The 112,042-nt window shown below is 42.7% G+C and overlaps 1 protein-coding gene and 1 non-coding gene across 3 annotated transcripts; one reads left to right on the top strand and one right to left on the bottom strand.

Moving 5' to 3' along the window:
• The first annotated feature begins 12,132 nt into the window (after positions 1-12,132).
• On the top strand, positions 12,133-107,412 carry Sntb2 (syntrophin beta 2). 2 transcript variants are annotated; one of them, XM_045141899.1, is made up of 7 exons: positions 12,133-12,739; positions 62,583-62,796; positions 82,543-82,753; positions 92,406-92,548; positions 97,046-97,242; positions 105,115-105,299; positions 107,002-107,174. In XM_045141899.1, the coding sequence occupies exons 1-7, from the start codon at positions 12,190-12,192 to the stop codon at positions 107,092-107,094; spliced, it is 1,593 nt and encodes a 530-aa protein (XP_044997834.1). In that variant the 5' UTR covers positions 12,133-12,189; the 3' UTR covers positions 107,095-107,174. The 2 variants fall into 2 exon arrangements, with proteins under 2 accessions (XP_044997834.1, XP_044997835.1); XM_045141900.1 differs by lacking the exon at positions 105,115-105,299 and having other exon boundaries at positions 107,002-107,412.
• On the bottom strand, positions 100,576-100,711 carry LOC123457781. Its single transcript, XR_006635151.1, has one exon. It is a non-coding gene; the product is annotated as a small nucleolar RNA SNORA72 (small nucleolar RNA).
• Positions 107,413-112,042: the final 4,630 nt, after the last annotated feature.

The following is a 112,042-nucleotide window of genomic DNA, read 5'->3' as shown; positions in this document are numbered from 1 at the left end:
CCTTTGTAAGGTTTCCAGCTAGTGAATTAGACTTCCATAAATGGTATGGGGAACAAGAAGAGCTTTAAGCCTTGAAATTCTTCCTAAGTGAAAAACTGGATACAAATGAAGCAGAAACAATTGGGGCAAGTTAAAGACGTCAGGGGATGAGCAAACCAGTGTTTAATAAGAACACCCCAGTACTTTTTTCCTACACTAGGGATTTGTATAAACCGGCCATTTGAGTAGTTTCATCTTCTGCATTGATTCTAACTTGTGCATTGGTGACTTGCTTACACTTGTTTTCTAAAGAAAAATTTTGATAATAGGGCGACCTAGATATTTTACCAACCCTACTCAAATGGCTTAAGAATTGGAGGGTGGTGTGGTGGCACATGCCTTTAATCCCAGCACTTGGTAGGTAAAGGTAGGATTAATCGTGAGTTTGAGGCCACCCTAAAATTCCAGGTCAGCCTGAGCTCGAGTGAGACCCTACCTCAAAAAAAAAAACAAAAAACTATTTTTCTAAGCCAGGTGTGGTGCACTCCTTTAATCCCAGCACTTGGGAGACAGAGGTAGGAAGATCGCCCTGAGTTCAAGGTCACCCTGAGACTCCATAGTGAATTCCAGGTCAGCCTGGGCTAGAAGGAGACCCTACCCCAAGGAACAAAAAATTCTGGGCCTGGGGGAATGACTTAGCATTTAAAAGGTGATTGCTTACAAAGTCTGATGGCCCAGATTCAATTCTCCAGCAACCCACATAAAGCACATAGACATTTATTAACAGAGGCAAGAGACCCTGGCATGACCCCACACACATTCAAAAAAAATAAATTTATTAAATATACAGACCAGACTGAGTGTAGTACTGCACGCCTTTAATCCCAGCACTCAGGAGGCAAAAGTAGGAGAATTGCTGTGATTTTGAGGCCAATCTAAAACTGTAATGAATTCCAGGTCAGCCTTGACTAGAGGGAGACCCTACCTTTAAAAAAAAAAAAAAAGCGAAGTATATTTGCACATGCCTTTAACCCTAGTACTTGGGAGGCTGAGGTTATAGGCCAGCCTAGAGCTACAGAGTTCTAGGTCATATGTGGCTGGACAGATGTCTTTACCGTGAAAGTAGAGCAAATTAGACTTAAGAAAATCTAGATACTAAAAGTTAGAAACCCCCTGGTTATGGTGTTGAAAGCTTGCCTCTGAGCATCAAAACTGTTTAGCCAAGAGTGGTATGCAGTCTGTAATCCCAGCACTTGCAAAGTAGAAGCAAGGTCATCTTCAGTTACTCATTCAGTTTGAAGCCAGCCTGAGCCATTTAAGATCCTCTCTCAAAATCAAACAAAATTAAAAAACAACATTGGGCTGGAGAAACTGATGAGCAGTTAAGATGATTGCCAAAAGATATAGGTTCCATTCTCCAGGACCCACGTAAGCCAGATGCACAAGGGGGCGCATGTGTCTGGAGTTCATTTGCAGTGACTGGAGGCCCTGGCACTCCCATTCATATTCTCTCTCTCTCTCTGTCTCTTTCTCTCTCTTAAATAAATAAATAAGAACAACTTTGCCGAGCATAGGAGTGCATGCCTTTAATCCCAGTACTCGCACTGGTGAGGCAAAAGTAGGAGGATCGCCGTGAGTTTAAGGTCAGCCTGAGACCACATAGTGAATTCCAAGTCGGCCTGGGCTAGAGAGAGACCTTACCTCAAAAACAAACAAAAAAACTACTTTGTTCAGGCGCTAGCAAGGTGCCTCAGTGGTAAAGTGTTTGTTCAGCATACATGAAGCCCTGGGTTTAATACTCATCACTAAAACAAAGTAATATTTTTTCGAGGTAGGGATTCACTCTAGTTCAGGCCCACCTGGAATTCACTATATAGTCTCAGAGTGGTCTCGAACTCACGGTGATCCTCCTATTTCTGCCTCCCAAGTGTGCGCCCCCACACCCAGTAAATAATTTTGTTCTGAATCATAGTAGTGGAGCTAATCTAGTTAAGATTGCAAAAAAAAAAAAAAAAAGCAAACATTTATATTTGTGTAAATAGGGAACAAGAGAACATATTTTTCATGGTCACACAGTGAATTGCTAGAGCAGTATAGCACTATTAGGGTTATTCCTCCACTGTCCCCTAGTTGTAGGGACCTGATGATAAGCAGGATGTGAGTAGGGATGGTTGACTAGGATTGTTTTTATTTTTTTAAACTTTATTTTTACTTATTTATTTCAGGGAGAGAGAATGGGCATGTCAGGGACTCCAGCCACTGCAAATGAACTTCAGGTGCATATGCCCCTGTAGGCATCTGGCTTATATGGGTCCTAGGGGATGGAACCGAGGTCCTTTTTAACCGCTAAGCAATCTCTTTAGTCCCACTGGAATTTTTTTAAATATTTTATTGTATTTGTATTTGTTTGAGAAAGAGAGTGGGCATGTCAGGACCTCTAGCCACGGCAAACAAACTCCAGACATGTGCCACCATGTGCATCTGGCTTACATGGGTTCTGGGGAATCTCACCTGGGTCCTTAGCCTTCACAGGCAAGTGCCTTAACCACTAAGCCATCTCTCCAGTGCAGGATTTGCCATTTTATAGACTATATAAAGAAGGTATTTATTACACATTCTGTTCTCTCTCCAATATTTTTTTTTAAAAAGGGCTGGAGAGGGCTGGAGAGATGGCTTAACCTAAGGACGTTGGTTCGAGGCTCAGTTCCCTGGGACACATGTAAGCCAGATGCACAAGGTGGCATATGCATCTGGAGTTTATTTTCAGTGACTGGAGGCCCTGGTGCTCTCTCTCTATCTATCTATCTGCTTCTTTCTCTCTCTGTCTGCCTCTCTCAAATAAATAAACAAACATAAGCAAAAATAAAGAAAAAAGAAAAATAAGCTGAAAAGATGGCTTAACAGTTAAGGTACTTGCCTACAAAGCCAAAGGACCCAGGTTCAATTCTCCAGTACCCACATAAAACCAGATGTGCAGGGTGGTGCATGGGTCTGGAGTTCATTTGCAGTTACTAGAGGCCCTGGGATGCCCATATTCTCATTCTCTCTCTCCCTCTCCCTCCCTCCCTCTCTCCCTCTCTTTCTCTCCCTCTCTCTCTCACCCCCCACCTCTCTCTCTCTAATAAATAAAACATTAAAAAAAAAAAAAAACAGGCATGGCGGTGCACGCCTTTAATCCCAGCATTCAGGAGGCAGAGGTAGGAGGATCAACGTGAGTTTGAGGCCATCCTGAGACTACATAGTGAATTCCAGGTCAGCCTGGGCTAGAGTGAGACCCTACCTCAAAAAAAACAGCAAAAGAGAGAGAGAGAAAGAAAGAAGGAAAGAAAAGACAGCCTGTAATGTGTAGTGAAAAACACCAAATGGGGTCAGTCTTACAAGTCTGTGTCTAAAAATTTTATTCAGTGCAAGACAGCTGTGAGTCACACAGATCGAAAGGAATGGCTCAGGAAAGTGTAAGGGGCAGAAGAAAATTGCAATCTGGGGAGAAACAAAAACAGGTTGTTGTGTTGGTTCTTGACTTGAGATCTATATATTAGTCTGCCATCATCCCAAAGTAATACTGGTTGTCTTCAACAAAAATTAATTTTCTCGGGCTGGAGAGATGGCTTAGCGGTTAAGCGCTTGCCTGTGAAGCCTAAGGACCCTGGTTCAAGGCTTGATTCCCCAGGACCCACGTTAGCCAGATGCACAGGGGCGCATGCATCTGGAGTTCGTTTGCAGTGGCTAGAAGCCCTGGCGTGCCCATTCTCTCTCTCTCTACCTCTCTCCCTCTCTCTCTTCTCTCTCTCTGTCACTCTCAATAAATAAAAAAATGAACAACAAAAAAAATTTTTAAAAATTAATTTTCTCTAGCTGGGAGTGGTGGTGCACACCTTTAATCTCAACACTTGGGAGGCAGAGACAGGAAGATCATCACACAAATTTGAAGCCAGCCTGGGGCTACACAGTGAGTATCAGGTTCAACCAGTATGACATAGCCAGACCAAGTTTCAAAAATGGAAGGGGTCAAAAAAAAAAAAAAATGGAGAGGGGTGGGAAGCTAAATTTGGCTGCTCATGCCTTTCATCTCAGGACTCAGGACACTGAGATAGAAAGAATACAAAGTAAGAGCCCAGGTCATCTGGGCTAGAGTGAGACCCTGTCTGTAGAGAGGGGTAGGAAAGGATGAATGGCTAGGGATGTGGCTCACCCTGGGTTTGATCCCCAGTACCACATAAACTGGGTGTGTGACACAACCTGTTACTCAAGCATTTGGAAGTTAGGAGGATCAGAAATTCAAAGTCATACTTCTCTTATCTGAGCTTGAAGCCAGCCTGGGGTATATGAAACCCTGCCTCAATTAAAAAAAAAAAAAAAAAGGCTCTAAGTTCAATGGTACAAGCAGAATGAGAATGGGAGCTGATTCTAAGGTTGCAAAGTTGTGAGACACTGAAAATTCTATTAGAACTGGTGATGGGGTGGGGGAAATGGACTCTTATTTTAGATCATATTTGAATTGCATGGCAAATTATATAATTTCCATAATTGTCAATAAAAAGCACTGGTGATTTTCCATAACTAAGTGGATTCAATGAAACTAAACTGCTTAGCATGTCCTTGCTAATATTTTCCTAAAAAGAAAGTCACAGAGTTACAAAACTGTCACCAGCTGCTTCTCATTAGGAATGTGGTTAGCAGATGTGGGTTTTCATAGCCATAATGCATGAGATAGTTAATCCATTTTTGTGGGTTTCAGATGGATAGTGATTTATCTTGGCGGGATGAATTTTTTAAAATGTGCTTCATCAGCTCAAGCATAGATGTACCTTTCCTTCTTTCAGTGTGTGTTTGGACTGGAAGAAGCGATGCATTACTATTTCTCCCGAAAGGCTGAGTAAAACTATCCCTTAAAAGGGACAACAGATCTTACTGTCTTCTAACTGGGAAAGAGTGAATAATTTTTCAACATCAAATGTTGGATGGGTAAATTTCACAAGCTGATGTCTCTCTTTGGCCTCTTCTTTAGAAGTAATTGAACCGTTCTTGCTTTTGTTTCTCTGGCATCTGGCCGGCTTTGTGGCAGTGACCTTCCGGTTTGCCAAGGGTTGCAGTTTTGCTTGGGGCCCTCCTTCCTTATGAAATTACATAACCCTGGAGCCTTGGAAGCAGCCCCAGATCCACCAATTCTTTTCTTTGACGGCCTCTTGGCAATCTGTGCTCCCTTTAACCAAAGTGTAGCTTTACACAGTATTTGTTTGTCACCAGAATTTATTTGACCATTTGCCCTTTATGCCTAGAATCAAATGGCATTATGGCAAATGCTTTCATAGATAAAGTATAGAATCTTAGCTAGAGAGTTTCTACCAAGGTTTTATTTTGGCTGCTGCAAAAGGTCAACAGGTAATAACAGGAACTGGTACTTTAAAAAAATAGTTTATGGGCTGGAGAGATGGCTTAGCGGTTAAGTGCTTGCCTGTGAAGCCTAAGGACCCAGGTTTGAGGCTCGATTCCCCAAGACCCATGTTAGCCAGATGCACAAGGGGGCGCGCACGTCTGGAGTTTGTTTGCAGTGGCTGGAGACCCTGACGCACCCATTTTCTCTCTCTCTCCCCCTCCCTCCATCTTTGTCTGTCGCTTTCAAATAAATAAAAATAAAAAAATAGTTTATTTCTTTATTTGAAAGAGAGGGAGAGGCAGATAGAGAGTGGACACATTAGGGCTTCCAACCACTGCAAACAAACTCCAGACACATGTGCCACCTTGTGCGTCTGGCTTATGTGGGTACTGGGGAATCAAACCAGGGTCCTTAGGTTTTGCAGCCAAACACTTTAATCACTAAGCCATCTGGACTGGTACTTTTTTTTTTTTTTTTTTTTTTTTTTTTTTGGTGTTTGGTTTTTGGAGGTAGAGTGCCACTCTAGCTCAGGCTGACCTGGAATTAACTCTGTAGTCTCAGGGTGGCCTTCAACTCACAACAATCCTCCTACCTCGGCCTCCGGAGTGCTGGGGTTAAAGGCTTGTGCCACCATGGCTGGTTCCTGAGCTGATACTTTTTTATTTTTATTTTTTTTGTTTTTTCGAGGTAGGGTCTCACTCTAGCCCAGGCTGGCCTGGAATTCACTATGGAGTCTCAGGGTGGCCTCAAACTCACCGCAATCCTCCTACCTCTGCCTCCCGAGTGCTGGGATTAAAGGCGTGCGCCACCACACCTGGCTCTGAATTTTTTAAAAATATTTTTATTTATTTATTTACTTGAGAGAGAGAGAGAGAGAGAGAGAGAGAGAGAGAATGGGCACGCCAGGGCTTCCAGCCTCTGCAAACGAACTCCAGATGCATGTACCACCTTGTGCATCTGGCTTACATGGATCCTGGGGAATAGAACCGAGGTCCTTTGGCTTTGCAGGCAAGTGCCTTAACTGTTAAGCCATCTCCCCAGCACCACCACCTCTGCTCTGATTTTTATGTGTGTGTGCGCGCTTTACATGGGTAGCTAGAGAACTGAATCCCAGGCCAGCAGGCTTTACAAGCAAGAACTGAACTGCTGAGCCATCTCCCCAGCCCCTATCTGATTTTTTTCTGAAGAAGAAACTGAGGCTCATGACCTCAGCCCTCTGACCATTACATAGTTAATGGCCAAACTTGGATTTGAACCTTGTGCTCTTAATTATCATGCTTTGCTCTGTTATTAGGGAGAAGGGGAAGAGAGAAAGAGATACTGACCTTTGGGTTTTGAGAGAGTGTAGATTCAGAGCTTGAGTCATACAATTGTAGGATGAAATTATAGAACTCAAAGAGCTACTGACACCCCCTCATCTTAAAGTAGTAATGATCTCTGTCTTTTCTGAGAAATAGTAAGACAACAGCTTACAGCAGAAGAGACTAGATATTGATAGGTGACAAGAATGAAAGGTTATTAGCTATTACCTTAGCCATTTCCTTTTGTAGAGATAGATAAAATAACACCCTTGATCAAAGAATTCCCTAAGCTTTTCTCCTTGTCCTTAGGACACCATGGAAACAGATATGTACTTTTTTTTTTTTTTAATTTCAGATATCATTATCCACGGTAAGTAGATTTCCATGTCTACTTGGGGTTTCCTACATGGTAATTCTCACCCTGCAAGAAACCAATAACTTTCAAAAGGATTATTTGAAAAGCCGACAGCACAGGAAACACTGGATTTCTTTCACTCTCTGGTTTAATGGCTGTGTTTTTCTACAAGGTAATATTTTTCAAATAGTGGAGAACAAACATAAGTTGATAGGTGGTCCCTGTTCTCCTGTAACTTGAGCAAACCAACCAGTTGTAGAGTTATATTGTTCAAAGCAAAAAAATCCCAATGGGCTGGGTATGGTGGTACACACCTTTAATCGCAGCAGGCTGAGGTAGGGTCACTATTGAGTTCAAGGCCAGCTTGAGACTACATAATAAATTCCAGTCTAGCCTGGGCTAGAGCAAGATCCTACCTTGAAAACAAAGCAAAAAAAGAAAAAAAGTCCCAGTGAATTGGGAAGTTTGGGTAAAGCTGGGGTAAGGTCTTTCTGGGTGGGAAAGAAATCAAAGGATTTGAATGGGAATATGGGAAACATCTTGGGAAGATACTGGCTTTGGTTTGAAAGTAATGGTAAAAGAATGTTAAAAATACAGGTTGGGGGCTGGAGAGATGGCTTAGCTGTTAAGGCATTTGCCTGCAAAGAAAAAGGATCCTGGTTTGATTCTCCATGACCCACGTAAACCAGATGCACAAGGGGGCACACATGTCTGGAGTTCGTTTGCAGTGGCAAAGGCCCTTGCATGCCCATTCTCTCTCTCCTTTCTCCTTCTCAAATAAATAAATTGTGTGTGTGTGTTGGAAGTGGCACATACCTGTAAACCCAGCAGTCAGGAAGTAGAGGCAGGAGAATCGGGAGTTCAAGTAATCAATCTCTATTACCTTCCCTGCTGCCAGGTTTAAATATTTCATTATATAACTTGCTATCTTATGTAAGTGTCCTCACTATTACATTTGTGACTTCCTCCAACGCTATTGACAGAAAGTCCTTGATACTCTTGGAAAGAATTTCCAGCGCTTCCCTTTTGCTAATAAAGGTGTCCTCAAATGCCCAACCCCTGCACGGTAACATATGCAAAAGCGCTAAAATTAGTGCTCAGACTCTAAGGAATCAGCTGCCAAGTGCTCTCTAACAGCAGAAATTTCACGTAAACTCAGGCCTCTGGGGGCTCACGCCTCAGTTGGATGAAAGCCAGAAATGTCTGACTGCAGGTGCACTTGGGCACATTGGGACCTGCCGGAACAGTGAGCTGGCTTTAATGCAGTTGATTTAGAAGAGGGCTGCAGGCTTGAGCTTTTGCTGATATTTGCATCTTGGAAAGCCAACTCCACTAATTACAAAGAAGATTCTGTTACAATGATCTTGATTTTTTCTAAAATAAATTTCTTGCTGGGCGTGGTGGCGCACACCTTTAATCCCAGCACTCGGCAGGCAGAGGTAGGAGGATCGCCGTCAGTTCGATGCCACCCTGAGACTACATATAGTGAATGCCAGGTCAGCCTGAGCTAGAGTGAGACCCTACCTCGAAAAACAAAAACAAATAAAAAACAAACAAACAAACAAACAAACAAAAAAAAATATATATATATATACATATATATACACAAAATATACATACATACATATATATATTTCTTTTTTTTTTTTTTTCCGAGGCAGGGTCTTACTCTAGCTCAGGCTGACCTGGCATTCACTATATGTAGTCTCAGGGTGGCCTCGAACTGACGGCGATCCTCCTACCTCTGCCTGCCGAGTGCTGGGATTAAAGGCATGCGCCATCAAGCCTGGCTATATTTCTTGTTTAAAAAAATTAGTTAAGAGAGAGAAAAAGGCAGACAGAGAGAGAATGGGTGCACCAGGGCCTGTAGCCACTGTAAATGAACTCCAGATGCAATTGCCACCTTGTGTATCTGGCTTACGTGGGTACTGGGGAATCGAACCTGGGTCCTTTGACTTCACAGGCAAACGCTTTAATTGCTAAGCCATCTCTCCAGCTCCATCTCTCATTTTGAATTTTTTATTATTCATTTGGGATCTGAATGCTTAACTAGGACCAGTAGGATTTGGTTAGGGAGACTGGATTTTTCTGCCTGCACGCCATTGTGCTTTCACGGAGTGATGCATGGCTATGGCTTGCGAGCCTCAACGTGTACTTCACAGCAAACAAGCAAACAGACCCTTTTACAGGAATTGGTGCACATTCCATCTGCCCAAATGAAAGCATACTGGTTTCACTTCTGCCGCTTAAGGAGAGAGAGAGGATAGAAAGTAACTGTCCTCATGATTTGGCTAAGAGCCTGGTTGTGTGGTTTCTGGCTGCTGCTGGGTTTTTTTTTTTCTTAATATTTTTTTGTCCACCTTTTATTTATTTATTTGAGAGCAACAGACACAGAGAGAAAGACAGATAGAGGGAGAGAGAATGGGCGCGCCAGGGCTTCCAGCCACTAAAAACGAACTCCACATGCATGCGCCCCCTTGTGCATCTGGCTAACATGGGACCTGGGGAACCGAGCCTTGAACTGGGGTCCTTAGGCTTCACAAGCAAGCGCTTAACCGCAAAGCCATCTCTCCAGCCCCCCCCTTTTTTTTGAGACACTGTCAAGCTATGTGGCCCAGGCTGGTCTCAAACTTAGAGCAATCTTCTTTTGTTAGCTTCCTGAATAGCTGAGTTGGTTTTGTGGTTCTCCCTGCCCTGTCCCCCACCCCAACCCCAGGCAGGGTTTCACTCCAGCCCAGGTTCACCTGGAACTCACTCTGTAGTCCCAGGTACCGGCCTTGAACTCACAGTGATCCTCCTACCTCTGCCTCCTGAGTGCTCAGATTACTTACCGAAGTGCACCACTACAACCAGCTCTGCATGCTGAGATTTTTTTTTTTAATTTTTTTTTTTTTTTATTTATTTGAGAGCGACACACACAGAGAGAAAGACAGATAGAGGGAGAGAGAGAGAATGGGCGCGCCAGGGCTTCCAGCCTCTGCAAACGAACTCCAGACGCGTGCACCCCCTTGTGCATCTGGCTAACGTGGGACCTGGGGAAGCGAGCCTCGAACCGGGGTCCTTAGGCTTCCCAGGCAAGCGCTTAACCGCTAAGCCATCTCTCCAGCCCCATGCTGAGATTTTTAAATGTGAGTCACCATGCATGGCTGGACTCTCCTTTCTGAGGTGAGAGCTAAATTTGTCTCTGCTTCCTTATTGTGGATTTTGGACCACAGTCTTTGCCTGTTTGGTCCTCAGCTTCTCTACCCTATGGAATTAGAAGAAACAGTGGACAATAACCTTTTTTCATGGGACCTCTCTGGAACTGGATGAAAGTCAGGGATTCCAAAATACACCTTAGACAACGTTTATATACAATTTCTGGAAATACTCATCTACTTATGTCTCATCAAAAGTGATGGCCTCCAGGGTAAGAAAGTCAAGTCCAGTCTCCTCAATATTTGATTATATGAAGCTTTTCACATTCATATCCTGCCATTTCCACTGGTCCTCTACTTTGTTCATATTGCAACTTTGGCCTAGGTAACCATATGTAATGGCGAGTTTTGTTATTCACTTGACTAAAGGATGCCTAGAAAGATAGTAAAACAAACATGTCAGGGGAGGGGCTTGGGAGATGGCTCAGTAGCTAAAGGTACTTGCTTACAAATCCTACTGGTCTGAGTTCAGTCCCCCAGTACCCACATAAAGCCAGATGCATAAAGTGGCACATGTGTCTGGAGTTTGTTTGCAGCAAGGGGCCTTACTGTGTCAATAGTCTCTCTCTTCCTCTCTTACAAATAAAAATATTTTCAAATATTTTTTATATTTTATTTATTTGAAAGAGACAGAGAGAATGAGTGCACCAGGGCATCCAGCCACTGTAAATTTCAGATGCATGTATATCCTTGTGCATCTGGCTTTATGTGGGTACTGGGGAATCAAATCTGGGTCCTTTGTTTTTGCAGGCAACTGCCTTAACTGCTAAATGCTAAAGTCTCTCTCTAAGCCGGGCGTGGTGGCACACGCCTTTAATCCCAGCACTTGGGAGGCAGAGGTAAGAGGATCGCCATGAGTTCAAGGCCACCATGAGACTACATAGTGAATTCCAGGTCAGCCTGGACTAGAGTGAGACCTTACCGCGAAAAACTAAGAAAAAAAAAATAAAAGAAAAAAAAAGTTTGGATCACTAATAGAAGAGATTACTAGCTATTTGAATAATTCAATACACCAACCAACTTTCTGGGCTGCAAATGGCAGACTGTGGAATTTAGCCTTCATAATCTTGTCCCTTAATCTACACATCTATATATTGGTCTCTTTTTTTTTCTAGAGAACTCTAAGACACCATGCTACTAATACCTTCGAAGCTTGCTTATTGTGGTCTGAATGCTTAAGAAGACATGGCCCCTCTAATGACAGACAGATAAGCAGGTGATTCCTAAGCAGTATGACAAAGATTTAACCCTTTGGACTTTTGCTTCCGCTGCCCTTTCTACTGTCATCTCTGTGCGGCTGACCCCCCAGGTCTAACCAAATGTTCTTTTTATTCTGTTCTGGGGGCGTTTGCTGCTGCAGTGTTAGCCACAGAGAATCACACCTAGTTGGCTGTTTCTGCGTCTTTCTCTCCCACTAGACCACAAAGCTCTCTGCTTGTGCACTTTATTAAGCTTGTCTCCAGGGCTCTTTGCAGGGAGCCCCCAGCACACGACTTAGCACATTCGCAAGGAGAACCTATCCATGCAAGAATGAACGTGCCACCCACATCTGCAGGCTTGCAAAGTGCTTCTTCAAGCCGACTTTGCTTTGCGGTGGGAGAGGCCAGGAGTTGGCAGTGGGTGGAGGTGGGTGAGTGAGTGTGTGTGCGTGTGTGTGTGTGTGTGTGGAGGAGGCACATGGGGGGAAAGTCGACGGAAGGAGAATGTGAGCAGCAGCCTGGCAGCGCTTTGGGCAGCATGCAACGGAGAGCGCAAGCTTGCAAGAGACCCGGCAACTTCACCTCCCGGAAGCAGCCACGCCGGCCCGTCCCCGCCCCTGCGGAAGGTGGGCGTGTCCCTCATGAATAATGAATCACGGGGGGGGAGGGGGCAGGGCCCGCCCCCCTCGGGCGGGAAGGGGGAAGCGCCGAGGCCGCCGCTGACTGGAGTGAGGGTAGCTGCGGCGACTGCGGGCGGCCGCTGGACTTAGTCGGGCCGGCCATGGCGGTGTGGACGCGGGCCACCAAAGCGGGGCTGGTGGAGCTGCTCCTGAGGGAACGATGGGTCCGGGTGGTGGCCGAACTGAGCGGGGAGAGCCTGAGCCTGACGGGCGACGCCGCGGGGGTCGAGTCCGAGGCGTCTCTGGGGCCGGCGGCGGCCGCTTTCAACGGCCTCCCGAACGGCGGCGGCGGCGGCGGCGGCGCGGGCGACTCGCTGCCGGGGAGTCCGAGCCGCGGCCTGGGGCCCCCGAGCCCGCCCGCGCCACCCCGGGGCCCCGCGGGCGGCGAGGCGAGCGCGTCGCCGCCCGTGCGCCGTGTCCGAGTGGTGAAGCAGGAGGCGGGCGGCCTGGGCATCAGCATCAAAGGTGGCCGCGAGAACCGGATGCCGATCCTCATCTCCAAGATCTTCCCGGGGCTGGCGGCCGACCAGAGCCGGGCGCTGCGGCTGGGCGACGCCATCCTGTCGGTGAACGGCACGGACCTGCGCCAGGCCACCCACGACCAGGCTGTGCAGGCGCTGAAGCGAGCCGGCAAGGAGGTGCTGCTGGAGGGTGAGCGGGGGGCCCGCCCCGAGGACCCGGCGGGCGGGCGGGCGGGCGGGCGGGAGGTGGACGGACCGACGGATGGACCGGCGGGCGGGCGGGCGCGGCTCACCGGCCCGGCACGCACTTTGTGTCCACCACCCACCCTGCCCCCTTTTTGCAGCGGGGCTGGCCGCTTCCCTCCGCCTCTCCCGCCACGCTCCTTTTTTTTCTTTTCTTTCTTTCTGGGGACTCTTTAATGAGTGTGGAAAAACTGATGCGCCTTGCAGGAAAAAAGTTGAGCAGACGCCCAAAGTGTGGTTTGTCGCCCCCTAAGCGAGACTCAGCTGAGATTTAGCCACCCAAAAAATAAAAAAAAAATTAAGGAAAAAAAAAAAAAGCGGCTGGCGGACGAAGCTCAACCCCTTCGGGCACGCTAAGCTGACACTAAGAATTACCTGCTAACCGATTGGCTCGAGCTCTCTAAGGTCTTCCCCCCACCCCTTTGCCTGCCGAGAAGCGCCTGTTTGGGTGCTTTCTTCACTCACCTTTGGCTCCTCGGGCTGGCTGGGCCTATTAAAAAAAAAAAAAAAAGAAGAATCCATCCACATCGATGCCAGCAGTTTGCTTGTGCAAACCACCAAAGCGCTGGTTAATTTATGGGAATTTAACCCATCATTGGCTCTCAACAATAACCAAAAGAGATCATAGCACCTCATTGAGGTCAGAGAGCTGAAACAGCAAGTTTGTGTGGTTTAATGAGCCTTGTTTAACAGTGGAGGCTCACGTGTTTGAACATTTACTGCCAAGGAGAGTTTCACCCCTTTTACTAGAGACGGGTGCCAACTTCCTACCATTCAAAGGCGTGCTGCTTCAAGACTAGTGGGCATTTTAAAAGATACTTTGAAATGGGACATCACAAAATGTTTGAATAGCCAGGGCTGCTCTTTAACCTTATAGATGTGATGCTAGATTAGAGATGTGGTGTCGGCTACATTTTGCGAGATGAATTTAGGGGATTGAGGCAGAATTAAGGCTCATCTCCAAAGACTCAAGCATGTTGCAGGAGATGGAGTATTGTACAGGCAAGTCAGTTACTTCAGAAATACTGCAGCGATCATTGTTGTTTCCATTGCTGCTTCCAGGAACGTTTACTGCCGGCCCTTCTACATTAGAGAGTGTGAAAGACGCTGCCCCTACTCGACCTTTGCTTGGGGAGAGCATAGAAAAATGAACAGGGAGGAGACACCTTGACTGAGAATGTGGTATAAACTACCTGTCAGCATTAAGGGAATACAAAGTTAGGAAGTGTTGGTTGGAAGTGGGCTTAGTCATGGGTGGGCTTCTTTAAAAACATTTCATTTATCTATTTTATTTATTTGAGACAGAGAGGGAGAGACAGAGAGAATGGGCGCGCCATGGCCTCCAGCCACTGCAAAGGAACTCCAGATGCATGTGCCACCATGTGCATCTGGCTTACGTGGGACCTGGAGAATCGAACCTGGGTCCTTAGCCTTTGCAGGCATTCACCTTAACCACTAAGCCATCTCTCCAGCCCCGTGGGGGGCTTTTTTCAGGAGGTGAATTTTGAGTCAGGTTTCCAAGGAAGTGATGTGCAGAGGTGAGCCAGAAAGGAATTCTTATAGAAAAACAGGAGGGAAGGGCTGGGGTTGAGAAGTGACCAGTCATCAAATTTAAGAGGTCAGCTGGGTGTGGTGGGACACCCTTTAATCCCAGGACTTGAGAGGCAGAGGTAGGAGGATCTTTGTGAGTTTGAGGCCACCCTGAGACTACATAGTGAATTCCAGGTCAGCCTAGGCTAGAATGAAACCCTAACTTGAAAAAATGAACCAACAAAAAAACCCTTAAGAGGTCAGAAGTCTAGCTTGACAAAAGGACTTTTAAAGAAATGATGGTGGGGGGAAATGCCTGGAGGGATGGCTTAGCAGTTAAGGCCTTTGCCTGCGAAGCCAAAGGACCCAGATTCCATTCTCCAGGGCCCACATTAGCAAGGGCACAAGGGGGTCCACACATCTGGAATTTGTTTGCAATGGCTGCAGGCTCTGATGTGCCCATTCATTCTCTCCCTCTTTCTCTTTCTCCCTCTTTTCTCTGTAAAATAAGTAAAACATATTTTTAAAAAAATGAGAGGGCTGGAGTGACGGCTTAGTAGTTAAGGTGCTTGCCTGCAAAGCCAAAGGACCCAGGTTCTGTTCCCCAAGAAGGTGGCATATCCATCTGGAGTTCGTTTGCAGTGGCTGAAGGCCCTGGCTAGCTCGTTCTCTATCTGCTTCCCTCTCTCAATTTTTTTAAATGGTGTGTGTATGGGCACATGTGTACCACCCAGGCACAACTTTGCTTCCAGCTTTACCTAGGTGTTGGGAAGTCCACCCAGGCCAACTGGCTTTACAAGCAAGAACCTTTAACTGCTGAACCATCTCCCCCCACCCCACCCTTTTTATTTATTTATTTATTTATTTTTGAGGTAGGGTCTCATTCTAGCCCAGCTGACCTGGAATTCACTATGTAGTCTCTGGGTGGCCTCAAACTCAAGATGATCCTCCTTGCTTTGTCTCCCCAGTGCAGGGATTAAAGGAGTGCATCACCACACCTGGCTGGTTTATTTATTTTAGAGAGAGGGAGAATGGGCTACCCCAGTTTTTAAAAGTGTTTGTCTATTTAGCTAAGCCTAGGCTGGCCTCAAACCTGGTCATCTTTTTTTTTTTTTTTTTTTTTTGGTTCATTAATTTGTTTTTTGAGGTAGGGTCTCACTCTAGCCCAGGCTGACTTGGAACTTTGAAGTCCCAAGCTGGCCTGGAACTCACAGCAATCTTCCTACCTCTGCCTCCTGAGTGCTGAGATTAAAGACTTTAACCACACCTGGCTTTACAAAAGGTTTTTTTTTGACATATAGTTTGAACCTCTTGTTCATAGCAGTAAAATGATAACCACCTAGTAAATGCTTCTCAGTATTCATTAGTTCATTCGTAGGCTCCATGTACTTTTAGAATGCAACATAACATACTTATTGAATGCCTTTTTTTAAAAGTTTTATTAACATTTACCATGATTATAAAATATATCCTATTTGAAATTCCATTCTCCATCATATTACTTCCCCATTACAATCATTGTAATTACATATATACAATATCAACCTATTAAGTATCCTCTTCCCTTCTCTTTCTCTTCCCTTTCTCTTCCCTTTATGTCTCCTTTTTAACTTACTGGCTCTGCTACTAAGTATTTTCATTCTCACGCAGAAGCCCAATCATCTGTAGCTAGGATCCACATATGAGAGAGAACATGTGGTGCTTGGCTTTCTGGGCCTGGGTTACCTCACTTAGTATAATCCTTTCCAGGTCCATCCATTTTTCTGCAAATATCATAACTTCATTTTTCTTTACCGCTGAGTAGAACTCCATTGTATAAATGTGCCACATCTTCATTATCCACTCATCAGTTGAGGGACATCTAGGCTGGTTCCATTTCCCAGCTATTATAAATTGAGCAGCAATAAACATGGTTGAGCACGTACTTCTAAGGAAATGAGATGAGTCCTTTGGATATATGCCTAGGAGTGCTATAGCTGGGTCATATGGTAGATCAATCTTTAGCTGTTTTAGGAACCTCCACACTGTTTTCCACAATGGCTGGACCAGATTGCATTCCCACCAGCAGTGTAGAAGGGTTCCTCTTTTTCCACATCCCCGCCAACATTTATGATCATTTGTTTTCATGATGGTGGCCAATCTGACAGGAGTGAGATGGAATTTCAATGTAGTTTTAATCTGCATTTCCCTGATGACTAGTGACTTAGAACATTTTTTTAGATGCTTATATGCCATTTGTATTTCTTCCTTTGAGAACTCTCTATTTAGCTCCATAGCCCATTTTTTGATTGGCTTGTTTGATTCCTTATTATTTAACTTTTTGAGTTCTTTGTATATCCTAGATATTAATCCTCTATCAGATACATAGCTGGCGAAGATTTTTTCCCATTGAATGCCTTTTTAACTAGCACATAGATTCCACTATATTTTCTCATTTCGTGTAAGACAAACAGTTTTTGTCCCTACAGGTGTGGAGAATGCAGCATGGTGGATTTGTGGTGTTGCATTTATAAGTCATGGGATATAGCATAAAATTGCTCAAATACAGAATCACTGAAAAGAGTCATTACTTGAAATTGAGAGTTGGTGTCTTACCTAATTAGGCCACTTACTTTTGTTTGTTTTTTGATTTTTCAAGGTAGGGTCTCGCTCTAGCCCAGACTGACCTGGAACTCACTATGGAGTCTCAGGATGGCCTTGAACTCACAGCAGTCCTCCTACCTCTGCCTCCCGAGTGCTGGGATTAAAGGTGTGAAGCACCACACCTGGCAGGTCACTTCTTTCATGTAGTCCAGGCTCCTCTCAAACTCTCAATGTAACTGAGGATATCCTTGAACTCCTGATCCCCCAAGCCTACTTCCCAAGTGTGGGAATTATAAATTTGTACTGCCACACCTTGATAAAAGTTTAGCTGTATGCCTGTAGTCCCTGCTACTGGGCAGAATTACTTCAATGACAGCATGGACAACCTAATGAAGACTGCTTCCTTCCCAAAAAAGGATAAAGTACTGGTCTTGCTATCAGCAGGGTGAGGCATTCCTTTAATACAAGTGTTTTGGAGAGGACAGCCCAGGCCCTGTCTGGAAAATGAAGGCATTTTTCTTAATCCTTAAACATTTTTAAGCTATATTGCCCATCCGTTAGATATCTGAAAACTTGGAAAAACTTGCATTAACATAGCACAGTGATAGTCTTTTGGTGTTGTGGGCAGGGAATTTCAGACATGCTCTTGCCACCCACATGTCAAGGACAATTAAGCCTCTGGGTTGCCTGAGGTTAGGGAACTGAGCTAAAGGGCTTTTTTTTTTTTTCCTTAGTCATTTGTAGGGATTGTTTCTTCATTTATTCATCAGACATGTACTCAGCTCTTCATGTGTATGTTATTTGTGTGTGGTAGGTGTGTGTGTATAGTATATACATTTGTGCAGAGGTAAGAGAACAGTGGGTGTCGTCTTACCACTCTTTCTTCTACTTTGTTTCTTGGGGACAGAATCTCTCACTGAACCTGGAACTGCCATTTTCTTTCAGACTGACTGACCAGAGAGCCCCTGTGAGTCTCTGGTTTCTGAGCCTAACAGGACTGGGGTTACAAGCTTGCATGGTCATGCCTGGCTTTTTATGTGGCTAGTGGGAATTGACTTTGGGTTCTTGTGCTTGCTCTATAGGCACTCACACTCTGAGCCATCTCCCAGGCACCTTAGCTCATTTTTTCTTACCACTTCCCCAAGGGGAAAGGCCTATTGATCATTTTGTTTGTTTTGAGGTCGTGTCTCCCTCTAGCCCAGGCTGGCCTGGAATTCACTATTCAAGCTGGCCTCAAACTCAGCAATTCTCCTACCTCTGCCTCCTGAGGGCTGGGATTAAAGGCATGTGCCACCAAGCCCAGCTTTGTTGATAATTTTATTTACCAATTTATCTTGGTTCAAGGGAAGCATCCTAGCCAAAGAATGATAGAAATTAGGTAAAAATAGTGTACTATTCCACACATAAAGATTGGTTAAGCCAGGTGTGGTGGTGCATGCCTTTAATCACAGCACTTGGCAGGCCAAGGTTAGGAGGATCTCTGTGAGTTTGAGGCCACCCTGAAACTACATAGTGGGTTCCAGGTCAGCCTGGGCTAGAGTGAGACCCTACCTCAAAAAAAACAAAAACAAGCCAAGCATGGTGGGCACACCTTTAATCCCAGTACCCAGGAGGCAGAGGTAGGAGGATTGCCATGAGTTCTAGGCCACTTTAGGACTACATAGTGAATTCCAGGTCAGCCTGGGCCAGAGTAAGACCCTACACCTCAAAACAAACAAACAAAAAGAGCCGGCATGGTGGTGTACATCTTTAATCCCAGCACCTAGGAGACAGAGGTAGGAGAATCACTGTGAGTTTAAGGCCACCCTGGGAATACATAGTGAGTTGCAGGTCAGCCTGGGCTAGAGAGTGAGGCCCTACCTCGAACCCCCCCCCCCAAAAAAATATTGGTTAAAAATAAAAAAGTACAATAGTTATAGTTTGGGTAAAAAGTGTGACTATACTAACAAAAGGGAATTGTAGTAAAGGTGGATAAAGTCAGGGCCCTTTGAAGGGAACAGTGGTGTCATTTGTGGTCCATGGTTCCTTCCTACCTCTACCCACCAGGATTTCTGGGGAGTTCAGAGTAATTAATAGATACTCTAATGCATAAAAGAGAAGAGCCATCTTTCCAGCCCAATGACTTTTATTCTTGATATTAAGACATAAAGGGGCTGGAGGGATGGCTTAAAGTATTTCCCTAGAAAGTCAAAGGTCCCAGGTTTAATTCCTTAGGACCCACATAAGCCAGATGTATAAAATGGCACATGCATCTGGAATTCGTTTGCAGCAGCAGGAGGCCCTGGCATGCCATTTTGTGTGTGTGTGTCTCTCTCTCTCAAATAATTAAAAAATTACATATATATATATATATATATATATATATATATATATGTATATTTAAGGCATACAAATTAGATGTACTTAAAGATATATTTATATTTATATTTTTAGGAGAAAATGGGCATACCAGGGCTCCATCTGCTGCAAAAGACCTTGAGATGTATGCATCACTTTGTGCATCTGGCTTTTTATGTGGGTACTCTGGAACCGAACCTGGGCACTCAGGCTTTGAAAGCAAGGGCCTTTAACTGCTGAGCCATTTCTACAACCTTGGACTTTGTATTAATAATGCATATTGCCAGGTGTGGTGCCATATGTCTTTAAAACCAGCACTCCAGAGGCAGTGCTAGGAGAATAGGATTATAGGCATGAGCCATTGCATGTGGCTAGTAGTTTACATATGTGTGCATATATATATAATTTTTTCAGGTTTTTCTCATATATACATATATGAGGAATATGAAAATATATATACATATGAGTTTACATATGTGTGCATATATACAAATACAATTTTTTTTTTCAGGTTTTAGAGGTAGGGTTTCAATCTAGCCCAGGCTGACCTGGAATTCACGATGTAGTCTCAGAGTGGCCTTGAACTCACTGTGTCCTCCTACCTCTGCCTCAAGTGCTGGGAGTAAAGGTGTGTACCACCATGCCCAGCTAGGTATTTTTTAATTTTTAAAATTTTATTTGGGGCTAGAGAGATGGCTTAGTGGTTAAGACACTTGCCTGAAAAGCCAAAAGACCCAGGACCCATGTAAGCCAGATGCACAAGGTGACACATGTGTCTGGAGTTTGTTTGCAGTGGCTGGAGGCCTTGGGCCCATTCTCTCTTTGCTTCTTTGTCTCACGCTCTCTCTCTCTCCCCCTTCCACTCTCCTCTCTCTCAAATAAATAAATAAAAATTTAAAAAATGTATTTGTAAGTATGGGTGTGGGGCACACTAGAGTTCCTTGCTGCTGCAAATGAATATCAGATGTTTGTACTGCTTTTTGCTTTTTTTTTTTTGGCTTTATGTGGGTGCTAGGGAATGGAACCTAGCCAGCAGTCTTTGCAAATAAGTACCTTTAACCGCTGAGCCATCTTCCTAGCCCCCAGGCTTCAATTTAGATCAACCGATGACAGCTGCCACATCACACTATGTAGTCTTCTTATATGAAAATTACTCAGCTCAGTGGAGTAAAGTGCTCACTCTGCTCAATATGGAGTAACAAGTTTGATCTTCAGGCCCTATGTCAAAAGCTGAAAGCTGTGATGGGCTTCTGATGAGATAGGAGGCAGAAACAGGAGAACTTTCCAGAAAGAACAGATGAACTAGAATCCCAAGTGAGGAACCCTGCCTCAGAGGATGCGGACAGGCAAGTACCAACCTGAAAGTTGCCCTCTGACATCTATATGTGTGCTGTGACACAGACACACCTGCCCTCACATGAACACGTGTGCACACATAAATAAGTAAATAAAGTTACTCAGCTTTGCCATCGTATGTGTGTCTTTGTTCATGAGGAATAAGATGTTGCTAGTGACTAAGGGATAGTGTTTGGCTCTTTGTTGCTGACTGTTGAAGGACCCAATCTATGTTCTTGGCTATATCGATACATTGTGCTAACTTAACTAACTGAACAACAAACAATGCTAGTTTTCTTTTGCATTTTCCACTAAATAGTAAAATTATGTCTTAACTTTTTTTTTTTTTCTCCAAGGTAGGGTTTCACTCTAGCCCAGGCTGACTTGGAACGCACTCTGTATTCTCAGGGTGGCCTCAAACTTCATGGTGATCCTCCTACCTCTGCCTCCCGAGTGCTGGGATTAAAGGCATGCACCACCATGCCTGGCTTTTTTTTTTTTTTTTTAATCAGCATTTTGGGGCTGGAGAGATGGCTCAGCAGTTGAAGGCACTTGCATGCAAAACCTGCCAGACCAAGTTTAATTCCCCAGTGCCTACATAAAGCCAGATATACAAAGTGGTATACATCTGGAGTTTGTTTGCAGTGTCAGAAAGTCCTGCTGTGCCCATTCACACATTCTCTGTCTCTCCTCACTCTCAAATAAGTTAATACATGAGATAATTAAGGTGACTTTACACATTAGTGATGAACTGTGGGATCCATTCCAGTACTTTCTCCCTGTACAATGCCATGAACAACCAGGCAGTCGAGTCTTATGCTAGCTCCTGTATCTCATTGTGATGCACTGTACTGTGAGGTCTGTGTGCAAAAGTTGAATATAGTCCCTGGTATCAAAGGACTTAGAGGGAAATTGGGAAGGCAGAGCTGGGTGTGGTAGCACATAGCTGTGATCCCAACATTCGGGAGAATGTGGCTACAGGATTGTAAGTTCAAGGCCTGCTTGGGTTATATTAGCAATACTTAGTATAAAAAATAATAATGGGCTGGAGAGATGGCTTTGAAGTTAAGGTGCTTCCCTGCAAAGCCAAAGAACCCAGGTTCAATTCCCCAGGGCCCACTTAAGCCAGATATACAAGTGTGTGGAGTTCTTTGCAGTGGCTGGAGGTCCTGGTGCACCCACCCATTCTATCTGCCCCCCCCCTCTCTCTCTCTCTCTCTCAAATAATAAATAAAAATTTAAAATTAAAAAAATTAATCCCAGCACTCGGGAGGCAGAGGTAGGAGGATAGCTGTGAGTTCAAGGCCACCCTGAGACTACATAGTTAATTCCAGGTCAGCCTGGACCAAAGTGAGACCCTGCCTCGGGGAAAAAAAAAAAAATATATATATATATATATATGGCTGGGGAGATAGCTCAGTCATTAAAGGCACTTGCTTGCAAAGTCGACTAGCCTGGGTTCAGTGCCCTTGTACCCACATAAAGCCAGATGCAAAACATGGCTCATGCTTCTAGAGTTAGTTTGCAGTGGCAAAAGGCCCTGGCATACACATTTTCTCTCTCTCTCTGCTTGCAAATAAAAAATATTTAAACTAATAATAAAATAGCCAGGCATAGTGCCACAAGTCTTTAATCCCAGCACTTGAGAGGCAGAGGTAGGAGGATTGCCATGAGTTCGAGACTGCGTAGTGAATTCTGTGTCAGCCTGAGCTAGAGTGAGACCCTATCTTGAAAAAACTAAAAATAAAATAAGCAAAAGTAACAAATAAGGGAAAGAAAGAAAAAACCAGCACCTAGAGAATAATTGATAAAATGCTTAATTCTTTTCAAGAGTTGAAGTGAATGTTCAGTTGGGGATAGAATAGTTGAATATGATGTTTTAAGGGAAGGAAATTGTTTTTTGAGGTAGGGTTTCACTCCAGCCCAGGTTGACCTGGAATTCACTACGTAGTGTAGTCTTGGTGGCTCAAACTCAGAGTGATCCTCCTAACTCTGCCTCCTGAGAGCTGGGATTAAAGGCATATGCCACCAGGCCTGGTGAGAAGAATTTTTTTTCTTTTGGTTTTTCGAGGTCTGGCTCAGGCTGACCTGGAATTCACTATGTAGTCTCAGAATGGCCTTGAACTCAAAGTGATCCTCCTACCTCTGCCTCTGGAGTGCTGGGATTAAAGGCGTGCACCACCATGCCTGGTGAGAAGGAGAATTTGACCTGAGTCTTGAAAGACAAGCAGCTTTTCTGTAGAAAGAAATTAATCCAAGTTGAGGGTATACCTTATACAAAAGCCAAAATAAGGTGACATGTGATAGGAAATGAAGAGTTATTTGATACAGACTCATGTGAAGAAAGAAAAGTTGAGTAGCTAGATTGAAAGTGCATTAATGAAGATTTTGAAAGACAGGAAATTAGATCTTTTGTCCATCAACATTTATCAACTACCCATCGCAAACAAGGTACTGTGGCAGATGCTGGGAATTCCAAGTTGGGAGTAACCTTGGTCCTTTAAGTTTGTAAGGAACAGTTTTGGTAAGTACTTTAATATTGGTGAGAATACTTGTTCTGGAATTGGGTAGATATGTAATGGAGACATACTGAAGGTGAAGTTGCTGGCATGTTGATCAATGTAAAGTGTGGTGGTTGTTTTGTGACAGGCTCTTGCTATGTTGCCCATCTAACCTCCAACTACAGATCCTTCTGCCTCAACCTCCTCAGTGCTGGGATGTTAGCCAAGCTATAAGCATGGGAAGTAGGGAAACGTGTACCAGGAGAGAGAAGGCAACAAAGTAGGTAGAGGGCCGATCTTTGAGGCCTTGTACACAGTGCTAAGTGGTGCTCATTAAGTGTGGTTTTCGTTTTTTCAACCTATAAAAGAAACTGAGGGGGTTGTAGAGATGGCTTAGCGATGAAGGCATTAGCCTGCAAAGCCACTCTCCAGGACTCAAGTAAGCCAGATGCACAAGGGGGCACATGCATCTGGAGTTTGTTTGCAGTGGCTAGAGGCCCTGGCACACCCAGTCTCTCTCTCAAATAAATAAATGTATGTTTTTTTTTTTAAAGAAACTGAGATTTAATAATACTTCATGTATAAAATAGAATTGATTTTGTAGTATCATAAGGTGGTATCCCATGGGGAGAGTGGGTGCTGCAAAGAAAGAGGAGTTATTCACTAGTGCTGATCTTACTAATTTGCCTGATGCTATCAGCTTGGAAATTACTGCTGATTACTTGATTCTAGTTGAGTAGATTTGTGTTCTATCTGTTCTTAACTGAGCTGCACATGGACAGATATAATTTATAGACTTGCCCAAAGAAACTATAGATTGGAGATAATTCTAACACCGTAAATAAACTATAACACAAAGATAGAACTGACATTTCCCTCCTAATATGAGCTCTTCGTCATATTTTGAGGTAATTATATCTGTCAAAAAGTCAGTCTGGAAAGTGAAATTGTCATAGGGACTATTTAAAACACAGTTGTAGGGCTGGAAAGATGGCTTAGAGGTTAAGCCACTTGCCTGCAAAGCCAAAGGATCCTGGTTCGATTCTCCAGGACCCACATAAGGCAGATGCACAAGGGGGGTGCATGCATCTGGAGTTTATTTGCAGTGGCTGGAGGCCCTGGCACACCCATTCTCTCTCACTCTCTACCACTTTCTCTCTCATATAAATATATTTAAAAAAACCCAATGTACCCACATTATAATCAGTAATGTGCTTCATTCTAAGATATATTGCATTTTGAGTCTTAAAGCTGCTGATGATATACATTCAAGAGATATATCTGTATTTTCATATTTGTGTTTCCTATATTTTTTACTTGTTCTATAATACATAGCATTGATATTCACTCATTTAAAATTTATTTATTAACTTATGAATGACAGAGCCAGGTGTGGTGGTGCACACCTTTAATCCCAGCACTTCAGAGGCAGAGGTAGGAGGACTGCTATGAGTTTAAGGCCACCCTGAGACTACATAGTGAGTTCCAGGTTAGCCTGGGCTAGCACAAGACCCTACCTTGAAAAACCAGAAAAAAAAAAAAAAAAGAGTGAGAGATAGCTGGGTGCGGTGGCACATGCCTTTAATTCTAGCATTTGGGAGGCAGAGGCAGGATGATTGCCATGAGTTCAAGGCTATCCTGGAACTACAGTGAGTTCCAGGTCAGCCTGGGCTAGAGTGGAATCCTACCATGGGACAAACAAACAACTGGGCATGGTGGTGCAGGCCTTTTATTTAATCGGGAGGTAGAGGCAGGAGGATTACTATAAATTCTAGGTCAGCTTGAGCTATAGTAAGACCCTACCTTAAATAATAAATATAAATTTTAATATATTTATTTATTTGACAGAGAAAGAGGGAGAGAGAGAGAGAATGGGTACACTAAGGCCTCCAGCCACTGTAAACGAACTCCAGACGTATGCACCCCTTTGGGCTAATGTGGGTCCTGGGGAAATCGAACCTGGGTCCTTTGGCTTTGTAGGTAAATGCCTTAGCTGCTAAGCCATCCCTCCAGCCTTAAATATAACTTAAAAAAAATAAACAACAACAACAAAAAAAAAACCCAAAGAGAGAATGGGCATTCCAGGGCCTCTTGCCACTGCAGACAAACTCCAGGTGCATTGCCACTTTGTGTATCTAGCTTCACGTGGTTACTGGGGAATTGAACCCCAAGCAGCATGCTTTGTAAGCAGGCACCTTTAACTGCTGAGCCATATCTTCATCCCCCTCACTGATTAATTCTGATATTCACTCTTGAGCATATAGTCCAATTGTTTAGTACTGATGAGAAATGTGTTGTCAAAAAGGTTTAGTTGGGCATGGTGATACACACCTTTAATCCCAGCACTTGGGAGGCAGAGGTAGGAGAATTGATGTGGGTTTGAAGCCACCCTAAGACTACATAGTGAATTCCAGGTCAGCCTGAGCTAATGTGAGACCCTACCTCAAAACACAAGGTTTAGGGCTGGAGAGATGGCTTAGTGGTTAAGCGCTTGCTTGTGAAGCCTAAGGACCCCGGTTTGAGGCTCGATTCCCCAGGACCCACGTTAGCCAGATGCACAAGGGGGCGCACACATCTGGAGTTCGTTTGCAGTGGCTGGAAGCCCTGGCGCGCCCATTCTCTCTTTCTACCTGCCTCTTTATCTCTGTATGTCAAATAAATAAAAATAAAATAAATAAAATCCTGTTTAAAAAAAAACAAACAAAAAAAAAACACAAGGTTTAGTAGCCGGGCATGGTGGCGCACGCCTTTATAATCCCAGCACTCGGGAGGCAGAGGTAGGAGGATTGCCATGAGTTCAAGGCCACCCTGAGATGACAGAGTTAATTCCAGGTCAGCCTGGACCAGAGTGAGACCCTACCTCGAAAAACAAAAAAAAATACCCCCCCCCAAAAAAACCAAACAAACAAGGTTTAGGCATGGGTAGTTGCAAATGTGCTCTTGAGAGAGAGTGATGCAAAAAGTTGAGGGTAGCAAAAACCTATAATCACAGCTACTTAGATGACTGAGGCAGGAAAATCACATGTTTAGTTCCAATCTTGATAAATAAAGCAACGACTTACTTTAATGTAAGACGTAAAGAGTGCTGATTATATTTTAATGGGATGGCACTTGCCTTGTATGTGTTCAACCCCAAGTCCTAGGGTAAAATGAATTATAAATAAGAAGAAAGTTTAAACGTTTGAGAACCTAGTCTGGGGTACATATAGACAGGCCTTGTCTCAAAAAAGCAACTCCATAAATGAATAGGGGACAATTGGTTTTGGGTTTATATTTCAGGGCATATTGAATTTGAGTTGCCTATGTGACATCCTGGTGGAAAAGGCCAGAAGCTGGTTGGAAGCACAGGCTTGTACTCAAGAGGAATGTCAGAACTGTTGTGAATATTTATGAGATGTCAGGTAGAAGTGGTAATTGAAGCCCTGAGCGTGGGTGGATGAAGTCATTGGACAGAGTAATGCATATGAAAAGAAGTAGAACCAGGACAGCACCCTATAGAAACACTACTTTATTTATTTATTTTGAGATAGGGTTTCAGTCTAGACCAGACTGTCCTAGAACTCTCTCTGCAGTCCCAGTCTGGACTCACAGTAATCCTTCTACCTTTGCCTCCCAAGTGCTGGGATTAAAGGTAGGTGTGCCACCACCCCTGGCTAGAAACACTACTTAAAAAAAAGTTTCTTTTTTGAGAGAGGCCAAAAGAGACAAAGAATGGGTGTGCCAGGGCCTCCAGCTACTGCAGAGAAACTCCACTCGCATGCGCCACCTTGTGCCTTTGACTTAGATGGTTTCTGGGGAATTGAACCTGGGTCCTTTGGCTTTACAGGCAAGTGCCTTAACCACTAAACCATCCCTCCAGCCCTAGAATCTACACTACTTTTCTTTTTTAAAATATTTTTGTTCATTTTTATTTACTTATTTGAGAGTGACAGAGACAGAAAGAGGCAGATAGAGAGAGAATGGGCATGCCAGGGCTTCCAGCCACTGCAAACGAACTCCAGACGCATGCGCCCCCTTGTGCATCTGGCTAACATGGGACCTGGGGAACCGAGCCTCGAACCGGGGTCCTTAGGCTTCACAGGCAAGCGCTTAACCGCTAAGCCATCTCTCCAGCCCTAGAATCTACACTACTTTTAAAGCCAGGATAGAGAAAGATGAATCTGGCCCAGGAGGATAGAGTGCAGAATCCAGAGACAATGATGTAAAGCAAGAGTTCAGAGAAGGAAAATTATGAAGTAAAAGTATACTGGATTTGCTAATTAGAGAATAAGGTCATGGAGTCCTGGTAAGATCAGCTTCAGCAGAGTGCGGGGAGCAGTGTACCACACTTTCACCAAGCAGCAAAGGTGGTGACTAGATTTAAATGATGCGTCAGAGTAAGGTTTCACTTGTGTGGTTGTTTGTTTTGCTTTAAGTGGGAAAGAGTTGGGTCATAGTTATACAGCAAGAAGGAAAGACCAACAGAGTGAAGGTGAGGCCGAAGAGATAGAAGAGGTGGGGAACTGATGCAATCTGTTTTTGAGCCAGGAAGTGACATGATGGGAACAGAATTTTAGATTGGCAGCAGTGGATGTCCTGGATGCAGTGCAGAAAGGAAAGACCAAAGGTAGAGAAACTACAGTTGTTGCACTAAAAAGTAATCCAAACCAGCGGTGATGGGCGTAGGGTGGGAGTCAAGAGGAAGGCTCAACACTCAAGCAGATTACTGCCAGAGCACGTACCAGAATGTACTAGGGATCTTGTGCTTGGATAGCTCCCTTCTAATTGCCTATGTTCCCAAAAGTTTGAGACTTAGAACAATACTTCTACAACAAGCTGCTCATGAATTAATATTGTATATGAACTGACGGCCTGTGATTATGGTGTCAGTAGCTTTTTCTCTTGGAAAGAACAGAGTTATATAATTCAGACTTGATTTCAGACTGTAGAGTTAGCTCAATGGTTAAAGGTTCTTGTTTGTAAAGTCTGATGACTTCAATTCGATTCCACAGTACCCGTGTAGAGCCAGCATGTGTCTGGAATTCATTTGGGTCCATTCTTTCTCTCTCTCAAATAAAATATTATTTTAAAACTGGATTTCAGTCGGGTGTGGTGGCACATACCTTTAACCCCAGCACTCAGGAGGCAGAGGTAGGAGGATCACAGTGAGTTCGTGGCCACCCTGAGACTACAGAGTGAATTCCAGGTCAGTCTGGGCTAGAGTGAGACCCTACCTGGAAAAGCGAAAAAAACAAAAAACAAAAACAAAAACAAACTTGATTTCATATAAATGAAACCATGTCCTAAGACATTGCTAGAGTGCTTTAATGTATAACTAAGTAGTGATATGTAGAGTGCACTTTAAAATTTTTGGCTTTTTGTGTTGGAGAGATGGCATAGCAGTTTAGGTTCTTGACTGTAAAACCTAAGGACCCAAGTTTGATTTCCCAGTACCCATGTAAACTGGATGCACAAAGTGGCACATGCATCTGGAATTCATTTGCAGTGCCTAAAGGTCCTGGTGTGCTCTAAAGGTCCTTGTGTCTGTCTGTCTTCTCTCTCTCTCCTCTTCTTTCTGCTTGCAAATAAATAAAATGTTAATTAATTTATTTACTTATTTGAGAGAGAGAGACAGAGAATGGGTGCATCAGAGCCTCCAGAAGTATGTACTACCTTGAGCATCTGACTTACGTGGGTACTGGGGAATAGAAGCTGGGTCCTTTGGCTTTACAGGCAAGTACCTTAACCACTAATCAATATCTCCAGCCATATATATATTGGTTTTTCAAGGTAAGTTCTCATTCTAGTTTGGGCTGATCTGGAATTCACTATGTAGTCTCAGGGTGGCCTTGAACTCATGGTGATCCTCCTGCCTGTGCTTCCCACGTGCTATGATTAAAGGTGTGCATCACCATTCCTGGTTTCTTTTTAAAAAAATATTTGATTCATTTTTATTTATTTATTTGAGAGCAACAGACAGGCAGAGAGACACAGAATGGGCGTGCCAGGGCCTCTAGCCTCTGCAAACAAACTACAGACGTGTGCGCCTCCTTGTGCATCTGGCTAACATGGGTTCTGGGGAATCAAACCTTGAACCAGGGTAAGGGCTGAGCATTGTGTGTATGCTTTTAGTCTCAGCACTTGTGAGGCTGAGGTAGATCACTGTGAGTTCAAGGCAAACCTAGGCCTATCTGGAGAAAAAAATTATTTAAAATGCTTTAAGAGGGTTGCAGAGATAGCTTACGAATTAAGGAGTTTGCCTGTGAAGCCTAAAGAACTATGTTCAACTCTCCAGATCCCATGTAAGCTAGATGCACAAAGGTGAGGCAAGTACAAGGTTGCACATGCCCACTAGGTGGTACAAACATCTGGAGTTTGATTTCAGTATCTGAGGCCCTAGAGTGCTAATTCTCTTTTTCTCTCTCTGTCTCTCCCTCTTAAAAGAAAAAAAAAAAATGAATGCTTTACGAGGACTGGAGAGATGGCTTAGCAGTTAAGGTGCTTGCCTGTGAAGCCTAAGGATCTAGGTTAGATTCCTCAGTATCCATGTAAGCCAGATACACAAGGTGGAACATGCCTGGATTTTGTTTGCAGAGGCTCTGGGGCAACCATTCATATTCTCTCTCTCTCATAAATAAAATATTTAAAATGCTTTGAGAAAAGTTAACTTAGTTAGGCATGGTGGTTCACAACTATAATTCTAGTACTTGGGGAGCAGAAACAGCAGGATTGCTGCAAGGTGAAGGCCAGCCTGCTGGTCTATATAGTAAGTTCCAGGCTAGCAAAGGCTATATATTGACACCTGACTCAAAGAAAAGCAAACAATAGAGACAGGTGTGGTATTTCATGCCTTCAATAATCCTAGAACATACAAGGTTCTTCATGTGTTGGAGGCAAGCCTGGGATAGAGTGAAGACCTTGACTTAAGGGAAAAAAAAAAAGTGCTGGGCCTGGTGGTGCATGCCTTTAACACAGTACTCAGGAGGCAGAGGTAGGAGGATCACCGCGAGGTCACCCTGAGACTACATAGAAAACTTCAGGTCAGCCTGGGGTGAGAGTGAGACCCTATCTCAAAAAAAAAAAAAAAAAAAAAAAAAAAAGTGAGAAGAGAGAAAGAATTTCCCAGAAACTCAAGAATTGAGCTGATCCATCTCAAAATAAGTTGGAAGGCAAGGACTAGCTGGAAAAGTTGTCCTCTGACCTCTACATACACCACACTATGGCACGTGTGCCCTCACTCACAAGAACATACAGCATACCCACACATACTCCAAATACATAAAAATTTAAAACAGAAAAATTAATGGAATAAAGAAAGAGATGAGAACATTGGGTTATTTATTGACAAATTTTACTGTGTAGCCCAAGCTGGTCCCTAATTTGCTATGTAGCCTGGTTTGTCCTTCAACTCACAGTCCTCTTGGTTCAGGCCTGACTATTCCTTCTTATCTTTGTGTGTCTGTAGTCCTATTGCACGTATGTAAAGATCAGAGGACATCTTCAGGTGTCATAGTTGCCTTCTGCCTTGTTTGAGGCAGGATCTCCTTGTTTTCCCCTGCATATGCGAGGCTAGCTGGATGCTGAGCTTCTAAGGATCATAGACATCCTGGTATCGCAGATGTATGTTACTTTGTCCAGCTTTCTCTGGGTTCTAAGAATCCAAACCCAGCTCCTTATACTTGCGCAGCTAGTGCTTTACTGCCTGAGCCATCTTCCCAGCCCTAAAATATTTTTAAAAATTTATTTGTAGTCGAGCATGGTGGCCCACGCCTTTAATCCCAGCACTTGGGAGGCAGAGGTAGGAGGATTGCTGTGAGTTCAAGGCTACCCTGAGACTCTAGAGTGAATTTCACGCCAGCCTGGGCTACAGTGAGGCCCTACCTCATAAAACAAAACAAAAATTTATTTGTGTGAGGGCTGGAGAGATGGCTCAGTGGTTAAGTTGTTTGCCTGAAAAGCCTAATGACTGGTTCTATTCCCCAGTACCCACATAAGTAGCCAGATGCACAATGTGGCACATGTATCTGGAGGTCATTTGCAGCAACTCAAGACCCTGGTACACCCATATATTCTTTCTCTCTCTCTTGTCTCTGTTTCCCTGTGCTTACAAATAGATAACTTAGTTTTTTAAAACTTTTATTTGAGGGTCGGGCATGGTGTCACATGCCTTTAATCCCAGCTAGAGTGAAACCCTACCTCAAAAAAAAAAAACAAAACAAAACAAGAAACTGTATATACATACATATATATATGTGTGTGTATGTATGTATGTATGTATTTGAGCTGGAGAGATGGCTTAGCAATTAAGGCAGTTGCTTGTGAAACCTAAGGACCCAAGTTCGATTCCCCAGTACCCACAAAAACCAGATGCACAAGGTGGCACATGTGTCCGGAGTTTGTTTGCAGTGACTGGAGGCCCTGGCATGCCTATGCTTTCTTTTTCTCTGTCTCTCATGTATATATATATATATATGTTTTTCGAGGCAAGATCTCACTTCAGCTCAGGCTGACCTGGAATTTACTATATAGTCTCAGGGTGGCCTTGAACTCACACCGATCATCCTCTGCCTGTTGAGTTCTGGGGTTAAAGGTGTGTGCTACGATGACCAGCTTAATTTTTTTTTTTAAACTCAGTAGCAGAGGCCAGTAAGTTAAAAAGGAGATATAAAGGGAAGAGAAAGGAAGGAAGGAGGTTACTTAATAGGTTGGTATTGTATATATGTAAGGAGAATGATTGAGATGGGGAGGGGATATGATGGAGAATGGAATGTCAAAGGGGAAGTTGGGGGTGGGGAGGGAGGGTATTACCATGGGATATTTTTTATAATCATGGAAAATGTCAATAAAAATTGAGAAAAAAAAAATAATGTTTTTTTTCGAGGTAAGGTCTCACTCTCTAGCTCAGGTGACCTGGAATTCACTCTGTAGTCTCAGGCTGGCCTCAAATTCACAGGATCCCCTTATCTCTGCCTCTGGAGTGGTGGAATTAAAGCATAAACTACCACTCATGGCAAAAAAATATTTAAAAAATTATTTGTGTGTATGTGCATGCGCACATGTGTGTGTGTGTCTGAGGGGCTCTGAGGCTTCCTGCCATTGCACACAAAATACCAGATGCATGTCCCACTTTTTGGGACTGGATTTATATGTGGTACTGGGAAATTGAATCCAGACTGGCAGACTTTGCAAGCAAGTGCCATTAACCTCTGAGCTATCTTCCCTGCTCCTCCAGATAATTTTGATAAGTTATTTTGTCATTTTTTAAAATGTTCACTTACTCTTTTTAAAATTTTTAAAATTTTTAAAAAATATTTATTAGAAAGAGCGAGAAAGAGGCAGATAGAATGGGCGCGTCAGGGCCTCCAGACACTGCAAAGGAACTCCAGACGCATCTGGCTTATGTGGATCCTGGAGAGTTGAACCTGGGTCCTTTGGCTTTACAGGCAAATACGTTAACTGCTAAGCCATCTCTCCAGTCCTATTTTGTCATTTTTAAGTCCTATGAGGTTTTGTTTATATCAAATACATTGTCTATTGGGAGAGAACTATTGTTTTTGTAATGTCTTTTGTCAAGCATATCAACCAAAAGCCTTGGGCCTTTCTTGTAAATATTCCAATAATAAGGCCAACACAGTATTGGATAGTCCATTGGCTAAGCCTAGCTCAGGCTCTTTCCTTGAACCTGAGACAATATGAACTGAGGGTGGGAATTACTCAAAGGATAATCAGGGGGATATTGTCAGAGAATTGATGCTTGCAGCTGCGAACAACAGATATCTGCTACCTTGTTCTGGAAACATTAGAAGATGACATTAGAGATTGAGAAGCCACTATATTAGCAATGAGATTTGAAAGCTTAATAGACAGCTGTAAAAGGACAGCAAGAAAAATAAATTTGAGTGCAACAAATTGGAACGTTTCAAAACTGCACTCCAAATGAATAATAAATTACTTTCAAAATGTGTTATAATGGTATTTTACGCATTACTTTTATCTCAGTTTCTTTGTGTGTGTGTATGTATGTATATATATATATGTATATGTATTTCATTTATTTGAGAGACAGAAGAGGATGGAGAGAGAGAGAGAATGAATGTTCCAGGCTCTCCAGCCACTGCAAGTGAACTCCAGATGCATGCATCACCTTGTGCATTTGGCTTATGTGGGTACTGGGGAATCAAACCTGGGTCCTTAGGCATTGCAAGCAAGCGCCTTAATCACTAAGCCATTCCTCCAGCCCCTTATCTCAATTTCTAACAAGTTTGCAAATATGCTTTATGATCCTGTTTTTCCAGGTAGGTCAATTTAAAGCTCAGGCCAGGTCTTCAAGCCAGGGGTAGAATAAGATGGAGAAAAACTTTTGTCTATCAAAATAGATATATATATATGGCTTATTTTAGAATTTCTTAGTTGCAGAAGCCTCAAAACAAACTAATTTAATCCCAAATGGAGTACATTACCTCAGGTACTCCCAAGACTGGGGGTGGCTCCAGGTTTAGGTACATTGGGATCCAAAGGCTCAAATTATCTTGGCTGCAGCAGTTCCTGTTGTGGAGGGTCTAATTTTGTAGTCAGCTAAGATGATGCCAACAGTTCTAGGAATATGTAGCCTTAACTTTTTTTGTTGTTGTTTGTTTTGTTTTGTTTTTGGAGGTAGGGTCTCACTTGCTTAGGGTGACCTGGAATTCACTATGTAGTCTCAGGGTGGCTTCAAACTTATGGTGATCCTCCTACCTCTGCTGGGATTAAACGTGTGAACGACCATGCCCAGCAACTTTTTTGGTTTTTGAAGCAGTGTCTCACGCTAGCACAGGCTGACCTGGAACTCAACTCTGCAGCCTAGGCTGGCCTTAACGGGTATCCTCCTACCTTAGCCTCCCAAGTGCTGGGATTAAAGTCATACACGACCATGTCCAGCTTTAATTTTTGTTGTTTGTTTATTTGAGAAAGAGAGAAAAAAAAAAAAAGAAAGAAAGAAAGAGAAAAAGAAAGAAAGAGGTAGAGAGAGAGTGGGTGCCCCAAGACCTCTAGCCACTGCAAATGAAGTCTGGACATGTGCCACCTTGTGCATCTGGCTTATGTGGGTACTGGAGAATCAAACCTGGGTCCTTAGGCTTCAAAGGCAAGTGTCCTAACCGCTAAGCCATTTCTCCAGTCTTGTTTATTTATTTATTTGAGAGAGAGAGAGAGAGAGAGAGAGAGAGAGAGAGAGAGAGAGGGAGGGAGGGAGGGAGGGAGGGAGGGAGGGAGGGAGGGAGGGAGAGAATGGGCACACCAGGGCTTCTAAGCTGCTGTGAGTGAACTCCAGGTGCGTGTGTCCCATTGTGGCACATGTGCAACATTGCCCACTTGTGTCACTGCATCTGTCTACATGGGAGATTCAAACATGCATTCTTAGGCTTCATAGGCAAGTACCTTCACCACTAAGCCATCTCTCCAGCCTGTCTTTTTTTTTTCTTTTGCCTTTTTAAAATACTTTTTTTTTAATTTGAGAGAGAGATACAGAAATGGGGGGCCTCCAACCACTGCAAACAAACTCCAGATTCATGCATCCCCTTGTGCATCTGTCTTACATGGGTCCTGGGGAATCGAACCTGGGTCCTTTGGCATTGCAGGCAAGTGCCTTAACCACTAAGCAATCTCTCCAGCCCTGTACATGCCTTTAATCCCAGCATTCCGGAGGTAGAAGGATTGCCATGACTTTGAGGCCACCCTGAGACTACCTAGTGAATTCCAGTTTACGTTAAGCTAGAGTGAGACCCCTACCTCAGTATTTTAGTTATCAAGTTGAAAAGTTCTTATCTTATTTTATTTTTATTTATTTATTTAAGAGAGAATGGGCATGCCAGGGCCTCCATCCACTGCAAATGAACTCCAGAAGCATATACCACTTTATGCATCTGGCTTACGTGGGGTCTGGGAAATTGAACTTCGGTCTTTTGACTTTGCACAGCCTGTCTTTTTTTTTTTTTTTTTTTTTTTTGAGATAGGGTTTCTCACTCTGGCCAGGCTGAGTTGGAACTCAATATATAACCCATGCTGGTCTTGAACTAGTGATAGTCCTTCCACCTCAGCCTCCTGAGTGCTGAGATTTCAGGCATGAGTTATGATAGACAACATGTATTAACCTAATTTAATAACCCTCACAAATTACTTTCCTTTTAGCACACACATGTCTATTTCAGGAAAGGACTAACTGTGCTTTGTCTACTCCTTGGACTGTTACTAAAATAAAAGAGACCATGTTGGTCATGTGTGTACCCCTGGTGTGTGGAGATTCTGATAGCACCCAGCCGAGATATACAGGGAGATGGTTGCTAGACAAGTTTTCTTTTTTTCCATTTTTCAAGGTGGGGTCTCACTCTAGCCTAGGCTGACCTGGAATTCACTGTGTATTCTCAGGGTGGCCTCAAACTCATGACAATCCTCCTACATCTGCCTCCTGAGTGCTGGGATTAAAGGCACGTACCACCACGCCCGGTTTAGACACGTTTTTGTCCACTACATCAATGCAGAACTTGAGAATATAGAACATAAAATACTTTATTTAAATTGTAATTTAAAATATTTGTTTTAGGAGCTGGAGAGATGGCTTAGCAGTTAAGGTGTTTGTCTGCAAAGCCAAACAACCTTGGTTCAATTCCTCAGGACCCACGTAAGCCAGATGTACAAGGTGGCACATGCATCTGGAGTTCACTTGCAGAGGATTAAAACAATTCCAGGAGTGGTGGTGCATGTCTTTAGTCCCAGCACTTGAGAGGCAGAGGTAGGAAGATTGAGTGAGTTCAAGGTCATCCTAAGACTACATAGTGAATTCCAGGTCAACCTAGACTAGAGGGAAACCCTACCTCAAAAAACAAAAGACAAACAGAAAAATACGAGCAAGTAAATTAACAACTCTGAAATTATTCTTAGATTGTCAGAAAGAAAAGTTCTAACAGTAATGGACCTATTTGGAAAATAATGATCTTGAGTTTGGTTAAACATTGTCTATGAACAGTCTTCTTAATTATTCATACAATATTGATCAAAATGCTGATCATTTTTCTAAAATATTTTATCTTCAGTTTTTCTTGGCCTCTGGTTCTGAATGGAAGAAGAATTAATTGCATACTGCTTTTGAGCCTACTAGGCCTTGTGGTTCTACATGATGTGAACAAATAACATTATTTAGACCTCAGTTTGTTATTTACCTAAATGATCATGAGGATAAAATTCCCCCTAGGAGGGCTGGAGAAATGGCTTAGTGGTTAAGTGCTTGCCTGTGAAGCCTAAGAACCCCAGTTCGAGGCTGTATTCCTTAGGACCCACTTAAGCCAGATGCACAAGGTGGTGCATGCATCTGGAGTTCATTTGCAGTGGCTGGAGGCCCTGGGCACACCCATTCTCTCTCCCTCTCTATCTGCCTCCTTCTTTCTTTCTCTGTCTGTTGCTCTCAAATAAATAAAAATAAACAAAAATTTAAAAAAAGAAAAATTCCCCCTAGGAGACAGGCATCATGGTGCATGCCTTAAATCCCAGCACTTGGGAGTCAGAGGTAGGAGGATTGCTGTGAGTTCAAGGCCAGCCTGAGAATACAGAGTGAATTTCAGGCTAGCCTGGGCTGGAGTGGTATTCTACCTCAGAAAAACAAAAACAAATTTCTTTTAGGAATACAGGTTAGTAGTGATGCCCTTGTTTAGGATATGAGGTCCTACATTCAGTTCCTAACACCACAATAAATCAAAGCAAAATTCATAAAATTCCTACTATGTCATAGGTGCCCAGAAAATGTTAATTTTGGGCTAGAGAGATGGCTCAATGGTTAAGGCACTTGCCTGTAAATCCTAATGACCCGAGTTCGTTTGCAGTGGCTGGAGGCCCTGGTGAGCCCATTCTCTCTTTTTCTCTCTGCTGGGCGTGGTGGTGTACGCCTTTTATCCCAGCACTTGGGAGACTTGAGATAAGAGGATTGCTGTGAGTTCAAGGCCAGCCTGAGATGAGTTCCAGGTTAAGCCTAGAGCAAGACTTTACCTCAAAACCCCCCCCAAAAAGTAATTTCAGTCCAGATGTGGTAGTTTATGCCTTTAATCTTAGCACTTCCAAGAGAGTTGTTATGAATTTGATTCCAGCCTGGACTACAGAGTAAGTTCCAGGTTACCCTGGATTAGAGTGAGACCCTGCCTCAAAAAAAAGAAAAAAAAAAAGTCTGTTTTCTTCTCCTGTTATATATACTTCATATCCGGGTGGAAATATGTGACTTAAGTTACTCTATCTGTCAGGAAAAATTGGTCCTAGCTAATTTAGGAGCAGGTCATAATAGCCCTGATTCATGCCCCTGGTGTACACATAGTATACAGGGTACATTATCTCCTCCCTGTAACCTCAGCAGAAAGCCGAGTATTGACAAGGTTTAGCTGTCCCTAGTCCTAATAATGTTCCTGACCAGCACATCACACTTGATACATAACCTGAAAAAGCTTCTTTATAGTCTCTCATTATTTGGTTAAGGGGCTACATCTAGTCTCTGACCATATCTCTATTCTGTTTGGCAGGGGTTTTCTTATTTTTCTTGCCCTTCCCGCCTTCTATATCAAAGCCGATGGAGAAAACAGGAATAACTCCTCACATTATTTTGAACAAATATATATTCCTACCATGTATGAGTTTATAACGGAAAGTGCTATGATGACTACTACTTGGAATAAGTACAAGTCATGAAGTTTATGAAGTGTTAGAGTTTCTTGAAATAGTGTTAATCATTGGATCTTTGCCCTTTTTCATTAAAAACTGTTTCTATAATGCTTTCCTCCCTCCTTTTTTATTGCAGTAAGAATCTGTTTGTATTGAGAGTCTCATAAGCCAGAGACTTTGCTTTTGAAGTATGAGGAAGCAGAATGCATGGTATTGCTGTTCAGCTGCCATTGCATAGGGTTACCAGGACACCACCTGGCACTGGGTTATATGAAATCAAGTTGCCTTCATATGTGGAACTTGGTTGTTGGTTAAAAGAAAAACATGTCGAGGCAGTAATTTATAAAGTCAGCTGACTTTGCCACAGTCTCCCTTACACGTAACACTTCAGGCTTTGCCTAGCATAGGCTTAAAATTCTTTCAGGGTCACAAATTCTTCGTGGGGACAGATAATTCATTAATTCTGCACTGCAAAGAAAGATCTCAAGGCCTACCTTAAATGAACTACTGTAGATTTAAGTTTTGGGAAAACTAAAACAGACTTAAGATATTTTAAACTGGGGGAGTATATTTCAAATATTCTGCCAATATGTAGAAGTTTGCAACATTGGGCCCCTTCATTAATCTGTTCCAATTAAGTGGTCTGTGGCTTAAGCAAGTATTTTTCCACTCTCCAGTTTACTGCATAGTTTTTGGCATCATGTATTAGTCTACTTAAATTGCTAGTTTGACCCTTGGACTGAATGTGATGTTGAAATTATAAAAGAACTTATTTATTCTAAAAAATTGAATTATTTTACTGCTGCATCTTTCATGTAATATAATATTTTCTTTTTTTGAAGGGGGAGAGGATATAGAACTCCTAATACTCCTCCTCCCAAATGCTACACTTACACCAAATTCACAAATAACAAAAAAACTGAAGCTGGGTGTGGTGGCCTTTAATCCCAACACTCGGGAGGCAGAAGTAAGATGAAAAAACTTAACATTGATTCTTCTGTGTGTTATGGTTCCAGGCATGAATCACCATGCCCAGCTCATAAGGTTGCTTTATTAGTCATTCCAAATGTATAAATCTTGGTTTGCTATCTATTGCTGTAATAAAATATCTGAGATAAATGACTTATAAGAAGGAAAAAGGCTTGTTTTGGCCCAGAGTTTCAGAGGTTTCAGTCCTTGGACAGTTGCTCTGTTGCTTTTAGCCATGCTGAGGCCAAACATTTGGTGGGGCAGCCTATGGTAGAGCAAAGCTGCTCACTGAGAGGTGGCTCCCCCCCCCCCTCCTCTGGACAGAAAACAGAAATAAAAAGAGCAGCATCTCTGAGTTTTCTTTTAAGGGCATGTCCCCAATGACCTAAGTTCCTTCCACTAGACCCCATCTTAGTATTCCAGAGGTTAAGAACAACACTGTCAACCTGTGGGTCTTTGAAATGCATTTAAGATCCAAACCACAGCAAGGTCAAAGCTGCTTGAACATTCTTTATTTAGCATAAACTTGAAATAAAAGAAATTGGTGGGCTGGATAGATGGCTTAGCAGTTAAGCGCTTGCCTGTGAAGCCTAAGGACCCTGGTTCGAGGCATGATTCCCCAGGACCCACGTTAGCCAGATGCACAAGGGGCGCACACATCTGGAGTTCGTTTGCAGTGGCTGGAGGCCCTGGTGCGCCTATATTCTCTCTCTCTCTCTCACACACTCTCTCTGCCTCTTTCTTTGTAACTTTTAAATAAATAACAATAAACACACACAAAAAAAAAACTGGTGCTGAAGAGATGGCTCAGTGGTTAATGGTGCTTGCTTGCAAAGCCTAACATCCCAGGTTTGATTTCCCAGCACCCACATAAAGCCAGACACACAAAGTGGTAGATGTGTCTGGGCTTCATTTGAAGTGACAAGAGGCTCTGACGCACCCATACACACACACTTTCTTTCTCTTTCAAATAAATATTTTTTTTTAAATTTTGAAAAAAAATTTCTTTTTTAAAAAGTAATTTATTAGCTGGGCATGGTGTCACACTCCTTTGATCCCAGCACTTAGGAGGATTGCTGTGAGTTCAAGGCCACTCTGAGACTATAGAGTGAATTCCAGGTCAGCCTGGGCTAGAGTGAGACCCTGCCTTAAAAAAAAAAAAAAAAAAAAAAAAAATTGTAAACAGAGAGAAGAGAAACAGACAAAAAGAATGGGCACACCAGAGACTCCAGCTGAAATTGTACTCCAGATGCATGTGCCACTGTGTGCAGCTGGCTTAACGTGAGTACTGGGGAATTAAACCTGGGTTGTCAGGCTTTGCAGGCAAGTGCCTGAACTGCTGACCCATCTTTTTAGTCTGAAAAAAGATTTCTTGTATGCCTTTCGTGGTTGGTGTGGTTTGGATGTATGTCTCCCACAGACTCATATTAAAATTCAACTGTCACTGAGGGTGGATCAGAATTTCAGCCCAAAGGTATAAGAGAGCAGTCTGCTCTGGCAGGTTTGGTGGGTACTGGTGCTGGTGTTTTGCTTGTTGCAGTTTTTCTCTGTTTGGATCTGTGAAAGGGAGCCAACTTCTTCCACTGATGATGGAACTTCCCCTGGATCTGTAATGTTGAAATAAGTCCCTTCCTCCCATAAGCTGTGTTTGGTTTGGATGTGCATCCCAGCAATGTGGAACTATCCCCAACATTTGGTTTTACTTCGATTTGTAGATTGAGGCAAGGGCCAAAATTGCAATAACCCATGCAGGTGTTTTGGGGCTGTGTGAAAAGCATTTACCATATTGCATGTTACTACTTGAAGGCCAGAATCCTTTAGCACATCTTACATCAGTGTTTTAATTTCAACAGTTAGAATATATTTGGATGGATAAGTAAGGTTTGTTTTATTCTTTCCTTATACTCTTTTGTTAATTTTTTGTTTACTTCTATTTATTTATTTATTTGAGAGCAACAGACAGAAAGAGGCAAGAGGCAGAGAGAGAGAGAGAGAGAGAGAGAGAGAGAGAGAGAGAGAGAGAGAGAATGGGTGTGCCAGGGCCTCCAGCCACTGCAAACAAACTCCAGATGCATGCACCACCTTGTGCATCTGGCTTACATGGGTCCTGGGGAATCAAACTGAGGCCCATTGGCTTTGCAGACAAGTGCCTTAACCACTAAGCCATCTCTCCGCCCCCCCCTTTTTTTTAGAGAGAGAGAGAGAGAGAGAGAGAGAGAGAGAGAGAGAATGGGCATTCCAGGGCCTTCAGCTGCTGTGAACGAACTCCAGATATGTATGTCCCCCTTGGGAGCTTGTGTGTTATTGCACGCTTGCATCACTGTGCATTTGGCTATGTGGGACCTGGAGATTCAAACATGAGTTCTTAGTCTTCACAGGCAAGCTCATTAACCACTAAGCCATCTCTCCAGCCCTATTAAAAATTTGATTTATTTGCAATCAGAAAGAAACACAAAAATAATGGTACTCCAGATATTTGTGCCACCTTATGCATATGGCTTTATGTGGGTACTGGGGAATTAAAGCCAGGTTGCTAGGCTTTGCAGGCAAGTGCCTTAACCACTGAGCAATCTCTCCAGTCCCCCTTTTTGTATATATAGAATGTCTGTGTGGTATGGTATATGTACCTGTGTGCCCCTATGTCCTTATATGCAGAAGTCAAAGGAGAATGTCAGGAGACCTTCTCTTATCCATTTATTTTCTTGAGACAGGATATCTCCCCTTAACCTGGAGCTATCAGTGAGCTCTAGCAATTCTCTTGTCTCTTCTTTCCCTGTCCCATTGGGGTTTCAGGCATATGTGGCTATTCTCAGGGATTTTTTTTTCCCTTTGGCTTTTGCAAGACAGGGTGTCACTACAATCCAAACTGACCTAGAACTCACTCAGTAGCCCCTGGTTGGCCTCAAACTGAAAATGTTCCTCCTACCTCAGACTTCCAAGTACTGGGACTAAAGGCATGTGCCATCATACCTCAGGTTTTTACATGGGTTCTGGGGAGTCAGATTTAGCCATCTGTAGCCTTAAGAGTATTCTCAGCCACTGAGCTGTCTCAATAGTCCAATAACCTTCTTTTGAAAAACAACATTTTTGTTTTTTGTTTTTTTTTGTCTCATTCTGGCCCAGGCTGACCTGGAATTCACTCTGTAGTCTCAGGGTGGCCTCAAACTCATGGCCATCCACCTACCTCTGCCTCCCCAGTACTGGGATTAAAGGCGTTTGCCACCACACCTGGCTTAGCATTCTTTAAAAAAAAAAAAAAAATATATATATATATATATATATATATATACACACACATATATATATATATATATATATATGTTTAATATTTTTCATCTAGGGGCTGGAGAGATGGCTTAACGGTTAAGGCACTTGCCTGCAAAGCCAGAGGATCCAGGCTGGATTCCCCAGGACCCACATAAGCCAGTTGCACAAGGGGTACATGCATCTGGAGTTTGTAGTTGCTGGAGACCCTGGTGTGCCTTCTTCTGTCTCTCTCTCTCTCCCTGCCTATTTCTGTATCTCTCTCAAATAAATAGATATTTAGAAATATTTTTCATCTCTTTGAGAGAGAGAATATAAGCACCCCAAGGGATTCCTGTCACTGCAAATGAACTCCAGACAAATGCACTACTTTGTGCATCTGGCTTTCATGTGGGTACTGGGGTATTGAACACAGACCATCAGGCTTGGCAAGCAAGTACCTTGAACCTCTTGAGCTACCTCTCCAGCATGAAAAATAGTATTCTCTCCTTTTATTTTTCCTCCTTTTCTCCCCCCCACCTTTAAAAAAAAACAACCATAATCTCACTCTAGCCCAGGCCGATTTGGAACTCACTCTGTAGTCCTAGGCTAGCCTCAAATTCATGGTGAGCATCCTCTCTCTGCCTCCTGAATGCTGGGATTAAAGGCATGTGCCACCACTCCCAGCCAGCATTATTTTCTTATGGCGTTTAATTTATTTTTATTTTTGTTTTTTATTCTTTGTTTTTTTTGAGGTAGGGACTCACTCTAGTATAGGCTAACCTGGAATTCACTATGTAGTCTCAGGGTGGCCTTAAACCATGGTGATCCTCCTAACTCTGCCTCCCAAGTGCTGGGATTAAAGGTGTACGCCACCACACCGGGCCTTGTGGCATTTATTTTTATTTCGTCTTAGATTTCTAAGCTGCTTTCCCTACCACACACTCCCTATGTCATTGCTGTAATCTGCTTGAACAGAATGGAGAGGGTAGCTGTGACTGTTAAGGCTCCTTTGTACCTTTGATGCCTTAAAAGCTGCTGTTCCTTCTAGAGCAGATAGCCTAGTGAATTAAATGTTGAGTCCTGAGTGTACATGCTAGTGTGTGTCTGGAGGTTGGAAGACAAGCTCAGGTGTCATTCATTAGGTGCTTGTTCACCTGGTTTTTGAGACAGGATTTATCAATGACCTGGAACTTGCCAAGTAGGTTAAATAGGTTGGCCCAACAAGCCCCTGCTTTTTTTATTGTTGTTGTTTTGTTTTTTGAGGTAGGTCTCCCTGTGGCCTAGGCTGACCTGGAATTAACTATGTGGTCTCAGGTGGCCTTGAACTCGTGGCGATCCTCCTACCTCTGCCTCCCGAGTGCTGGGATTAGCATGTGCCACCATGCCTGGCTTTTATCCCAATGTTTTAAAGTCTTAAATCTCATGTGGAAAAAGTGAGCTGGAGAGATGGGTCAGTGGTTATGGCATTTGCCTGCAAAGCCTAACGACAGGGGTTCAATTCCCCAGGACCCACGTAAGCCAAATAAGCAAAAGTGGCACATGTGTCTGGAGTTGTCTTGCATTGGCTGGAGGTCCTGGCATGCCCATTCTCTTTCTCTCTCCTAGCAAATAAACAAATAAAAAAGGAAAAGTGAATCATCATAGAGTGAAAGGGATATGGTCTAAGATTTTACAATGTGTTAATGGTAAAGTAATAGTTTTATAAAGTGTATGTAGCTTTTTAGTCTTTCTATCTCTGTGTCTCTACCTCCCCACCCCCATCTCATTTATTTCAGACAGGCCTTGAGTTTACTCTGATGTTGAAGATGACCTTCATCTGATTCTTCTGCCTCTACCACAGAGCAGGGATTATAGGCATGTACCACCATGCCTGATTTTTATGTAGGACTGTGGATTGAACCTAGGGCTTTTTGAATACTAGGCAAGCATTCTATCAACTAAACTACATCCCCAGCCCTAAAACTACAACTATATGTTGCTGTTGTTGTTTATTTGTTTTCTGAGGTAGGGTCTTACTGTAGCCTAGGCTGACCTGGAATTCACTATGTAGTCCCAGGGTGGCCTCGAACTCATGGCAGTCCTCCTACCTGACTCCCCAGTGCTGGGATTAAAGGCGTACTCCACCACACCCGGCTTAAAAAAAAAAAAGTATATATTTATTTACTTGAGAGAGAGAAAGTATGGGCATGCCAGGGCCTCTTGCAACAGCACAACCTCCAGATGAAAGCACTACTTTGTGCAAAGCCCCCCCCCCCCTTTTTGTTTGTTTGCTTATTTGGGGTCAGTATCTTGCTCTAGCCCAGGCTGACCTGGAATTCACGATGTAGTCCCAGGCTGGCCTTGAATTTACAGTGATTCTCCTGCCTCTGCCTCCTGAGTCCTGGGATTAAAGGCATGCACCACCACTCCCCACCTAAAATATACATACCACTAAATAATTTTTTGTGGGGGGGTTTCAAGGTAGAATCTTCCTCTAGTCCAGGCTGATCTGGAATTAGTCTCAGGCTGGCCTTGAACTCACAGCAGTCCTCCTACCTTAGCCTTTAGAGTGCTGGGATTAAAGGCATGTACCACCATACCTAGCTTATAAAGCCTCTTTTTCCTTTTAAAAAATGTATAAAGCCTTTTAAAAATATTTTATTAAGCTGGGCGTGGTGGTGCACACCTTTAATCCCAGCGCTCGGGAGGCAGAGGTAGGAGGATTGCCATGAGTTCGAGGCCACCCTGAGACTACATAGTGAATTCCAGGTCAGCCTGGGCCAGAGTGAGACCCTACCTCCAAATAAAAATAAATAAATAAAATAAAAAGGATTTTACTTGAGAGAGAGAAGCAGGTAGAAAGAGAAAATGGGTGCACAAAGGCCTCCAGCCGCTGCAAACAAACTCCTGACACATATGCCACCCTGTGTATCAGTCCTATGTGGGGACTGGGGAATCAAACTTGGGTCGTTAGGCTTCACAGGCAAGTGTCTTAAGTAACCCATCTCTCCAGTCCCTGTAAAGCCTTTATTTATTTATTTGATAGAGAAAGAGAAAGAGAATGGGCGCTCCAGGGCTTCCAGCCTCTGCAGACGAACTCCAGATGCATGCGCCCCCTTGTGCATCTGGTTTACATGGGTCCTGGGAAAACTAACCTGGGACCTTTGGCTTTGCAGGCAAACGTCTTCACTGCTAAGCCATCCCCCCAGCCCTATAAAGCCTTTTGATAGGCCTATTAGTATGCCAGTTTGAGGCCAGCTTGGACTACATAACATGACCCAAAAGCAAAGCAGCAACAAAAGAAATGTGCCTACATTTTCCTTTTTTATTTTTTTTCTTGTTTTTTTTTGAGGTAGGATCTCCCTCTAGCCCAAGCTGACCTGGAAATCACTCCATATTCTTAGGGTGGCCTTGAACTCATGGAGATCCTCTTACCTCTGCCTCAGTGCTGGCCCATCTTTTTTCTTTTTTAGATAATGTCTCCCCATAGAGTGCAGATTGACCTTGTAATCTCAAAACTCCTGCCTCAGTATCCCAAGTGCTGGGATTACCAGCATGTGCCACTAGACAAACTTAAAGTCAAAATGGTTTTTGTTTGTTTGGTTGGTTAGTTGGTGGTGGTTTTTTTTGTTGTTGTTGCTAGGGGTGGCAATTTTTTTTTTTTTTTTTTTTTGCATCCAGGCTGGCTTCAAACAATAATCCTCCTACCTCAGCCTCCCAGCTTCATGCTATCTTAAAAGTTGGAGATTCTGTAATAGACTGAACTTTGTATGTACCAGGCCTAGGTTTCATCAAAGATAAGGGGAAGTGACAAGGATTTTCTAATTTGTACTTCAGTTTTCTTAGGTTATAGTTTATATATATTGGAAAGTGAATTGGCCAGGTGTGGTGGCGCATGCCTTTAGTCCCAGCACTCAGGAGCAGAGATAGGAGAATCACTGTGAGTTTGAGGTCAGCCTGGAAGTACAGAGTGAGTTCGAGGTCAGCCTGGGCTAGAGTGAGACCCTACTTCAGGGGTGAAAAATTGGAAAATGAACATGTTAGACTGAACTATCACTTCTAGTTCTAAAATTCTATAAATTACTTTGAGATCAGTCTTTCTCCAAAGATGCACATATCTGCACATTCATGTATGTGTTTGTCTAGTGCTGTACTGGTCTGTTTTTGGTTTCAGTACTAGGGATAGAGCTTAGGTCCTTACACAAGCCAGACATGTGCTTTACCACTACATCCTCAGCCTCACAATATGCTCTCATAGTGATTGCATTAATCTTATACAAATGTAGTGACCTAGGCAATATTGAGCATCGGCTTAGAATTCACACATACTTACGACAGTGGTGAATCTTTCTCCTTTCCTAGAATAATCTCCCGGGGAAAGAGAAGGATTTAGCATGTATAAAGATAAATATAATCTCTGGATAAGCACTCTTACTGATTATAGGAAGCTAATATTAACACAAATTGGCTGTCATTTGCAAGGGCAAACTTCCACATATCCAAAACTGCTCCAGTGCTGGGCATGGCAGTGCACAGCACACCTGTAGTCTCAGGCAAATGCCTTAATTGCCCTAGTCTACATTCTTATTATCAGTGTGTTAAAAAGTTGTTTGCAGGGCTAAAGGGATGGCTCAGCAGTTAAAAGTGTTTGCTCACAAAGCCTGATGATCTGGGTTTGATTCCCCAGTACCTACATAAAGCCAGATACACAAAGTGTTGCATACATCTGGAGTTCATTTACAGTGACAAGAGGCCCTGTTGTGCAGACACAGAATGGCCTGGATTTCCATGACCTCACATGCCTGACACTACCTACACGTCTACTATCATAGTAGGAGGAAAAGATCATGACATCAAAATAAAAGAGACTGATTGAGAGGGGGCAGGGATATGATGGAGAATGGCATTTCAAAGGGGAAGGTGGGGGAGGGAGGACATTACCATGGGATATTATTTAGAATCATGGAAGTTGTTAATAAAAAGAATTGAAAAAAAAAAAAAAAAGAGGCCCTGCTGTACCCATACATGCACACACATTATCTCCCCCACTCTCATAAATAAACATTTCTTTTTGCCTCTCGAGTGCTGGGATTAAAGGCATGCACCACCACACCCGGCTTTCTTTTTTTTCTTTTTTTTTTAAATTTTTATCTCTATTTATTTATTTGAGAGAGAGAGAGGGAGAGAGAGGGCCACTGCAAATGAACTCGAGATGCATGTACCATCTTGTGCCTGTGGCTTACGTGGGTACTGGGGAATTGAGCCTCGAGCTGGGATCCTTAGTCTTCACAGGCAAGTACTTAACCACTAGGCCATCTCTCCAGTCCCTCTTTTTGGTTTTTTCGAGGTAGGGTCTCACTGTAGCTCAGGCTGACCAGCTAAAATTTAAAAAAAAAAAATTGTTTGCTAAAAAATTACAATTTATGGTTGGTCATGGTGGCACACACCTTTTATCCCAACACTTGGGGAAGAAGAGGTAGGAGGAACTCTTAAGTTCGACGTAGTAGGAGGATCTAGCCTGGTCTACATAGCAGGTCCCAGCCAGCCAGGGCTACAGAGGCAAAACCCTATCTCAAAAAAATAAAAGGAGGAGGGAGGCTAGAGAAGTGGCTTTGCAGTTAAGGCACTTCCCTGCAAAATCTAAGTCCCCGTAGTTTGATTCTCCATGTCCCACGTAAGCCAGAGGCAAGGTGATGCACATGTGCACTGAGCTAGATCGAGACCCCATTATAAAAACTCAAAAAGAAAAAGGTATGTAGCAAGTAGGAGGATTGCTGTGCATTCGAGGTTGGCCTGCAACTACATAGTGAATTCCAGGTCAGCCTGGGCTAGAGTGAGACCCTCCCTCCAAAGAAAAACAAAGAGTTAGATTGGAACTTTCAAGAGCCATCATGAAAAACCTAGGGCATAGGGACATATTTGTTTAATGTCTGCATCACTGAAGGTGTCAACCTGAATATTTTCTTATGCCTCTGGAATTACAAGGCAGGTAGACTTCCCAAAGGCTGAACATATAATAGTGTAGTATGTGATAATTTATATTTAGCTGAGACTTTTAAGAGCATGTAATGTCAATATATAACAGCCATTATTACACACATGATTATAACATCAGCATAGAGATTAAGTAATTTGTTTATGGTCTTGTTGTGAGTCAGTAATGGAGCAGGGGGAGAACTTCAGATCTGAGACAAGGAATAGTATGTTTCCAGATACATACATACATACATACATACATACATATATATATATTTGTTGTTGTTGTTTGTTTGCTTTTTGTTTTCAAGGTAGGGTCTCACTCTAGCCCATGCTGACCTGGAATTCACTATGTAGTTTCAGGGTGGCTTCTAACTCTCTGCGATCCTCCTACTTGAAAGAGAGAAAGAAAGAGGCAGACAGAGAGAAAGAACGGGTGCACCAGGGCCTCCAGCCACTGCAAATTCCAGACGCATATACCACCTTGTGCATCTGGCTTATGTGGGTCTTGGAGAATCAAACCTGGACCCTTTGGCTTGGCAGGCAAGTGCCTTAACCACTAAGCCATCTCTGTAGTCCTTCAGTTGTATTTAAAAGGGCCCACTCAGGCTGGAAAGATTGGTTTAGCCATTAAGGCACTTGCTTGCCAAGCCAAAGGACCTATATTTGACTCCCCAGGACCCACGTAAACCAGATGCACAAGAGGGCGCACACATCTGGAGTTCGTTTGCAGTGGCTGGTGCACCCATTCTCTCTCTCTACCTACCTATTTTTGTCTCTCTGTCTCTCTCTCTCAAATAAATAAAAATAAAATACTTTTTAAGAGGGTCCTCTCACTAAGTTATATTTAAAAAATAATTTGTATTTAGTATAACTATAGAAACCAAATTCTGTATTTTTAAAAAATATTCTATTTTATTTATTTATTTGAAAGAGAGAAAAAAAATGGGCATGCAAGGGCTTCTAGCCACTGCAAACGAACTCCAGATGCATTTGACCCCTTGTGCATCTGGCTTATGTGGGTTCTGGGGAATTGAACCAAAGTTCTTTGGCTTTAGAGCCAAGTGCCTTAATCAGTAATCCATCTCTCCAACTCCAAAATTCTGTATTTCTTTAAAAAAATTTTAGAAATATTTATTTGAGAAAGAGAGAGAACAGGTGCACTAGGGCCGTTAGCCATTGCAAATGAACTCAAGACACATGCCACCACCTTGTTCATCTGGTTTACATGGGTATTGGGAAATCTAACCTGGGTCTGTAGGCTTCACAGGCAAGTGCCTTCACCACTAAGCCATCTCTTCAGCGCCCCCTGACTTTAATTTTGTTTTTTTTTTTTTGAGGTAGGGTCTTGTTCTAGCCCAGGGTGACATGGAATTCACTGTAGTCTCAGAGTGGCCACAAGTTCACAGTGATTCTCCTACCTCAGCCTCTCGAGTGCTGGGATTAAAGGCTACCACACACGCCCTATTTTTTTAATTTGAATTCTTCTCTACAAAAAAACTGACTCTTCCCTGTTTACTCAGTTACTTGCTTATATAAATATTGATTCATATATATTTGTTATTCTATGGATTATAATCCCTCCCATTCTAGTACTATTTATTTAATGTTGGAATTATTTCATTTCTTGTTTTTATTACCATTTTATCAAGAACACTAATGAAATGTTGTCATTGAATATGAGTTAACAAAGTATTACAACATAGTTTAACATTAAATACATGATTTCTATTATCTCTGATAGTGCTCAGTTTCCTAAGCTAAATTTCTTAGTCATGCATTACATAAGGAGGAAGAGGGAAGAACATGAACACATCTTTGTCTTTTCTCCCCTTCCTGAATTTATTCTGTCATATTGGTCAGAAATCCCTAATGACAATAGAAACCTGGCAGCGACAAACAGCCATTCTTTTGTTGTGCATTTAAAAAAATATTACAGAGTGATTAAAGATCTGGAAACTTGGATGGCATTCTTATTCCCAGCGGTGACTTTGACTGGATGTTCAGGATGGAGTGGTTGCTGACCCCTTGAACACAGCCATTGTGCTGGGTTAATACTACATTTCCGTCTATAGTGTGTCACTTGGTGTGCTGATCTAAGACAAACCATCCGGTTTATCTAGCTAGTCCAGGACACATCCACTGAGCAGGGTATTTAAAAAAAAAAATCATATACGGATTTTCTCACACTGCTAGAGTTTTCTGTTCAATAGAAAAACATTATGAAGTGGTTTTTGTTTGTTTGTTTGTTTTTTTGTATTTATTTCAAGGTAGAGTCTCACTCTAGCTCAGGCTGACCTAGAATTCACTATGTAGTCTTAGGGTGACCTTGAACTCAGGGCAGTCCTTTGCCTTCTGAGTGCTGGGATTAAAGGCATGTGCTATCACATCTGGCTAAGTATTTTTATAAGTGTTTTTTAAATTTTCAGATATTATGTTCCGTTGTATGTAATATTTATATCTTTATAGCATTAATTATATTATGCCTTATAATTTCTACTTTTGGGGGATGTAGTACATGTATGCACATGTGGCGCATGCATGTGCAGATGCCAGAGAACCCTCTTGTTTTTCCGCCGTATTTTCTCGAGATGGAGGCTTTTACTGAATTGGAGTTCCTGCCAGTTTTCAGTTATACTGGCTGGTCAGCAAGCCCCAGCAATTCTCCTGTCTCTCCTGATTCCCCAGTGCTAGGGTTACAGGTATAACTTAGATGCTGAGGAGTGAATTTAAGTCATCAATGCTTGTGGAAGAAGTGTTCTTACTTACTAAACAATCTTTCTGGCCCCTTAATTCCATTTTATTAATTGGCCTATTATTGAGGTGTGTTGCAGTCAGGTTCTCATTGCTGGTAGAAATCACCTGACCAAGAACAGCTTGTTGGAAAAAGAGGTTTATTTTAGTTTACAGGCTTGAGGGGAAGCTCCATAATGGCAGGGGGAAACAATGGCATGAGCAGAGAGGGTGAACATCACCCCCTGGCCAACATAAGGTGGATATATTAGCAACAGGAGTGTGTGTCAAACACTCATAACACCCATAAGCCCGCCCCCAACAATACACCAGCTCCAGGAGACTTCAGTTTCCAATTGCCATCAGCTGGGTAACCTAACATCCAGAACACCTGAATCAAACCACCACATTCCACCCCTGACCCTCATAAACCGATATCCATACATGATGTAGAATACAATGCATTCAATCCAACTTTAAAAGTCCCCATAGTGTTTATCAATCCCAATGATGTTTAAACATCCCCATAGTCCAAGATCTTTTAACTGAGCCATAATACCAAGAAAACCCATAATGGCATAGAATAAACATTCACACTGCAAAAAAATAGCATTGGGCGTAGTAAAGAAATAGTCAAACAATACAAGATTTAAAACAGGGCAAACATCTAACTCTGTAGCTCCAAGTCCAATAACTCTCGCCAGCGACAAGTCTCTAAATCCGATAATCCTAACCAGCAACAAGTCTCTGGCATTCCAATTCCACCCCTCCAGGTAGTCCTGGAAAGCTTCATGGGGGCTGGCAGCTTTCCTTAGCAGCCATCTCGTAGTCCCAACATCTCCACTGGGTCTCCACTGCAACCCATGGTTCGTCCTCATGGCCCCATCAGGTCTCCATGCAGGCAACCAACAAACCTGCTTCACACTGCCCATGGCCATTTCCAAAACACGAGACAGTGTTGCAAACGCAATGACCCTCTCTTTCTTGCATTTCTTATATTCCACAATACCAGGTAGGGTGCCAATTTACTAATCCAGGGGGGGGAATAAAGCAGACTTTGAAGAACAGGACACTTCTTAAGCAATCAGGCCCCTTCAAAACAGTCTACATTCTTCCTGTGCCCCAGTGCAGATTAGCTAGCCCAGTCTCAAAGGTTGTAATCTCTCAATTGCAGCTGAACGGGCTGCAGTTCACCCAAAGATTTTTCTTTCTGTGCCATATCCCTCTGCTCACACCAGTTCATTTCTATGCAAAGTAACCCTGCACAACTTCTCAGGGCACAGGCATAAGAGCAAGCTTCTTACACAAACTGCTAGCCCAGTCCAAGCAAAGCTCTTTCTCACCCTCATAAGCCAAACTTCACAGTCCATAGTTCTCAGCATTCAGGTCTTGCAGCTCTGACCAGAATAGTCAATCAAGCTCTACTTACAGCACTGCAAGGCATCTCTTAGGCCAAGGTTTCAAATCCTTTCACATTCCTCTTGAAAATCAGCTCCAAAAAGCCAAAGCCATATAGTCAGGTGTCTAGCAGCAATCCCACTCCTCGGAACCACTTTACTGTTGCAATCAGGTTTGCATTGCTGGTAGAAATCACCTGATGAAGAGCAGCTTGTAGGGGAAAAAAGTTTATTTTGGCTTACAGGCTCGAGGGGAAGCTCCACAATGGCAGGGGAAAATGATGGCATGAGCAGAGGGTGGACATCACCCCTTGGCCAACATAAGGTGGACAATAGCAACAGGAGAGTGTACCAAACACTGGCAAGGGGAAACTGGCTATCACCCATAAGCCCGCCCCCAACAATATACCACCTCCAGGAGGCTTTAATTTCCAATTGCCATCAGCTGGGAACCTAGCATCCAGAACACCTAAGTTTATGGAGGACACCTGAATCAAACTACCACAAGGGAGTATATGTCTTTATTTATTTTAACTTTAAATTTTTGTTTGTTTTTGTTTTTTGAGGAAGGGGCTTGCTCTAGCTCAGGCTGACATGGAATTCACTATATAGTCTCAGGGTGGCCTCGAACTCATGGCAATCCTCCCTTTGCCTCCCAAGTGCTGGGATCAAAGGCATGTGCCACCATGCTTGGCTAACTTTAAATTTGTTTTTATTTATTTGCAAACAGAGAGAGGGAATAGGCATACCAGGGCCTCTTGCTACCACAAACTCCATATACATGAGCCACTTTGTGCATCTGGCTTTATGTGGGTACTGGGGAATTGAACCCGAGCTGTCAGGCATTGCAAGCAAGCACCTCTAACCATTGTGCCATTTCTCTAGCCCCTTTTTAAAATTATTATTCTTATTTAATATTTTACAAGGAGGGAGGGAGAGAGAGAATGGGCGCCAGGGCCTCTGGCTGCTGCAGATGAGCTCCAGATGCACGTGTCACTTTGTGCATCTGGCTTTACATGAGTACTGGGGAATTGAATCTGGGTCATTAGGCTTTGCTTGCAAGTACCTTAACTGCTGAGCCATCTCTCCAGCCCAACATCCCCTTTTTAAGGTAGTAGCTCACTCTAGTCCAGGCTGACCTGGAATTCACTATGTAGTCTCAGGCTGGCCTCGAACTCACAGTGATTCTTCTACCATGGCCTCTCAATTGCTGTGATAAAGGTGTGAATTACCATGACCTACATAATTTGAGATCTTCAAAGAGAAGAATTCTGCAACTTTTATTGACTTGGATAAAGCTTCAATTGAAATAAAAAGTAAAGATAAATAACAAATTGAATGTTCTAGGACAATATCAACCACACTTTCTTCTCTTCCCCTCCCCTTTTTTGAGACAGTTTTAGCCTAGGCTTGCCTAGAATACTCACTATGTAATTGAGACAGATGTCCTTGAACTCCTTATCCTCCTACCTCCAACCTTTGAGTGCTGAGAATTCCATGTGTACACCACCAGGCTGATTTGATGTAGTGCATCAGGCTTTATGTGGGTGCTGGGAAATTAAATCCAGGCCATAAGGCTTTGCAATCAAGCACTTTAAAAACACTCAGACATCTATCTAGCCCTATTTATGTTTTTATTTTATTTATTGTGATGCTGATGGGCAAATCCATGGCTTTGCACATGCTAGGCAAGCATTCTACCATTGAGCTGCAAGCCTTATACCATAGTTACTTATATCTGTATGTATGTGTATGTAGGTATGTGTGTGTGTGTGTGTGTGTGTATGTGTGTGTGTTTTCAGGGTGGCCTCAAACTCATGGCAATCCTCCTCCCTCTGCCTTCTGATTGCTGGGATTAAAAGCATTAGCCATCATGCCCGGCTTTTTTCTTTTTCTTTTCTTTTCTTTTTTTTTTTAAATTTTTTTTGTTTATTTTTATTTAATTATTTGACAGTGACAGACAGAGAGAAGAGGCAGAGGGAGAGAGAGAGAATGGGCGCGCCAGGGCATCTAGCCTCTGCAAACGAACTCCAGATGCATGCGCCCCTTTGTGCATCTGGCTAACGTGGGTCCTGGGGAATCGAGCCTCAAACCGGGGTCCTTAGGCTTCACAGGCAAGCGCTTAACCGCTAAGCCATCTCTCCAGCCCTTTTTTTTTTTGGTTTTTTTAAGGTAATGTCTCAATACTAGCTCAGGCTCACTTGGAATTCACTATGTAGTCTCAGGGTAGCCTCGAACTCACAGCGATCCTCCTACCACTGCCTCCCACGTGCTTGAATTAAAGACGTGTGCTACCATGCCTTGCTTTTTTTTTTTTTTTTTTTTTTTTTTTAGGTAGGTTCTCACTGTAGCCCAGACTGGCTTAGAAATCACTATGTAGCCTAGATTGGCCTGGAATTCATAGTCCTCCTGCCTCAGCTTCTGAAATTACAGGTATGAGCTGCCATGGCCAGCTGTCTTTACATCTCACATTTTATTTAATTCTTTTTCCATGTGCATGTGTATGTGTGGTGTGTGCACATGCGTATGCACAGGAGGATTCAGGTTTCTCCTCCTTGCCAGTTTGGGTTTTGTTGTTGTTTGTTTTGGTGAGCTCCAATTATTCTGTCTCTGCTCTCAGAGGACTAGAGTTACAGCTGTGTGTGACCACACCCAGCTATTTACTTGTATACTGGAAAATGAACACAGTCTCAGACCCCCTAAGGGTCCTGATGCTTGTACAGGAAGCCGTCTTAACCTGTTGAACCATCTCTCCACCCTCCAGCAGTCATTTATTTAAATCAGAAAATTCTAAGTGGGTGTGGTGGTGCATGCCTTTAATTCTAAGCACTGGTGAGGCCAAAAATGCCAAAAAAAAAAAAGAAAGAAAAAAAAAGAAGAAGGAAAAAGAAAGTTCTGAGATCACATCTTAAAAGCATGTGCTCTCCTTCTAAGATTGTAAGAACATACTTGATTTCCTTCTTGAGCACTTCTCCTGGTACCTGGCATGAAGAAGCTAACTTCACATAACAGACAACTAAGACTATAGAAATGGTGGCAGTGGAGCTGGAGAGATAGATTAGCGGTCAAGGCATTTTGCCTAAAAATCCAAGGGACCTCAGTTCAATTCCCCAGGACCCACATAAGCCAGTTGCACAAGGTGGCGCACACACCTGGAGTTTGTTCACAGTGGCTAGAGGCCCTGGTGTACCCATTCTCTTCTCTCTTGCTCTGTCTGCCCCCTTCCCTCTCTCTCAAATAAATAAATTAAAAAGAAATGGTGGTACATAAAAAATGTGGTTCTCGGTCTGGAGAGATGGCTTAGTGGTTAAGCGCTTGCCTGTGAAGCCTGAGGACCCCCATTCGAGGCTCAATTCCCCAGGACCTATGCAAGCCAGATGCACAAGGGGCCGCAGGTGTCTGGAGTTCGTTTGCAGTGGCTGGAAGCCCTGGCATGCCCATTCTCTCTCTCTCTCTGCCTCTTTCTCTCTCTGTCTGTTGCTCTCAAATAAATAAATAAAAATTTTAAAAATGTGGTTTAGCTAGATTAGTAGGAAGGAGTATAAAGGGAAGAGGAACAAGAGAAGGTAAGAGAGAAAAGACAAATATTGCATGTTGTTTGTCATATGCAGAATCAATCTAGCTTTAACAATAGACTATAAACCAGGCATGTTAGCTCATGAGGATCACCATGAGTTTGAAGCCAACCTGAAGTTCAGGGTGAGATCCTGGACAAAAAGAAAAACACGCTGAGTATGATGGCACATGCCGTAAATCCCAGCACTCGGGAGGCAGAGATAGGAGGATCGCTGTGAGTTCGAGGCCACCCTGAGACTACATAATGAATTCCAGGTCAGCCTGAGCTAGAGTGAGACACTACCTTGGGGGAAAAAAAAATTTATGGCTGGCATACATCACACATGACATATATTTGGGGGAAGAAGAGGCCAGTAGGAAAGAGTTAAGGTAATAGAGTGATGAATATAAGCAAAGCATGAGTCTTAAATATTACTTTGACTCAGTAATTTCTCCCCTAGACAAAGATGCTCATTATAGAAGATTAACCACCCAATAATAATAATTATGTGATGCCTAAATAAATCATGGTAAACACAATGACATGCCGTGTAGTTATTTTTAAATAATGCTTAAGGGTTTGCATAACACAGGCAAAATGTTCTGTGTTGAGTGTAACACTAAAATATTTAGAAAGAATATTAGAATAAGAATTTTTGCCAGATGTGGAAGTGCATGCCTTTAATCCCAGCATTCAGAAGGCTGAGGTAGGAGGATTGTTGTGAGTTTGGGGCCAACCTTGGACTGTACATAATGAATTCTAGGTCAGCCTGGGCTAGAGTGAGACCCTACCTCGAAAAACCAAAAGAACAAAAAACAATAGCCGGGCGTGGTGGCACACGCCTTTAATCCTAGCACTTAGGAGGTCAGAGGTAGGAGGATCTCTGTGAGTTCGAGGCCACCCTGAGACTACAGAGTGAATTCAAGGTCAACCTGGCTAGAGTGACACCCTACCTTGAAAAACAAACGAAAAAAATTCAAATTCAAACCAAAAATAAATAAATAATTTTTGGTGTGTGTGGGGGGAAGGAGGGAATTACCACGGGATATTTTTTTATAATCATGGAAAATGCTAATAAAAATTTTTTAAAAATTAAAAAAATAAATATTTTTTGCATTTATTTTCTTTATCATTTTTGATTTAACTGTGTAGAGAGAATGGATGAGACCAACTGACAGTGGTCATGGCTGTATTCAAGCTGATAATAAAAGAAAGGAACAAGGCCAGGGAATGGGGACACAGAGGATGCATGATACAGCTTGCTTCATTTTTTTTAAACTTTTGGGGGGTGGGTAAGGAGGGGTCTTGCTGTAGCCCAGGCTGACCTGGAATTCACTATGTAGTCTCAGGGTGACCTTGCACTCACAGTGATTCTCCTACCTCTGCCTCCCAGAGTGCTAGGATTAAAGTCTTGTGCCCCTAATCCCTGCTTTTTTGTTTGTTTGTTTTTCTTTTTTGGTCATTGTTTTTTTGAGGCACAGTGACCTGGTGATCCCTCTACCTCAGCTACCAAGTGATGGGCTTAAAGGTGTGTGCCATCAAACCCATTTTAGAATTACACTTTTATTTTATTTTTATTGTTTTGGTTTTTCAGTGTAGGGTATCACTCTAGCCCAGGCTAAGCTGGAATTCACTATGTGGTTTCAAGATGGCCTTGAACTCATGGCGATCCTGGTACCTCTGCCTCCCAAGTGCTGGGACTAAAGGCATACGCCACCATACCCGGTTTAGAATTACACTTTTAAAATCAAATGCGACCCAGCACATATATAATAATCACTTCAACATTCTATGAAAATTCATCCAGGGGGCTGGAGGGATAGTTTAGATGTTAAGACATTCGTTTCCCCAGGACCCATGTTAGATGAACAAAGTGGCACATGCGTCTGGAGTTTGTTTGCAGTAGCTGGAGTCTCTGATGTGCCCTCTCTCTCTCTCTTCCTCTCTCCTTCCCTCTTTCTCTGTCAAATAAGTAAATAAAAATAAAATATTTTTAGGGCTGGAGAGAAGGCTTAGCAGTTAAGCGCTTGCCTATGAGGCCTAAGGACCCTGGTTCAAGGCTCGATTCCCCAGGACCCACGTTAGCCAGATGCACAAGGGGTGCCCATGTCTGGAGTTCATCTGCAGTGGCTGGAAGCCCTGGTGCGTCCATTCGTTCTCTCTCTCTGCCTCTTTCTCTCTCATACTCTCAAATAAATAAAAGTGAGCTAAAAAATAAAAAATTAAAATATTTTTAAAAATTCATCCAGATATATTTGCAGATTATAAATACACACACAATTTTTCATAGGAAACAGAACCTAGATAAGTGCTGTACCTGAGACTTTCTCCTTTTGCTTTCATAAAAATGATAAGTACATGTAAAAAAAAAAAGGCTTCAGCATCAGAATACCTAAAGCAATATACAAACATCAGTGTTTAATTATCTTGAGGATGATTTTTGTCTTTTAAAAATATTTATTTTATTATTATTATTATTGTTTTGGGTTTTCAAGGTAGGGTGTCACTCTAGCTCAGGCTGATGTAGAATTCACTCAGTAGTCTCAGGGTGGCCTGGAACTCTTGGCAATCCTCCTACCTCTGCCTCCTGAGTGCTGGGATTAAAGGTGTGCACCACCATGCCCAGCTAACAAAAATATTTTTATTTATTTATGAGAGAGAAAGAAGAGAGAATAGGGCCTCCAGCCACTGCAGACCAACTGCAGGTGCATGCTCCATCTTGTGCATCTGGCTTATGTGGGTACTGGAGAATTGAATTTGGATCCTTAGGCTTTGCAAGAAAGCACCTTAACCATCTCTCCAGCCCCTTGAATTCTTTTTTTTTTTTTCCAAAAAATTTTAACAACTTCCTTTATTATAAAAAGTATTCCATGGTAATGCCCTCCCTCCCCCACTTTCCCCTTTGAAACTCCATTCTCCATCATATCCCCTCCTCATCTCAATCAGTCTTTCTTATTTTGATGTCATGATCTTTTTCTCCTATGATGATAATCTTGGGTAGGTAGTGTCAGGCACTGTGAGGTCATGGATATCTGGGAGGAGCACATTATAAGGAGTCCTACCCTTCCTTTGACTCTTACATTCTTTCCGCCACCTCTTCCACAATAGACCCTAGCCTTGGAAGGTGTGATAGAGATATTGCAGTACTGAGCACTCTGGTCACTTCTTTCGCTTTGCAAGCAAACACCTTAACCGCTAAGCCATCCCTGAGGATGATCTTTTAAGAAATATTTGCTTATTTGCAAGCAGAGGGAGAAAAGACACAGAGAGAATGGGTGTGCCAGTGCCTCTAGCCACTGTAGATGGACTCCAGACACATGCACCACTTCGTGCATTTGGTTTACATGGGTCCTTGGGAACCGACAGGTCGTTAGACTTTGCAGATAAGCTTCTTAACTGCCAAGCCACCTCTCCAGTCCCCAAGGATGATCTTTATCTATGAAAAAACAAGAGAATAAGTCTGAAGTGTATCATGGGTTTCATGAGTTGAACTGAAAGCTAATGGGTGCAAAGGCCCTGCTTATCCTGCCAGGTGTCCAGGCTCTGTGGCCTCTGTTCCTGGGAAGGGAGAGGTGGTCCTAGTATAGGTCTAAAGCAGAATATCCCCTTTCCCACATCTTAAGTAAATTAGAAGCAGATGTCAGTTTACAGGTTTTAGCCATCATTGATGACTAATTGGGTAGGGATAGGCTGCAATTAATTACTATTTTAATAAAATGGCCTGAAGGTTCTATGTATGTCTATATTTGTTTTAGCATGTATGTAGTAATCAGGTCAGAGATGCTACTTCTGAGTAGATCATTAAGGGCTCTTTCCTAATTCCTACAATTTAAAAGTACTTCGGGTTGGTAGCTCAGTAGCTTTTATAGTGCCTTAAATGTTCAAAAGTATGTCTCTGTTGTTGACTATGATTGAGAACCTTTGCAATTTCTGCCAAGTTTTTGTGATCTAATCCTCTCCTAATGAAAGCACAATGCTGAAGTCTGTATTGAAAGGCCTGAGTCAGCCACTCATGGGGATATTGGCTACACTTCTCATTTTTCTAGAATGTAGAAAATCTCCTTGGTGACTTCAAGCAGTTAGCTTTACTGTCTCCACCTAGAAATATATGTATAGTAACATGCACAGAAAGTGCACGTGTGCATGCACGCACACACACAAACACATCTATGTGAATACATGCACTGTACCTAAATGCTAGCATTAGAATATTTCCTAGTATTGGGCTGGAGAGATGGCTTAACAATTAAGGCACTTGCCTGCAAAGCTAAAGAACCCAGGTTCAATTCTTCAGGACCCATGTAAGCCAGATGGACAAAGTGGCCCACACGTCTGGAATTCATTTGCAGTGGCTGGGTGCCCTGGCATGCCCATTCTCTCTCTTACTCTCTACCTGCCTCTTTCCTTCTCTTTCTCTAATAAATAAATAAAAATAAGAAAAGAATATTTCCTAGTATTATTCTTGATTTCAGCAGATTGTGTTTTTTAAAACACTAATTTATTTTTATTTATTTATTTGAGAAAGAGGTAGAGAGAGAGGAATGGGCAGGCCAGGGCCTCCAGCCACTGCAAACAAATTCCAGACACATGCGCCACCTTGTGCATTTGGCTTATATGGATCCTGGGGAATCAAACCTGTGTTCTTTGGCTTTGCAGGCAAACTCCTTAACCCACTATGCCATGTCTCCAGCCCATGTTTTTTTTTCTTCCTTTCTTTTATAATTGAGAGAGAGAGAGAGAATTGGCTCACCAGGGCCTCTCGCTACTGCACTCGAACTCCAGACACATATGCTACCTTGTGCACATGCGTCACCTTGTGTGCCTGGCCTACACAGGATCTGGGGAATCAAACCTGGGTCCTTAGGCTTCCCAGGCAAGTGCCTTAACTGCTAAGCCATCTCTCGAGCCCCAGATCGTGTTTAATAGCACAAGACAATAGCTTCATCTTATGTGATAAATGTTATTTTTTTTTAAGTTACAACTTTATAAACCAGGAAAAGAAAGCCACATACTTAAAAAAAAAAAAAAACCAAAAAACTTTAATATATGCCTGGAACTACTTGTTTACTGTTACTCTGTTTTCTCCCCTGTCCCCCAAGGTAGGGTCTCATTGTATCCTAGGCTGACCTGGAATTCCCTATGTTGTCTCAGGCTGGCCTTGAACTCATGGCAATCTTCCTACCTCTGCCTCCCAAGTGCTGGGATTACAGGTGTGCTCCACCACTCCTGGCTTACTTTGGTTGTATAGATGAGCACCTCAGAACAATCTGAAGTAATGAGAAAGTGAACCATGTCCCTTTCCAAAGATGTCACTATTCATAAAATACTACTGCTAAGGGGAAAAGACGGAGAAATGCAGGGAAAAAGAAAACTACTACTAAATAAAAAGGCAAGGTAGACAATATATACTATCAATGGGTGATAATTGTGTGATTTTTCTGTAGGAGTGCTATAACATAAATATTATGCATATGTTAAACATAATGTAAAAACAGCTGCACAAGCCAGGCGTGATGGTGTAAACTTTTAATCCCAGCACTCAGGAGGCAGAGACAGGTGGCTTGCTATGAGTTCAAGGCTACCCTGACACTACATAGTGGATTTCAGGTCACCCAGGCTAGAGAGTGAGCCCATACCTCAAAAAAACCCAAAAATAGGGATTGGATAGATGGCTTAGTGGTTAAGGCATTTGCCTGCGAAGCCAAAGGACCCAGGTTCAATTCCCCGGAACCCACGTAAGCCAGATGCACAAGGTAGCGCATGTGTCTAGAATTCATTTACAGTGGTTGGAGGCCCTGGCATGCCCATTCTCCTCCTCCTCCTCCTCTTCTTCTTCTCTCTCTCTCTCTCTCTTTCTCCCTGTCTCTAGCTCTCTCAAATAAATAAAAATAAATTTAAAAAAAAAACAAAAATAAATAAATAAAAGAGAATTGTTTGGGCATGGTGGTGCATGCCTTCGATCCTTGCACTTGGGAGGCAGAGGTTAAGAGGATCTATGAGTTTGAGGCCAGCCTAAGTTTAGAGTGAGTTCCTGATCATCCTGGGCTAGAGTGAGACACTACCTCAGGAAAAAGAGAGAGAGAGAGAGAGAAAGAGAGAGAGAGAATTCAACAGAATTCTATATTACATATTTAAAAGAAAATATAGAAGTAGACTTGAAAAAGCAATAGGGTTCATTGTTGCCTTTTGCTTGAATGTACTTGATTTTAGCTCATTTTTCAGAACTGCAATGATGTTTTTATATCTCCCCAACTGCAACTTACCTGAGCATTTCCTCAGGGCAGGTTCCTTGCCTTATTTGTCTTTATGTCTTTACTAGCTATCCAAATTTTTGATACTTGGTAGTTGTTGGGTATTAATTGATTGGAATCAGATGAATTAGAAATACCTTTAGTAGATGCTGGGCATGGTGGTACGTGCCTTTAATCCCAGCTCTCAGGAGGCAGAGGTAGGAAGATTACTGTGAGTTTGAGGCCACCCTGAGACTACTTAGTGAATTCAAGGTCAGCCTGAGCTAGAGTGAAAGCCTACCTCGGAAAAACAAACAAACAAACAAACAAAACAAAAGAAATCTTAGCAGAAAGAAGAGAGAGATGTCTTTTAGATATTCAAAAGGCTTTATGTGGCCGGGCGTGGTGTTGCCCACCTTTAATCTCAGCACTCGGGAGGCAGAGGTAGGAGGATCGCCGAGAGTTCGAGGCTGCCCTGAGACTATTTAGTGAATACCAGGTCAGCCTGGGCCAGAGTGAGACTCTACCTACAAACAAACAAACAACCAGAATGGCTTTATGTGGAAGCAAGAGTTTCTGTATGGCTTCAGTAATCAACAGACCAATGGTCAGAGACATTAAGATGGAAAGCTGCATAGTTCTATCTCACGAAGTACTAAATTTTACTTTTTTACTTTGTTCTAGTTACTGCATTATGTGAGTATTTTGGTTTTTGTTTTCACCAGAAACAAAAATACTAACCTTCTTCTTTGATTTTTATTCATAGTCAAGTTCATCCGAGAAGTAACACCATATATCAAGAAGCCATCCTTAGTATCAGATCTGCCATGGGAAGGTGCATCTCCCCAGTCACCAAGCTTTAGTGGCAGTGAGGACTCTGGTTCTCCAAAGCACCAGAACAGCACCAAGGACAGGAAGGTCATCCCTCTCAAAATGTGCTTTGCTGCTAGAAACCTAAGCATGCCAGATCTGGAAAACAGGTGAGCTGTACCAAACAAGATCATCCTACATATTCAGCCTTAAAAGTGAAGGACTTGCTGCAGTATTACTTGTTCTCTGTAAACTAAATCATACAAAGGAAAATACCTCAAAATGCGCCCCCCCAAAATCTTGGGCTGCAGAAATGGCTTAGTGGTTAAGGTGCTTGCCTGTTGAAGCCTAAGGACCCAGTTTTGATTCCCCAGTACTCATGTAAGCCAGATGCACAAAGTGACACATGCATCTGGAGTTCGTCTGCAGTGGTTGAAGGCCCTGACATGCCCATTCTCATTCTCTCTCTCTCTTCTTTCTTTCTCTCTCTGCTTTCAAATAAATAAATAAAAACATATTTTTAAGTCTTTTTATCAGGTTGGCTCAGTGGTTAAATGTGCTTGCTTCTAAAGCCTACTATTCTGAGTTTGATTTCCCAATACCCACATAAAGCCATATGCACAAAATGACACATGCATCTGGAGTATATTTGCAGTGGCAAGAGATCTTCGTGCACCCATCTCTCTCTTTCTCCTCTCTCAAAAAAAAAAAAAGTCTTGGGCTGGAGAAATGACTTAGTGGTTAAGGTACTTGCCTGAGAAGCCAAAAGACCAAGGTTCTATTCCCCAGTACCCACATGAGCCAGATGCACAAGGTGCATGTGTCTGGAGCTTGCTTGTAGTGGCTGGAGGCCCTGGTATGCCCAGTCTGTCTCCCTCTCTTTGCCTCTTTCTCTCTCTCAAATAAATAACATTTATTTTATTTATTTATTATTTGGTTTTTCAAGATAGGGCCTCTGTCTAGCCCAGGCTGACTTGGAATTCACTATGTAGTCTCAGTGTGGCCTCAAACTCATGGTGAAACCCTACCTCAAAAAACAAAAACAAACAGCAAAAAAGAAATCTGTATTGAGCCAGAAATGGTAGTACATCTTTAATCTCAGGACTAAGAAGAGCAATAGTTTGAGGCCAGCCTAAATAGTGAGGCCTGTTCCAAAAGCAGAGCAGAACTCCCCTTACAACTATGTATGGGTATCATACTAAAAATAGCTGGGGCCGCTGGAGGGATGGCTTAGCTGTTAAGGCGTCTGCCTGCAGAGCCAAAGGATCCCAGTTCAACTCTCCAGGACCCACGTAAGCCAGATGCACAAGGGGACACATGCATCTGGAGTTCATTTCCAGTGGCTGGAGGCCCTGGTGCACCCATTCTCTCCCTCTCTGCCTCTTTCTCTCTCTCAAATAAATAAAACATATATTTTTTAAATTTTTATTAGCATTTTCCATGATTATAAAAAAATCCTGTATTAATTCCCTCCCCCCCACACTTTCTCCTTTGAAATTCCATTCTCCATCATATTACCTCCCCAATAAAACATATTTTAAAAAGTAGTAATCTATTGGGGTTGGGCTGGTTGCACACCCTTTAATCCCAGCATGTGGGGAGGCAGTGATTGAAGGATTGCTCTGAGTTCAGGGCAATCCTGAGACTGTATCATGAATTTCAGGTCAGCCTGGGCTAGGGCAAGACTCCACCTCAAAAAAAATTAAATATTAAAACAAATTGGATATATTTGTATTGATTTTTGTTGACTTTCTTATAAAAGTTACTTCATGTTACATATGGGTCTTTATATATATTTTTTAATTATTTACTTATTTTAGAGAGAGAATAGGTATGCCAGGTCCTCTTGGCACTGTGAATGAACTCCAGATGCATAAATTATCTACTGCATCTCCCTTTACATGGGTACTGGGGAATCTAACCCACAGCAGGTAGGCTTTATAAGCAAGTGCCTCTAACCACTGGGCTATCACCCAGCCTGGTTTTTATTTATTTATTTATTTTAGAGACAGAGAGAGGGCTTAGGTGAGACCTGAAGAACCAAATCTGGGTCCTTAGGCTTCTCTGGCAAGTGCCTTAACCACTAAACCATCTCTCCAACCCTGTTCTTTATAATTAATTAATTTGTTTATTTATTTATTTGAGAGCGACATAGAGAGGGAGAGAATGGGTCCATCAGGGTCTCCAGCCATTATAAAAAAACTTCAGATGCATGTGCCACCTTATGCATTTGGCTTACGTGGGTACTAGGGAATTGAGCCTTGAACTGGGGTCCTTAGTTAGGCTTCACAGGCAAGTGCTTAACTGCTAAGCCATCTCTCCAGCCCCACCTTTTATTTATTTATTTATTTATTTATTTATTTTAATTTTTATTTATTTATTTGAGAGCGACAGACACAGAGAGAAAGGCAGATAGAGGGAGAGAGAGAGAGAATGGGCGCGCCAGGGCTTCTAGCCTCTGCAAACGAACTCCAGACGCGTGCGCCCCCTTGTGCATCTGGCTAACGTGGGACCTGGGGAACCGAGCCTTGAACCGGGGTCCTTAGGCTTCACAGGCAAGCGCTTAACCGCTACGCCATCTCTCCAGCCCCAGCCCCACCTTTTAAAAAAATATTTTATTATTTATTTATTTATTTGAGAGAGAGGCAGAGAGAATGGGCATACCAGAGCCTCTAGCTACTGCCAATGAACTCCAAATGCATGTGCCACCTTTTGCATCTGGTTTATGAGGATTCTGGGGAATTAAACCTGGGTTCTTTGACTTTGCAGGCAAGTGCTTTAACTGCTAACCCATCTCTCTAGTCCTATATATATATCTTAAATTTTTGTTCTAGTCCTATATTTTTGTCTTTGAAGCAGGGTCTCACTCTAGCCCAGGCTATCCTGGAATTCACTGTAGTCCAGGCTGGGCTCAAATTCGTGGTGATCCTTCTACCTCAGCCTTCATGTGCTGGGGATTAAAGGTGTGCTATACCATGTCAGACAAGGTTTATTTTTGAAGTGTTACATGTGTGTTGAATTATCTAGTCACAACACAGCTTGGTCTTTGAAGAAATTCTACAGTTTGCCACAAGATCATAATTTAATGGTAAAGTTAAAAAAAAAAAAAAGTAAAGCCAGGAATGGTGACACATACCTTTAATCCCAGTAGTTAAGAGCCGAGGTGGAAGGATCCCATGACTCTAAGGTAACCCTGAGACTGCATAGTAAATTCTAGGTTACCCTGGGCTAGAGTGAGACCCTACCTCACAAAAACAAAAAGAAAGGAAGGGGGCTGTAGAGATGGCTTAGTGGTTGAGGTGCTTGCCTGCAAAGCCTAAGTACCCAGGTTCAATTCTCCAGGTCCCATATAAGCCAGATGCACATGGTGGCACGTGTGTCTGGCATTCGTCTGCAGTGGCTAGAGGTCCTGGCACACCCATTTTCTGTCTCTCTGTGTGTCCCAAATAAATAAATTAATTAAATCTTAAAAAAAAAAAAAAAAAACAAGGAAGGAAGGAAGGGAAGAAGAGACGTAGGAAGGAAGATAAAGTAGGAAGAATGGAAGATAGGAACTAGGAAGGGGTCATGAGGGAGGCGAAAAGCAGCTTTAAGGGACAGGGTTTTTAACCTTCACTTACATTTAAGAGTTGCATTGTTTGATTCACTTATATGCTGAAGGCATTTGGTAATAATCAGGTTTGAAAGAGGTCTACTGTGCAAATGGAGAGAACACTTTGGTGTAAGAATTGCACCCCACCATCTATATGTGCGACTGTAAGTCACAAAACTAGGAAGAGAGCTGGGCATGGGTGGTGCATTCAAGAGGCAGAGGTAGGAGAATCACTGAATTTCAGGCCACCCTGAGTACAGAGTGAGTTTCAGGTGAGCCTGGGCTAGAATGAGACCCTACCTTTAAAAAAATAAAAAGAAAATTGGAGGAGGATTATGAGAGGGGAGGAAAAGATCCAAAAGGAGGTGGCAATGGAGTACATGTAAAAGGAAGGCAGAACGATTTGCTAACTAGAAGGGCAGCAAACTGGATAGAGTAATGGAGAGAAGGTGGAAAGAGGAACAGTTGAGAACAAGGTATAATGATGACACCAGTATATGAAGAGGCCATGATGCATCCCATTATTTTCATGTTAATCTAAAAAATTAGTAAACAAATTGTGTAATTAAAAAAAAATAAAATAAAGAGCTGGGCATGGTGGTGCATGCCTTTAATTCCAGCACTCAGGAGGCAGAGGTAGGAGGATTGCTGTGAGTTCGAGTCCACCCTGAGACTACATAGTGAATTCCAGGTCAACCAGTACGGTCCTACCTAAAAAAAAAAAAGCCAAGCATGGTGGCCCATGCTTTTAATTCCAGCACTTGGGAGGCAGAGGTAGGATTGCCATGAGTTCAAGGCCACACTGAGACTGTATAGTGAATTCTATCTAGGTCAGCCTGGGCTAGTGAGATCCTACCTCCAAAAAAGGAAAAAAGCATAAAACTAAGACAAGCCAGGCATGGTGTTGCACACCTTTAATCTCAGCATTCTGGAGAAAGAGGTAGGAGGATTAACGTGAGTTTGAGGCCAATCTAGGACTACAGAGTGACTTCAAGTTTAGCCTGGGCTAGAATGAGACCCTACCTTGGTGGGGGGAGGGTGCATAAAAAGACACACATAAAAGAAAGTGACTTATTTGAAGCCAGTGAACAAAAGCATAGACTGAAGCAACTTAATCTTCAGTTTCGCAAAAGTAGAAACACTGGAGCCGGGCCTGGTGGTGCATGCCTTTAATCCCAGCACTTGGGAGGCAGAGGCAGGAGGATTGGTGTGAGTTCGAGGCCACCCTGAGACTACATCGTGAGTTCCAGGTCAGCCTGGACTGTGAGACTGTACTTTAAAAACCAAAGTAAGTAAATAAGTAAATCAAATAATTTGCAAATTTTGATATTTCTAGTAAAAGTAGGAACAAGGGAAGAAGTAACTTTTCAGCATTAGAACTGAAAATCTTCACACTAAAGTCTAGAAGAATCTTCTAAGGCCAGTCCTTTTACAGCATGCTGTGGCCAAGTAGACTGATCATCTTCCAGAAAAGAAGGGTGTGGTTCAATGTTGTTTTTTTTTTTTCACCAACACAAAACTTTAGTCAGTGTTTTTACTTATTTTTTTTCTTTTTTTTTTTGGTTTTTCGTGGTAGGGTTTCACTCTAGCCCAGGCTGACATGGGATTCACTATGTAGTCTCAGGGTGGCCTTGAATTTACAACAATCCTCTACCTCTGCCTCCCAAGTGCTGATATTAAAAGCGTGTGCCACCATGCTCAGCTAATTTGACTTTTTTTTTTTTTTCCGAGGTAGGGTCTCACTCTAGCCCAGGCTGACCTGGAATTCACTATGGAGTCTCAGGGTGGCCTTGAACTCACGGCAATCCTCCTACCTCTGCCTCCCGAGTGCTGGGATTAAAGGCGTGTGCCACCACGCCTGGCTTAATTTGACTTTTAAAAAATTTATTTATTTATTTATTTTGGAGGAAAGAAGCTGATAGAGAGAGAATGGGCACACCAAGACCTCTAGTCACTGCAAACTCCACACCCATGCATTACCTTGTGCATCTGGTTTACGTAGGTTCTGGGGAATCAAACCTGGGTCCTTTGGCTTTGCAGGCAAGCATCTTAATTGCTAAGCCATCTCTCCAGCCCAAATGATTTGATACTTATTAGATAAACTAGAAAAGATTCAAGGTTATTTCTTCTTTTTTTCTTATTATTTTTGTTTTGTTTTGTTTTTTGAGGTAGGGTTTCACTTTAGCCCAAGCTGACCTGGAATTCACTCTAGTCTCAGGGTGGCCTGGAACTCATGGCAATCCTCCTACCTCTGCCTCCCAAGTGCTGGGATTAAAGGCGTGCACCAGTATGCACAGCTTTTTTTTTCCTTATTTTTTAACTTATTTACTGATTTGCAAGCAGATATACAGAGACAGATATGGAGAGAATGGGCAAGCCAGGGCCTCTAGCCACTGCAAATGAACTCCAGATACACATTGTGCATCTGGCTTACGTGAGTACTGGGGAATTGAACTTGGGTTCTCAGGCTTTGCAGGAAAGTGCCTTAACCACTAAACCATCTTTCCAGCCCTCAAGGTTATTTCTAGAGATTATTTTAACTTGCACTCTAGTGTGTGATTTTTTTATGCTTTTCTGGTATCTTTATATAGAGAAGAGAAATGCAGTAGAATTACACATAGTTGCCAGGAATTATATGTAACTTAACTTTGCCAGGATGTGAACATCTGTCCTGTGTCATGGTAGAAAAGAAAATACAAGACTATTAACTAAACAGACTTGAGTTATATGTACTACATGGTAGAAGTTAAGGAAATGGGCTTTCTCACTTTTGCCAACCTGTTTGTTACCCTATATTTTGATTTTTCTTCTTGTACAAAATAAAAATAAGAAAATGAGCCAGGAGTGGTGGCGCACGCCTTTAATCCCAGCACTTGGGAGGCAGAGGTAGGAGGATTGCTGTGAGTTCGAGACCATCCTGAGACTCCATAGTGAATTCCAGGTCAGCCTGCGCTAGAGTGAGACCCTACCTCAAAAAAAAAAAAAAAAAGATTGAAGCTCTAGTTTCATGGAAGATAGCTCATTAGGAGGAGGCCCTGGTTTAAGTCCTTACCACCAGAAAAAACAAATTGACTGTAAAATTGTCATAGTAAATTGTTAAAATGTTATAAGTTAACTGGATGTAGAGGTTTATGCCTGTAACCCTAGCACTCAAGAGTCTGAAGTAAGTGGGGCTTAGTGACACATGCCTTTAATCCCAGCACTTGGGAGGCAGAGGTAGGAAGAGCACCGTGAGTTCGAGGCCACCTGAGACAACATAGTAAATTCCAAGTCAGCCTGAGCTAGAGAGCCTACCTCAGGAAAAAAAAAAGAAGAAGAAGAATATGTATAAAATCACCAGGCGTGATACAGCACACGCCTTTAATCCCAGCGCTTGGCAGGCAAAGGTAGGAGCATCCCTGTGAGTTTGAGGCCACCCTGAGACTATGTAGTGAATTTCAGGCCAGCCTGGGCTACAGTGAGACCCTACCTTTAAAAAAAAAAAAAAAAAAAGAAAAATCACTCAGAGCTCTTTAGTCCTTTAACTTGTCTCAGCTCTATCAAAGAACCTGCCAACTTATCTGCTTTCCTGTTGGTGGTCATCTGAGATTCTGAGATATTTCCTTTTTTTTTTTTAATGTTTCTTTTTTTAGGTGGTATCATGCTCTAGTGCAGGCTGACCTGGAATTCATTATGTAGTCTCACTCACAGTGGCCTTGAATTCAGCTATGTTCCTACCTCTGTCTCCCGAGTGCTGGGATTACAGATGTGCATCCCTACACCTGGCATATTGTTAAATTATGTTTATTTATTTATGAGTGACAGACAGAGAGAAAAAGAGGCAGATCAAGCGAGAGAATGGGTGCACCAGGGCCTCCAGCCACTGCAAACGAACTCCAGACGCGTGCGTCCCCTTGTGCATCTGGCTTATGTGGGTCCTGGGGAATTGAAGTTGGGTCCTTAGGCTTTGCAGGCAAGCACCTTAACTGCCAAGCTATCTCTCAATCCCAAAGGCTTATCTTTCTAAACCCCAAACTTAATTTGTATTAAAAGAATTTTAAGCCGGGTGTGGTGGCGCACACCTTAAATCCCAGCATTTATGAGGCAGAGGTAGGAAGATCACCATGAGTTCAAGGCCACCCTGAGACTACATAGTGAATTCCAGGTCAGCCTGAGCTAGAGCGAAACCCTACATCGAAAAACAAAAAATAAAAACTAATGAAAAAGAATTTTAGGGAGCTGGAGGGGTGGCTTGACCATTAAGATACTTGCCTGCAAAGTCTAGTGACCGGCATTCAGTTCCCCAGTACCCATATAAAGCCAGATGCACAACATGGAACATGTGTCTGGAGTTTGCAGTGGCTAGAGGCCCTGGCACACCCATTCTGTCTCTTTGTGTCTTTCTTCCTCTCTCTCTCTCTCTCTCTCTCTCTCTCTCTCAAATAAATAAGTAAACTATTTTAAAATATATTTTATTTATTTATTTGAGGGAGCGAATGGGCATACCAGGGCCTCCAGCCACCGCAAACGAACTCCAGATGTGTGTGCCCCCTTATGCATGTGGCTTATGTGGGTCCCGGAGAGTCAAACTGGGATCCTTTGGCTTTGCAGGCAATTGCCTTAACTGCTAAGCCATTTTTCCAGCCCCCAAATTAAATACACACACACGCACACACACACACATTTTTGTATGGTTTTTTGAAGTAGGGTCTCACTCTAGCTCACGCTAACCTGGAATTTACTATGTAGTGTCAGGGTGGCCTCGAATTCATGGCCATCTTCCTACCTCTGCCTTCCAAGTGCTAGGATTAAAGGCTTGCACCACCATGCCCAGTTTAAAATATATTTTTAAATATTTTTATTTATTTATTAGAGAGAGAGAATGGCATACCAGGGCCTCTAGCCACTGCAAACAAACTTCAGATACATGTGCCACCTTGTGTATCTGGCTTATGTGGGTTCTGGGGAATCAAACCTGGGTCCTTTGGCTTTGCAGGCACGTGCCTTAACCACTAAGCCATCTTCCCAGCCCCAATAAAATTTTTTTAATATTTTATTTTTATATATATCTATTTGAGACACACACACATATACAAACACACACGCATACAAATAGGCACATAGAGAGAGACAGAGAGAAAGAATGGGTGCATCAGGGCCTCCAACCACTGCAAACAAACTTCAGATGCGTGCACCCCCTTGTGCAACTGGCTTACGTGGGTCCCGGGGAGATGAACCTGGGTCCTTTGCCTTTGCAGGCAAGTGCCTTAACTGCTGAGCTATCTCTTCAGCCCCCTAGTAAAATATCTGTTTTTCATTTTAAATGATGTTTAATTACTGAGATCTCTTAATAAGACAGAGAATGATCATATCATAATTTACAGAAAAATCAGGGTGCAAAATTAAAATGGATAGATAGAATCACCTCATCTATGTAATAATATGTGCCAAAGAAAAACTAGCTAGAAACAGAGTTAACATTAGCTTTTCCTTGCGATGAGATGGGCTATTTTTGTTTCCTTTTTTATATTCCTCTGCATTTCTGAATTTTTCATATTGAGCATGTGTTACTTTTATAATCATAAAATATACCCATATTTTAAAGATTAAAAATTTGAGCAGGGGGGGGCTGGAGAGATGGCTTAGCGGTTAAGCGCTTGCCTGTGAACCCTAAGGACCCCAGTTCGAGGCTCGATTTCCCAGGACCCATGTTAGCCAGATGCACAAGTGGGTGCATGCATCTGGAGTTCATTTGCAGTAGCTGGAATTCCTGGCACGCCCATTCTCTCTCTTTCTCTTTCTCTTCCTCTCCCTTTCTCCCTCCTTCTCTGTGTTGTTCTCAAATAAATAAATAAAATAAAATAAATTGAGCAGAGATTATATGAGCTGATGCCACAGATGAGAGCCAATTCCAGGGGATACAGATTTCAGGGCTTGTGGGTATGATCCAAATGCTATCAGAGGCCTCATGCCCACCTGTCATCTTGGGATTTGGCCCTATATGTCTCCCCATGCTTGGAAGCTTCAACTTCATTTTGTAAAATATTAAAAAAAAAAGAATTTTAAGAAGCAGGGCCTGGAGGTACACGCCTTTAATCCCAGCACTGGGTAGCAGAGGTAAGAGGATCGCCATGAATTCAAGGCCATCCTGAGACTACATAGTGAATTCCAGGTCAGCCTGAGCAACAGGGAGTCTTTACCTCAAAAGTAAAAGTTTTTTAAATTGTCTGGTATAGTAGCACATATCTTTAATCTCAGGACTCTGGAGGGCAAGGTAAGTGGGTCACCAGGAATTCAAGGACAGCCTGGGCCTACATAGTGAGTACTAGGCCAGCCTGGGCTAGAGTGATACCCAGCCTCAGAAAAAGAAAAGAAAATCATTGTTTGGTTGGTTTTAAAAAAAATACACACACACACACACACACACACACACACACACACACACACACACACACATTATTTATTTATTTATTTGAGAGAGAGAAATGGAGAGAATGGGCATGCCAGGGCCTGCAGCCATCTCTTCAGCCCCTTGTTTTTTGGGTTTTTTTTGTTTGTTTGTTTGTTTGTTCATTTTTGTTTTCAAGGTAGGGTCTCACACTAGCCCAGGCTGACCTGGAATTCACTACATAGTCTCAGGTTGGCCTTGAACTCACAGTGGTCCACCTACTTCTGCCTCCCAAGCGATGGAGTAAAAGGTGTGTGCCACCATGCTGAGCTATCTTACGACTTTTGTTCCATAATATAGAGCTGATTAAAAAACATTCTAGAGCTAGAGAGAATGCTCAGTGGTTAAAGGTACTTGCTTGCAAAGCCTGCTTGTCTGGGTTTGATTCCCCAGTACACAGGTAAAGCCAGATGCAAAAAGTGGTATACGTATCTGGAGTTTGTTTACAGTGGCAATTCACTCTTTTTCTCCTTCTCTGCCCTCTTTCTCTGTTATTGTATAAAAAATAAAATAAAATTGCACCAGGTGTGGTGGCACATGCTTTTAATCCCAGCACTTGGGAGGCAGAGGTAGGAGGATCGCCATGAGTTTGAGGTCACTCTTGGGACTCCTTAGTGAATTCCAGGTCAGCCTGGGCTAGAGTGAGACCCTACCTCGTAAAACCGAAAAAAAAAAAAATGAATAAAATAGGCCTGGGGAGATGGCTCAGTGGTTATGAAACGTGCCTGTGAAGCCCAAAGACCCAGGTTAGATTCCCCCGAGCCCACATAAGCCAGATACACAAGATGGCATATGCATCTAGAAGTCCTTTGCTGTGGCTGGAAGCCTTAGCATGCCCATTTTCTCTATCTTTCCCCCTCTCTTTCTTTCTGTCTCTAATAAATAAATTTTAAGAAAATCAAATGAAATAAAATAAACTAGGGCTGGAGAGATGCATCAGTGGTTAATGCACTTACCTGCAAAGCCTAAGGACCTGAGTATAATTCCCTCATACCCACATAAAGCCAGATGCACTAAGTGCCATATGCATCTGGAGTTTGTTTGCAGTGGCAGGAAGCCCTGGTGCACCCATATGCACTCTCTGTATCTGCCTGTCTTTCTCTCAAATAAATAAATAAATAAATAAATGAAAATATTTTTATGAAATAATTTTTTAAATAAAATAAAAATTGTAACCATCAGCATGAGTGAATGAGGAAGTTTACTTTTCTTCTACCCTGAGTTTTCCTGACTTCACTAGATGTTTCTGATAGTTATAAGTTATAGACTAAATAAAAAATGATGAAGTCCAGGGAGAGAACATGAGCCCATTCCTTACCAACAACATTGTGGACAGTATGAAATGTAACAAGAACAAGGTGTTCTTTATTCTTTCTTATTTTTATTTATTTATTTATTATTTGAGAGAGAAAAGAGGAACACATAGAAAGAGAGACAATGGGCACACCAGTCCTTTCTGCCATTGCAAACAAACTCCAGACCCATCTACCGCTTTGTGCATCTGGCTTTATGTGGGAACCAGGGAATCAAGCCTGGGCCATCAGTCTTTGGAAGAACGTGCCTTTAATCACTGAACAGTCTCTCCAGCCTAAGGTATTCTTTTTTTTTTTCTCCCCCCAACCCCTGTGCTAAGGACCAAACCCAGGGCCTTGTGCTTGCTAGGCAAGTGCTCATTCACTGAGCTAAATCCCCCAGACCCTAGCCTGAGGTATTTCTAAAATTGCTTTTTCATCTCTGTGGGGCCTTATAATTCTAGTAGTTAGGAGTCCGAGACAGGAGTATTGCCACAATTTCCAATTCAGAACATAGCAAGTTTCAGGCCAACCAGGGCTATAGAGAGCCTGCCCTCACCTCTTCCCCCCAAAAAAAGGGGAAAAAAAATCTGGGCATGGCAGCTCAGGTCTGTTATCCTAGCACTCAGGAGGCTGATGAGAATAGTCACCATGTGTTAGAGGTCAGCCTGAACTAGAGTGAGACTCTACCTCAACAATCCCAAATAAGGGCTGGAGAGAAGCCTCAGTGGTTAAAGTGCTTGCTCAACGACCCGATTCCAGTTCCTCAGAACCCCCATAAAGCCAGATCCACAGTGGGCATGCCTCTGGAGTTCATTTGCAATAGCTAGGGCCTCAAGTGTGTACATTCATTCTCTCTCCCTCTTTCTTTCTGCTTGCAAAATAAATAATAGTAATTATTTTTTAATCCTAAGTAAAGGCTTAGCAGTTAAGGCATTTTTCTGCAAAGCAAAAGGACCCAGGTTCAATTCCCCAGAACCCATGTAAAGCCAGATGCAAAGTTGGTGCATGCATCTGGAGTTTGTTTGCTGCAGCTGGAAGCCCTGGTGCACCCATTCTTTCCCCCTCTTTCTCTCTCTCTCATACATACATATATAAATATTTTAAAAATAGCTTTATTTGAGAGAGAGAGAAAAAAAATAGATGTGCCAGGGTCTGCAACCAGTACAAATGAACTTCGGACACATGTGCCCCTTGTGCATCTGGTTTACATGGGACCTGGGGATATCAAACCTGGTTTTACAGGTAAGCGCTTTAAAAACTAAGCCATCACTCCAGTCCAATAAATAAACTTTTTTGTTTTTAATTAAGAAAAGAAGTTTTTGTTGTGGTGGTGGTTATTTTTGTTTTTTGAGGTAGGGTTTCCACTCTAGCTCAGGCTAACCTGAAATTTACTATGTAGTCTCAGGGTGGCCTCAAACTCAAGGTGATCCTCTTACCTCTGCCTCCCAAGTCTGGGGTTAAAGGCCTGTGCCACCATGCCCGGCCTTAAGAAAGAACTCTTGACATCTTTCGTTTATTTTTATTTATTTATTTGAAACCAACAGATAGAGAAAGAGGCAGATAGATAAAGAGAGAATGGGCATTCCAGGGCCTCCAGCCACTGTAAATGAACTCCAGATGCATGCGCCACCTGTGCATCTGGCTTACGTGGGTCCTGGGGAATTGAGCCTCAAACCGGGTTCCTTAGGCTTCACAGGCAAGCACTTAACCACTAAGCCATCTCTCCAGCCCTAAATAAACATTTATTTTATTTTATGTTATTATTTTTTATTAACGACTTCCATGATTATAAACAATATCCCATGGTAATGCCCTCCCTCCCCTCACTGTCCCCTTTGAAACTCCATTCTCCATCATATCCTCTCTTCCTCTTAATCAGTCTTCCTTTTATTTTTTTTTAATAATATTTTTTTAAATTATTTATTTATTTATTTGAGAGCGACAGACAGAGAAAGACAGATAGAGGGAGAGAGAGAGAATGGGCGTGCCAGGGCTTCCAGCCACTGCAAATGAACTCCAGACGCGTGCGCCCCCTTGTGCATCTGGCTAACGTGGGACCTGGAGAACCGAGCCTCGAACCGGGGTCCTTAGGCTTCACAGGCAATCACTTAACCGCTAAGCCATCTCTCCAGCCCCTTCCTTTTATTTTGATGTCATAATCTTTTCCTTCTGTTACGATGGTCATGTGTAGGTAGTGTCAGGCACTGTGAGGTCATGGATATCCAAGCCATTTTGTGTCTGGAGGGAGCACATTGTAAGGAAGCCTACCCTTCCTTTGGCTCTTACATTCTTTCTGCACCTCTTCCTCAATTGACCCTGAGCCTTGGAAGGTGTAATAGAGATATTTCAGTGCTAAGCAGTCCTGTCACTTCTTCCCAGCACCATGATACCTTTTGAGTCATGCCAAGGTCACTGCCATCTGAAAAGAGAAGGTTCTCTACCAAAAGTGAGAGTAGAATTAATATATGGGTATGAACATTAAGCGAAGTGCTTACTGGGCAGTTTGATGAGCACATTATATACATTGATCCAGACAGCAGCAGATATACCCCTAGGGCTCATGACTACTCCTGTTTTAGGTTTCCAGTATCAGGGATGTATTCCCTCCCATGGAGCAGGCCTCCAGTCCAATTAGAGGGCAGTTGGTTTCTACCATGACAGATGTGCCACTATTGCACCCGTTGGCTCATTTGGCCTAGCTGTCAAAATATAAGGCTTGGAGAGTCCACTGTTAAATCTTCTCTCTCTCCTATTGAACTGCTTGCAGAATGGCTTCTTCTAGCTTTCTGTCAGCTGGTCTACATGGAGGAGGTTATCAGCTCAGTTCCAGCAGGACTTTTCAGTGGTCTTGCAGCCCAAGTATGTGGAGTCTTCAGCAATAAGGTCTTAGCATCTATTCCTGGTAGGAAACCAAGGGCTTTGGCAATGGCCTGTAATGTTTAGGGGCATCAGGAACTTCCCTGGCCAACAACTCACTGGAAGGTATCCCATCCCTGGCACTGAAAATTTTCTAGTAACAATCTCCTGAGTGCTCCCTTGTCCAAAAAAGTAGGTTTCTATATGACTTATTTACATCCTCTTAGGTTTTGATTAGCCCTCCCTTCACCTTTCCTTTACTCAATCTCTTCCCCTGACCTCACTTGGGCCTTTTCACCTCTATTAATCTATTCTTCTACTTACATATATACAATACCATCCTATTAAGTACTCCTACCCTTCCTTTCTCTTCACTTCCTAAATAAACAATTTTTAAAAACCCTAAATAAGCTGGGCATGGTGGTGCACACCTTTAATCCCAGCACTTGGGAGGCAGAGGTAGGAATATTGCCGTGAGTTTGAGGCCACCCTGAGAATACAGAGTGAATTCCAGGTCAGCCTGGGCTAGAGTGAGACTCTACCTTGAAAACCAAAAAAAACAAAACAAAACAAAATAAAAAATCTAAATAAGCTGGGTATAGGGGTGTACACCTTTATTTCCAGCACTTGGGAGGTAGAAGCCAGTCTGAGACCAGAGTAAGATCAAGGTCAGCCTGGGCTAGAGTGAGACCCTACCTGGAAAAAAAAAAAAATCCTAAATAAATAAAAACTGGGCTGGAGAGATGGCTTAGCAGTTAAGGCATATGCGTGCGAACCCGAAGGTCCCAGGTTCAATTCTCCAGGTCCCACATAAGTCTGATTGCACATGGTGGCACATACATCTGGAGTTCGTTTGCAGTGGCTAGAGGCCCTGTCGTGCCCATTTTCACTTTTTCTCTCTCTCTCTGTCCTTCTCTCTGTCTTAAATAAATAAATAAGAAAAAAACATTTAAAACATAAATAAAAACAAAACTGTAAATCTTGTTTTTGTTGGGGAGGACTAGAGAGAGATGGCTTGGCAGCTAAAGTGTTTGCCTCCCAACCTAACTAAACTAAGACTTTACCAAGCAGAGAAAGTAATTAGGCTGGATTTACAGACTCCTGTGCTTCAGTGCTCCTAAATATTGATTTGACTGTCCAAAATGGAGTTAAATTTCTCAGGAAATCCTCAGTGGTTTGAATAGAGGCCCAAACTTTCCTCATTGTCTTCTCTTTCTTGTGGGCCGATTTAGAGGCAGGCTGCTTCCTTATTTTATTAGAGATTTCATTGGAATTTTTTCTTTTAAAACAACAAAAGAATTTAGTCATCACTTTGTCATTTTGAGAGTGTCTAAAAAGATGACTGTAGAATCTTAGATTCAGTCCTGTTTGGGGATTGGTTATTGTTCTCTCTCTCTCTCGGTCTCGCTATCATCTTTTTCTTTTTCTTTCTTTTTTGTTTTCTTTTTCAGGTAGGGTCTAGCTGCAGCCCAGGCTGACCTGGAATTAATTTTATATATATATATATATATATATATATGGTCTCAGGCTGGCCTCAAAGTCACCTCTGCCTCTGCTAGGAGGCACCACCACTCCCTGTTCTCTCCTTTTTTTTTTTTTTTTTTTTTTTAAAAAAAATCTATTTGCAAGCACAAAAACAGAGAGAAGAGAGTCACAGAGGGAGAATGGCATACCAAGGCTTCCAGCTGCTGAAAACAAACTCCAAATGCATGTGCCACTGTGCATCTGGCTTTACCTGGGTATTGGGGAATCAAACCCAGGTTGTTAGGCTTTGCAGACAAGAGCCTTGACCACTGAGCAATCTCTCCTGCTCTTTTTATGTTTTTGTTTTTGAGGTAGGGTCTTTCTTGAGCCCAGGCTGACCTAGAATTCACTATGTAGTCTCAGGCTGGCCTCAAACTCAGAGTGATCCTTCAAACCTCTGCCTCCCAAGTGCTGGAATTAAAGATGCGTCCTACCATGCCCTCTCTTTACTGTCTTTTTTTTCTTCTTTGATTGTTTGTTTTATTTCACTTTTTATTTTATTTTACTTATTTATTTCATAGGGAGAAAGAGGCAGAGAGAGAGAGAGGGGGAGAGAGAGAGGGAGAGAATGGATGCACCAGGCCTTCTAGCCACTGCAAACGAACTCCAGATACATGTACCCCCTATGCATCTGGCTAACATGGGTCCTGGGGAATAGAACCTGGATCCTTTGGCTTTTCAGGCAAGTACCTTAACTGCTAAGCCATCTCTCCTGCCCTGTTTGTTTGTTTTTAAGGTAGAGTTTGTCTCTTGCCCAGGCTGACCTGGAATTTATTATGGAGTCTCAGGCTGGCCTTGAATTTAGGGCAATTCTGCTACCTGGGTTCCCAAGTGCTGGGATTAAAGATGTGCACCTCCACAGCCAGCTCTGTTTTCTTTTGATTAAATTTTCTATTTCACAATCCCTTGTAATCCGGACCTGTGAAATGACTTCCTGCCTATTTTTGTCATTTTGAGGCCTCTGGTCCTGGTATCCATCCCATTCCTGTTTAACCAAACTTAGTGTTATTTTCTTTGTTTCCAGTTATTAATATCTTGGCTCTCTGACACCAGGGTCTTCAGATTTTAGACTGTGTTAAAGGAGACATATCTAGGAGGTCGTTCCAAGACTGTACAAGTGTGGTGGTTGTAAAGTTGTTTTCTCTTTCCTTTTTTTTTTTTTTTTCTTTTGTTGTTGTTTCAAGGTAGGGTCTGTAGCTCAGGCTGATCTGGAATTCACTATGTAGTCTCAGGGTGGCCTTGAACTCTTGGCAATCCTCCTTCCTCTGCCTCCTGAGTGCTGGGATTAAAGGCGTGTGCCACCACACCCTGCTCTTTCCATCCTTTTCTTTTTCATTTCCCAGAAAGTGAAAGTTTTTATTACTAGGAAAGGATGGGCTGAGTCTGTCTGCAGTGCTAAGTAGGTCAGTAGGAGGAGGGAAGGGATTTCTTGTCCTGGTCTTGCCAGTGGACTTTCAGCATGTGTTTAAAGGATGCTGTGCTGGCTGCAGTGCCAAAGCAGAGGTGGAAAGAACAGCCCTTCCGGAAAGTGATCAGCCAGTTTAGGAGGGTGACAGTGGCTATGAAGATTGTGCTAGGATAGGGTGAGGCAGTCACTGGCATTGAGTGTGGGGGATTTTTTTGTCCTGTTTTGTTTTCAAGGTGGGGTCTCATTCTAGCCCAGAGGACAGCCTGACAGACAAGGTATCGGTCCTAATCTTCTACCTTGTTGGAGGCAGGGTTTCTCCTTGGTCACCACTGCATTTGTCAGGCTTATATGTTGCACCAAAACACATTATGCCATAAAAAAAAAAAAAAGACAAATTGAACCTCAATAAGGTTTAAAATATCTCTAGCTGTATGTGGTGCTTTACAAATTAACCCCAGTTCAGAAGGCTGAGGTGAGAGGCTGAGTTAGGAGGACCACTGAGAGTTGGAGGCTGCCTGGAGTACAGAGTGAGTGCCAGATCAGCCTCAGCTAGAATGAGAGCCTGTTTTAAATGTCCTCCCTCCAAAATATGTTTTAGCTATTTTTATTTACTTGAGAAAGAGAATATGTGGATGTGCCAAGTTCTCCTGCCACTACAAACAAACTTCAAACACATGTGACACTTTGTGTATCTGAATTTAAGTGGGTACTAGGGAATTGGACCCAGACCATCAGGTTTTGCAAGCAAGTGCCTTTAACACTTGAGCATTAAATTTTTTTCAACATCTCTGCAAAAGACACTGTTAAGAGAATGAAAAGAACCAGGCATGTGGTGCACACCTTCAATCCCAGCACTCAGGAGGCAGAGGTAGAAGGATTGCTGTGAGTTCAAGGCCAGCCTGGACTAGAGCCAGAACCTACCTTGAAAAACCAACCAAACAACAACAACAAAAATCATTTTACTCCAAGAAGTAAGAAGTCACTGCATATTTTGGATTATAGATCTTTATCTGAATATATATTTTGCAAAGATCTTTTCCCAATCTGCAACATGTCTTTTCATTCTCTTGCTCTATTTATTTTCATTTTTCTGAGGTAGGGTCTCACTCTATCTAGTCCAGACTGTCCTGGAATTCACTTTGTAGTCTCAGGGTGACCTTGAACTCAGCAGTACTCCTACCTCTGTCTCCTAAGTGCTGGGATTAAAGTCATGCGCCACCATGCCCGGCTGGACTTTTTTTTTTAATGAGAGAGAAAATCAGCACATTAGGGCCTCTAGCCATTGCAATTGAACTATAGATGTATGTGCTACCTTGTGCCCATGCATGACATTGTGCATGTGTCACCTTGTGCACCTGGCTTACATGGCATTGCAGTCAGGTTAGCATTTCAGGCAGAAAACATCCAACCAAGAGCAGCTGGTGGGGCAAAAAAGGTTTATTTTGGCTTACAGACTCAAGGGAAAGCTCCACAATGGCAAGGGAAAACGATAACACAAGCAAAGAGTGGACATCACCTCCTGTCCAACATCAGATGGGCAACAGCAACGGGAGAGTGTGCCAAACACTGGCAAGAGGAAATTGGCTTAATACCCATAAGCCCACCCCCAACAATACACTAATTCCAGGAAGTTTTAATTTCCAAATTGTCATCACCCACTGACCTAGAATTCAGAATACTTAAGTTTATGGGGGACACCTGAATCAAACCACCACATATGGGATCTGGGGAGTCGAACATGGGTCCTTAGGCTTTGCAGGCAAGCATCTTGACCACTAAGCCATCTCTCCAGCCCTTGTTTGCACTTTTTAAGCATTCAGGCTATTTGCAGCTCTTACTTTGTTTGATTGCTTTTATAATTTTTTTCCTATACCACTGTTGCACTAGAACTTTAAAGACAAAAAGATGGATGACAAGGCTGTAGTGATGAGTCAGCAGTTAAGGTGCTTGCTGCAAAGCCTAATGACCCAGGTTTGATTCCCCAGTGCCCACATACAGCCAGATACACAAAGTGGCACATGTATCTGGAGTTACTTTGCAGCAGCGAAAGACCCTAATGCACCTCTCTGTGTCTTGCAAATAAATAAATTTTTGGTTGTTTTTTCAAGGTAGGGTTTTTAATTCCAGGCTGACCTGGAATTCACTATGGAGTCTCAGGCTGGCCTCTAACTCACAGTGATCCTCCTACCTCTGCCTCCTGAGTGCTGGGATTAAAGGTGTGCACCACCACACCCAGCTAATAAAAAGAAAAATTTAAAGTGGTAGTGCGAGCATCTGGCAGCTAGACTGTGGTACCACCCACACACAAAAAAAAATAAAATATTAAAGAAAATAAATATCAGTTCATTATGTAAAGTATTCCTATGATGTTCCATTTCTGTGTGTGTGTGTGTGTGTGTTTACAAGTAGAGTCTCACTCACTCTAGCCCAGCCTGATCTACCATTTACTTTGTAGTCCCAGGCTGGCCTCAAACTTGAAGTGATCCTCCTACCTCTGCCTCCCCACTGCTGGGATTAAAGGCTTGCTGTTCCATTTCTTTGTTGTGGGTATTTAGGCCAAGTGAAAGTTTCATTGCACACCATCCCATGGGTTCCCTCATCTGATCTCCATATAGCAACCCTATACAACAACAAATCCAGCAGTTAGTGTTTCTATGATTGTCTTTTCATGTGTTTTCTCTGGAATTGGACTCTGGAGAATTAAAAGAGTGTCTCTATTTGAAAAATGAATTTGATTTGCAATTACATATGTTAACTCTGGTCAGTGTGATGACTTCTGACCTAGCTCACTTCTTCTTTTCTTTCTCCACACAGATTGATAGAGCTCCATTCTCCTGATAGCAGGAACACCTTGATCCTACGCTGCAAGGATACAGCCACAGCACACTCCTGGTTCGTAGCTATCCACACCAACATAATGGCTCTCCTCCCACAGGTGTTGGCTGAACTCAATGCCATGCTTGGTGCAAGCAGTACAGCAGGAGGGAGCAAAGAAATTAAGCACATTGCCTGGCTGGCAGAACAGGTAGGTAGGAGGCAAATTAAGGTCTCACTGATCCCCATTGCATATAGCTATATTTTTCTGTCTATCTATATAATATCTGTGTATCTGTATGACACTTATCCAGTAGAATAACGTACCTCACAAATCTTTTTTTTGTCTTTTGTTTCTCCTCCCTTTCTTCCTTTCTACCATTTAGTTATTTGTTGCTAATTATCACTTTCATTAGCAGAATTAACCATCATGGTAATCACCACCATAATATAACTAAAAGGGGCTCATAATACAATACTGTAATGGCATAGAGTAATTTTTTTTAATGTAACCCCAACTGGCCTCAAACTTACTGTGTAACCAAGGATAGTGTTGAATTTCTTATTCTCTTGCTTACTCCAAATGCTAGAATTATACGCATGCACTACTATGCTCAGTTTACGTGGTGCTTGGGGATCAAACCTAGGTTTCATGCACACTTGGCAAATACTGTGCTATCCCCAACTTCAACAAAGTCCTTGGGGCAGCAGGCGCTAGTTTATTCCTCTCCGATGTAGAATAATTTAAAATACAGAAACCATAAGGCTAAGGATATATCTCAGTGGTAGAGCCCTTGCTTAGCATGTTGTGTGTAAGACCCTGGATTTGAGCCTCAGTACCAGAGGTGAGAAACATACATACACAACTATTTTACAGTCCTTTAGACAAAATTCAGTTTTCTTTCGTAAATGAAAAAGAAAATACACAGCCAGGCATGGTGGCACACGCCTTTAATCCCAGCACTCAGGAGGCAGAAGTAGGAGGATCACCGTGAGTTCGAGGCCACTCTGAGACTTCATAGTGAATTCTAGGTCAGCCTGGGCTAGAGTGAGACCCTACTTCAAAAAATCAAAAAGAAAAAGAAAATAGAGAAGCAAGAAAGCAAAGCCAAAGTTAATGTTAAATAAGGAGAGAGAAGGAACTAAAGATTATACATTCTGGGCTGGAGAGACAGTTTAGTGAATAAGGCATTTTTCAGCAAAGCCAAAGGACCCAGGTTCAATTCCCCAGTACCCATGTACAAGGTGATGCATGTGTCTGGAATTTATTTTTAGTGGTTGGAGGCCCTGGTGTACCCATTTTCTGCCCTTCTCTGTCTTCTTGTGGTTAAATATTTTATTTATTTGAAAGAAAGGGAGAAAGTGGCAGAGAGAGGGAGAGAGCCTCTCTATTAAATAAATAAAATAAAAATAAAGAGTACACATTCTTTTAGATCCCAGGTTTGACACAGAGAAAAAGTTCTCATGTGACATAAGTTGTGTCCTTCATTGTCAGCTGGGCCAGAGTGAGTAGGAAAGAAGACTGGACTCAAGATTCAGAGATGGGCAATCAAGGGCTAGATGTGTCTTTCCCTGGATTTATGTGTTTCTTTCAATATATTTTATTTATTTATTTATTCGAGAGAGAGCGAAAGAGGCAAGCCAGGGCCTCCAGATCAGCCTGGGCTAGAGTGAGTAGAGTAAGACCCTACCTTGAAAAACCAAAAAAAAAAAAAAAAAAAAGAAAAGCCAAAAAGAACTTCATCTCTTTGAGTCCTATTGCGCCAATGTTTGTGCAAAGAGTTGTGTGGTATAGGGGCGGAAGATTGTACTCAGTTGTTAGAGTCTTGCCTATCATTCACAAAGCCCTTGGTTCATTCCAAGCATTGCATAAAGTTGGTGTGCTGTTGTTTACCTGTAATGTCAGCAGATAGAAGCATGAAGATCAGTTCAAGGTCATCTTCAGCTGCATAGGGAGTTTGAAGTTAAGCCTGGGCCAGAGACTGACTGAAAAAAAAAATAAAGGAAGAGAGATCTCAATCTCTTTCTCCTTTTTTGTTGTCCCTTCCGCTTGCCTGGGACTTTTCCTTTGTAAATCTTTATTTTCTTTTTCTTTTTGTTTTTTTTGGAGGTAGGGCCTCACTCTAGCCCAGGCTGACCTGGAATTCACTATGGAGTCTCAGGGTGGCCTTGAACTCATGGCAGTCCTCCTACCTCTGCCACCCGAGTGTTAGGATTAAAGACATGCCACAGCACACCCATCTGTAAATCTACTTTTGCTTGCTGAAAAATAAGATTAAAATAGGGACTGGAAAGTCAGGCATAGTGGTGCACACCTTGAGGATGACTGCGAGTTTAAGGTCAGCCTGGACTAGAGTTGAGACCCTATCTTGAAAAAATAGAAAAACTGCTGGGCATGGTGGTACACGCCTTTCATTTCAGCACTCCAGAGGCAGAGGTAGGAGGATCATCATGAGTTTGAGGCCACCCTGAGACTACATAGTGAATTCCAGGTCAGGCAGAACTAGAGTGAGACCTTACCTAAAAAAAAAAGGTGTGTGCTTCCACTTTAATCCCAGCACTCAAGAGGCAGAGAGGTAGGAGGATCACCATGAGTTTGAGGCCACCCTGAGACTGCATATTTAATTCTAGGTCAGCCCGAGTCAGAGTGGGACCACATCTCGAAGAACTACAAAAAAAAAAAAAAAAAAAAGCTGGGAATGGTGATGAATGCCTTTTTTTTTTTTTTTTTTTTTTTTTGCAAGCGACGAGAGAGAGATTGAGAGAGAGAGAGAGAGAGGGAGGGAGGGAGAGAGAGAATGGGCGCGTCAGGGCCTCCAGCCACCGCAAACGAACTCCAGATGTGTGCATCCCCTTGGATGCACACCTTTAATCATAGCATTCTGGAGACAGAGGTAGGAGGATTGGGAAAATAATAGGGACTAGAGAGATGGTTTAGCAGTTAAGGTGCTTGCCTGCAAAGCCTAAGGACCCACATAAGCCAGAAGCACAAGGTGGTGCATGCATCCGGAGATCATTTGCAGTGGCTTGAGGTCCTGGTGCACTATTCTCTGTCTCTCTCTCTCTCTCAAATAAATAAATAAAAAATAATTTTTTTTTCAGGTAGGGTCTCACTCTGGTCAAGGCTGACCTGGAATTAAGTATGTAGTCTCCGGGTGGCCTTGAACTCACTGCAATCCTCCTACCTCTGCCTCCCAAGTGCGGGGATTAAAGGTGCACATCACCATGCCCAGCTAATAAAAATATTTTTTAAGGGCTGGAGAGATGGCTTAGCAGTTAAGCACTTGCCTGTGAAGCCTAAGGACCCTGGTTCAAGGCTCAATTACCCAGTACCTAAGTAAGCCAGATGCACAAGGTAGTGCATGCATCCATCTGGAGTTCGTTTGCAGTGGCTAGAGGCCCTGGTGCCCCATTCTCTCTCTGTCTATCACTCTCAAATAAGTAAATAAAAATAAACAAAAAATGTTTTTAAATGTGCATTTCTTTAATTTTTAAAAATATAGACAGGAGCTGGGCGTGGTGGCGCACACCTTTAATCCCAGCACTCGGGAGGCAGAGGTAGGAGGATTGCCATGAGTTTGAGGCCACCCTGAGACTCCATAGTGATTTCCAGGTCAGCCTGGGCTAGAGTGAGATCCTACCTCGAAAAACCAAATATATATATATACAGGAGAAGTCATGTGTTTTACATAGGAACACATATATTAACAAAGCATTTCTTATAGTTTTCCAAAATTCTATTATATCAGTCCAAAATTTATAAATTAAATATATCAGAACTTTTTAAGTTAAAATGAAGTCCCTGAAACTATTGGATATGCTAGACTTTTTCCAAATTCAAATGAGCAGAGTATGAGTATGATTTAGTAAATACAGTTTACTGTTAGCTTCATTGCCTATAATTCTATACGATGCAACTTTATTGTGCCTTGCAAACAGGATACATCTGTTAAAAAACTGATCAAAATTTTCCATACATATAGCTCTATCTGACAGATTACAGTGCAACACTATTCGTAATTATAAGAAATACTATAGAACCCAAGAGCACAGGGTAATAAGCAAAAGAAGTACAATCCTGAGCCATCAGAACACGATTTGATGAATCCTTTAGTGTGAGCTTAGAACACATGGAAGAAAAAAGTGCATGCACACTGCAGTCGTGAATAAACAACATCCAACACTTGTCACTGCTAGACATGCGGGAAGGGTAACGGTGAATTTCTGACACAATCTGACACCCACTCACACTTCCATTTCCTTTCCCTGCTTCTCTCCCGTCCTCAAAACATTCACTCCTGCCCCTTCCCCAAAGAAAAGCTCAGGCACTGCCTCCTAGAGAACCCCCCAACTGCCCGGCTGGGGTTAAGACTGAGAAGAGAAAGAGGCAGTCCTCCTACAGAACATGAAATAAAGCACGTGTCACGAATCCAGCTGCTTCTGCCTCTTTGGAAGCCAATGACGCACATGCTTACTACTTTAAAACTGTCATTTGAAAATGTCTTAAAAACAAAACTTTCTTGCCGGGCGTGGTGGTGCACGCCTTTAATCCCAGCACTCGGGAGGCAGAGGTAGGAGGATTGCCGTGAGTTCAAGGCCATCCTGAGACTACAGAGTTAATTCCAGGTCAGCCTGGACCAGAGTGAGACCCTACCTCGAAAAACAAAAACAAAACCAAAACAAAACTTTCTTGTTACACCTGGAAATAAAACCAGTGGTAGAAAAATTCACTCTAAAACTAACTGCTTCATCTGCTACTAAAATACATCTGTCAATCTATTTTTGGTATCTATTCAATAAGAGTTCGATATGAAAAGTTCAAGAAGGTTTGTACTGACCTATGGTAAACACTATGACACCGAATATGACCTGCCACAGGCTTATAAACACCGAGTCTCTCTTGTACATGATCCTTGCTGTGTGTTCCCCAAGATGATGTAGGTAGAATTAAATTGTGAAAGGTATTTGGTTAGTCTTCACTTCACACATCCTGGTAATGAAATAACCATGGCGCCACACATTCCCTGAAGCTAACCTGAGCGCTGACTAGGCAGAGCAGCCAGCATGGCTGTCAGTCACTTTATCAGAACTTGAGCTGGAAAACCAGAGGGCTCATGGAGTCCACCAGCAGTAAACAAAAAGTTTTTTTAAAAAATTTAAAATAGGGCTGGAGAGATGGCTTAGCGGTTAAGCGCTTGCCTGTGAAGCCTAAGGACCCCGGTTCAAGGCTCGGTTCCCCAGGTCCCACGTTAGCCAGATGCACAAGGGGGCGCACGCGTCTGGAGTTTGTTTGCAGAGGCTGGAGGCCCTGGCGCACCCATTCTCTCTCTCTCCCTCTATCTGTCTTTCTCTATGTGTCTGTTGCTCTCAAATAAATAAATAAATAATTTTTAAAAAAAATTAAAAAATTTAAAAATTTAAAATAAAGAAAAGAGGGAATGTGGAGGAAAGGGAGGGGAAATGAAAGGATAGGGAAGGGAAAGGAAAGGGTTGAGATCTTTGGGGCTCCCACATGTGTCACATACACATGTGGTATGTGTGCTCATGTCTGCTTGCATGTAGAGGTACCTCAGGCTACTCTGAGACTAGCATAGTGAATTGCAGGTCAGCCTGGACCAGAGAGACCCTATCTCAGGGGAAAACAAAGAGGCTAGAGAGATGACTCAGTGGTTAAGGCATTTGCCTGCAAAGGCTAAGGACCCGGGTTCAATTCCTTAGTATCCATATAAAGCCAGATGTATAAGGTGGCACATGCATCTGGAATTTGTTTACAGTGGCTAAGAAGCCCTGGCATGCACGTTCTCTCTCTCTTCCTCTTCCTCTCTCTCTCAAATAAATAAATAAAGTAGGAGCCAGGAGCAGTGGCACACTCCTTTAATCCCAGCACTCAGGGGGCAGAGGTAGGAGGATCACTGTGAGTTTGAGGCCACCCTGAGACTCCATAGTGAATTCCAGGTCAGCCTGGGCTAGAGTGAGACCCTACCTTGAAAAAACAAAAAAAGGGGGTGGTGGTTTGATTCTCCAGGACCCATGTAAGCCAGATTTACAAGGAGGCGCATGCATCTGGAGTTCGTTTACAGTGGCTGAAGGCCCTGGTGTGCCCATTCTGTCTCTCTAAACTAGATTGAGCCCCTACCTTGAGGAAAATAAAATAATTTATTTATATATACATATATATATGATGTTATTTATGCATGTGTGTGCATGCATGCACACCAGGGCCTCTTACCTGTGCAAATAAATGCAAGTATATAGGCCACTTTTTGTGGTCTTGCTTTATATGGGTATTGGGGAATTGAACCCAAGCCAGTAGCTTTACAAGCAAGCATAAGCATCTTTTTTTTTTTTTTTTTTTTTTCAAGGTAGGGTCTCACTCTAGCTCAGGCTGACCTGGAAATCACTCTGTAGTCTTGGGGTGGCCTTGAACTCATGCGATCCTCCTACCTCTGCCTCCCAAGTGCTGGGAATAAAGGCGCGCGCCACCACGCCAGGCAAGCATAAACATCTTTAATCACAGAGCCATTTCCACAGCCTGACAAAGCTTTACTTCAACATAGTCTTTTGCATTTTGGCCTTGGATCCTTGACAGTATGGGTAAATGGTGGGTAACTGTTTTCCTACATTTTTTTTCTCAATTTTTATTAACATTTTCCATGATTATAAAAAATATCTGGGCTGGAGAGATGGCTTAGCGGTTAAGCGCTTGCCTGTGAAGCCTAAGGACCCCAGTTCGAGGCTCGGTTCCCCAGGTCCCACGTTAGCCAGATGCACAAGGGGGCGCACGCGTCTGGAGTTCGTTTGCAGAGGCTGGAAGCCCTGGCGTGCCCATTCTCTCTCTCTCCCTCTATCTGTCTTTCTCTCTGTGTCTGTCGCTCTCAAATAAATAAACAAAGAAAAAAAAATTAAAAAAAGAATATCCCATGGTAATGCCCTCCCTCCCCACCCCACTTTCCCCTTTGAAATTCCATTCTCCATCATATCCCCTTCCCATCTCAATCAGTCTCCCTTTTATTTTGATATCATGATCTTTTCCTCCTCTTATAAGGTCTTGTGTAGGTAGTGTCAGACACTATGAGGTCATGGATATGCAGGCCATTTTGTGTCTGGAGGAGCATGTTGTAAGGAGTCCTACCCTTCCTTTGGCTCTTATATTCTTTCCACCACCTCTTCCACATTAGACCCTGAGCCTTGGAAGGTGTAATCAAGATGTTAGTCAGTATTCCCGTACTCCAGTCGCTTCTTTCCAGAACTATGGTACCTTCTGAGTTATCCCAAGGTCACTGCCATCTAAAAAGAAAAGATTCTCTATCCAAAGTGAGAGTAGCGTTAATATAAGGGTATAAATATTAAGAGAATTGCTTACTGGACAGTTTGATAAGCGTAGTATATACATTTTTCCAGACATCATCAGATGTTACACCCCTAGGGCTCATGACTACCCCTGTTTAAAGTTTTCAGTATCAGGGATGTGTTTTCTCCCATGGAGTGGGCCTCCAGTCCAGTTGGAGGGCAGTTGGTTTCCACCATGACAGACGTGCCACTATTGCACCCGTTGGCTCATTTGGCCTGGCTGGCCAATTATAAGGCTTGCAGTGTCCACTGTTGAGTATCTTCACTGGTGGTATCTCTTTCTCCCATTGAACTACATGTAGAATGGCTTCTTCCAGCTTTCTGTCAGCTGGTCTACATGGAGGAGGTTATCAGCTCAGTTCCAGCAGGATTTCTCAGTGGCCTTGCAGCCCAAGTATGTGGAGTCTTCAGCAACAGGGTCTTACCATCTATTCCTGGTGGGAAACCAAGGGCCTCGGCAATGGCATATAATGTTTTGGGGGAATCAGGGACCTCCCTGGCCAACAACTCACTGGAGGTATCCCATCCCTGGCACTGAAAATTTTCTAACAACAATTTATGGCTCCTGAGTGTTCCATTGTTCCTACATTTAAAAAATATATTTTATTTTTACTTATTTCTTTGGCACAGAGAGAGGGAGGGAGGGAGGGAGGGAGGGAGGGAGGGAGAGAATGGGCATGCTAGGGCCTCCAGCCACTGCAAATGACCTCCAGACACATGTGCTACCTTGTGTATTGGGCTTACTTGGGTCCTGGAGAATCAAACCATGGTCCTTTGGCTTTGCAGACAAAAGGCTTAAATGCTAAGCCATCCCTCCAGCCCCATGTTTTCCTACATTCTTAAACTTTTACATAGATAACTGAGACTTTTACAAGTAAATGCAATGGTATATTTGATCAAAACATGCTTTACCTAAAAATATAAGGGAGAGAACTTATATCAATGTTTCCCAAAATACAATGTAAAGTAATTGACAGCTCAACAGTACTTTCCTTGCATTCAGTAGGTCATGTGTTCAATCCCTAGTACCGCCAAAAGGAAAAGATGGTCTGGAGAGATGGCTCAGTTGTTAAAGATGCCTATTTGCAAAGCCTAACTGCCCAGGTTCAGTTCCCCAGCCACCCATGTAAAGCCAGATGAGCTTTCATTTCTGGCATACACACACATAAATAATTTGTTTATAAGTAATTTTTAAAGTAACACAAGTATTGGGCTGGAGAGAAGGCTTAGTGGTTAAGGTGCTTGCTTGCAAAGCCAAAAAAACCCAGGTTCAATTCCCCAGAACCCACATAAGCCAGATATACAAGGTGGCGCATGCATCTGGAGTTTGTTTGCAGTGGCTGGAGGCCCTGGTGCACCCATTCTCTCTGTGTGTCTGTCTGTCTCTAATAAATAAGTAAATGAAAATAAATCTTAAAAAAAAGAAATATACACACACACACACATATACACACAGAGACACACACACACATATGGTAGGTATTGCTGAGTGTGGTGGCATACGCCTTTAATCCCAGCACTTAGGAGGATCACTATGAGTTTGAAGCCACCCTGAGACTACGTAGTCAATTCCAGGTCATCCTGGGCTAAAGTGAGACCCTACCTTGAAACACACACACACACACACACACACACACACACAAAGTAGTAGGTATGCAAAAGTCTTTGTTCTGTTCTTTAGAAGATAATACACATTATACATTAGATACACTGAAACTTATTTTGCAATTCCACATTATAAAATAGAGTAAATACTAAATTCTGTAAACACACTTTTTATCCCAGCATTTGGAAGACTGAGGTAAAATTGCTTTGAGTTCAAGGCCAATTTAGGCTACAGAGTGAGTTCTAGGTCAGTCTGGGCTAGAGTAAGACCCTTTCTCAAACAAACAAAATGAACTGTCACGTCACTATATAATGTTTGTAACTTGGCTAGGGGTGAGCTTTTAGAAATATACTAACCTACCGGGTGTGGTGGCGCACACCTTTAATCCCAGGACTCAGGAGGGAGAAGTAGAAGGACCATCATGAGTTCAAGGCCACCCTGTGACTACATTGTGAATTCTAAGTCAGTCTGTGCTCGAGCGAGACCCTACTTCAAAAAACCAAAACAGAGGGCTGGAGAAGATGGCTTAGTGATCAAGGCATTTGCCTGCAAAGCCAAAGGACCCTGGTTCAATTCCTGAGGTCCCACATAAGCCAGATGCACAAGGGGGCGCATGCATCTGGAGTTCGTTTACAGTGTCTGGAGGCCCTGTCGTTCCCATTCATTCTCTCTCTCTCTGTAGATAAATAAAACATATTTTTTAAAAAACCAAAACAGGAAAGAAAAAAATACACTACCCAGTGGAAAATCTTGAATAGCATCCTGATAGAATGGGCTCTGTAGCTCAAGTGCATTAGGATGGGAAACAAAATGGAGACCCACTCACTGTATTAGGTCATCACTGATGGAACTTGTACACAGACCTGTCAGAGTTCGCTCTGATTTCTGGATTTCACCGTTGTGACAGGCAAAGCTAGATGGTGGAAGACAGCAATGGAGACCTGTTCTCATGGCTGTGACTGAGAAGGATTTACTGCTTTATGACTGTATGCCATGGACAAGAGATGCCTGGGCATCACCATGTCATAGCTACGCTCTTGTTGCCACAAGGTAAGGATAAAGACAAAAAAAGATTTACAATACATTTACTAAAGAATTTTAAAGCACACTTTGCTGTTTTGATGCCTAAAATAGCATTTAAGTAGCTGATGTATTTGATGTAAATAAAATGTTTTCTTTCCCAACCTATTCATCATTTTGCAGCTCCTTAGCGCAGAATAAGTTGCTTATATCACTCATTTTCTTATTTATTTATTTATTTATTGGTTTTTCAAGGTAGGGTTTCTCTCTAGTCAAGGCTGACCTGGAATTTACTATGTAATCTCAGGGTGACCTTGAACTCTGGACAATCCTCTCACCTCTGCCTCCCAAGTGCTGGGATTGAATTAAAGTGTGCACCACCATACCTAGCCAATGTCAATCATTTTCTGTGTGCACTTTTTAAAATATTTCTAAATTTTATTTTTGTTTTTATTTATTTATTATTATTATTGTTATTTTGGTTTTTTAAGGGAGGGTCTCACTCTAGCCCAGGTTGACCTGGATTTCACTCTGTATTCTCAGGGTGGCCTCGAACTCACGGTGATCCTCCTAGCTCTGCCTCCCTTGTGCTGGGATTAAAGGCATGTGCCTCCACGCCTGGCTAAGTTTTATTTTATTTTATCTATAACAGGTTATACCTTTTTTTTTTGTTTTGTTTTTTAAGATAGGGTTTCACTCTAGCTCAGGGTGACCGGGTAGTCTCAGGGTGGCCTGGAATTGGTGGCGATTCTCCTGCGTCTGCCTCCTGAGTTCTGGGATTAAAGGCATGCAGTACCATGCCTGGCTCAGGTTATACCCTTTTAGTCTCTCACCCTTGTTCCCATTTCCCTGGAGCCCTTCTCAGTGAGGTTATGTCATGAAGGCCTCACTCAGTCCCTATAAGGTAGTGGAACACTCTGTGGCTCTTAAAATCTTTTTTTGTTTTTTTTCTTTTTTTTTGATTTTCAAGGTAGGGTCTCACTCTAGCCCAGGAAGCCAGTAAAGATTTTTTGTGAGGGGGAGGATGTATCTGTCCACCTAGAAGCAAAGGTCAGAAGAGAATGTGGGGTTGTCTCCTCTATCACCCTTCTGCTTCCTGGATATGAAGTCTCTCTCTGAACCCAGAGCTGCTGTTTCTGGTCAGACTGGTTGACCAGTGAATTCCAGCGATTCTTCAGTCCCCAGTCCCCATAGGACTAGCATTATAGAAGTGCATGGTGAACCCCAGTTGTTTATGTGAATGCTAAGGAATCAAACTCAGGGTGAATCAGGCCTGCATGCTTGCAGCAATCTCTCTTGATCCTTTCCCCACCCAAGATAATTTTTATTTTACACTTTTTTTGTTGTTGTTTTTTTTTGAGGTAGGGTCTCACTCTCCCAGGCTGACCTATGCAGTCTCAGGGTGGCTTTGAACTCATAGCACTTCTCCTACCTTTGCCTTCCCAAGTGCTGGGATTAAAGGCATCTGCCACCATGTGCGGCTCTATTTTATACATTTTTTAAGGTTAAATTAGATACATAACACAGATAGGGAAAAAAATGCTGCTTTTATAGGTGAGATGTATTTTGTAGTCTTTTCCTAGAAACTTTCTTTTTTTTTTTATTATTTATTTATTTGAGAGCGACAGACACAGAGAGAAAGACAGATAGAGGGAGAGAGAGAGAATGGGCACACCAGGGCTTCCAGCCTCTCAAACGAACTCCAGACACGTGCCCCCCTTGTGCATCTGGCTAACGTGGGACCTGGGGAACCGAGCCTCCTTAGGCTTCACAGGCAAGCGCTTAACCGCTAAGCCATCTCTCCAGCCCCTTTCTTTCTTTTTTTTTTTTTTTAATTTTATTTATTTATTTATTTGACAGCGACAGACACAGAGAGAAAGACAGATAGAGGGAGAGAGAGAGAATGGGCGCGCCAGGGCTTCCAGCCTCTGCAAACGAACTCCAGATGCGTGCGCCCCCTTGTGCATCTGGCTAATGTGGGACCTGGGGAACCGAGCCTCGAACCGGGGTCCTTAGGCTTCACAGGCAAGCGCTTAACCGCTAAACCATCTCTCCAGCCCCTAGAAACTTTCTTTAGGAGAAAAAAAAGAATCCAAAGAAAATGTGGCTATTTTGCAGTTTGGAAAATTGAATGGTGTTGTGCTCAAGGGACTTACGGTACAAACTGCTAAAATGTCTTTGCATGAGCTCATCTGATCTCCCCCCAAAGGGAAGGGGCCCGTTGGCAATGTGTCCTGAGCAACTGCTGTTTCACAAGAGCCCGGCAGCTGGTTTGAATTAAATTTCTCTCTGCCAAATTTTTTATAATCAAATCTGCAAAGAAAAAAATAATCCTAGACTTTATATTTTGTCTGATTTGGGAAAAGAGATCAAACTGAATATGGTAGAATATCTTGTCACTGTCTTCTATGTTCCATCTTAACTGGATCATGGATGGAGTAATTCTGAAATTTATTTACCTCTGAGATATCTCATATTAAGTTGGCATATTGGGTCTACAAGAATCAGCTTAGTTATATAGTTTTCAAAGTGGACTCCATAGTCTGTGGGGATCCCCTTTTCAGGGGTGTGAAAGTTCATAGGCATTTTCATCAAATACTAAAATATTATTTGTGAATTTTCACTGTGTTCATTTGTCCTGGAGTAGGTCAAAGTGTTGGTGCCTTGGCACACCTAGGACAGATGCCACTAGCCTATTAGTAGTAATTGTATACTCCACACTCATTTATGGGGAGAGTAGGGCGATCAGGGATGGATGCCAATTTAGCTTTAGAATGTCTCTGTTGAGGGCTAGAGAGATAGAGAGATAGCTCAGTGGCTAAAGACACTTGCTTACAAAGCCTGAGTTCAAATCCCCAGGACCCATGTAAAGCCAAATGCACAAAGTGGTTCACACATTTGGAGTTCGTTTGCAGTGACAAGAATCTCTGACACACTTATATTCTTATTCTCTCCACCACCACCCCATCTTTCTCTTTGCTTGCAAGTAAATAAATCACTTTGGGCAGAGCACACACTAAGTAAATAAAGCTTGATTTTTTTCTTTTTATTTATTTATTTATTTATTTGAGAGAGACAGACACAGAGAGAAAGACAGATAGAGGGAGAGAGAGAATGGGCACACCAGGGCTTCCAGCCTGTGCAAACTAACTCCAGACGCGTGTGCCCCCTTGTGCATCTGGCTAACGTGGGACCTGGGGAACCGAGCCTCAAACCGGGGTCCTTAGGCTTCACAGGCAAGTGCTTAACCGCTAAGCCATCTCTCCAGCCCTTGGTTTTTATTTTATTTTTTTTAGTTTTTTTTTTGTTTGTTTTGTTATTGTTGTTTGTTTTTGGTGTTTTGAGGTAGGGTCTCATTCTAGTTCTGGAATTCACTATGTAGCCTCAGGGTGGCCTGGAACTCATGGCAATCCTTCTACCACAGCCTCCCAAGGGCTGGAATTAAAGGCATGTGCCACCACACCTGGATACTTTTTTTTTTTTTTTGCAAGCAGAGAGAGAATCAGAATGGGCATACCATGGTCTCTTGCCATTGTAAACAAACTCAAGATATATGTGCCATTTTGTGCATCTGTCTTTACATGGGCACTGGGGAAATGAAACTGGGTCATCAGCTTTTAACTGCTGAGCAGTCTTTCTATCTAGCCCCTGGTTTATTTTATTTTATTTTTATCTTATTATTATTATTTTGGGTTTTTGTTTGTTTGTTTTGTGGTAGGGTTTCACTCTAGCTCACTCTGGCCCAGCTGACCTTGAATTGACTATGTAGTCTCAGGGTAGCCTTGAATTCATGGTGATCCTCCTACCTCTGCCTCCCAAGTGCTGGGATTAAAGGCGTGCGCCACCATGCCCAGATGGGGTTTTTTTTTGTGTGTGTCGGGGGGGATGTTATGTAGTCTCAGGGTGGCCTTGAACTCATAGTGATCCTCCTACCTCTGCCTCCCAAATGCTAGGATTAAGGCATGTGCCACCACACCCGGCCTGGCTTGGTTTTGTTTTTGATATAAGGTCTCTGTGTGTAGCCTAGGCTGGCCTCAAATTTATAGTTCTTCCTTAGCCTCCCAAGTGTTTAGAACACACGTGCACCACCACAGCTAGGTGAAAATATCTGTATCCATTCCGCTACCATAGATATCACAACAATGTCCTATCTCCTGTTTTGTTGACACTGGTGGCTAGTCTGTAGCATAACAGAATTGTTTCTATGGTTTTTCCTTTTTTTTTTTTTTTTTGACTTTTGAGGTAGGGTCTCACTCTAGCCCAGGCTTACCTGGGATTCACTATGTAGTCCTCAGGGTGGCCTTGAACTCACAGCAATCCTCCTACTTCTGCCTCCTGAGTGCTGGATGTAAAGTGTACACCACCACGCCTGACTAGTTTCTACTTTTAAATACTATATAATTTTGCTTTGAAATTACATACCTAAATATTATTAATGGCTGCATAAGTTTCTGAGAATAAATTTATGGCATTTTCCTCCAGTGATGCAGTAATTAATTATGATTTCTGCTCTATTTTTGGTCCTAGGTTGGTTCATTCTGGCTCTGGGTGTCGGTCACCCTCCCTTGGCTCTGACCTTACCTTTGCTACCAGGACTGGCTCTCGGCAGGGCATTGAGATGCATCTCTTCAGGGTGGAAACACATCGGGATCTGTCCACCTGGACCAGGATTCTTGTTCAGGGTTGTCATGCAGCTGCTGAGCTGATCAAGGAAGTCTCCCTAGGTAGAGATACTGATCTTTATTTATTTTTGTTTCATTTCTAATAGAAAATAAGTAGAATTGTTAGGCTTTAGAGTAAAACTATTGTTGCATTGCCAGACTAGAAGTGTTCTAAAATATTGCAGCTAGAAGTAATGATGGTAGGAAAAAAAAAGGCTGGAGAGATGGCTTGGAGGTTAAGGCATTTGCTTACAAAGCCAAAGGACCCAGGTTCAATTTGCCAGGACCCACATAAGGTAGATGCACAAGGTGACACACAGGTCTGGAGTTCATTTCCAGTGGCTGGAGTCCCTGGTATGCACTTTCTTGTCTCTCTCTCGCTGCCTCTCTACCTGCTTCTTTCTCTCCCTCAAATAAGTAAAAATAAAATATATATTTTTTGAAAAAAACAAAAACTAGTGCTTTTGTCTTATAAGCCAAGCTTTCCTAAGCCTGCTACATGGCTTAAGCAGTATACTACCACATGGCTTCTTTTTTACTATTCATCATTTTAATTTACATTTAAAAGTGCAAGAATTGCCAGGAGTGTTGGCTCACGCCTTTGATCCCAGGGCTCAGAAGGCAGAGGTTGGAGGATTGCTGTGAGTTCGAGGCCACCCTGAGACTACATAGTAAATTCCAGGTCAATTTGGGCTAGAGCAAGATAGTGTCTCAAAACAAACAAACAAACAAAAAAAAAAAAAAAAAAAAAGGAAAGAAAGAAAAGAAAAGAAAAGAAGAGTAGTGGCACACAAGTTTAGTCCGAGCACTTGGGAGGCAGAAGTAGAAGGATCACCATGAGTCTGAGGCCAGCCTAGGGTTTCAGAGTGAGTTCTAGGTCAGTCTGGGCTAAAGTGAGACCCTACCTCGGAGAAATAAAGCAAACTAAAAACGGGGGTGGGGTGGGGCTGGAGAGATTGCTTAGCGGTTAAGGCACTTGCCTACAAGGCTAAAGAACCTAGGTTTGATTCCCAGGACCCATGTAAGCCAGATGCACAAGGTGGCACATGTGTCTGGAGTTCATTTGCAGTTGTCTAAGGCCCTGGTACACCCATTCTCCCCCCGCCCCACTTCTGCCTCTTTCTCTCTCTCAAATAAATAAATAAAAATTAATTAATTTTTTTAATAGCCAGGTGTGGTGGCACACACCTTTAATCCCAGCATTCTGAAGACAGAGGTAGGAGTATAGTATCTTCATGAGTTTGAGGCTAGGTCAGCCTGGGGCTAGAGCCAGACCTTATATTGAAAGCCCAAATATAAGTTGTAAATAAACACCCTTAAATATGAGCATCTACCAATCTTATCTGATTGTTATAGAAAAATAAAGGATTTTCAATAAGAGTTTCTCTTTAAGTTTGAAAATGAGCTGGGTGTGGTGGAATTCCCCCTTAATCCCGCACTCGGTAGGCAGAGGTTAGGAAGATTGCCATGAATTCGAGGCCACCCTAAGATTATATAGTGAATTCCAGGTCAGCCTGGACTAGAGTGAGATCCTACCTTGGGGGAAAAAAAAATTGAAAATGTATGCCCCCAGCTAACATGTTCCATCTCTTTCCATGTGGGAGCGCCCTCTTGTGGCTGGTTATGAACTTGGAGTATTGTTTCATATACATTATGTATATGTATATGCAGTATGTGTATAAATATAAAAATATTCTAGCTTACTTTTTCTTTTAGTTTAGTTTTGTTTTTTGAGGTAGGGTCTCACCTAGCTTAGGCTGACCTGGAATTCAATATGTAGTCTCAGGCTGGCCTCAAACTCACAGAGATCCTCCTACCTCTGCCTCCTAAGTACTGGGATTTTATTTTATTTATTTATTTTGAGGTAAGATCTCACTTTAGTTCAGGCTGACCTGGAATTCACTCTGTAGTCTCAGGACAGCCTCAAACTCACAGCAATCCTTCTACTTCTGCCTCCTGAACGCTGGGATTAAAGGCGTGGCTGTAGTTTACTTTTTATTTTAACAAGTCCTAGAGTCAATGTTGCTTGGGCTTAAATTATTATTTTTTTTCTGGCTCTAAGGTCCCAGCTTTAAACTCTTGTATTCTGCTCTCAAAATGACTTATATTTGTGACCAGATTAAATGTTTGAAGGATAGTCAGTATCAATCCCCTTAATTCATTAAATCTGCAAATATTTACTGAGCATTTTAATATTTACCAAGAGCTATACTTCATAATGAGGAAAACAAAAGTAAATAAGAACTTCTTTTCCTTACTCAAATATCAGTGAGAGCCTGGTAGCTGCGGGTGTGATTAACCCATTGATTATACTTGATAGAGGGGGTTTTCTTATATGTAGTCACCTGCAGTGCTGCCCCAGCCTTCCTCTCATACAGTTCTGTGGCTTTTGGAGGGTTGGGTCAGAGAACTCTGGAAAGTGAGGAACCCAGAGAACCACTTTGTGCATCTGGCTTTACATGGGTACTAATTAGCTAACAAAGAAGTAGACTTGTGCTGGGCATGGTGGCACATGCCTTTAATCCCAGCACTTGGGAGGCAGAGGTAGGAGGATCGCCGTGAGTTCAAGGCCACCCTGAGGCTACAGAGTGAGTTCCAGGCCAGCCTGGACTACAGTGAGGACCTACCTAGAAAAACCAAAAAAAAAAAAAAGTAGTAGTAGACTTGCATTGGCTTCTTCATAATATCTTTAATTTTTATTAACATTTCTCATACCCTCCTCTCCTCTATCCCCTTTTCCTTACCCCTTGAAGAAATCTTCAAGGACTTTAATCTTTAATTTTGAAGGGATAGTGGATTTTGTCAAATGCCTTTTCTGCGTGTGCTGAGATGATTGTGTAATGTTTGGCCTTGAGTCCATTTATATGATGTATTACATTTATTGATTTACATATGTTGAACCATCCCTGCATCTCCAGACTCAAACCAATTATGAATAATTATTTTTTGTTTATGCTGACCTGGAACTTACTCTGTAGTCCCAAGCTGGCCTTGAACTCACAGCAATCCTCCTGTCTGCCTCCCAAGTGCTTGGATTAAAGGCATGCACCACCACTCCTGGCAGATTTTTTTTCTTTTGGTCAGGGCTTCACTGTAGCCCAGGCTGGCTTTCAGCAAGCCTCCTGTCTCAGCCTCCCGAGTTCTGGGACAAAAGGCACAAGCCACACACCTGGAAAAAAATCAGTTTAAATTTTTTTGTGTGTGGTTTTCAGCAGTTTTAATATTTTTAGGGTTTTTTTTTTTCTAGAAAACAAAAGCAGTTTAACAATTCATTTAATGGCAAATGACAATCACAAAATTTCCCTGCAATGACTACATTCTTCAGACAAGAGAGCAGATTAGCACTGATCATTTGCATATGATTACACAAAGTGATCATACAAGCAGTCAGGCCAGGTTTATCACCAGCATTTATAAAACCAGACCTAAGAAAAGAAAATACTTACATCTGGGGACACATGCATGGTCTTAATATAGCAAATGTTAGCCTGTCCAGATTATTACAAATTCAGAACAGTGAGAATATTTGCAATAGGAGTTGTTTGTAGACATTTTCTTCCTTCCTTTCTTTGAGATAGAGAGAGAGAGAGGCAGATACAGAGAGAAAGAGAATGGGCATACCAGGACCTCCAATCACTACAGATGAACTCCAGATGTATGTACTACCTTGTGCATCTGGCTTACATAGGTACTAGGGAATTGAACCTGGGTCCTTTTGCTTTCCAGGCAAATGCCTAAACCACTAAGCCATCTCTCCCACCCTGAGACATTTTCTTATGTAGCCCAGGCCATCTTTGAACTCACTGTGTAGCCAAGGATGACCTTATTCTATTTATCTTCCTGCCTTTACCTCCCAAATGCTGGGATTACAGCTGTGTCCCACTACATCCAGTTTGTGTGGTGCTAGGGCTCAAACCCAGGACCTTGTGCATGCTAATCCAGAACTCTGCTAATTGGGCTACAACCCCACTTACTGTCTTTGTTTTGCTTATTGAATGATCTTTGGACTTTTTTTGTTGCTGTTTGTTTGAGATGGGGTCTTACTCTAACCCAGGCTGATCTGGAATGTATTCTGTAGCCTAGGCTAGCCTCAAATTCATGGAGCTCCTCCTCCTACCTCAGCCTCCTGAGTATTGAAATTAAAAGTATGTGGCACCTCGCCCGGCTCTAATGATCTCTCTCTCTCTTTTTTTTTTTCCTGGAGGGTGGTTTTGATGTAGGGTTTCACTCTAACCCAGGGCACCTGGGATTCACTATATAGTCTAGGGTAGCCTCAAATTCACAGCTGTCCTACCTCTGCCTCCCAAGTACTGGGATTAAAGGCATGTGCCACAGCGCATGGCTTTTATAATTTTTTTTTTCATTTGGTGTGTGTATATGCAGGCTCACACATGCCACCATGCACATATAGTCAGAAAATGACTCAAGTTAGTCCTCACCTTTCACCTCATTTGATTCAGAGTTTTGCGTTGATCACAGCTCTGTTTGCCAGGTTCACTTGTCCAAAAGCTTCTGGGAAATTCTGTCTCCATCTACCTTGCCATTAAAGTGCTGTAATTACAAAAGCCCTCCACAGCTCCCAGCTTTTTACATGGGGCCTAGGGATCTATACTCAGGTATTCATGCTTGCCCGGCAAGTGCCGTGTCCATTGAGCTATTTCCCTCACCCCAGATGTTCTTTCTGATGTGTCCTGTATTTGGTTTGTAAGTATTTTGTTGAGAATGTTTGCATCTATGTTCATGAGAGAGATTGGTCTATAACGTTCCTTTTTTGTGTCTTTTTCTGGTTTTGGTATCAGAGTGATACCAGCTTCAAAAAAGAGCTTGGTAGTAGTGTTCATTTCTTTCTTGTTGTATATAGAAAAGTTTGAGAAACATTGGTATGTGTTCTTTGAAAATCTGGTAAAATGCACCAGTGGATCCACTATCTGGGCCTAGTTTATTCAGTAGGGAGATCCTTCTTTCTTTCTTTCTTTTTTTTTTGCTTATTTTTATTTATTTATTTGAGAGCAACAGAGAGAGAAAGAGGCAGAGAGAGAGAGAAAATGGGCGCACCAGGGCCTCCAGCCACTGCAAATGAACTCCAGATGTGTGCGCCCCCTTGTGCATCTGGCTAAACGTGGGTCCTGGGGAATCAAGCCTCGAACCAGGGTCCTTAGGCTTCACAGGCAAGTACTTAACTGCTAAGCCATCTCTCCAGCCCAGGGGAGATCCTTCTTTAAAAAAAAAAACCTTTTAAATGTATTTTTATTTATTTGAGAGAGAGAAAGAGACAGACAAACTCCAGACTTATGCACCATCTTGTGCATTTGGCTTATATGTATCCTTGGGGAATGAAGCCTGGGTCCTTTGACTTTGCAGGCAGGCACCTTGACTGCTAAACCATCTCTCCATCCCAGGAGATTCTTCTAGCTGCTTCAGTCACATTGCTTGTAACAGGCCTGCTTGAATGGTTTCTCTCATCTTAGTTTAATTTGGTAGATCATATGGGTCTAGAAATTCTTCCATTTTTCTTTTAGATTTTCCAATTCAGTGGAGTATATGTTTCAAAGGATGTTCTCAGTGATTGTATTTTATTACTATCTGTATCAGTTATTTTTCTGAAGGCTGAAACAAAATACCCAACCAGAGCAGTTTATGGGAGGAAAGGATGTATTTTGGCTTACAATTTAGAGATGTGTTGTTGCGGTCAGGTTCACATTGCTGGTAGAAATCAACCAACCAAGAGCAGCTTGTGGGAAAAACAAAAAGGTTTATTTTGGCTTACAAGCTTGAGGTGGGAGCTCCATGATGGTAGGGAAAGTGATGGCAGGAGAAGAGGGTGGACATCACCCCCTGGCCAACATAAGGTGGACAATAGCAGCAGGAGAGTGTGCCAAACACTGGAAAGGGAGGGCTAGCTATAACATCCATAAGCCCACCACAACAATGCACTGTGTCCAGGAGGTATTAATTCTCAAATCTCCATCAGCTGGGAACCTAGCATTCAGAACACCTAAGTTTATGGGGGACACCTGGATCAAACCACCTCACGTGTCCATCATGATGGAGAAAGCATGGCGGGAGCACACACCTGCACAGGAGCACCAAGTGAGGCTGGGATGCTAATATCTCCTGGCTCACCCAGTGAGATTCTTTCTCTTGCCCCTGCAAATTTCAGACCAGCATGCTACTTTGTGCATCTGACTTTATGTGGGCCCTGGGAAATTGAACCCAGGCCAGCAGGCTTTGTAAGAAAGTACCTTCAGCTGGGCATGGTGACGCATGCCTTTAATCCCAGCACTGGGGAGGCAGAGGTTGGAGGATCCTCATGAATTCAAGGTCACCCTGAGACTACGTAGTGAATTCCAGGTCAGCCTGAGCTGGAGTGAGACTCTACTTTGAAAAAAACAACAACAAAAAAAAAAAAGGAAAGAAAGAAACCAGAAAGTATCTTTAACTGCTGATCCATCTCCTCAGCCCCCTCCTACTTTTTTGTTGAGAATGTTAATACATGAACATACTATGATTTGATCATAGTCCCATCCCATTTCCTTTTTTTGTCCCCCTCCCTATTTCCATTCCACTGAGGACCCTCCTCTTTCCAAGTAGTTCTTCCTGTGTTTTGACGCCTCATTGCTCTGTCTTCCTATCCTGCATGTCAAAATGCTGATGGGCTCCAAATCGTGCAGGTCTTCTGGGGGTGCCTGTAAGCACTGTGAGTAGGAATGCACCAGTCAGTTCATGTCAGGAAGACAGTACCCTAAAGTGCTCCTTCCCCCCTGTGGCTCTTCGTTCTTTCCTTCCTTCCTTTCTTGTTTTGGTTTTTCGAGGTAGGGTCTCACTCTGCCTCCCAAGTGCTGGGATTAAAGACATGCACCACTACACCCAGCTTTTTTTATTTTGTTCTTTTGGCTGGACATGGTGATGAATGCCTTTAGTTCCAGCACTCAGGAGGTAGTGGTAGGAGGATCGCCATGAGTTCATGGCCAGCCTGAGACTCCATAGTGAATTCCAGGTCAGCCTGGGCTAGAGTGAGGCCTGACCTTGCAAAAACAAGGATTGTTCACATTTTTTTTAAGGATTGTTATGGAGCTGGAGAGGTGGCTTAGCGATTAAGTGCTTGCCTGTGAAGCCTAAGGACCCCAGTTGAAGGCTCAATTCCCCAGTACCCACATAAGCCAGGTGCGCAAAGTGGCATATGCGTCTGGAGTTCATTTGCAGTGGCTAGAGGCCCTGATGTGCCCATTCTCTCTCTCTCTCTCTCTCTCTCTCTGCCTTTCTCTATCACTAATAAATAAACAAAATAAAGTAAATCTTCCTAAAAAAGAAATAAAATATTTTTTAAAAATAAAAGGATTGTTGTTTTTTTTTTTTCCCCCTCATCTAAATCAAGAGGCTAACACAAGCTGGGCGTGGTGGTACACACCTTTAATCCCAGCACTGGGGAGGCAGAGGTAGGAGGATTGCCATGAGTTCAAGGCCACCCTGAAATTACACAGTGAATTCCAGGTCAAGCCTGAGCTAGAGTGAAACCCTACCTAAGGGGGGGAAAAATATATACATATATATATGTGTGTGTGTGTGTGTATATATATATATATATATGCCTTTCACCTCCTCAAGAAAAGATTGTTTTCCTAAGGGCTACAAAGATGGCTTAGCAGTTAAGGTGATTGCCTACAAAGCCAAAGGGTCCTATTTCAATTCCCCAGGACCCACATAAGCCAGATGCACAAGGGGACAAATGCTTCTGGAGTTCATTTGCAGTGGCTGGAGGCCTTGGTGCATCCATTCTCTCCTTTCTCTCTCTCTCTCTCTCTGCCTCTTTCTATCAAATAAATAAATAAATAAAATTTAAAAACAGATTGTTTTCCTTTATTGAACCAGAATTCTTTTCCACTTGCTAACTGAAGTAGGCAATTTACTGATGGGTGTTTTGTTTGCCTTTGACAGGCTGCACCTTAAGTGGCCAAGAGGTAAAATTTACTATCCACTATGAAAATGGGTTCACTATCTCCAGGGACAATGGAGGCTCCAGCAACATATTGTACCGCTACCCCTTTGAACGGCTGAAGATGTCTGCTGATGATGGCATCAGAAATCTCTATCTGGATTTTGGTGGTCCTGAGGGAGAACTGGTAAGCATGGTTCTGAAAAACACGGACATGTTGACACCAATAGCTAGTCTTCTTTTCAAATTGCTTCTGGTTTGTTTTGTTTTTATGGTGCTGGGGATTGAATCCCATGCCTCCTTCATAGTAAGCAAGCATTCTACCTCTTATTATTATTGTTTTTTCCCCTCTTGATCCATCAGAGTAATCTCATCTTTGATTCTTACCTAGGGCTGTAAGGAACATTGTTTTTTCAAGGTAGGGTCTCATTTTAGCTCAGACTGACCAGGAATTCACTATGTAGTCCCAGGGTGGCCTTGAACTCACAGTCATCCTCCTACCTCTGCCTCCCCAGTGCTGGGATTAAAGGGTACGCACCACACCTGGCCATAGTACACTTTTTTTTTCCTTCCTTTCTTTTAAAAATTTTTTAAGGCCAGGGGCATCATAGCGCATGCCTTTAATCCCAACACTTATGAGGCAGAGGTAGGAGGATTGCCGTAAGTTCAAGGCTACCCTGAGACTACATAGTGAATTCCAAGTAAGCCTGAGCTAGAGCAAGACCCGACCTCAGAAACCCAAGAAAGAAAAGGAGACCTTGAGGGATTGCTTAGTGGTTAAGGCACTTGCCTGTGAAGCCTAAGGACCCAGGTCCAATTCCCCAGGACCCACGTAACCCAGATGCACAGGGTGGCACATGCATCTGGAGTTTTTTTTTTTGTTATTATTTTTTTTTTTTTTTTGCAGTGGCAGGAGGTCCTAGCATGCCTATTCTCTCTCTCTCTCTCTAAAAAAAAAAAAAAAAAGGAAGAAGAACTGGGGCCAGAGAGATGTTTCAGTGATGATTAAGGAGCATGCCTGCAAAGCCTACAAATTTGATTTCCTATTTCCCATGTAAAACCAGATGCACAAAGTGGCACATGAATCTGGAGTTCATTTGCAGTGGCAGGAGGCCCTGGCATGCCCATTCCCCCTCTCTCTCTCTCTCTTTTTTTTTTTAATTTTCCCTCTCTCTTAAATAAATACATACATAAATAAATATTATTATTACTATTTAATTTTTTTGAGGTAGGGTTTCACTCTAGCTCAGGCTGACCTGGAATTTACTATGTAGTCTCAGGGTGATCTTGAACTCACAGCAATCCTCCTACCTCTGCCTCCCAAGTGCTGGGATTAAAGGCATACACCACCACGCCTGGCCTAAATAGATTTTTTTTTAAAATTTTTATTTATTTATTTGAGAGTGACAGACACAGAGAGAAAGACAGATAGAGGGAGAGAGAGAGAATGGGCGCTCCAGGGCTTCCAGCCTCTGCAAACGAACTCCAGACTTGTGCGCCCCCTTGTGCATCTGGCTAACGTGGGACCTGGGGAACTGAGCCTCGAACCGGGGTCCTTAGGCTTCACAGGCAAGCACTTAACCGCTAAGCCATCTCTCCAGCCCCCTAAATAGATTTTTAAAAAAGAGTTTAAATTGAGCATAGTGGTGCCTTTCTTTAATTCCTCTCAGAGTACTCAGAGGCTGAGATAGGAAAATCACCATGATGTCAAGGTCAGCTTGGCCTACCAAGTGAGTTTCAGATCAGCTTGGTCTAGAGTGAGACCCTGTTTCACAAAACAAAACAAAACACTTTGAAAGTAGACCACCACATGTAAATGCGTTTATTTTGTATCTTTGTCTTTTCGAGTGTTTATATGTTATAGCGATACTAATGTCCTTTCTCCATAGACCATGGACCTGCACTCCTGTCCAAAGCCGATTGTATTTGTGTTGCACACATTCTTGTCGGCCAAAGTCACTCGAATGGGACTGCTTGTATGAGCAGCAGAAAACATCAGGAAATAGTTTTGACTCTCATAAGAAGTATTTCCACCTCAAAAAAAAAAAAAAAAGAAAAGAAAAGAAAAAAGAAGCACAAGAAGAAGAAAGCTCTTGGCTGTCCTCCAGCACAGTGCCTTCCCAAGGACCTGCAAACCACTGCTGAACCTAACTGGCTTGAAACAAGAGCTGACATTTACCACGCTATCTGGCTGGAAATTCTTGGACTCTTAATAATCTCTAAAATGAAGCTGTTGATTTTTATCGTCCTGTTTTATAATGTGGTTTCTCAGTAATTAGGTTTATTTCCCCTGTTATAAAGGGTGGCTCTTGGTTTTTCTTTTTGGACATAACCAAATAGCCAAAAGTGGTTTTCCTTTTCTTCCTGTAGGATTTGCTCTGGGCTTGCCCGATCTCTTGATGTGAGATACCTGTTTCTCCCCAGGTGCTAGTGTGCAGCTGCCCATGCTTCTTGGTCACTGTGGACAGGTCAGTTGCACTGCTGTACTTGACTGTCTTCACCCGTCCTTCCACCTAGGAAGTCCTTGAGCTATGTCACCAAAGGCTTCTTCCATCTGCCCCGCTCTCTCGAGCCCCCTCCCGCCCATCTGTACCCACCATAGCACCAGCTTTGCCACTCGTAAGTGCTAACTGTAGGACTCAGAACTTACATTTGGTTTGCCTCACCTTCCAGACCCTTGTTAGTGGTAGCCAAGTTGAAAAGGAAGTTGGAAGCCACTGCTTTGCGATAAGAGTTTTGTTTGTCTTAACTTTTACTGACTTTATATTTGGTAGGAGTCAGGGGATGGTCTATGGCTTATTTTTTAAAAGATAATCCTCATTTTAAGCTAAGCCAGTTTTTTATTGCTTACCAAATGTGCCTTTGGTTAGGATTAGTGGAGCTTTATTAGTTACTATTGAAATAACTGGATCTCACTGCCATTCCAGAGATATCATCTAGCTTTAAGAAATTATGGGAGGCAGGTTCCTCCATGACATCTTTTTAGTGAGGAAGATAATCTAGAAGAGACTTTGTAGGTGAAATCAGCTTCTTAGTACAAACATCATGTCATGGTGAGCTGTGTAGGCCCATGCAGGATCCTAGCCCTGAGCCTCCTTTGTGGCAGATCCAAGCCACCTGCATTTTGTTCAGGATGGCTAAGAATTATCATTAGGTCACCACAGCAGTAAGATTTACTTTGTGATCCTAGAGAATCGCACAACTTTTTTTCCCCCTAATTTTGAAGGGAGTATATCAGAAAATATCTAAAACAGTATATCTGTGTAAAATGTTATGCATAGCATGGTCCCTGAATCTGAACAGACAGGTAATATGACTTAGATGTTCTCTCTGCTCTCTGAAGAAGGGGCTAGGATTAGTTCTCGTTTTCTAGGTTTATCCGGCATACATACAAAAATAGGAGCAGTGGGTAAGGCTTCACATGGGTTGTGGGAAGAAAGGAAAGAAAACACAACTGCTCATGAGAACCTGACTACTTACAGTGCAGACTGACTGGAACGTGAGCCAGGGGAATGAGCCAGTGCCCAGGCAGACCCTGTAACCCCACAGCCCTCCCCTACCTGTGAATCGGGCCTCCTGCTATACAGTGCAGAGGTGGAGGAGGGATGCCTGTCCTTCCTCCTGCCTTCAAATAAGCAGTAAAGCACCAAAAGTGAATATCGGTTCTCCTTAAAATTGGAAATTATAATCTAAAGAGCCTCCGGTTGTGGTGGCACACGCCTTTAATCCCAGCACTCGGAGGATCCCTATGAATTCAAGGCCACCCAGAGTCTGCATAGTGAGTTCTAGGTCAGCCTGGGCTGGAGTGAGACCCTACCTCGAAAAAAACAAAACAAAATAAAATCTAAAGAACAAAGCCAGACATGGTAGCTCATGCCTTTAATCCTCAGAACTCCTAAGGCAGGGGTAGGAGGATTGCCATGAGTTTGAGGCCAGCCTGGGACCACAGAGTGAGTTCCAGATCATTCTGGGCTACAGTGAGACTTTGCCTTGAAAAATCAGGAAAAAAAAATCTAAAGAATATCTTTCAAGAGCTTCTTATAGTTTGGAAATTAATAAATCTAAAATCAGTTCTATCTAAGTTACACTTGCAAGTCAAACAAAAAACTGTGTTGAAGGTCCAGCTCTGATATCTGGAAGCATAATGGCAGTAAATAACCTTAGCTAAGAGTGTGTAGACACTCTTATTATTAAAATGAGAAGTTGAATGGTGTATTCAGTAGAGCTGGTTTTCTGTGTTCATGTGAAAGGCTAGACCACAGGAGATTGACAAGGGAGCTTCTGAACCACCCTGCTGCTTAGTACTGTGGAGGGGGTTGTGGTTACAGTGTAGGAAAGACAGGTAAGGCAGATGTACATTGTGGCTCATTTTGCACAAGCTTAAATTATTGTGTATAGAATGGTCTTAATATGCAATGAAAGTTATGAGAGGTTTTTTTTGTTTGGTTGGCTGCTTACTTTACATACTTTAGCAGCTTGTGAGAGTTTTTAAACCACAAACAAAGTGCTTTTTATGAATAGGACTCCTTGAGATAGATATAATATTTAAATGCCCAAATATGGAAAATTATTTTCAAATGACAAAGAAAAGTAGACATCTGTAATAATTCACCTCTTTTGTAGAACAGGCTAAATTTTCATTTTGAATTAGGAAAATTGTTGAGGCTATTACAGGCTCCTCAGTATAGAATAGAAAGGAAACTGCAGTTGTGACACCCAGATAGTCTACTTCCTATGCCCAGAGCCTGGGCATCTGCCCATTCCACACAGGTCTGTAAGCAGTTTGGGCATGGAAAAAGCTTTCTTTTTTCCCCCTAAAATCCCCCCCCCGCCATAAAAAAGAAAGGAAGGGACTAAGGGAGATACAGCACCTCTAGAGTTCAGATAAATGCCAGGATCTCAGCACTAGAGGAGCAGGAATGGGATCCCCAGGGCAAGGTTCAAGTGAAAGCCCTGCTTCAGTTAATAAAGTGGAAAGTGATGGAGGTAGACACCCCCTGTCAGTCTCTGCCTCCACAGCATGCACATCCCCAGGTACATGTGAACAAGCGTGTGCACATGCAAGGGGGAAAAGGCTGTTTTTCTTTAAAAAACAAAATATTGAGTCTTTTCCCAGTCTTATAAACAACCCTTTCCTAGAAATTAGTATCAAAGATTTTTATATGAAAAAAATGCTAAAATACGTGTTTATATAGTCTTTATTAGTGTGAACTGTAAACTTACCTCTCTATAGACGAAGTTTTAGGTTAAATAATGGGATATGTACAGGCAATCAAAAATCTCACTTTAAATGCCATCTGCCTATTTGGAAGCCATCTTTTAGCACTTAAACTAGGGGTAGTCTGATAGTGCCTCTCTTTTTCATCTGAGCTTACAAACTTTGTTACTGGAAATTATTGCATGGTAGGAGAGATTGAATTATTTATTTTTTATATGTAGAAAAATATCTCTTAAGAAAAAATATCTAGTAGTTAGGCGTGGTGGCACACACCTGTAACCCCAGCACTTGGGAGGCAGAGGTAAGAGAATCGCCCTGAGTTCAAGGCTACCCTGAGACTACAGAGTGAATTTCAGGTCAGCCTGAGCTAGAGTGAGACCCTACCTCAAAAAAACAAAAAATCAAAAAAGAAAGAAAGAAAGATAAAATAAATTGCTAACATAACCAGGCATGGTAGTGCATGCCTTTAATCAGTGCTCTCTGGATGCTGAGATAGGAGGATTGCTGTGATTTCAAGGCGACCCTGAGACTCCAGGTCAGCCTGGGCTAGAGTGAAACCCTACCTCAGAAAAACAAACAAAAAATGCCTAACATTGTTACTGATCTTTTTTTTCCTAACTTCTCAGCAAAATGGTAACAAAGCTTTTTTTCAAATAATCAAATGCACTTAGCTGATAAACCAAAATTTATTCTCCCTCCCCCCAAGATAGAGTGTCACTCTAGACCAGGCTGACTTAGAATTCACTATGTAGTCTCAGGCTAGCCTCGAACTCACAGCAATTGTCCTACCTCTGCCTCCCAAGTGCTGTGATTAAAGGCCTGTGCCACCACTCCTGCCCAAAATTTATTCTTTAAAAACAAAAGATCGCTGGGCATGGTGGCCCATGCCCTTAATCCCAGGACTCGGGAGACAGAGGTAGGAGGATCACCATGAGTTTGAGGCCACTCTGACACTTCATAGTGAATTCCAGGTCAGTCTGAGCTACAGTAATAGAGTGAGACTCTACCTCAAAAAACCAAAAAAAAAAAAAAAAAAAAGCATGTGGATATATTTTGTTTACAAAACCATGTAAGAATCTGTTGTTGATTTTCATATAAGCTGCTATGCAATTTCTGTTAAAAGCCCTACCTACTAAAAGTTCAACATTTTTGATACTTTCAGGGAAGACTTATAGACTCAAGCACTTTCTCTCCTCTTTGCTCTTGTCTTGAACATCTATTTTTTTGTTTGTTTGTTTTGCTTCTTTTTTTTTTTTTTTTTTGAAGCAGGGTTTCAATGTAGTTCAGGCTGATGTGGAATTTACTATGTAGTCTCAAGCTGGTCTCAAACTCACAGTGATCTTCCTACCTCTGCCTCCCAAGTGATGGGATTAAAGGTGTGCTCAACCATGCCCAGCCATGACTGGCATTTTTACCTGGTTACTAGGGATCAAACTCAGGTCCTTACACTTACAAGGCAAGGATGAAATAACTGGTTAGAAAGCCAAAGCTTCAACCCCTAATAAGTAAAATGCAAGACTTCTGTGGTCTCAAAACATGTCACTGAGCCGGGCATGATGGCACATGCCTTTTATCCCAGCACTTGGGAGGCAGAGGTAGGAAAATCACCATAAATTCAAGGCAACCCTGATACTATAGAGTGAAGTCCAGGTCAGACTGGGCTAGAGCAAAACCCTACCTCAAAACAAACAAAAAAACATATCTATGTCATG

This window comes from Jaculus jaculus, chromosome 1 (genome assembly GCF_020740685.1).
Source record: "Jaculus jaculus isolate mJacJac1 chromosome 1, mJacJac1.mat.Y.cur, whole genome shotgun sequence".
Classification (NCBI taxonomy): Eukaryota; Metazoa; Chordata; class Mammalia; order Rodentia; family Dipodidae; genus Jaculus; species Jaculus jaculus.
The sequence above is the reverse complement of the archived record's forward strand: the minus strand, read 5'-3'. Positions and strand labels throughout refer to the sequence as shown.

Coding starts and splice junctions, on each gene's coding strand:
- Sntb2 (XM_045141900.1), top strand. CDS start 12,190: ATGGCGGTGTGGACGCGGGCCACCAAAGCGGGGCTGGTGGAGCTGCTC. Junction 12,740..62,582: donor CAAGGAGGTGCTGCTGGAGG/GTGAGCGGGGGG, acceptor TTTTATTCATAG/TCAAGTTCATCCGAGAAGTA. Junction 97,243..107,001: donor GATCAAGGAAGTCTCCCTAG/GTAGAGATACTG, acceptor CTTTCTCCATAG/ACCATGGACCTGCACTCCTG.